The 144,179-nt window shown below is 38.8% G+C and overlaps 1 protein-coding gene across 2 annotated transcripts; it reads left to right on the top strand.

The window, feature by feature from the left end:
• The first annotated feature begins 68,244 nt into the window (after window positions 1-68,244).
• On the top strand, window positions 68,245-137,972 carry dlgap4a (discs, large (Drosophila) homolog-associated protein 4a). Of its 2 annotated transcripts, none has more exons than XM_049462720.1 (13): window positions 68,245-68,903; window positions 69,386-69,765; window positions 71,161-71,418; window positions 73,334-73,960; window positions 76,088-76,332; window positions 88,580-88,730; window positions 93,501-93,708; window positions 115,510-115,928; window positions 119,712-119,800; window positions 123,315-123,763; window positions 129,170-129,261; window positions 132,211-132,363; window positions 134,402-137,972. In XM_049462720.1, the coding sequence occupies exons 2-13, from the start codon at window positions 69,457-69,459 to the stop codon at window positions 134,633-134,635; spliced, it is 3,234 nt and encodes a 1,077-aa protein (XP_049318677.1). In that variant the 5' UTR covers window positions 68,245-68,903; window positions 69,386-69,456; the 3' UTR covers window positions 134,636-137,972. The 2 variants fall into 2 exon arrangements, with proteins under 2 accessions (XP_049318677.1, XP_049318676.1); XM_049462719.1 differs by having other exon boundaries at window positions 71,158-71,418.
• The last annotated feature ends 6,207 nt before the right edge of the window (window positions 137,973-144,179 follow it).

The raw sequence follows: 144,179 nt of genomic DNA, 5'->3' as shown, positions 1-144,179 counted from the left end.
CACACATCAGTTTTGAATTTGCTGTTCTTAAGAAGTATTGCTTGATGTGAATCATGCCTCAGAGCACAAAAGAGCTCTCAGAAGACCTACGTTCAAGAATTGTTGACTTGAGCATCAGCATGAAGCTGTAAAGGGTTATAAAAAGATCTCTAAAAGCCTTGATATTCATGTGTCTACAGTAAGACAGGCTGCCTACAAATTAAGAAAGTTTAGCACTGTTGCTACTCTTTCTAGGCGTGGTCGTCCTGTAAAGATGACTGCAAGAGCACAGCGCAGAATGATCAATGAGGTGAGGAAGAATCCTTCAGTGTCAGCTATAGACTTACAGAAATCTCTGGCACATGCTGACATTTTTGTTGACAAATCTACAATAAGGAAAACATTAAACAAGAATTCATAGAGTTCATGGGAGGACACCATGGAGGAAGCCACTGCTGTTGAAAAAAAAAACATGTATTCAATAAAACCTTACAAATATATATATTTTTTTGTGTTTTATTAGTTTAAGCAGACTGTGATTGTCTATTGTTGTGATTAAGATGAAGATCAGAACACGTTTAATGACCAATATATGCAGAAATCCAAGTAATCCAAAAGGGTTAACATGCTTTTACTTGCAACTCTATGTCGAGGAATGGGGAGCACATATATGACAGAATGACTGTAATATTATTTTTATTTGTACTTTCCGATTTATATCTTACAGTTTGGTCAATTGGTATATTTTGTTCTTGTTTGAAAACTGAAAATAGGGCCCAAAGTCTCAGAATGAGTGGCAGCCAGAAAAACAGTAGTGATTAGCATTAGCGATGGTAATTATTGGCTTAGAAAGGAAAAGGATCCAGGATTTCAGACGGATCTTCCTTGGATAGATTATAAGTTTGTGTAATTAATTTAATGACTCTGTAATTAGCACATAATAGATGCTAATTATTGTTTTGTTCAATAAGTTAGCTAGTATATCAAAATACAAAGAGCTGCAGAGCTGCAGATATGGCCAAAAAAAACTATACTTAGCACGGGGGATGCTAACCGCTAGTGGTAGTCCTGTTATAACAGAGATGGAGATGTCTTATGTAAGTCGGTGTTGATTTGTGCTGTGAGATTGACTGGGAGTGACATCGTCCTCTGTTTGCTAACAGCGGCTGAGATTTCGCTGCTTTTCCCTCGTGTCCTCTAAACGGTTAATAGCTGCTCGTGTGGTAGGTGCCTGTGTGGACCTGTAGCAGTGCGCGCGTGTGTGTGTGTGTGTGTGTGAGTGTGTGTAAGTGTGCGGTGACTCATACAGCAGTGCGCTCACAGCTCTCTCTCCTCTCTCTCACTTTCCTCCTGTGATCATGAGCTCCATTTTCTGCCGGCTTCTGTTTTACACCCAACTGCTGAAGCACAGCGAGCACACGTCAACCAAACAGAGGAGCCTGCTTACTATATCAGTCCCATTATACCTAAATATAACAGCCTAGAATAGAGTAGAATGGAGTAGAAGATAATAGTAATAAGAGTACAATAGTGCACACTCTAAAAATGTAAAAGTAGTGCATACTACACTGGATTAGACAATAAAAAAAGACAATAGTGTGCAATAGTTTGCTCTTGAATGCTGTAGTACAAACATAAAGGTAATAAATTAGGGTATAATAGTGTACACCCAAGAATAACAGTACATATTATAGTGGAAGTGAATTACATAGAACAGAACAAAGTAAAATAATAATGTGTTCTTAGAAATAGTAGTGCACACAAGAGGAATAGAAAATATACTAAAAATCACTGAATAGAATAGTGTACAATACTGTACACTCAAACATGAGTAGAATTGAATAGAACAAAATAATAATAAAAATAATAATGGTGGCCAATCTTCATTAACTGCACATTGCACCAGTAAGAGCAGAGTGTGAAGGTTCAATTAGCAGGGTAAGAGCACAGTTTTGCTCCAAATATTGCAATGCACACAACATTATGGGTGACATACCAGAGTTCAAAAGAGGACAAATTGTTGGTGCACGTCTTGCTGGAGCATCTGTGACCAAGACAGCAGCAAGTCTTTGTGATGCATCAAGAGCCACGGTATCCAGTGTAATGTCAGCATATCACCAAGAATGACGAACCACATCCAACAGGATTAACTGTGGACGCTGTAAGAGGAAGCTGTCTGAAAGGGATGTTTGTGTGCTAACCCGGATTGTATCCAAAAAACATAAAATAAAACCACGGCTGCCCAAATCACGGCAGAATTCATTGTGCACCTCAACTCTCCTGTTTCCACCAGAACTGTCTGTCAAGACAATACATTTTTGTGGTCCAAAAGCAGGTGTTTCAGTTTCATTGTCCCACCCCTGTACCTTGTGCTGACTCCTCCATGACTTATAACCAGATGATGCAGAACAGTACAGTACTGTAGTTTATCTGTGTTAGAAGGTCTCTGAATGTTTGCTGAAGCCGGGTTTATTGACTGGCTCAGAGTGTGTACCCGAGCACTCATCTGGTTAATTAGTCAGAATTCAGAGCAAGCATGAGCAGCTAATGTTTTACACAGCAGCTAAACTCTGTTCGTAGACAAGCTGAGCCGTTTCATCCCCTTTAGGAGCTTCACAGCACAAAATCAGAAGAGAAAAAAAAAAAGATGATTTGTGTTCAGTTTGCAATCCGCTGAATATCTGCTGCGGCTCGCTTTGTAACTCTGATGTTTTTGGAAGCTCGCAGAAGGGCCTTTGGAATACTGATGCACTTTCTGTGTGACATCGAATATTAATCTTGCAATGTTTGCATTATTAATGGTACTTAATCTTTCCCAGATCACAGTAACTTTGCTCATTATTGTAATTAAAATGCCATTTTAGTCTTTCAAAGGTTTTGCTGCGTGAGACATTAGGAGGGGGGGGGGAGAAATTGTTCTTTCATTCCTGAATGATTTTATCATTTACAATAAAGCTCAAACACCACACTTTCTACATCTCTCTCTCTCTCTCTCTCTCTCCCTCTCTCTTGTCGTGCTGAGAGAAAAGAATAAGTAGGCCAGCTAATGCTGCTTAGAAAAAAGCCATTTTTAATACACCATCTTTTTAAATGCGTGTCTGAAAATGTTGAGAACAGAATGTGAGGAAGTTACAGCCCTCAGTGTGCTTCTGACACGGCTGAATTAATATCAGATGTCATAAAAAAAATTGGGAATTATTAAGAATAAGTTATAAATAAACAAGAAAAATGCGTTACCTGCATTAAAGGTGTTGCTAAGGTGGTGTTCCAGATGGTTGCTTTGGTATTAAGGTGGTTACACTGGTGTTGCTAGATGTTTGACACATACAGCTCTGAAAAAAATTAAAGAGACCACTTAATGATGATTTTCTGGAATATCACAAGCCATCAAACCAAGCTGAACTGCTTGATGTTTTGCACCAGCAGTGGCATAAAGTTATCCAAAAGCAGTGTGTAAGACTGGTGGAGGAGAACATGCCAAGATGCATGAAAACTGTGATCAAAAACCACCAGCTATTCCACCAAATATTGATTTCTGAACTCTTAAAACTTTATGAATATGAACTTGTTTTCTTTGTATTATTTAAGGTCTGAAAGCTCTGCACCTTTTTTGATATTTCAGACATTTCTCATTTTCTGCAAATAAATGCTCTAAATGACATTATGTTATTTGGAATTTGGGAGAAATGTTTTCCGTAGTTTATTGAATAAAATAACAATGTTCATTTTACTCAAACATAAACCTATAACTAGCAACATCAGATTCAGAAACTGAAGTGGTCTCTTAATTCTTTCCAGAGCTGTATATGACAGATGTGTTATAACACATTCGTGTCACCTTTACGTCAAGGAGAAGGAAAAAGGCATGTGTAGCCCGTTGTTTCTAATGAAATGGCCGAACACTGCCACAGCACTGACTGCAGTGTCAAAAGAGAGTAAAAAGCTTAAAAATTAAGTTTATAGAAAGAATTGGCTGTTTGTGGCAAATTCTCAGTGATAATTGCAGCTGTCATGCTGAACTCATTCATGGCTCTTGTGAGAGATTCTCACAAGGATGAAACCGAAACTTCACGTGAAGCATTGCTATTTTGCACGTGTGCATCAGTTGTAGGGCACAAACTGTTCAAATGAATAATAGATATTTTTTATAGTGGCTTAGTGGCTGCTAAGTGGTTGCTATGTAGTTGCTTGCTAGTTGCTAGGGTGTTGCTAGGCTAGCATTTGCTTCAGTGTTGCTAAAAGTGGTTGCTTTAGTTTTGCTTGGTGTTTCCAAGCAGTGGATAGCTTATCCCAGTTTGTACCAAAGCATTTCAAATAAAGTGACCAGTGATATGGAACAGGTTTATAATAAGTGGTCTTTGATTGGAAGAACAATTAAGAGGTTTCTAGTAAAATGACCACCATGTGGACGTATGGGAAAGTGTTTTAGTAAAGCAGGTCAGGTTTCAAAAAAGTGGTAAATAAAATTTCCATAGTTTATTCATTCATTTTAAAATGTCTAGTCGTGGTCTCCAGTATGAATTAATGCCATGTGAGCTGATTTTTGTGAAAAAAAGTGTTCCAGTCATCCGGTATAATGCTGCTTTAGTCCCGTGAAGGAGTGGGACTAAACCTTGCAAACATATCGCCTCTGATTGGGTAACAGCACTGCGAGGCACTAAGACTGGCAACAGTTAGGAATCTTTTTAAATAAAGACATTTTTACACTAATAACAGTCTTTACAATGTCATATATTACTTTATAACATGTGTAATGCTCTGCTAAGTGCAGTTCAGCCACTGATCTAGTCTTAGAGTCTCTGTAAAACACAAAATCCACTGGAGATCCTATGTAAACCTATAAAAACACACAGAGATGGATAGTCCAGGTCCAGAAAGTAAAAATCTACTCTGGGGTTTTGTTGGCTAAGCTGCAGCAGAAGCCCCCAGGCAGTTGGAACAAAACCTGAGGTGGATTTTTACTTTTAAGTAGTGTAAACAGAACTGTTTTAAACATACACACCTATCTATCTTAATTGTACTTTACTGGTGGTGTTCCATAAACAAATTCTAATAACTTCTTCCTTAGATCTGAATTACTGGGCAAAGCATAAAACACTGATGTGTTATTTGCACAAATAACACAGGAATGAACTGCCATGCTGTTCCTAGCGCTGTTAACTGCAATCTGATGAGACTGTGTTGCTGCCTGGCTTCAGCTCTTCCTGTGGGCGGACGCGAGCCAAGGTGGGCGAGGCAATGAATACTAATTTACAGGTTGATGTAGACACTGTGCTTTTCCTGATCGACACGTTTTTCTGGATATTTTCTTTTACTACCTACTGCAGACAATGAAGGTTGAGGAAGAGTTTCATATGCAGCATCATATACAACTCAGAGAGACCTATTGTGTTTTACAAAGAACAAGAAAAAGTGGATTTTAGTGGAAGGACACCTTTAATGCACATGGGAGAAGTGGCCAGTTAGTGGAAGCACAAGGCAAGTTTTTTTTATAAATATAGTGACCAATGATTGTTGATACAACAGAGTTTCTAATAAATTGACAAGATTATAGAAGTAAAAGGGAATGTTTTTACAGTATTATAATGTCTGGTGAGTGGCAGTACAAAAGGCATCTCCTTATAATCATCTTGATTAACATGAAAAAACTGTTTGGATCAGATATATAAGATTCCAAAGTCCTGTTTGATACTCAACCCCACACTAAAAAATGACACGTAAAATTTATTTTAAAAAGGTTTTGCAACTTTCTGCATTTGCCTTTTTTTAAGTAAATTTAATTTCAGATAAATTTAAGTAACTTCAACTCGGTTTCAAGACTTAAATGTTACATACAGTAAATAAGTGAACTAAACTTCACTCAATCCTTTCTTTTAGTAAACGTTACCTAATTTCTGCATACAATATTACCTAATTACAAGTACTTAATTTATACAATATTACTCAAATAATATATGATATATAATATATTATAATTCCTGATTTTTTTTTTTGTTAAAACACACATATTACACTGTCTCAACACATGGATAGCTTGTAATACATTCTTTATACTAGTATATAAGAAAAAAATTTCATGCCATCCATGTGTTGAGAAAGTACGACTTGGTCTGTTAACAAAATAAATCTTTGAGATTATGTAAACAATTGAATGTGTTTTAACTAAAAATATATATAATAAAATTGCATAAATTAAGTTATTGTAATGCAGAAATAAAGTAAAGGTTACTAAAAGAAAGGATTGACTGAAGTTCAGTTCACTTATTTACTCTATGGAACATTTAAGTCTTGAAACCGAGTTGAAGTTACTTAAATTTACATGAAATTAAATTTACTTACAAAAAGCAATCGCAGAAAGTTGCAAAACTTTTTTTAAAATAAATTTTATGCATCATTTTTTTCAGTGCAGTAACAGTAAGAGTTGACTCACGTGTAAAGTCTGACCTGAGCCCTGGCTGATAGACAACTTGGCTTTAGCATTAGCTTTGTGACAAGTTCATTCTGCTGTTCTGAAAGTAGAAAAGCCAAACAAGCTAAACAGAGCTTTTCATTTATAGCTCATCTAAGGAGACTGCATAGGGTGCACAAGATTTTAGCATTGTAGCTTTGTCTTTTAGCATGTTACATCTTAGCATATGTTACACATATTCTATTTTATCTTCTCTGTATTCCCTCGCCCTGGCTTGACTCTTCTTCTCTCTTTATTTATCTTTCCGGGAGAGGAGAGCGAGTGGGGAAAGGGATCGGCCGCAAGCTGAGATCAGTTCAGTCAGCCAGAGGGACAGGCAATTACTGCCGCTCTGCCTGGCAATGAGAGCGCTGAGCTCCTGTTAGCTCCTCTGCTAAGGTTAACAAGATCCACTGTCCCCCGGAAGCTGAGTGACAGGTGGCTTGATTGGTTTCAGAGTTTTGCTGAACACCTGAGCGAGATCGTCTGCTGGGGCTTCAGCGTTCTCGCCAACGCGGAGCGACGACATGCTGCATTTAGGTCGCACACATCTTGAAGAGCTACAGGATGTTATAGATGTGTAATGAGAGAAGATAGCAAAGGCCTGGAAATCAAAAACTGATTTTTTACATAAATATACAGGGGTTGGACAATGAAGCTGAAACACCTGTTATTTTAGTGTGGGAGGATTCATGGCTTAGTTGGAGCAGCCTGGTGGCCAAGAGTGTAAAGGTTCAGTTAGTAGGGTAAGAGCACAGTTTTGCTCAAAACATTGCAATGCACACAACATTATGGGTGACATACCAGAGTTCAAAAGAGGACAAATTGTTGCTGCACGTCTTGCTGGCGTATCTGTGACCAAGACAGCAAGTCTTTGTGATGTATCAAGAGCCACGGTATCCAGGGTAATGTCAGCATACCACCAAGAAGGACCAACCACATCCAACAGGATTAACTGTGGACACAAGAGGAAGCTGTCTGAAAGGGATGTTCGGGTGCTAACCCGGATTGTATCCAAAAAACATAAAACCACGGCTGCCCAAATCACGCAGAATTCAATGTGCACCTCAACTCTCCTGTTTCCACCAGAACTGTCCGTCGGGAAAATAAATTATTGTGGTCTTAAACCAGGTGTTTCAGTTTCATTGTCCAAACCCTGTATTTAAGCAATAATGTAATAAGGTCGTGCCTATGACCACAGCACAGCAGTGCTAATATTACACATTATAGCACAAACATTGAGTGTTGTTCACATTATCGCCGTTTATTGAAAGATTTAAAGTTAAAAAAGACAAGAAAATATGAGCTGTTTGGTTATAAAAACTCTGCAAGTTAAAATAGTTCCATTACTGCTCTGTTTGTAGCTCTGCTGTTTGGCTTGTAAGTGCTGCATCATTGCTAGATTACCTGTATATGGTGGAGTAATACATGGAGAGCTTCAGTTACAGTGCATTACCGGCTGATGACGGCACTCATAAAACGCCTATCAGCCAATGATTTTGCAGGGTTGGAACTAACTGCTAACTGTGGTATAATTAAGAGCTTGTTTAATGTTCATAGACAGTGTCGGCCTGAGAGACTATTGTGCTATTAACAAAATAGCTAGATAGCAGTTGGTATGGTTGATTAAATTGTTATATAAAGGGTCCACAAGGTGCAATGCGATGCTCATTGCTATTTTACACCCCACCAACAGTCACATCTTGCGCCTGTGTTGATTAAATAGCAAAGAAATCTGTGAATTTATCTACTCCTATGGTTGTTATGGTCTCGAAATGAGACCTGTTTAGCTAAATTTCTAATGTATGGCTATCTTGGCACTTCTGGCAAAAACATAGGTGTGCCACTTACTGAAAACAACCTACACAAACATCAACCATCAGACGCTCATTGCTATCTTGGCAGCTATGGCGACGTTTACATCAACAATAAACAAAATTAACAAATGTGAACAAGCAAGTCATTTCCTCTGTTGAGAAGCATTGGACATGTCCAAGTACCTCAGAAATGTACCCCTGAAATAGCAATGCACCACAGTTAGAGAGCACCTGGCTCTTAAAGGGAATGACAAGTGACACACTGATTAGTTTATTTCACATTATGCCAAAAACACACCCATGGTTATTTAAGAGAATTAGTAAATTCCTTTTGTGCAGTTTGTTTTTTGCAAGGCATACTTTTCCCGTCGTTACGATAGCAAAGACGCACTTACATATCGTAAATCAAGCTGCACGGTCCGCGATTGAAAGCTCATCTACAGCATAGGTCGCTAAAATAGGGCCCACATTCTCCCATCTGTCCCCTGAAGTGACAGCTTTGGGAAGCCCACACCTGTACAAGTTGTGAGGTGTTATCTTGTGAATGAAGCTGAAGAGTGACCAGCATGCTAATAGCAATATGTCATAGAAGGCATTACCACAGTGGATGATCCTTGGAGGGCAGGTGTTGGAAAACCAGTGCTTTTTTCTAAAGCAGGGGGCAGGTGTTGGATGAACAGAGCTTCCTATAGCACTTGCAGCACTGGGGGTCAACCCCTGGAGCCTTGAGGGCAGGAGTCACAGCCTGGGCTGCCTAAATACACTAGGCAAGGGACTTAAGGGCAGGCATTTGATGGTTGACACCTTTGGGGAAGGTGTTAGACAGCTAGTACTTCTTGTAGCACCAAGTAGATCACTGGGAACAGGCACTGGATGACCAGTACTTCCTAATAATAATACCATCCTTAAAGTCAGACATCAGATGATCAGTGCAGTTTGTAGCACTGAACAGAGTCTTGAGGGCAGGTACTGAATGACCAGTGTATCCACATAGCACCAGAAGGAACCTTGAGGGAAACCAGAGGCAACCAGTGCTTCATAATGGCACTAGGCAGAGCCTTAAGGGCAGGCATTGGATGGTTGGTGCTTCATGCAGCAGTGGGCAATACCTGAGGGCAGATGTTTGATCACTAGATCTTCCTGCAGCACAGGGTAGAGCCTCTGGGCAGGCATTAAATGACCAGTGCTGACTAATTGTACAGGACAGAGACGTGGAACTGTTATGTGTTTTGGATGGTCAGCACTCTTCAAGAACTGGGAAGTGTCTTGAGGGCAGATTTTGGATGACCAGAGTTTCAACGTTAAAACCACAAACCTAAATGTATTTTATTAAGATTTTCAGTAATAGATGCACACAAAGTATTGCATAAGTGTAAAGTGGATAGAAAATGGAGTGGATAGAAAAAGCCCCCCTCAATATCAATACTTAGTAGATCCACCATTCACTGAAGTTACATCAAGTGCTTTAAAGTTTGTCTCTACCAGCTTTGCACATCTAGAGACTGAGATTTTGACCATTCTTCTTTATAAAACAGCTCAAGCTCAGCCAGGTTGGATGGAAAGCTTCTGGGAACAGCAGTTTTCATGTCTTTCCACAGAAGCTCAACACGATTTAAGACTGGGCCATTCTAACACATGAATATTCCTTAAATCTAAACCATTCCACTGTAGCTCTGGCTGTATGTTTAGGGTCATCGACTTGCTGGAAGGTGAATCTCCATCCCAGTCTCAAGTCTTTAGGAGCCTCCAACAGGTTTTCTTCCAGGATTGCCCTGTATGAAGCTCCATCCATCTTCCCATTAATTCTGACCAGCTTCCCTGTCCCTGCTGAAGAAAAGCATCTTTACAGCATAATGCTGCCACCACCATGTTTCACAGTGAGGATGGTGTGTTCAGGGGGATTAGCAGTGTTACTTTTCCTCCTTCAACTGCAACTGCAAACAGAAATTAATTTGTTTCTTTTAACAATGGATTTCTTCTTGCCACTCCATACTTGTGAAGCGCATGATTATGTTGTCCTGTATACAGATTCTAACACCTGAGTTGTGGATTTCTGCAGCTCCTCCAGAGTGACCATGGGCCTCTAGTCGGCTTTTCTCACCAGTCCTCTCCGTGCTTGATCTGTCAGTTTGGGTGAATAATCATGTCTTGGTAGGTTTGTAGTTGTAGAATGCATTTTTAATTTTTTAATTTTTGGATGGTGGATTGAGCAGTGCTCCTTGGGTTGCTTAAAGCTTTAAACTTATTTGTGTTTGTCCATTACTTAAAATCTCAATAAAATACATTTACATCTGTGGTTGTAAGATGACAAAATGTGAAAAATTTCAAGAGGTATTAATACTTGGATACCCTTGCAAGTATAGCCATGAGGGCAGGTGTCAAGACTTTAGTTTGAAATAAATGAACAAATATACACTAACTACTAATCTAACTACATCTGCATCTCATTGCTTACCATAAGTGACTGTAACTTTCTATATCTATAAATCTATGCAAGCCTCTGTATTACTAAAAAAAAAATCCTTCCTGGGTATTTAATCTGCTTATTCTGTTTAATGAGCACAGGATCAGACGTTGAGCTGATTTTAGGGAATATGGGTTATCTGAGCAATGACCCATCTTTACGCACTGCCCTCTCCCACTGGAAGACATCCAATGCCATGTTTCAGAACATACTCCCACAAATTAGCATAATTCTGTGTATATTGGCGATGTAGCTTAGCATGCATAATGAATTAGGCTAGGGCTTGTGCCTTGGAGACACTGAAGGAGTCAAGGCCCAGGAACTCATTAGACTTGAACAGATATAAATACATATATTGCATACATAAATACTCTATATGTACAGTTTTAAAACAAACGTACAATTATGACCACTGATGAAGGACTAGAGGATGACAAACACAAACTTTGCGGCAACAGGTGAGCCTGTTTAAGGCATTTAGCAAATGCCTTTATCCAGAGCAACTTACAACAGTTCTTCGTCGTTAACTTCAAAATATCAATAGCTAGTTTGTAGAGACTAGGATCAAGAGATTCACCAAGCTTGATCATGTTTATAATCCTAGAAGATGAGTTTAGGAACTCTTTGAAAAGATGAATTTTCAGTTGGCGTTTGAAGACCGTGAGTGACTCTGCTGTTCTGACACCCAGTGGAAGTTCATCCCACCACCTTGGTCCTAGCAAAAAAGTCTGGACGTTTGTTTTCAGTGGGTTTTGAGGGATGGTGGTTCGAGCCGAGCTGTACTGGAAGCTCTAAGAGCTCTTAGTACAGATCTGGCTTTGACCATTGCCATCAAGTATAAAGGATCTGGTGTCTGTTTTTGGCTTTGTAGGCCAGGGTCAGGGTTTTGAATCTGATCCAGGCGGCCACAGGAAGCCAGTGGAGGAAGGAACGCAGCAAAAGAGTCACATGACTGATCTTTAAGGCTGGAGATTGAAGACGAGTCGTGCCACCTCATTCTGAACTAGTTGCAGGGTTTTGGTGGCTCGCAGTGGAAGACCAGACAGTAGAGAGTTGCAGTATTCAAATCTTAAGATGACAAGAGACTGCACCAGCACCTGAGTGACTTCCTAAATGAGAAACAGTCAAATTCTTCTGATGTTAAACAGGAAAAATCTCCATGAGTCAGATTTGCAACATGGCTTGAGAACGATAATAGAGTGAACAGTATGTGGATACAGTGTTTAAAACTTTCTATTAGCACAACACACATAAACACACCACCATCATGTCGGTATCACTGCAGTGCTGAGAATGACCCACCACCTAAATAATACCTGCTCTGTGGTGGTCTCTCCTGTGGGGTCTTGATTATCGAAGACCAGGGTAAAAGGATGATAGTAAAGTATGCAGTCTGCAATTAATGTCCTTAATGAAGCTGGAAAAATGCAGTGGCCGGACAGGACATAGACAACCAATAAACCAACCTCAAGCTCCCTCATAAGATCTCATAAGGAGACCCCACTTCACAATGTCTTGTTTCTTTAATAATTTGCCTCCACACAGAACAGCTTCAGAGGTCTTATTATGTCTATACCACAGTGGGTCAGATCTGTTTTGTTGGCGCCAGGGGCGCCTATCAATGGGTGACCAGTTTGTGTACATTCAGTATAAGAGCTTTAGAAAATCGCTAAGAGATTGAAATATCTGCCTATCTGTGGGGTCAGCTAACAGCAAGCATGATCCCAAAGCAGCTCAAGTGTAATCCATGCTTAATAGCATATGGTATACTGAATGGCAGAGACCATTGGGTCTCTGGAACGCAGCTGCCCCGGAGATGGACGGTTGTTTCTGTCGAGTGGCTGTTTCAACCCTTGACCCAGTCTGTGATCCATCATTAATGAACTCTGGTGTGCTGAGGATTGACTAATCAACACAATCACTGTTTTAACACCTTTTTTGTGTCAGAGAATGAACATGCTTCGAATAAGGTTAATGGGATCAGTCAGCAGGGGAACACAGGGTTCATTTGCTAATACTAATAGTAGCCTTTTTTGGATTATTATTATCTGGGGTCTTGGTGCTGCATATTTACATTAGTAGTAATTCACAATTTGACTTTATTTGATTTCTAAGGATCAATGGTTGTTGAGGCCCCTGTCCACAAGGGGTCACGGTTTGGAACCACTAATTTACAGCAAAGGGCGATCAGGGTCAGGTACCATACAAATGGCATCAGTTGAAATTAGAAAAAGCCTTGACAACAGGCCTCAGTTGACCAGTGCTCTCCAAACTTCAAGGCACTGGGTGGCACCTTGAGGGCAGGCGTCAGACATTGGGCAGCAACAGCTGTCTGTAAAATTTTGCAATGGCAGCATCTTGAGGACAACCATTGCATCCTTTAGTAATGAGAACCTTGAGGGCAGGTATGCAGGGTTTGGATGTAGGGTCACTCATAAAACACCTCTCAGCCAATCACATTGCAGGGTTGGAACTAACTGTGGTATAATTAAGGTTTGAGTTTAGAGAAAACAAAGCTAGCTTAAAGTTCATAGGCAGGTAGGCCTGAGAGAAAGTGCTATTAACAAAGTAGCTAGACAGTGGCGATGGTTGATTAAATTGTTATATAATGGGTCTACAAGGTGCATTGCAATGCTCATTGCTATTTTACACTCTGCTAACAGTCACGTCTTTCATCCTGCATCGATTAAATAGCAAAGACGCTTGTGAATATATCTGCGCCTATGGGTGTGGTGGTCTCAAAATGAGGCCTGTTTAGGTAAATTTCTGGTGTATCGCTATCTTGGCACCAAAAAAAAAGAGGTGTGTCACTTACTGAAAACAACCAACACAAATATCAACTATCAGATGCTTATGCTTGATGGCAGGTGTGAAGGAGTTGGATGTGAGGGAGTTTCTGTAGAGCTTGATAAATAAAGCCTTGAGGCATCCAGTGCTCTCTGTATCGCTGGGCAGGTGTTGGACAACCAGTGCTTCCTGTAGCACTTGGTAAAGACTTGATAAAGACCAGCAATGTATTACTAGACAAACCAATGAGGGCAGGTATTGGACAGTGTTTCATTCAGTACTTTGTCCTTTAGACAAAGCCTTTGAGGCAGGCTTCGAACAACCAGCGCATCATGTTGTACTGGATGAAGCCTTGAGAGCAAATCCTGGATGAGTAGTACTCTTTGTAGTACTCGGCACAGTGGGCACCTTGAGGGCTGAGATGTACCCCGCTTGAGAAGCAGAACAGTGGCTGCAAACGGCCATTCTTGGCTCATGTCCTGACACTTTGGTGACTTTGCTTGCATTTACAAAGAGCAATTCACACTGGTTGTGATTTAAACATGTCTGCCACAACCTCAAAAAATCATTGTCTCACGTTCTCATCCTGTTCTGTGTCTCTCCTGTCTGTCTCTGTGTTTTTTCCAGCCCTCCTGTTTGTTTATTTACTGTTCATAAGCACATGGCCCTCTCTGTGTTCTCTATGTTCTGTGTTGTCTCCGCTCTTGCCTCCGGTGCTCCCACCTGTGTTCATTTGTAGCTCCGCCCCCTCATTACTTGCCCGCAGATGTTTCCTGTTTGTGTATTGTGTATTTAAGCCCCTGTGTTTCCGTTGAAAGTTTTAGGTTTGTTAGGTTGTAGGTTTTTCTTTGTTTTTAGTCATTGTGTGTTCTGTAGTTCTCATAGTTACCCAGTCTGTTTATTTGCCTTGTTATATGTTTAATACATTTATAAACTCGCATTTGCATCCGGTCTCTGTGTCTCCTCTTCCTGCTCCATTCCTGACACACTGTTTGATTTAAACATTTAAATTATTTCTCTTATAAATAAATTTGTTTGTTGAATATTGGTTGCACCACTGCTATACTAGGTTTTGGTAAAGACTTTTTATACTTTAGAGATGCTATAATATAAGCATAGCAACAATTACTATTAGCATAAAGAAGTTTAGACCAATCTAAAATGTTATTAAAACTTGCAGTTGATTTGGCTAAAATGCATTAAAATGTTGCATTTTTAAAATGTTAAATTTTGTGGTTTCAGAACCTATTTTTGGGAATTTGTCTTGTCTGATTTGCAGAAAAGAACCACAGACAGACAAAGGAAAAACTGACTTATGTCAGTCAGACTTGTCTTTCTTTGTCTCTGTATCTCTCTCTCGCTCTCTCTCCTGCTCTCTGTCCGTCTCTCAGTGCAGGAATCGATTACTTTTCCTGCACACTGAGTGGGAAAGGGGATTTCACTGTAAAGGTGAATCGATTGGAGGAGCTATTAATGACTTGAGACCGCAGCCTGACAAATTGCCTCTTTGTCTTTGGTTAATGTCTTCTGGCTAAAACACTTCAGCCGTGAGCCGTGGTGAAATCAATAGACCCCCGAAATTCAACACGACTCGGGTTGAATGTGTGTGTGTGTGAATCACAGGGGGGGAAGGCTTTGCGGGCCCCCGAGGAGCCTCTCTGGGCAGCGAATAAGAGAATTAAACACAGAGAACATGGAAAAGCAGTATTATATCCTTTCCTCTCCTTCCAGCACCTTTTCTAATGTCCTTTTCTCATCCTTTTTACTCTTTACCACCTCAAGCATCTGAACAAACCCCCGTGTACCACGTTGAATGCACCGGCACACGGCATTGGCATAATGTGTTCATGTAGCTGGAAATGGCGCTGTGATTAGATTTGTGGCAGAACAAAAGGAAAACGGAGTGTTACGAAGCGAAGGAGGAGACCTCGCCTGCTTCCTGCGTTCATCTAAAACCCATTTGCAGCGTTGCATTAAATCCTCACCGTCTGAAGGCCCATTAATGATGATTAGCAGAAGGGAAGCATTATTAGACCATCATTGCTGATTCCCGGCCTGTTTGAGGCTGCCTGCATCTGGGAAAAGTTCAAGCAAGGAACTGCTGGCGTAACATCTGTGAACTTCAGCTGCATTTGTTTTGGCAGCTTTTGGGATCTACAGTATTTCAAATCATTTTGATTAGGCGAAAGGGGTATTTAACTTCTTCATCTTCTCACATTTTCGGTGTAATCCAGTGGTTCAAACGTAAATTCAGTTGATTTTAAAAGTAATCTCAGGGTACATTGGGAAACACCCAATCTGTATGTAAGTTGTGAGGTGTTATCTTGTAAATGCGGCTAAATATTGGACAGCATACTCTTGGTAAGAACGTTGTGAATTATAGGAACTGGCGCAAAGCCTGATAGTGGATGCCAGATGAATGTGACATTCCGTTTCTGAAGTTGTGTTTCTGAAGAAGGCATTACAGCTCACAGTGGACAGTGCAGTGGATGGAAATGATCACCTGGCTAAAATGGTCAATTTAACATGACAAGCGACAGAAATAGCAATAATATTAACAAATCAACACAAAATAATCAGAGAAAGAAGTCTCACGATTTCAGGGTGATAGTAAACCACATTTTTGGGACTATAAGGCACATTTTAAAAAATCGGCAGTGCAAATTTATAATCCAGTGCATCTCATGTATGAATTTTACCAGTCAGGTTGTAAGGAGCAGCAAAGCCATTCCACTGAAGCACAGTGATATAAGGGAGTTTCAGGGAAGTTTCTCCAGCACTAAGGCTGGAGCAGTATTACCATTAGCAGAGTATATCGGACTGTAGTCTGCATGTTTGTTAGCGCCATGGGTTACAAGAACACTCAGGGTTCATCAGTCTACCATTACCAGGCATTTACTAGCGCTAACCAAGGCTGGCTAGCACTGCTTATCAAGGCCGGCTAGCGCTGCTAACTGTGACTAGCGCTCCCCCTTCTACAAAATACTGGAATTCTAAGATTACTGTAAATAAACGAAAGTGCTTTACTCCCCCAAATAAATAGTTTTCAGGAGAGAAATCTGTGTAGATGAACACCTAGCACTCATTTGACTTTGAAAGAAAAGTGTTTTTCTTAAGAAGTTTTTCTTAAAAAAAGAAATTTTTTTTTTTATTTATTTAGGCACCCCTAGAGTTCAGACCTGCTGAATTAGAAGGGACACATCGGGACACCCCTGTTCACTTCAAGTGTGCATTTTTACTAGTGTTGCTTAATGTGCCTTATAATCCGGTGCGCCTTTTGTATGAGAATAGACCAGAAAGTAGATGTTCATTGATAGTGCACCTTATAATCCATGCGCTTTATAGTTTGAAAAATACTTTCCTAGGTTATCCTGTAGTGTGTAAAGTCTATAATCCTATTTTTAGCCCTCTGGTTTTATCCCATAGATTTTGTTCCACCCAAATTAGAAACAAAAATTATAAAATTATAGCCACCATGTCCTGTGAGGTTTTAAGGTTAGGTGTGTGTAAGCTTAAAAAAAAGGTTGCGTTTCATTCAGGGCTGATTGTGTTGGGGCGTAGTGACTGACAACGATTAAAGACAGATAAATTTGTGCAAACATGTATTAATATGTGGAGTCACTTACATTTAACATCAGTTAAGGATTACAAAAATCCTGTATTGTGAGCCAGGCATTATGTAGTCAAGCTTGTACATGAGAAGCCCAAACATATCCAGTATTGGCAATAGTTTGCATAGATAGTATAGGTATAGTAGTATAAGAATCGGCCCTATACTCAGTAACTGGGGTATTAGCACATGCGATGCATGCAAAACGTGTGTAAATATAGCTGATTCCTACATTATACTCAGCAAACAGGGTGTTGGCACACGTGATTCAGGCTGGTTGTTGTATTAAACACACCAATCACCTTGGGCCGAGCCAATGTAACTCAGGCTTGGAAATAGCCTGAGTAATTGTTTCAATCTTGGTTGTGGTTTAATCCAGCAAACATGTATAATCTCTATATGATTACACTGCTGCTGTCGCCTATGTAGAATATAATCATCATTATAATTCATTCAGTAATATTAGAGGCTTGACCAGTCAGTAATTATATGGTAATTAAATTACCCTGATGGTAAATGCAGGCTATATCTGTATAGATGTGATGGGGATGTTAGTCAGAGGAAAGCAAAGAGGAGAGGCTTCCCAGACGCAGGCTAAAGCCAAATAACTATAAATGGAATTCACTAGAGACATTCACTCTCGAAAGACAATTTAACCTGTATCCAGGCCCGTGTTCCAGACCCATTGTTCTTAAAGTGCTGTTTATTGCAGAGCACACTGAGCTTTTGTTCTATTCTACGCTACATGACCCATATTCCTGTCATTTCCACACTGTTATATTATTCTATATTATTAGTAATATACTGTATATTATACCTTATTATAGTGAAATTAGTACAGTTCCAAGCCAAGGGCACAAATGGACTCACTTACATAAGGCCATTTGAAAAGCTTATTGCTGCAATGCACAGCTAAGTACCACCTTATTGGTTTATCTGTCATTCTGCTACAGCAGGGCCAGGCCAAGACATTTATACACATTTCTCTGAAATCATAGTATAAACTACAGTACACTCAACCCGCGAACGCTTTTTAATAGAATAATTATTCGTAATCTATATTTTATTATATATTTTCTACTGTACATGAAACCCTTCTTCTAGATTTTGTTTCAGAGAATTGCTGTAAGAATTAGTTTAAATGTATGAGGCTTAAATGTTGGATGAAAACCATCCACCTCATCCCCAACTTATTCCAATTAATCCCATCCAAAACTATTGAATGGAGCACCATCATTCTAGAGAACACTGTTTCTTCACTGCCCCACAGATCAGTGCTGGGGCTTTATCTCCCACACCTGGCATTACGCATCATGTTTATCTGTTCCAGAAGGTCCTATTCTATTAGGGCGTTTTCACACCAGCACTATTTGGTCTGGTTAAAACGAACTCTGGTCCGTTTGTAACTTTAGTGCGGTTCGATTGAGCAGGTGTGAAAACAGTAATCGCACTCGGGTGCGGATCAAAAGAACCGGACCGAGACCAGCTAGAGGAGGTGGTCTCGGTCCGGTACCAAACGAACTCTGGAGCGGTTCGCTTTCCGGCCTCAATCCGACCCAGCTATGAAATATAGTCCATTTATTTGAGCTAAACGGCTGATAAACTGATACATTAGCCAGATAACGCTAATTACCACAGCTAATAACAAACGCTGTGTCCATGCGCGCGGTCTGTGCTGCGTTCACTGCTCACAGCCGCGTGACTCTGTTTACTATGTTTACATCTGCGCTGCACATAGAAACGCTGTGTTTAAAAGCGCAACGTTTCAGCGTTCAGTGTAAAAACACATATATGCGCTGGAACACAGAATCTTCTCGCTATATTTACTTCCACGCCAGACCAAGCTCTGACCAATCACAGGACACAGCCTGCTCGCGTGTTTATTGGTGCGCATTTTGGTGCGTTTACATTTATGCCTGTGTGAAACCAGACTAAACAGAGGGAGAAAACGCTCCAAGTAAACGAACTCATCAACTGATTCGGACCAGAGAAACCAATTACAGGTGTGAAAACGCCCTTAGAAATACTTCTTTACTGGGACTAGACAAGCTGTGAGCATGCAGTTTCATATTTATGTCAGCAATTGGTGCACCTCAAAAAGTAGCTAAATGCATACATAAAAGAAGGGTTGTTCACAAACATTTGGACATACAGTGTATTATGTTGGGTCTTACACTGTATGATTACAAAGAACGTGTTCAATACATTTGTGGCTGATTTCAGTTCATTTGCGCCATCACCACAATACACTGTTACAGAAAACATTATTGCTGCTGCCTGCTGGAATATAGACATTTGAACAGCAGTAACAAACAATGTGGACACTACAAATGATAACCTATAGGTAAAAAAAGCCAACTTTGTATAGATGTAGAATTTTGTTTGGAAACTAAACTCACACATCTGTCAATTTTTTGTTTTTTTGTTGAATGAACTGGCCCTACTGTGCAGGGAAACATTCTACTAGATTTTTTTGGAGCATTGCTGTAAGGATTTGATTGCATTTAGTGACAAAACATATGTGAGATTTGTGAGTGTTGGATGATCACCAACCACCTCATCCCCAACTTATCCCGACCCATCCCATCCAAAACTATTGGATGGAGCACCATCATTCCAGAGAACACTGTTCTTCCACTGCTTCACAGATCAGTCCTGGCGCGTTTTATACCTCTCTAGCCCACTTCTGGCATTACACCTGATGCCAAATTGTCCATGTTTATCTGCTCCATTGGAAATTCTTCTTTATGGGGGACAAGACATGCTGTGAGTGTGCATTTTCACATGTATTGTATGTCAGCAATGGGTGCACCTTAAAAAGTAGCTAAATTAAAAATTCATCCATAAGAAGGGTTGTTCACACACATTTAAACATACAGTGTATTATATTAGGGCTGACACTGGCTGCATCCAGGAACCCCAAAAGTGTCTCCTTTTTCCTACCGATCCTCCTCCTCTCCTTCGTGACCCGGAAACTGATTTCGTGAGGCCATCTTGCCGCCTGTCCGAATACCGTAGGAGAAGTTGCTTAAAATCCTCCTTGAAGACGCTTCCAACGGAGGATACATGGGAGCATCCTACTCTGGAAGACTTTTATGGATTTTCGAATGACATCACTGCATCCACGCCCACAGAGCACGTGGTAATGGAGAAGGCAACGCACAAATATACGTCATAAGCGTATTAATTAACTAGGTTCCTTATCTTATCAAACTGCCCGTAAAGCAGTAATATAATTTATAGTTTAGATAAGCTGTATGTTCAGTAATTAATAAAACAAATATTATTTTTAGTTATTATTATTATTATTATTATTTTTTTTTTTTTTTACTTACGGACTGATGAGGAAACTGAAACCCTCATAAGGCTGAGCTCAGACAGGGCTGCCAGCTTCACTGGCTTGAGAAATGCGGCCAAAAATGCCTGAGAGTAAGCATGTCTTTATTGGAATATCTAAATATTTAGCTAATATTTTTTTCACTTAAACATGTATGCAAAATACAATATTTATTATTATATTTATTATTTATTAATATTTACATTAATGTAAATATGAATAATGTAATGTAATATTTACATTCAATGAAATCATATTTTTATTAATATTAACATATGCAACCTTCATCAATAGTTAATCAGGCTGTATTTTGAAGCTTGATATGCTTATCAAAGTTATGCTCTCTAGAATTTGGAATTGTGTATTGATTTCTCGTTTTTACTTTTGTATGCAGAGCGCTATTCAGAAGCTGTGATTGGCTGGGCAGTATTCGGCATGTGCTGAAAGTGAGCGTTGTGATTGGCTAAGTTAATCGGTAGTCAACATCCTATCTAAAAGGGATCAGCTGTCCCATTTCCCCAATAACAGCTCCTTCCCTCCATTCCTCCTCCTCCTCTCCTCTCCTCGATTCCTCCACCTTCTTCCGGGGTAGGAGAGAAGGAGTAGGAAAGGAGGAGTAGGAGAGGAGGAGTAGGAAAAGTTTCTGGACACAGCCACAGTATCATTACAAAGAACGTGTTTAATACACCCTCATTTTTAATCATAGCATTCATGCATCTTGGCATGCTCTCCACAAGTCTTTCACACTGCTTTTGGGTGACCTTATTCCACTCCTGGCACAAAAAAAAGATGATTACATTCAGAGGGGCTCAGTGGGGTTCAGGTCTGGAGATTGACTGTCCACTTATTTGAATGTCAGTCAGCAACCGCAGGATGACATCAATTGACCTATAAAAAGAATGGCTAATCCAAAAAAGTATATTTTGGAGATCTGCTCCATCATGACAACGCAACTGAATGTTGGTATTTTAGGTCAGTACGACATTGGTGTGTGACATTAACAAGATTTTGCTTACTTAATTACTTACTTACTTACTTAATTACAACTTAACCAAAATAAAAACCAACATCAGCATTAGCTGTCTGTATTATTTTTCCACATCAAAATTAAGTAAAAAAGTAAAAAAGTATTTAATATGAAATAAACTGTGCTTTTTTTGTCACTTATCAAAACTATAATCTTTAAGGCTAAAGTACAGTACAAATATGTGTTCTTATGACTTAATATTAAACAGTGTTTTTTATAAATGTGTAGTTGTTAGCTGCTACATGCTAAAGAGACTAAACAGAGTGCCAGTCTAAACGAACGTGCCGCTAAGAGCTGTGTGAGCTGCTCCGCTAGCTAATCTTAGCCTGTACCCTGAAGCTATTGCTCCAGACACACTCAGATTAGAGTGTGTGTGTGTGTGTGTGTGGTTCTTTCTCCAATGTTCTTGCCCAGAAGGGGAAAGGCTTCTGTCACTGAAAATCCATGTACACTGCCCGCCTGTCGGCACCCTAGTGTGAATCAGTTAGCGTGTGACTGTGTATCCAGCAGTGTGTGTGTGTGTGTGTGTGTGTGTAGGTTTTAGTCATCATAACAAAAGCATTGTAACCCTGAAATTGAAGCTTTACAGTGAATGTGAAGAAGAATACTTAGTTATTTTTTCGTTATTTATCATATTTATAAGACTAAAAACTACACAGAAATCATATTATCCAGCTTAATCCAATAAAAATTAGCATTTAATAAATACGTGTTGCATTATTTATGGTGACCTTAATTTATTAAAAAAATACAATTAAAGGTGCATTATGTAGGACCTGAGAGCGAGTGTGTGAAATGGCTACAGTAGTTTAATTTCAAAACACCACATAGAGTAGTCTGCTCCGCCCACCCTTCCCCAGCCACGAAACTTATTTGGGTTGCCAAATTCAGCAGGCTGAATCTACACAACGTCTTCTAAAACCAGTAACTAGAGTTATATTGACTGTATGTTACACGAGGGAGAGCTAAAGGTACGGGACTGCGCGAGCTCCGCGGTGTGCCGGACCTGTCGGGCCGCGCGATTTCCACTGTGTGTCGGACCACGAGCCCCGTGGTGTGCCGGACCGCGGCTCCGCGGTGTGCCGGACCGCAGCTCCGCGGTGTGTCGGATGTAGTCGATATAATCTACAATGTCAATTATTGACTGAAAATCGACTACAAATTTCATTGTCGACTAATCGTTAAGTTGTTACAGTACCGCATTACACAAAGTGCTGGAGACAAAAGAAACTTTGTCTGTGTCTCCAAAAGTGCCCAAACACAACAGATTACATATTTATTCACTAAATATCAGTACTCTCCATGTTTAAACAACATGTAGAAATTTAAATGCCTATTAAAACTCATGTTTAGCTGTTGTTCTGTTGTTTTTAGAGATGGAGGACATAATGGAGGAAATAATCGTTGACTAACTGACTAATCGAAAAAATGATAATAATCATCAGATTAGTCGACTACCAAAATAATCATTAGTTGCAGCCCTTATTATGGAGGATTGGGAAAATTTTATACATTGCCATAAGATACATGGCAGGCACATTGACCATGTGTGCGACATTTTGCCCTGATCACAGTCTTTGAAACTAAAAATCTGTCCCGCAACTTCAAAAGGGTGAATACATGAATATTCATTATCAGGTACAGCCAAACAGTGACCCCTGTCATCGAGCAGTGAACTCATCTGCATAACAGAACCTTGTGTACCGAGTGTTTATTCCTCGGCAGTTGCTGGACAGATGGTGGGAGTTAGTTCTGACCCTCACACTTTCCTGCAGTGTGTGTTTAATACTGTATCGACCTCCGAACGAAGGCAGGAGAGGAGGCCTTTGAGAAGTTTCTCGCTGCAGCGCTGTGGAAAAGTGCACGGATGAAAGGTTAGCTAGCTGGCTAGCTGCTTCGTGTTCTCTCGGCCTCTAGCTTCTCTTCTCAGCGTGTGATGAGAAATATCAACCCTGAGATTGAATACTGATAGATCAACATCTCCACAGCTCTGCAGCTCAGAGTAACTGTGGCAAGCGAGACGCTTTCTACAAAAAAAACTGAAAAAAATCATCCATCCTTGAAGGTCTGCTCAGCTGACAGATTCATAGAAAGCCAGCTATACCTGAATCACTACTCACATTACCTTGTAGTGAGACAGCACGCCTTTGTTGCCAGGTATCTGCCATGTCCTCGTCTACATTATTGTTGGTGTTGTTGTTACTAATGCTGATTAAAAACACAATATGATGTTAAAATCTGTCGATACTTGGCATGTACTGAGTAGCGTGACGGTGTATTTATGTGGGTGTGAGCAGGTGTAATCAATATTCAGGTGATTGTGCCAAAAATACAAACAAACTAGTTCATGCTTAACTGCGATAGAAGCACAAAACTCAGTATTTGAAAGTTCTTACATCTACCATATCTGCAGACTTGTCATGAACAGTAGGTACAGATCCCTCTCTCAGACGAAGTCTGATTACTTATCCTGCTATGTACTGCCTGTTCTCAACCAGCAGACCGAAATAGCAGATCTTTAACTGATCAAGTGGTTGGGGTTCTGGTGGGGGTTGATGGATAAGGGTTGGTGCCAGGGTGGTTCTATGCAGGTTTCCTTTCAATTTAGCTACACCTGAATCACTACTCACATTACCTTGTAGTAAGACAGCACTCCTTTGTTGCCAGGTATCTGCCATCTCCTCGTCTACATTATTGTTGCTGTTGTTGTTACTAATGCTGATTTAAGACATAATAAGATGTTAATATCCACCAATACTTGGCAAGTACTGAATAAAGTGACGGCGTATTTATGTGGATGTGAGCAGGTGTAATCAATATTCAGGTGATTGGCTTCCTGAAAGGTGCCGTGTGCAGTGTCATGTGATCGTGACAGGTGTAATGTCAGTGTGTGGTGCGTTCTGGTAGAGCTGGGAGTGGAAAAACAGAAGCGCTTTCAGAGCTAGGCATGACACAAACACAATTTAAGTTTTCCCATACCTACAGTAGCCTCTCTGCTGGGTAAAAGCGTGTTAAGAATGTAGCTAAAAAGAAAGCTCCTCAGAACCATAACTAAAGCTGCTGTTAAATCAGATCAGTTCACTAATGTGAATATTTAACTCTGAAATGCAATATTTAAAAATCGACTGGTGTTCTGTCGAGTTGTGCTACCTTGTTCAACCGTGCTTCCCTAGTGTTTATTTAAGGTCTCTGTAAAATGCTAACTAGCTGTGTAAACAGAAGCTGTAAACAGAGCTGTTAGCTCCTCCTTAGCTACAGCTCCTAATGCTGTGGCCCTGCTTCAGCTCTGCCTGTGGGCTGGTCTTGAGCCGAGGTGGGTGAGGCCATGAACTCACTGGTTAACGTAGACTTCAGAGCCTTTCCTGGTCAACTCATATTTCTGAGGATGTTCTTTTCTTAGCTACTGCAGACAAGGGATGCTGAGAAACAGTTTCAGATGCAGCATCATATACAATTCAGAGAGACCTGTAGTATTTCACAAAGAACAAAAAATGTGAATTTTAGCAGGAAGGAGAACTTTACGGCTCAGACCTTCTGAACCTCGAGTTGGTTCTTCTTGAACCAGGTTTAGTGGAGCTCATAACAGAGTCTGCAGGCTCTAGTGGAAGTCATTTCTCTTTAATGTTCTCCTTCTTTTATTCCTGGTATATTCAATTTGAGCACTCCAGACAGCATCATGAAATATTCAGCGCTCATGATAATACATTGTGTGACAAGCCACTCATAACATGTTGCCGTCCATATGCAGGCTTCTGTCACATCATAGATCTTACGAGTGCTGAAGTGTTTCCTCATGTGTACGTATGAAAGAGTGCAGCTATAAATGGTACACTATGTAGGGAGCCATGCTGCACTTACAGCCTTACAGCCTTACAGGAAGGAGAGAACGTCCACTTTTCATAAAAGCATGCGTGAAAGGCAAGGGTCGCATTTTTATTATGCTGGAAAATAAACTACTCCACCATTTAAAATGATGTACAGCATTAGCTAATTAACACATTATAACACGAATGTTAGGATATAAACCCGTCTCATACTACTTTAGTAAAACCAAAAAAAAAAAAAAACATACACACACACTCTAATATTTCGTTGGAGATTTATTTAAATTCAGTGTTGCATTAATTTTTAACCAAGATCTTGCAGCAGCATTGATGATGGTAGAGTCTGACCACTGCACAAAGTCTTCTCCAGCACATCCCAAATATTCTCAATGAGGTTAAGGTCAGAACTCTGTGGTGAAATCTCAATCCATGTGTGAAAATGATGATCTCCTGCTCCCTGAACTCTGCACTCTTTCACAATTCCAGCCCCATGAATCCTGACATTGTTATCTTGGAATATACCCGTGCCATCAGGGAAGAAAAAATCCATTGATGGAGTAACCTGGTCTATATATTCAGTATATTCAGGTAGTCAGCTGACCTCATTCTTTCAGCACATACTGTTGCTGAACCTAGACCATACAGCTTCTCCTTGTGCAAAGTGCGCTGTATTGTTGACCGATGCACAGTGACACCATCTGCAGCAAGATGATGCTGCAGCTCTTTGGAGGTGGTCTGTGGATTGTCCTTGACTGTTCTCACCATTCTTCTTCTCTGCCTTTCTGATATTTTTCTTGGCCTGCCACTTCCGGGTTTAACAAGAACTGTCCCTGTGGTCTTTCATTTCCTTACTATGTTCCTCACAGTGGAAACTGACAGGTTAAATCTCTGAGACAACTTTTTGTATCCTTCCCCTGAACAACTATGTTGAACAATCTTTGTTTTTAGATCATTTGAGAGTTGTTTTGATGAGCCCATGATGCCACTCTTCAGAGGAGATTCAAATAAGAGAACAACTTGCAATTGGCCACCTTAAATACCTTTTCTGATGATTGGATACGCCTGGCTATGAAGTTCAAAGCTCAATGAGGTTACCAAACCTAAGTCAGTAAAAAGTAGTTAGGAGTATTCAAATCAATAAAATGATAAGGGTGCCCATACTTTTGCACCGGTCAAATGTTGGTTTAATGCATATTGCACATTTTCTGTTAGTACAATAAACCTCATTTCAATCCTGAAATATTACTGTGTCCATCAGTTATTAGATATATCAAACTGAAATGGCTGTTGCAAACACCCAAATATTTAGAACAAAAAATGGTTAAGATTAATAGGGGTGCGCAAACTTTTTCATATGACTGTGTATGTATATATATATATATACTGTATGACTTTGTGATGAGATTGGATGTGTGGGTTAAAGCTGCTCTGCCGTATAATGCTAATGTTCATGTGTCTACAATAAGACAGTCGGTCTGCAAATGGAGAAAGTTCAGCCCTGTTGCTACACTCTCTAGGTGTGGTCGTCCTGTAAAAATGACTGCAAGAGCACAGCACAGAATGATCAATGAGGTGAGGAAGAATCCTAGAGTGTCAGTTGAAGACTTACAAGAATCTCTGGCACATGCTAACATTTTTGTTGACAAATCTAAAACATTAAACAAGAATGGAGTTCATGGGAGGACACCACAGATGATATATATATATATATATATATATATATATATATATATATATATATATATATATATATAAATGCACACACTCGACTGTGGCTGTAAGGCAGCATTGTCTGATTCTCCTGTGCAGTTCAGTGGGTCATGGTACGCTACTACCTGTTAGCCGCTAGCCCTTTGCTGTGTGGACCTGGTGTTTTACAGTAGTGGTTTCACCGCAGCAGGAAAAGCTGTGTGTCAGTGTAAATCTGGTCTGTCAGGGTCAGTGAGGAGATGGGAAGACAGATGAATATTGAGGGTGATCTCTGCTCCCTGTGGGACTCGGAGCAGTCTGGTCAGGCTGAAACAGCCAGAGAGTCTGTCTGAGACAAAGTAGATTAGCGCTCAATAAATGCTAAACATGAGATATTCAGACCAGCGCAGGACCTAATTTCCACTACCATTGATTTACAGTTTATTGACACTGTGAGTAGCATGCTAGTGCTCATATTGATTTAGAATACATTTAGCCAATGACAATATCAAGCAATAACCATATTATATTTATACTCATGCATGTAGCCTAAAGATTAAAGGCATTTTAAATATTGAATCTAAACAGATTATTCCATATAATGTACCTGAGTTGCATGTTAAATACATTTACTGTTATTTAACTGTTACTTGCTAACACTTTAGTATCAGTAGTGGTTGCAGTTGTTTCACAATGGTAATGTCAAATAATCCAAGGAACTTAATTTGCATGTCCCCTGCACTTTTTCAAAAGATTGTTTCCCTTCAGGCCACCAAAATTTCCTCTCAAAAAAGTTTGGTTCTGCCGTTTCTTGCTATGCCTCTGTGTATAACCGTAGTACCAATAATTCAGAATTTCGGCTTATTTTTACTGTAACGCTGGGATGAGACGGGAGGCGGATTTAAATGCGGGTAAGAACAAGACTTTAATAAATAATAAGTAGACAAATAAACAAACAGGGGAATAACGAATAAATATATATACATAAACAAACAGGGAAAACAAACAAAGAGCTAAACTAAACAGATAAGTACAAAACAAGGTTAGGGAATATATACAACGGATAAATACGTAAATATATACAAAATAAACAAAGAAACAAACAGGCAAGAAACGTGACTAGAAATATACAAGAAATAAAGGGAACTAGAAATAAACAAGAAACTAATAGAGCGTAACGAAACCGTGAACAAACAATAGCAAACGTGGCGAGACAAACGACAGAGGAAGGTGCAAAGACCGACGGAGGACAAGGTGGCAGAGGAGGGCTATTTATAGTGACATGAAACACTGAACACCTGGGGAAACAGGTAACGAGGGGCGGAGCTACAAATTACACACACGTGATGGAAAAGTACAAGAGAAACACACTAGGAAACGGGGAAAACACAGGAAAACATAGCGAGGGCGTAACATTTACTCAAAAAATAGCTGTAATTTTATGTAAATGAGGTCTGTTGACCATATATACCAAAAACTACAAGGAGAACAAAGAAAACAATAGAAAACTACAAAGACAACCGTAAACTTAAAAGTAAAAATAGAAAACTACAAAAAGAACAGTGAATTTAAAAATAACAACTAAAACTACAAGAGGAACACTGAACTTAAACGTAACAATTGAAAACTACAAGGAGAACAGTGAATTAAAAATAAGAATAGAAAACTACAAGAATAACAGTGAATTAAACATTACAATAGAAAACTACAAGGAGAACAGTGAACTTAAAAATAACAACAGAAAACTACAAGGGGAAGAGTAAACTTAAAAGTAACAATAGAAAACTACAAGGAAGGAAAGTGAATTAAAAATAACAACAGAAAACTACAAGAAGAACAGTGACCTTAAAAATAACAACAGAAAACTATAAGAGGAACACTGAACTTTTAAACAGTAAACTTAAAAATAATAATAGAAAAATGTTTTACAACATAGCTAATACTAAAGAACATATGAAGCAAAACAATCCATACTAATTACTTATAAGTGCATACAAATAAATGGCTTCCTGTCTTCTGCATTATTGAATGCATTAATTAATATGTTTATTTTCCTCAGTGATGTAAAGTTGTAGTTTATGGCGTGGGTGACTGATTCAGGCACGTAGCATATCTGACCTAAATCATGGACCCCTGGCCATATGGTGCGTCTATGATGCCTCCGCTTTGCGTAAAGCCTCTGAAAAGCCACGCTGAAATCCCGGGAATCATCTTTATGCAGTCGTACAATATGTTGCTCATACATGCTAATCATATTAATGTTGTTAATCGTCTCCAGGCTCCTGCTGCTGGCTGGAAAGCGTGAGCGGAGAGAGGGTTCAGACGTCTGAAAGGTCGAGAATCAGGAGTGAGTGAAAGTGGAGAGAGAAAAAGTGCTTACATGATTAAGCACATGTACCGTATGCAGTCAAACAACACAAACATGCTTATAGGATTAGTGGAGGGTGTTAGTGGATATATATTCATAGAGCATCACTATTTTTTTAGTTGTCCAATAGTGTGTCTTTCTGTAGTTTATTATAATGAAAGTCTAATTGTGCAATAATGTGTAAAATCCAAAGCTCAGTTTATTTCAATTGCTACTTACCAAGTGTAAGCTGTAGCCAATTAATTGTTTGCTAAAAAGCAATCTTCCCTTTTTTAAACCATGTGTGTTTTTTTTCAGGGTTTTTTTTTATATTTGTATACTATTTTTTCAGTTTTTATTTTCTTTGTTTTTCATGGCAGGCCCTGACAATTTTGTAACACTTCCGGTTATTGACAGGACCTAAAGAACTTAAAGAAGAACTCCGCTGTAAAATTGACTTTTGGTGTAATAAAACATGATAAAGAGTACTAACCTTTGTTGAATAGCACACCTCCACTTCTCCCACAGCTTTCTGAGATCCAGCAATTTTGTGCAGTCTGTCCAAACAGGCTAAAATGGGTTTTAATGGGGCATATTTTGCCCTTGCAGATAAATTGATTTTTACACTGTTATTCAGGCTCAAAGTAGCTTCACACTTCATTGGTAGAATCCGGAGAGCCCTGACATTTAAAACGAGACATTTAGAACTTTATTAACTTAATTAAGTTCTCATATTAAGTTTATTAAAAACCACTATTTACGACCGGTAACGTAAAAACATCTCTGGGCACCGCCATATTAAAGTAAAATTATAATACATTTATTGAGTATTACAACTATATCTTTTTTTTTTTACTTTTATATACACAGTATATTAGGAAAGTACTAAGAACTGATGGTAAATATATTTACGTTAGAGTAAAAATTAGCTTCTTGTTCCTGTCTTTTGTAAGTAGCACACTTCTAGTATACTTCATTGGGTATACAAATATATTTTAATATGCTGTACTACAATTTTTAGCGTGTTACAAATTTACTTGCATTTTTTTTTTTATTAGTAGTAATTTAATTTACTTTCTAAAAAGTTGCATGATACATTGTACTTTAAGTGAACTACTGTAAAAGTTGTTTTTAACACACTTTGCTAAAAATGTACAAAATTATATTTGGAAATAAGTATTATAGAAGTATATTTAATTACACTAAACTAAAAGTGTAGTTCATAGTAGTCTGGTTTTTTTTTTAAATACACTATATTGTACTTTTTAAAAAGTATGATCAAAGTTTACTTTCAAACATTAGATGAAAGCATAATATTAATGCACTTTTAATATTTTTTAAGTAAGTACGTAATTAGACATTTCTCATTTCTCAGTGGACTCCCTCCCATGAACTGCTGAACATTTCTACTGTATTTTTCTTCAATAAATCTTCAGTAGAATGTAAAAAGTTGTGTGCTTTGGGTCATTGTCTTGCTGCGTGACCCACACTCCCTTGAGATCATTTTACAGACAAATGTTCTGACATTTTCCATTAGAATTTGCTGGCATAATACAGAATTCAGTGCTCTATATATGATGGTAAGCCATCCTACTACTACCACCACAGTGTTTCACAGACAGGACACATTGTTTGTGCTGGAATGCAGTGTTTTCAATGTCTTCTCATTTAAACCAAAAATATCTATTTTGGTCTTATCTGTCCACAAAATATTGTTTCAATAGCTTTCTGGCTCGTCCATGTGAGCTTCAGTAAACATCACACAGGCAGCAATGTTCTTTTTAGAGAGCGGTGGCTTTCTCCTGTGTGAGCTCGCAGACTATTACACTCCTCGCTCGTGGCGTGATCTTTGTTGGGGGACATTTCCTGGGGAGGGTAATAATGGTTCTGAATTTCCTCAGTTTGTACACAATCTGTCTGACTGTGGATTGGTGCAGTCCAAACTCTTTAGACATATATGTGTAATCTTTTCCAGCTTGATTAGCATCAACAACTCTTCTTCTGAGCTCCTTCTGTAAATGTATTGTGAAAATCAGAATGGTGTGGTTTTATTCTTTAAATAAAACATCTGATTATAATCCCATTATTGTCCTCAATAAGTATAAGAGCAAGTCATTACATTACATTACATTTGGCAGACGCTTTTGTCCAAAGCGTCTACTGTTTTTAGTTGTGTTTGTTTGATTTGATTCTCCTTTTCTCTACTTCTAGATCAAATTTATGCAGAAATATAATATAATATATATATATATATATATATATATATATATATATATATATATATATATAATTAAAAGGATTTAAAAACTTTAAAGCACCACTGTACATGCATTGCATACACCGGCGGGAAGTGAACGGTGTGTTCTAAAACATACATATATCTTCTTGTCTGCTTTCTCCTGGTCAGAAAATCATTGTATGCTGAGTGCCTGATCCCAATTGTGTAATAGTATTGGGAGTATAGGGTAGAATAGCAAGATATAAAGAACTGTAGGGTAGTTTGTTGTTGTATAGGGAGTATGGCATAGTATTGGGAGTATAGGGTAGTGCAAGGTGGTATAAGGTACTGTAGAGTAGGATTAGGTGTACAGGGTAATATTGGGTGGTATAGACCTGGTTTTAGACCACAATAATTTATTGTCTCATTGGACAGTTCTGGTGAAAACAGGAGAGTTGAGGTGCACACTGAATTCTGTCGTGGCAGCCGTGGTTTTAGGTTTTTTGGATACAATCCGGGTTAGCACCCGAACATCCCTTTCAGACAGCTTCCTCTTACAGCGTCCACAGTCAATCCTGTTGGATGTGGTTGGGCCTTCTTGGTGGTATGCTGGCATTACCCTGGATACCGTGGCCCTTAATACATCACAAAGAATTTTGAGCAGCACTGTGTTCTTACCCTGCTAATTGAACCTTCACACTCTGCTCTTACTGGTGCAATGTGCAATTAATGAAGATTGGCCACCAGGCTGCTCTAATTTAGCCATGAAACCTCTCACACTAAAATGACAGGTGTTTCAGTTTCACTGTCCAACCCCTGTATAGTGGTTCTTCTGTAGCAGCGTTGTGCAGTAGAGTGTACAGTATTTCATGTTATGAAAGCTTTAATAGAGCTGAGCTTGTGAATTGGCTTGAGTGACATGCAGAGAAGAACCCATTGAGAAGAAAGACTCGCTGTGAGTCAGTCATCACTGTTACATCAGCCATGCTGAAGGTTGTGCCTCGTATTTCCTCTGGCTCTGACAGAAATGTGTCTTCATACAGAGCATCCACAAACTCATCTGAGTCACGACTCTGAACTGAGCCCAATGGGCCACCCTGAAGAAAGGGCTGTTCTGAATTAGACTGAAATGCAGCAGATGGTTTTGGTTCTGAAAGAGGAGGAACGGAGAAAAGAGGGAAGGGAAATTAGTGGAAGCAAGCAAGCTTCCACTGAGGAAGAGAAAAAATGTGGGGGATGTTAAAGAGAACAAGAAAAAACATTCTTCCCTTTATTTCAAAATAGTTCTTAACTATTCTAGCAGTGCATTTTCTAGCAGTTAGTGTTCTCCTCCAAGCGTGTTGAGCTGTTCAATGATATTGTTACACCTGTTATTGCAGGGCAGTTTAGGGAAAGTAGTGTAGTATAGCGTAGTATAAGGTACTGAAGATGGTGCATAGGGTAGTGTAGGGTGTGTAGGCTAGTAAAAGGTAGTATAGGGTAGTATAGCTTAGGGTACTGTAGGGAGGTATAGGATGATAAAGGAAGTATAGGGTAGTAGGGTAGTATTTTAGGTTGTATAGAGTAATACAGTGATTAAAGGATAGTATATGGTAGTAAAGAGAACTGGTCCAGCAGTGCATACTCCAGAAGTTAGTGTTCTCCTCCAATCATATTGAGATGTTAGGAATGACATTGCTCAACCTCCCAGTTCAGGGTAGTTTAGGGAGTAAAAACTACTGTAGAGTACTCCCTAAAAAGTATAAGGAGTACAGGACAGGATAGTATAGCGCGGTGTAAGGTACTTCAAAGTAGTACAGGGAGTATAAAGTAGTAGCAGGCATGTAGGAAAGGTACGTAAGAGTACTATAGAAAGTATAGAGTAAAGTGCGTATAGGGTAGTAAAGAGTAGTATAGGGTAGTACAAGGTATTTCAGAGTAGTATAAAGAGTATAGAGTAGTAAAGAGCAGTAGTACAGCATAGTACAAGGTACTTTAGAGTAGTGTAGGGAGTATAGAGTAGTATAGAGCTTATAGGGTAGTAAAGGGTAGTATAGTGTTGTACAAGGTACTTTAGAGTAGTGTAGGGAGTATAGAGAGGTATAGAGCTTATAGGGTACTAAAGGGTAGTATAGTGTTGTACAAGGTACTTTAGAGTAGTGTAGGGAGTATAGAGAGGTATAGAGCTTATAGCGTAGTAAAGGGTAGTATAGCGTTGTACAAGGTACTTTAGAGTAGTGTAGAGAGTATAGAGTAATATAGAGCGTATAGAGTAGTAAAGGGTAGTATAGTGTAGTACAAGGTACTTTAGAGTAGTGTAGGGAGTATAGAGTAATATAGAGCGTATAGAGTAGTAAAGGGTAGTATAGTGTAGTACAAGGTACTTTAGAGTAGTATAGGGAGTATAAAATAGTATAGGGCATATAGGGTAGTAAAAGGTAGTATGGTGTAGTACAAGGTACTTTAGAGTGGTATAGGGAGTATAAAATAGTAGGCATAGGGCATATAGGGTAGTATAGCATAATACACAGTACTTTAGAGTAGTATGGGGCGTATAGCGTAGTAAAGGGTTGTACAGTGTAGTACAAGGTTCTTTAGAGTAATATCGGGTGTATAGAGCAGTAAAGGGCATATAGGGTAGTTTAGCTTAGTACAAGGTACTTTAGAGAAGTGTAGGGAGTATAGAGTAGTAAAGTGTGTAAAGGGTAGTATAGGGTAATACAAGGTACTTTAGAGTAGTAATTAGACTATAGAGTTGTATAGGGCATATAGGGTAGTTTAGTGTATTACAAGGTACTTGAGAGTAGTGTAGGGAGTATAGAGTAGTAAAGTGCGGAAAGGGTAGTATAGCATAATACAAGGTACTTTAGAGTAGTAAAGGGACTATAGAGTAGTATAGGGCGTATAGGGTAGTATAGGGTGATACAAGGTACTTTAGAGTAGTAAAGGGACTATAGAGTAGTATAGGGCATATAGGGTAGTATATGGTAATACAAGGTACCTTAAAGTTGTAAAGGGAGTATAGAGTAGTAAAGTGTGTATGGGGTAGTATAACATAATACAAGGTAATTTAAAGTCGTAGAGGGAGTATAGAGTAGTAAAGTGTGTATAGGGTAGTATAGCGTAATACAAGGTACTTTAGAGTAGTAAAGGGACTATAGAGTAGTAAAGGGCATATAGGGTAGTATAGGGTAATACAAGGTACTTTAGAGTAGTAAAGGGACTGTAGAGTAGTATATGGCATATAGGGTAGTATAGGGTGATACAAGGTACTTTAGAGTAGTAAAGGGACTATAGAGTAGTACAGGGCATATAGGGTAGTATATGGTAATACAAGGTACCTTAAAGTTGTAAAGGGAGTATAGAGTAGTAAAGTGTGTATGGGGTAGTATAACATAATACAAGGTACTTTAGAGTAGTAAAGGGACTATAGAGTAGTAAAGGCCATATAGGGTAGTATAGCATAATACGAGGTACTTTAGAGTAGTAAAGGGACTATAGAGTAGTATAGGGCATATAGGGTAGTATAGCATAATACAAGGTACTTTAGAGTAGTAAAGGGACTATAGAGTAGTATAGGGCATATAGGGTAGTATAGGGTAATACGAGGTACTTTAGAGTAGTAAAGGGACTGTAGAGTAGTATAGGGCGTATAGGGTAGTATAGGGTAATACAAGGTACTTTAGAGTAGTAAATGGGCTATAGAGTAGTATAGGGCATATAGGGTAGTATAGGGTAATACAAGGTATTTTAAAGTCGTAAAGGGAGTATAGAGTAGTAAAGTGCGTATAGGGTAGTATAGCATAATACAAGGTACTTTAGAGTAGTAAAGGGACTCTACAGTAGTATAGGGCATATAGGGTAGTATAACGCAATACAAAGTACTTTAGAGTACTATAGAGAGTACAGAATAGTAAAGGGTGCATAGAGTAGTAATAGATAGTATAGCACAGTGTAGTATAGGGTACTATAGGGTAGTATATGTTTGAATAGGGAGAATATGATAATATAGTGAGTATAGGTTAGTATAGGGTTGTAAAGAGTACTGGTCCAGCCGTCCAATCATATTGAGCTTTGTTTAATCTCACAGTGCTGGAAGCATCAGGATTCCTTGCTAGTGGGTGAGATTTGTAAAAAACAAAAAAACTAAAGACACAATTTTGTTACAATCAATTATAATTTCAGCAAAAAAAAAAAAAAATGAAAAAGGTGTTTCCATCCACTACAGTTACATGAAGACTGTGATCTAGTGAGCACAAGATCTGAACTGTGTTCAGGAAGAGAAGTAATGTGGAGGGTGTTAATGAGAAAAGCTCTGCTGTAACACGGGGGCCAGATTCATTCCCCGCAATACTTTAACTGACAAAAAGAGAGAGAAAAAACAGGCCATTACAGCCAGCCAGATTCAACAGGGCCAGTGAACACGGACATTATTTTACCCACCAAAAAGCCTCATTAAAGCATTTACACTGTTTAAAGCCTGCCAGTGCTTTCTTTTTAGAAGTCCTTTGGGATTTAATTGGAAATCATAATAAAGCACGATAGCAAGGCTTAAATGCACTTGAATGAAATAGATTAAATAGTGCGTAATGCAGTCAAACATAGAACCAAAGCATAAACCCATAATATAAACACATCCTCCAGCAAATTAATTAAATAGAGGCAAACATAAAACCTAATAAAAATAAAGGATATCATCACAATCACGCAAAAAAAAAATCATATCACCAACTTGATTACATTCAATAGAAGTCAGTGCAGAATTTTGGTTTATATCTAATAGTCCAAAAATCATGACATTATATAAAAAAAGAAAAATCTTAAAATCTTCCAAAATAAAGAAACAATGCTTTTGAATGAGTAAATACATTTAGAAAAATGTCACAAGCTCTTTACAATGTTTCAACATTTTATGATAAAAGGCCCAGAATTTGGATGTACATTTGCTAAAATGTTTTTGGGAAACGTAGTGCTTGTTTTTGACAGCAGTGATATTTAAGTTTTACAAACCGAAAAAAACAAATCTATTATTAGATTGCTTGCTGCTTCAGCATGTATACTCCAGTAGAAAGTGTTCTCCTCCAAGCGTGTTGAGCTGTTCAATGATCTTGTATTAGCAGGCATTTGGAAAGACGCGCTGTTCACTCTGAGGAAGAACATAGCCTTCAGCTTCTCAGTGCTGGTGGAATTGTGTGATAGGGTTAGTAGTCCTAGCTAGTTGCTGGGAATTAGCAAAAAACATTCCCTCCAAAAACTACAGAGAAAACTCTAGAAAACAGTTTTCCTTATAATTACCGTATTTTATGGACTATAAGGCGCACCGAAATAAAAGGTGCACTATCAATCAATGTCTATTTTCTGGTCTTTTTTCATACATAAGGCACACCAGTATAGTAAGGAATAAGGGTGTCGCCATGTTTCCCTTTCAATGGGGAAAAAATGTAATTCTTAAAAAACACATTTTCTAGTCAAAGTCAAACAAGTGCTGTATGTTAATCTACACAGATTTTTCTCCTTAAAAAAACTGTCCAAAGTTCTTAACAGCACGATTAGCAGCGCTTAGCGCTAATAAATTTCACCCAGCAGCGCTATACTAAGGAACCCTGAGTGTTTTGGTAACCCAGGGCACCATTAGCTAGCGGTTTGTCCCATGTAGCTTGTTTTACACGGCAAACACGCAGACTACAGTCCAATATACTCATCTCTGAACGGTGAAAGAGCTAAAGCTGTGGTTAGCGGCTAATGCTAATACTGTTCCAGCCTTGGTGCTGGAGAAACTTTCAATGAAAACTCACCCTTATAATGCTGTACTTTAGCGGAGTGGCTTTACTGCTCCTTACAATCTGTCTGGTAGAATTCATACATAAGGGGCACTGGATTATAAGGCACGCTGTCAATTTTTTAAGTTCACCATATAGTGCGAAAAATACAGTACAAAAGTTAGAAGTACTAAAACTTTGGCAGAAAATATATATTTTTTCTTTTTAATTTTTTAGTTAACTGTTTTATTCACATCCATAAACAGTAAAATAAACATAAAAAACATTCTAAATCACAGTAAATTAGTAAAAATTAGCCCCTTCTTTGCCTTGTTGGCCCTACTTCTCCCATGACTTCATGTTTTAATTTAATTTTTTTTTTTTCAGTAGGTGCAGTAGGTGGGACTAATCTACTGTTTCATTGGTTTGTAATCTGTTTCATTGGCTCGTTCATGGTCTATTATGATGTAAAACAGGTCTCAATTTATTGTTGTGTGCAACAAATCATAAAAAAGAAAAAAATACACAATGTGTATACGTAATGGTGGTCTTGCTAGTGATGTAATGGAGTCATGAGGTAATGAAGTCATGATGTAATGGTAATGTGCACTCATAAAACTGTATTACATTCATTTTTCACTTTAATGATCATTGGTCCAAATACTCCCCACCAGCATTCAATATCAGTAAAGTACTTCTGCCAGGATGTCCAACCCAGTGGCGGACTTAGCAATTTGGGGGCTCAAGGCGAATTTAGCTAGGGGGCCCATCAACATTAATATGCCAGAAATAGGGTTGTGCCGATGGATGATATCATCGTCCATCCTCATTTATGACCCAACATCGTGATGGATGGTAACCATCATGATGCCACACCCACTGTTTTTTTTTCCTAAACTTTAGGTCTCCTTCACCTAAAACTTTAGCAGGGATTGTACAAAAAAAGATCAAATCAGGTATATAACTTAAATGAATTAGAGTCAGGGATGAAAATTAAAATACCCTACTGCTACAAATATGCCTAATTGGCATATTATTCTATTATTTATTATTATTCTATTATTATTCTATTATTATTCTATTATTATTATACTATTATTATTTATGTCTAGGTTACAGCTTGTCTTCGTTTTTCTACATGTCTGTATTAATTTTGAACATTTCATGTCATTTATGCTGGTTGTGCCAGGAAACTCGCTCATTGTCAGCCAGTGTTGGGCACGGTACTTTGAAAATAAATTATGTAAATTCTATTATTATTAGAAAAATAACAAACGAAAATAAACCCAAAATGTTGACAAAAATATAATCTAACGAATTTCAAAACATAGAAACGAAAAACGTTAAAATGGTATTAATATAATATAATATAACAACTGGATCAAACAGTTTAGCGTCAGTCATAAGGAACGCGCTCCTCAGTCAAAAGGAAAGTGCGCGCGGCATTGCGATTTTAAAAAAAACGTTTTAATAAATAAGGTCCTATCAAGTGAATTAAAATATATGGTATTAAAAGTTATTTAATTCACATGTTTCTTGATATTTAATCAAGAGAAATCAGGCAAAATGAGCCGCGCTGCGCCGCTGCGCTCTCTCTCTCCCCCTCCCTCCCTCCCGCAGCACGGAGCTAAATTCATCGCGAGGCTAAAAATAATATAACAACTAAAATTAAGATGAGTGAGGACCTGTAAAGTAATCAAATATTATCAAATATAAAGGATAGGTAGAGGTTTTGGTGAGCTGTTTCAATTATTTAACACTGAAACTAACTGAAACTGAAATTATTCTGTGCACTAGCCTATTAGATAGCTTTTGATTGTGTTTTAAATGAGTTTTTATTTTATATTAATTACTTTTTATTCATTTTAAATATTTTTTGTATTTTATTGATAAAAAAAGCTTATCAGTTTTGGAAGAGCATCTGTTTTTAGTTTAGCCTCTTCCTCCTTTTTTCTTTTTGTAGCAAGTGCTTTATGGCTTCGCTCACAACCCACTTGTACACTTAATTTCACCTTAATTCCCCGCATTAGCGGTTCACGGCATGGCCACATGGCATGAATGGAATATTCCATTTTAACGCGAAAGAGAGGGGGTGTGGACTGAACTGTATTTCTTTGTAATTTATTGTGTTGTCTTTGTTTCCATTTTAAACATACAAGAATCACCATTTCTGAACGCACTGCGAATTACTGAAATCTGTGAATTACTGTCCAAAGTGCCCCAATTACCAGCTGTAGGCCTATGGGAAGTTTGCAACTAGTCAGGGGGGCCCTACAGTGGGCTGCAGTGGGAGGGGCCCAAGGCAGTTGCCTAGCAATGCCTCTATGCAAAGACCGCCTCTGGTCCAACCAGGCAGCATAATCAAACACTAAAAATCACTCCCACATATTCATATTTAATGTTTAAGATTTATACTTTTAAGAAATGTATAATAATGTGAAAGACGAGTGGAGTAAGAGAAAGAAAGAAAAGAGCACAGTCTAGAGTGAACGCTCTGTACTGCGTCACACTCTTGACTTCATCCCTCTTTAACCCGGAGGGGTTATTTTTGTATAAGACATCGTTTTGATGACATGCAGGCTGTTATATAACTCCACATTACTGGAAGTCTGGAAGCATCGCTTCAGCAGCATTCAAAAATAATAATAATGAAAACAGTCTAATTAACCCAGCAATTTAAATGTAATAATCTTACATGGCCTGCAGAAAGCACGCAAGGGCAGTGTTTGTTCTACGTCAGAGGTGATTTACCTCAGGAGCGCCTTGATAGCATGATGCTAACGCTTTCTTCCGCGGCGGTTCGCGGTCACTCCTGACCTTAGCGAGTGTCGACCACCACCCCGGAGCTATCCGTCTGCCGCTGATAAGAGACGCCAGTTCTGACGTAATATTTACGAGGGACCTTGGGGCCGGCGAAGAAATGAAGGGCTAAACTGAGCGACTGCTTTCATGTGAAATGTCTGTCATGCTAGAGGAGGCTAAGCTCTTGAATGCGATGCTTCGAGGCGCCTCCTGATCTTGACTTGAACCAAAAAATAAAAAATAAAACGCGCAGGTTTTTTGTACTGATAGTACTTTAAGCCTTGCAGGTCACTGAGCGCACATCACGAGAGAGAGAGAGAGAGAGAGAGAGAAAAAAGAGAGAGAGAGAGAGAGAGAAAGAGGGGGGTTCAAAACAGAAGCAAAAGAAGCTAACGCGCTATTAGTGTGCTTCAGTGAATTCTGGTTGCAGGGAATGTTTACTTGCTAATGGGAGCAGAATATATTTTCTTCCTAGCTTACTAATAGAGCAGTTGAGAGACCAAACTGTGTGTGTGTGTGTGTGTGTGAGCGTGTGCGTGTGTGTCAGTCAGTCAGTGAGAGAAAGAGCAATACACAGAGAAAGAGAGCAGATAGCAATTTCTGCTAGACTCCTCTGTTTCCAATGTGCCAAAATGTAAGTTTTTCAAAATAATGTCTTTTTACTAGGGCTGTCAACATTAAAGCGTTAAAGCATGCAATTAATTTTTAATCAGTGACATCTTACTATTATTTTAATTAATATTATTAAGTTTGACCCCAATGTCGGTAGTAATCTGCCACATGATTTTTTTTCTGGAGTGGTTTGTTTGTTATGAGAACGTGATCTGGTCTCGTTCTGACCCAGCTATCAAATATACTTCTTTTTATTTGAGCTAAACTTCTGATGAGGCGCAGTTTCATCTGATGTATTAGCCAGATAATATCAACAAAGAAAAAATGCTGTCTCTGCTGCTCCATGCTGTTTACAGGCTAAGAGCATGATATGTGCTGCGTTCACTGCTGGCAGCTGTGTTGCACGTCCAGTTGCGAACACTGTGTTTGAAAGAGCAGGAGCAGATTATCAGTGTTCAGCGATCTGTGTTAAAGCAGCTTCACACTGCACAGATATACACACTACAACACAGAATTGCGTGGTTTATTGCACTGCAAGTAAATGAACTCATCAACTGATCCGGATCAGAGAAACAAACTACAGGTATGAAAACGCTTTTTATACTCAGCTAAACAAAAAAAAAAAGTAAAAAAGTTTCCTCTATTTAATATGTCATGCATATGTTATTCCAGTGTGCAACCAGTGGTGCTGACTATATCACAGTTAACGTTCTTAAAACGTTAAATCTGTCAAGTTTTCCGGATGTTCTCAGAACATTTTTAAACATGTTCATGCTTTTAATAAAAGTACAAGACAAAGCAGTAGTCAGACAAAGCAGGGTAAACACCGGTACACAGCAATAGTGGAATAACATAGCAGAAACGAAACACAGTCCAGAGGTCATACGCGGTCAATGCAGTATCAAAGGGGAAGGCAAGAATCTGGGTTGGTAAATATAAACAAGGTCGGAAACAACAGAGTTAAACACAGTGAAATTGGAAACATGTTGTACGAGAAAAAAATCAGTCAATACTCAGCAATAAGTCAACCAGAGCAAGTGACTTAAATAAGGCCTAGAGCAGGTGATGCCAATATTCAGGTGATTGGCTTCCTGGAGGTGCCATGTGCAGTGTCTTGTGATTGGGAACGGGAGTGATGCCAGTGTGTGGTGCGTTATGGGCAATGCAGTCCAGAGTCTGGAGATTGCAGGCAAAGCTGAGTATGGAAGACTCTCATTTTTTTTTTTTTTTTTAGTTTTGGGCATGTTACTTTTAACATTTCCATAAAGTAAGTATTTTTCTAGCTGATATTGTTAAGTAAGAAATGTTCTAATTACATTGTAATGCAAACGACTATTAAGTCACATGTTTTCAGAACTTTCAGAATCCTTTTTAGAACCTTTTTTTAAAATGTTCCTGAGATATTTTTTATCCTTGCTTGCAAATAGAGCAGTTGTTAAGTGGTTAAGTTTGTGTTTCATAGAGAGATATATCAAGAAGTAGAACAAAGCAGTTTCTGCTAGACTGCTAGCCTCGTCTAAAAGCTCTGCGAGAGAGGATGTTCCTTTTTCACCATTAGATCAAAAGACTCATCAAAGGAAAGTTGACTAAATTACACATCCACCTCAGATAACTTATCTCTTTCAGTCTCCGCCTCGTGCCGAAGGCGGTGGATAGCTCTAATAAATGCTAATGCTAATAAAGGCCACGCAGGCTGACGGACAGCGCGAGGCCCAGGTTTCGTAATGAGCAGCTTTAGGTTCATGAATTTTTCACTATTGCGAAGAATCGGAAATGAGAGGCTCTGAAAATGACATTGTTAGCAGTAAGGGCTGGAGTTCAGCTCGCAAACGGTGCAGTGATGCTAATGGAAAACGAGGTTTAATCAGTAGGAAAATAACAGCGTAAATGAAGGGTGATGTTTGGTGTTGCCTGGTTTTCTAATTTGGCTGAATACGGAAGGCCTTATTGAACTCTGTGCTTTTTTTAGTGCAGGATGTTTATAACGCTTGCAAACAACTTGTGGGTTATTATCAAAATTCTATGACTGTTTATCACATTAATAAAACTTCAGACTACACAGAAATCATATTTTCCCAGTGCATCACTTAAAATTTTAATTGCATGCACTTGCAATGACAGGATGGACAATTTTAGCAAACACTGGCATTTAATAAAAAACTTGGTTAACCTAGCTTTGCAGGCATGTTAAATTATTTAACGGTTAATATCACAATATCCTAAGGATATAACAGGTGATCTGACATATTTGATGCCCTACGAGTAACATTAGACCATTAAGTCATTTTCTATTCAGCCAGTTTCAATTAGTAATATTCTTTTCAGATTACTTCAGGGCTGAGCAAACAGAGCTAACCAGTAGTAATGAATACGCATAAGAAATTGTCAACTTCTACACCTTCAGCCTGAGGAGAAGATGTAGTAGGTGGGGGTTCCATTGGCTTTTTTTAGCAGAATCATGCTCACCCACACACACAGCAAGGGCTTTCCATGAACGTTTCCACTTTACTTGTATAGTTTTCCCCAGAAAATGATTTTTTTCGCTCTAATATTGTAAGTACTCAGTTACATAATAATTAAATTCACACATATACATTTTTTATTAAAATCCAGCAGCTCCTTCTTGATGTTATTGAATGCATTTTATTTGTTGATTTGTTTTCTACTTTTATTTATTCTCGTTTTTTTTTAGATCTATTTTTATCATTTGTACTGTGAATCACTTTGAGCTGCATCCTTCACGTATGAAAGGTGCTATGTAAATAAAGTTTATTATTGTTATTATTATTATTATTATTATTATTATTATTATTATTATTATTATTATTATTATTATTATTAGCTCATATAATATGTTTTTATTTTTGCCATTAAATCTCTTCAGGTCCAGTGAAAAGGTACCACCTGAAATGGTATATATATATATATATATATATATATATATATATATATATATATATATATATATATATATATATATGGTAAATATGGTATATATGGTAAATATGGTATATATGGTATATGTGATATATGGTATATACACATATATATATAGTACAATGAAAGGATGGGGACTTGTTTTGGGGAACGAGTCAAGTTAGTTAACAGATTACAGCTGGTCTAAAATAATAATAATAGAAATAAACTGAACTTTGGAAATGGATGCAACAAAATGACAGTTTACAAAGCCTCTGTCGGTTGAAAAGCAGCATTGGAACAGAACATGTTACTGCACTCTCTACTGCAGCACTTACACCCTTACACACAGCACACTCACACTTCCATCATAATAACTAAAAACGATTTAGAAATGCAGAGAACTCTGTAATTACTAAAATTACAAATATTTCCTTTAGAGAAAGTAGTCATAAAGCCAGAGAGCTGTGAGTACTGTTTCCTACACCTTCAAAAGATGTGTGGAACCTGGAGAACACTGCTACAGAATGCGTCAGGTCTGGCTCACCCACATGGCAACACCTTAAGCTCAGCTTAACATTGGATTTTTTTTTTTTTTTTTTTTTCAAAAAATTGTCTGTGCTCCTTATGTATGAATTTTAACAGTCAGGTTGCTGCTAACCCCGGCTAGCACTGCTGGAGCAGCGTTAGCATTTCCGCCGGCGGTTAGCTGCTAACGCTAATGCTCCAGCTTTAGTGGAACTCTTAGTGGAACTTAACTTAGCTTAGCTTAGCTAGCGGCGAGACCTGCTGAATTAGAAGGAAAATATGACAACACCCTTGTTCCTTAGAAGTGTCGCACAAATGTGCCTTATAATCCATTGCGCATTAGCGTTAGCGGCTAACCGCCGGCGGAAATGCTAACGCTAATGCTCCAGCTTTAGTGGAACTCTGGAAATCTACGCTTACTGTAAATAAACAGAAGTGCTTTACTTCAGGAGAGAAATATGTGTAGATTAACATCCCGTGCTCGTTTGACTTGTCTGATTCTTCTGAAATGTTTTTTTTTTTTTTTTTTTGAATTACAGTTTTGTTTACTTAACTTAGCTTAGTTTAGCTAGCGGCGAGACCTGCTGAATTAGAAGGAAAATATGACAACACCCTTGTTCCTTAGAAGTGTCGCACAAATGTGCCTTATAATCCATTGAGCCTTATATATAAAAATAGACCAGAAAATAGACGTTCATTCATTGTGCCCTCTATAATCCGGTGCGCCTTATAGTACGAAAAATACGGTACGCACATGGCTATTTCCAGTGTTCTCAAGTCTCACGCTTTGAGCGTGTGACACACGCACCTCAGCGAGTTCACTGGCTCACACACCACACATGGTATTTCTCACGCTTGCCAATCCATCGGCTGTATATTATAATATACCGTCGTTGAGCCAATCAGAATATAGATCACTCTGTTGTTAGGCAGACCTAGACAAACAACCTAGTCAAACAACCCCCCCCCACCCCCAACACCCCCCCCCCCCTCCCCCCCGGTTAAACAACTGAGGAAGAACAGCGCACATCCAACCACACCCCCTCCCCCCTTAGTACAACTGAAGAAGAAAACCGCACATCCAACCACACCCCCTCCCCCCCTTAGTACAACTGAAGAAGAAAACCCGCCAACCCCAACCCCCCCCCCAATCTCACTCCCACCAGACTTCAAAACTTGAGAGCACTGCTATTACACATATACTATCAGATTTCCACATAAAAAGGAAAATCTATTTTAATAATTCACTAATCTAATTTAATACTAAAGACAGTCAGTTACCATACATAGATTTGTCAAAGAAGGTTTTCTTTACAGGGAGCTGATTAAAAAACACACTTGGCTCCACAGACTGATGACAGACACTTCACGTCTGCCTGAACACTCCGGCCCAGGAGAATCATCAAAGGGTTCACTCTGCTTAAATTTACATTTTTCAGCCCTCAGTGTTCTAATTATTAGCCAGGAAGATGCTCCCTTCATCAGCGTGTCACTTCAAAGGGATGCATTTCCATGACAAATCTCAGCGTTGTGCTCGACGGCAGGTTGAGTGAGCTTTTACAGGCACGAGTGAACTACAGAGCGCACTACAATACCGACTGCAGTCGCTGAGAGGAAGGACGTTGTTATCTTTTTATGCTCCGTTAATGTGTGTGTGTGTGTGTTTCAATTATATTAGCCTGCTGCTTATCATCTGTAGTTAAAGAACAGCTCGACCAAGCATGCTAATATGGTGGCTAACGGTGAATGGAAGCTAATTGCTACCAATTAACATGATTTGCCTGTTTGTTTTCATGTTAGCAACATTAGCTTTGTTTGACTGAGCAGCATTAGTGTGGAGTGATTGTGGGATGGCAAGATTTAAGATTTTGCTTGTGGTCACTGGTTCTGACTCTCGTTCTGAATAAATGCTTTTCAAAAATACAACTAAATACAACATTTTAACTCATAACAGATTCAAAATAAGTCAATTAGTTTTGAATGGCCTTGTTGCGTGGTACTTATGATTCTCCACAAGGGGGCGTGCTTGCTTTTCAAATAGCTTTTGGTATTGCATGTCAGTGCTTAAACTAATGCTTTGTTTTATAAAACATCCAACCAAAATATCACATAAATATGTCTTATTTTTATGTCCCATGATATTATTGTTAGCATTTCTAGCAATTCCAGTTAATGACATTATTCAGTTTGTCTGTTGTGATAATTACATTATAGACTTGATATGATTGTATGATATATAAACATTATTATAACAAATATAAACATATTTAAGCGCTGGTTAACACACACGTACACTCACAGTGCAGTTTTACTGCTGCTGTAGTCTTTCACACCGTTTAATCAATAGGCTACAATTTAATACACAGACATATGTGACTTCTGTTTGTGAAGACAAACCGAAACCACTTCTACTTTCCAGTGTACAGTCTGGGAAATATTGCTTACAGCTGGTACGTAGCAATGGAATTAAACTGAGCTTTAAAAAATGCATTGTTAAAAAATATATACAATTTACAAAGCTTTTGGGCCCACCGGCATAAATACAGTATATTTCTAAACTCCAGCACAGTTGGCAGGGTGCAAGATAGCAATGAGCATTGCGAGGCCCTTTGATCAGGATGTACTCCAGACATCACAAGTTGCAAAAATTAATTCCAGGGAGGTACCCCCGGAACTGGACTTGGACTATTGAGAATTTTGATGGGAGCCATGATGCTCCTGAAAGCATCTTGTACAGGAAGGGAAAAAAAAAACACTGCCAGCCCACACTAAAAACGGATTGGCTGTTTGTAGAGAACAGGCCAGTCAGAACCTTCTCTGGTTTGCATGCTCTTTATGAATATGCACATGAGGGGAGCACCTTTTTCTCCCCTTTTTCTCCCCTTTTTTCACACATGCGATTGGGGAAAAATGTCTGTTTCGCCAGCGAGCGCGTTCTAGATTCCGGGAGATTTTATCTGATTTTATCTGATCAGGGAGCCGTTATTGATATGCAGTAGACTCCCACAACTTCCGGGAGACTTGAGACGCCTGATACTCTGTAGTAAAAAAAAGCACAGAAACACAATAGAACTCTTTAACTCTTAAAAGTCTTTTCTTTAGAGAAATTACGGGTGAAGTAAAAGACTCGCTGAAACTGAACCAAGTCTCAGTTTCAGCAGTGAAGAGAAGAATTAGAGGTATGTAGTGATAAAGTCATTGATAAGATGACTAGATGAAATAATAAATTAGCTTGTCTGGGCCATGCAGCTCTGCTACTGGACTACTAAAGCTTAGTGCTTGTTTCCGGTTGAGAGTATGCTGTGTGCTATTGGCTGCCAATTCTCACTTGGGTGTGTGTGTATGTGAATGAGTGTAAATGGTTGTGTGTAAACATGATTGTAAAGTGTCCTTAAGTGTCTAGAAAGGTGCTATGTAAGTGTAACTTAATTTATTTATTAAATGGTGGTGTTTAGACACGGCTAACTTTAGCATTCCTCTTTGTTTAGTGTCTTCAGAACTGCAAAACAGCCATATGCTCCATTTGCAGAAGATGTACAGCAGATAATATTGTTCATTTCTATTCAGTTTTAAGTTCTATTAATGCTTCAGTGATCTATAATACGAGGATTTTCTCACTGGTCATTATGTATTCCAGTCACAGGGCTAGCCTTGTGCAGTAATGGCCAGCACAACACTGCTGCAGTATTTCCCTCTCATTTCAACACTTTCTTACCATAAACAAGCGTTTCTCGCACTTTAACACACCCTGAGCAAAATCACGCGCACACACACACACACACACACACACACACACACGCTAAACACCTCGAGTCATCACTCCGCAGGGACGTGTGACATAACTATTTCTCACACACTTTGACGTCTCCCTCCTCGGTTTCCCTGCTGTGAACAGGCGCGAGAGCTCTCTTTCGCGCCCGTGTGTGTACGCTTGTGTGTGTGTGTGTGTACATGTGTGCGTGCGTGTGTGTGTGAGAGAGAGGGTGAACGAGGGGCTAGGCCAGCAGCACTCTGAATACACACAGCTTCTCTACAGCTCCATAATCACCTCTGAGCCCACAGGCCAGAGCTGAGCTACAAAACCAGTGGACTCCTGCCATCTACAGCCGGCCCCCCACCACAAACACCCCCTCCCCCCACCAACCGCTCTCTCTCAACACCGGCCTGCTGTCAGCAGAGCCGCCGTGGAACCACATCCCTGCAGTATCCCCACGGATTTCACGCTGCTGCGTGTGTGTGTGTGTGTATTCCAGTGCGCACACTAATACGAGGACAACACACTTAACTCTGTCAAACTGAAATAATCGCTGGCAATCCATTCAGAGGCTCAGCCTTTGTGCCTTTGTCTTTGGGCCCCCTTTAACTTGTTTAAATCCCCCCTAGAGGAGTTACACTGTGAGTGTGTTCACATTGACGGTAGTAAACTGGATTAGAATGTAGAATTGGAGCTTTGTGTGTGATAGTGCTTTGTCTATCACTGTGTATAAGATGAGTGATGCTGCCTTTATTTTTTAGAGATGAATGGATGACTGGATGGATGGATGAATGGATGGATGGATGAGTGGATTGATGTATAATCGTGTGGTCGCCATTGTTTTCCATCAATTGAATCCTCTTCCACTCCTCCATGTCATCACAGTGCTGGTGTATGTTAGAGAGCATGCGCTCCTCCACTTTCCGTTTGAGGATGCCTCACAGATGCTCAATAAGTTTTAGGTCTGGAGACATGTTTGGTCAGTTTATCATCTTTATCTTTAGCTCCCTTTGCAAGGCAGCTGTCATCTTGGAGTTTTGTTTGGGGTCGTTATTATGTTGGAAAACTATGCTGCTATGCGGCCCAGATCGTAGAGGTAGGGGATCATGCTTTAGCCCACAAGACGTGGTTCTATTAATCCATGCTCTTGGACTTCTAGTCTTCGGGAAACAGTTTGCAGGCTTTTTTGTGCATCATCTTCAGAAGAGGCCTACTTCTAGCACAGTGTCATGCACACAGAGTTGATGCAGTATGTGGCGTATGGTCTAAGCTCTGCATAATGGCCTCCCACGTCTTCAAGCTCTGCAGCAATGCTGGCAGTACTCATGCGTCTAATTTTTGAAGACAACCTCTGAATATCACGCTGAACCTGTGGAATCAACTTCTTTGGTCTACCCTGGGGAGGCCTGTTTTGAGTAAAACCCGTCCTGTAGGACCTTGGGCACTGTGCTGTATCTCTTTGTGGAGAGAAACAGTTCAGTTTCTCACATCCTCGGAGAGTTCTTTGCCATGAAGTGCCATGTTGAATATCCAGTAGCCAGTATGAGAGAATTGTAGCCAAAATATCAAATTTTACAGGCCCGTTCCCCATTTACATCTGAGACCTTGTAACACTGCCAAGACACATGACAGTTAATTGAGTTTAGCTATTTTCACTTAGGGGTGTACTCACATTTGTTGTCAGCGGTTTAGACATTAATAGCTGTGTGTTGAAATATTTTGAGGGCACATCAAATTTACACTTATACACAAGCTGTACACTGACTACTTTACATTGTGTCAAAGTTTCATATCCTTAAGAGTCGGCCCATGAAAAGACTTAATAAAATATTTACAATATATATGAGGGGTATACTCATATATATATATATTGTGAGATACTGTACTTGTATGTCTGTGTCAGCAATTAGTACAAGTTAAAGTAGCTGTATATATATATATATATATATATAAGTCCATAAATATATGGACATCCCAGATTATTATATTGCTCAGCATCAGCAGCCAGAGTCCGAGGGACCACAATTAGCCACGCTCTCTCTGCATAGGTAGATGGCGCTCTATCACCACATTACTCTTAGTGTTATGCTGCTCTTCACAGGCATCTGTTAGCTGATGTATCAGAGCTGGTGATCCGTTGCTTTCCTCCAAGCGCACTGGATACCAAGTGAGGCAAAAGAGGCAATATCTCAGATATCAGCTGTATTGGTACCACATGTATCGGAGGAGGCATGTGCTGGTCTTCACCCTCCTAGAATCAGGAGAATTACTAGTGACAATGAATAAACTAATGAAAGGGTATGGTTATTGTCCTTCATAATTAAGGACAAAATATGATAAAAAAATTTTAAAACTATTGGTTTCTGCTTACTCTAGACCTGTTTGTCGGATATCCACAGTCATTTATACCCCATTTTATTACAACACAGCCAAATCGAATCACTGTGATGCGATGCGTCATACAGGGAGCCACAGAAATGTGCTTTGTCTTCATTGACAAAACAGAAGCCTCCATAACTGCACTGCACGGTGAGACGCAGAGGCGTTATTACCCCTCTGATAAATGAGCGCTTCTCCGGCTCCTGCCACGCTGACCCTGGGCCTGTGCCTGCAAGGCCACCCACAGTTCATGACACTCATAACTCCGGTTAAGTGGCTCAAAGTGGGTCACGGCCGGCGCTGGAAGCTTTGAGGCTCGCTGTAGCATGCCGAGCGCAGGAAAGAGGACAGCTGGCACCGAGTCGGCTCCAGACTGTGCCGTGTCGATGCAGCTGAACGATAGCCTGATCCAGGGAGCAGCGGGTATTTGATTGCCTACTCTAGGAGCCGGCAGGTATTCAGAACAAACCTATCTACAGTACTTGAACACTTGATTTCGCTGAACAAGTTAACAGCTCTGGACAGAATTCCAGTTTGTTAGACGAGTTAGTTCTGCCAAGACTGGGAAAAACAACTGTAAAAACTATAGATCTGTTATATGGAAGCAGATATACAGGGTTTGGACAGTGAAACAAAAACACCTGGTTTTAGACCACAATAATTTATTGTCCCGACGGACAGTTCTGGTGGAAACAGGAGAGTTGAGGTTCACATTAAATTCTGCGTGATTTGGGCAGCCGTGGTTTTATGTTTTTTGAACATCCCTTTCAGACAGCTTCCTCTTGCGTCCACAGTTAATCCTTTTGGATGTGGTTGGTCCTTCTTGGTGGTATGCTGACATTACCCTGGATACCGTGGCTCTTGATACATCACAAAGACTTGCTGTCTTGGTCACAGATGCACCAGCAAGACGTGCACCAACAATTTGTCCTCTTTTGAACTCTGGTATGTCACCCATAATGTTGTGTGCATTGCAATATTTGGAGCAAAACTGTGCTCTTACCCTGCTAATTGAACCTTCACACTACGCTCTTACTGGTGCAATGTGCAGTTAATGAAGATTGACCACCAGACTGCTCCAATTTAGCCATGAAACCTCCCACAGTAAAATGACAGGTGTTTCAGTTTCATTGTCCAACCCCTGTATTTCTACTGTATATTCGCAGAAGTGCAAAAAGCCATGGGATATCAGATATCCTGATATCATATGTACTGGCCCAGTTCCAAAAAAGTTGGGACACTGTGTAAAATGTAAATAAATCTAAATGAAACAGAATGCAATAAATGCAAGTCTCATAGACCCATATTGTATTAACAGTTGAACACAAAATCAGATGTTAAAAGTGAGACACTTACCATGCCATTCACCATTCAACCCTAAGGCCCTATTTTAGAAATCTATAGGGCACCGGTCAATTGCGTATCTTGCAGCTTGATTTAGGGTGTGTCATTGTTTCTTTGGTATCATGAGGACGCCAAAAATACGCCTTGCAGACATGAACTAATTATCCTAATTAAATATGGTTGTGTTTTGGGCGTAACATGAAATAAACAAATTACTGTGCCAGTTGTCATTCCCTTTAAGAGCCAGATATGTGTTGATATCTTAACAGCGCAGTTTTTTGTGCGTCTCAGCAGAGCATTAAAGTATTAAACTCATTGAAAATATGTAGTAAAATAAAAGTGGAAGCAGGAGTAAAAATAATACTCCAGTAGATACAGATACAGCATTTTGGTATTTAAGTACAGTATTGAATTAGCTATACTTTGTTACTTTACATCTCTGGACACAATACTTAGTGTATTAGTAGTTTAAGCCATGTTTGTGCAGCACTAAATTAAACAAGGCCAGTTTGGACGCGCATCACATCCTGGCTGATCAACTCCATCCAGAGTGAGTCATAAATTGTTGAAATCCGATTTTTTTGCCAAACCATTCCTTTAAGACCTCCATGACCTCAGGCGATGAGCTCCCCCTGTTTGTCTGGGTGTTGTAGCTGGAGGCGATGCTGCAGGACAGCCGCGCTGCCCGGATGCCCGGACGTCAGTTGGCGAGCTGTTGTTTTCTGAAGGGATGTTTTATAAAGATCAATGTTTTGCTGGAAGGTCACTGCTCTCTCCAGACTGCACGTCTTCACCGTTCTGGTGAAGGATGATGGATGCACGGCAGTGAGGCGGCCAAAAGGGGGCGTGGCTTTCTGTAAAGGATATCTCAGATCTGATGGGAGAGGGGAGGAGAGGAAAGATAGGACATGGAAGAGTTTGTGGAGAGGAAATGTTGACAGTGTTGTGGTAGAAGGAAATTACTTTTAATACCTTCAGTAAAAATCAATGTATTAAAATGGTCAGGTAATTTCAGAGAATTTGTATTAGGTCATTCTCTCTGAAATTGGGATACTATGTACAGAACAAGGACCAGATTCACATGGTCTAAAAGTAAAAAGTTAAGATTTTTATGTGACAGCAAGTGGAGTTATGTGTCATAACTAAGTTTTGGGAGTGATCCACGCCCTCACTCCTCCCACTTCCATCCCTATTTAAACCGTCACTTCCTCTCTACCTACTCATTGAACAAACCTCGCACCCACCTCCTCCCCATCTTCCTCCTTCTTTAATTTTATTCTCTTCTCGTGTTTCTCTTCATGAGAGGGGGGGCTTCGGCTTCACGCTTTACAGCGAAGCTGCCCCGAACTCCATCCCAAATACTCTGAGTTCGCTCCCCCTCTTTCTTCTTCTCTGCCCAGTCAAGGGCGTGGGTCAATACTAGCAAATGACATTTTAAAGGTTTGACTATTTAAAGATTAAGTTTGGACATAAACCTGATTTTCACTTGTGAAAATGTGTTCTAATCTTCATCTAAGTCAAAATAATAGACGAACACAGTCTGCTTAAACTAATACCACACAAAAATATATATATGTTTGCATGGTTTTATTGAACACAACATGTTTACATTCACAGTGAGGGGCGAAAAGTACGTGAACCCCAAGGCTAATGGAGAAAAAAGAAGAAGGCATCATGGTTTGGGGCTGCTTTGCTGCCTCAGAGCCTGGACGAGTTGCCACTATCAACAGAAAAATAAATTCCCAAGTTTACCAAGAAATTTTACAGGAAAACTTAAGACCATCTGTCCGCCAACTGAAGCTCAACAGAGGATGGATGATGCAACAGTCAGCTTTACTTGGTAGAGTCACCTGGAATTCAGGCTTTCAGTCAGTTAACAGCTGTGCTAAACTCATCAAGAGTCAATTACTTGATTTTCTTGTCTACTTGTCTACTCAACTAAGTAAAGAAAAAATAATTAAGAAATGAAATTTCAAGAACTTTGAAATTATCCTTTAGCGCAGTCACAAAGACGCTCAAAACTTTCATGATGGAACTGGCTCTCATCAGGAATGCCCGAGGAAAAAAAAGACCAAGAGTTCCCTCTGTTGCACAGAATAAGTTAATCAGAGTTACCAGCCTCAGAAACTGGTTTACAGAGTATTTTGGTTTGTTCAACACAAGTAAAACATTGAATAAGATAATTTTGCATAGTTTTTACTGGTACTGTACTTGCAGCTTTGATGTGGGATGCAACTGAGATTAACACATCTTTGTGGTATGTAATGTGCATCCAATCCGTTCAATGAACATTGTAAAAATTGCTTTCTAATACACACTACTACCTCACAATCTGATTGGTTGAGAAGTGTTCTAGCCGTAATGATATTTGTAATAACATCACGGCCCTCTCACACTAAACCTGTATCATACCGCCTACGCATTGCCGAGTAACGGCATATATACACACAGGACAGCTAGAATCATCAACAGCATCAGCAGCAGCGTTAGCTTAGCACAGGCTAACGCTCAACCACGGCACGCTCGCCCGCAGAACTGGCTGTCTTTTGTGAAAAAAAGGGAAAGAAAATCGCCCGGCTAATGCCGTCTGACAGCCAGAACGGTAACTTAACCAGCCAGGCTAGGCTAAGCTAAGCTAATGCTGAGCTAAAGCAAGCTATGCTAACCTAACCACAGTCCAGCCGGCTAGCTAAAACCAACACCACCCAAAACAAGCAGAAATGCTCAAAAATGCGCAGCGTTCACCTGAAGATGACTCCACAGAGCAGGAGAGGAGAGTATTAGTGTTATTTCACTAACTTTTGTGGTGTTAGTCTGTACAGTGATGGTATAGTTATTTTGAAAAAGTAATCCGATTACTGATTACTGATTACTCCTTTAAAAAGTAACTTAGTTACTTTATGGATTACTTGATTTTAAAAGTAACTAAGTTACTTTACAAGTTAATTTATTAGTTACTTTCAGCAGCTGCAGACACCACCTCCCGCCGCCTTAACATAAACATTATATCCAGTTTTGCCAATACTCCCTTTATTGGAAAATGCATTTTTAACAGCAACAATTTATCTCTATTAAGTTGAACTATTTCCTAAAAAAATACGTTTTTTTTATAAAAATAAAAAAATTAACTTAACATAAATATTTTTTTTTTATAAAAAATAAAATATGGTCTTTCTTGATTTTACTAAACATAAATACTTGTTTTTATAAAAAATATATAAAATAAAGAAAATCTTTCTTGACCTGACATTTAACACTGTAAAACTGAACATTGAACCTGTTGTTCTCTGCAGGGCAGCAAGGAGTGGTTTTATAAAACAGAACCGTGTATATTGTGGCGTCTGTGTGTGTGTGTGTGTGTGGCTGCTGTGTGCCTGTCTCTGTGTGCCCGCCTCCGTGTGTCTGTGTGTGAGTGGATGTCAGGTGTGGGGCCTCCCTTTTAGGTGGGGTTATGCAGAGTGGTGGGCACCACTCTGAATCTACCATCCGGTAGATTCCTAGTTGGTTTAGTGACCTTAGGGCTGTTTATGCTGTGTGAGCAGTTGGGTTTTGCTCTCCTAGCCTTGTTAAAGGCTATAAGTGAGTGGCAAGCCTGTTTAATAAAGAGCTGTTGAGTACTTGCAATGAGTTCCACGAGTCCTCTTTCCTCTTCCACGCCACAATATGGTCTAGACCAGGGATCACATATTTGCAGACTGCGGTCCGGGTCAGGACCCAGACGTTGTCCAATACGGACCCATACCGGACCCAACTACTGAGAAGGATTTAATTCTGACAGTGTTCATTTAAAGCACCGGAACTTTTCTTGTCTTTACGGTATTGTGCGCTCTGCGCCACAGCGAACTTCCAATCACGTGTGGTGTAAAATCTTTAAATGCTCTCCTCTGCCAATCAAATTTGTGGCAGACCGCTGCCCTGGCTAGTGAATTGGGACGCGGCCGCAAAAAAAACGCCTTTATAAAGGAGCCCGAGAACTGGCGAAAAACGAAAACGGGCGGAAACTAAAGACACGCCGAGCGCGCGAGAGAGAGAGACAGGGGAGAAAGCGAGACGCGTGTGATTGGGGAAAAGCGGAGGGGGAATGGGTAAGGGAGCGGTGTGTGTGTGTGTGTGTGTGGAGGAGATGAGGTGGAGAGAGAGAGAGAGAGAGAGAGAGAGAGAGAGTAACGCACAGTGACTTAAATAAGTAACTTTAATCTGATTACTGGATTGGAAATAGTAACGCGTTAGATTACTCGTTACTGAAAAAAAGGGTCAGATTAGAGTAACGCGTTACTGACATCACTGAGTCTGTATGAACCATACACCGTTTTGTAGTTAAGTTTCAGTTCTGTTACAGTTGTGGTGGAACTACTTTTTGGCGGAAGGCACAGTTTTCCATGTTAAAGCATATTCATTTTGAATTTCTTCAAAAAAGTAATTGTTGTATAACAGTTTTAACTCGCCTTCGGCTCGTGCCAACGACCGAATCACAGCCGTGACCCTCTCGTGTTCTATTGCTTAAGTATGACACTACATTAGCTATTTTAGCCACGTGGCTTCAGCACAAAACCTTGCGAAAAAACAGAAACAACAGCGAGATCTTGGGTGAATGATTGAATTTGGTGTAAGAGGGAAACTGAGTAAAGCTGTTAACAGACAATTCTTGCAGCGAGACTTTCATTTAGTCTGTTTCAGAGGCTGTCGCTCCGACATGGTCAGGGGTTAAGAGCCTTTCCCAAGAGAATATTTTCAGCACAAATCCAATTACACTGACAATAGAAGGGCGTCATCCCCTCAATTCAGATTCTCTCCCTTTAGATTAACAGTCATGTTCAGTGATTGCTGGACTATCGCTGTTCTGAATGGGACCCTGCCCACCAATAGAGATTGTAACAGTGTGGTCTGGTTAATTGGATTGGTTGGTTAGCATTTCTGGTTCTTAATCTTGGAAAGCGTGGGCATGTTTCCTCGGTAGAACTGGTGGATTATTCGTCTGAACTGGTGATTGGTTAAAAACTAGATGAATAGCAGAATCTCAACTGTCCACTTTAAGTCAGGTGCTTTAGACCTCATCTTGCGTTGGTCAGGGATGAAATTAGGAACAATTCACATCATTAAAACAAACCACATTATGGTTAAAAATGGACACTGTGGTCCAGCACAGAAAATGTTCTACTAACCACAGATTGTTATCTGAAGTTGTCCTATATATATACAGCTCTGGAAAAAAATACTTTTACTAAATTGAAAACCTCTGGAATAAAATAAATGATCACAAGCCATCAAACCAAGCTGAACTGCTTGAATTTTTTGCACCAGGAGTAAAGGCATAAAGTTATCCAAAAAAATTGTCTGGTTTAATTCGGGCTCGAGTTTGGGCTCAAAATGACAGTGTATGGGGCGGGAAGGGCTTGGGCCAGGTCGGGCTGAATATTTTGGGACGGATCTAAGCACTATTTTTTTTGGTCCATGCCATTTTTAGTTTGCTCCCCGTTTACAGCACCAAGGCTGAGTATGAACAACAGACCTGTTTTTTTTTTCAGGGAGCAAACAGACGATAGAGCTAGTGAACTATGAGCAAACATTCCCTGAATTTTACAAAAAGTATATTGGATTGGAATTGTATATAGCACCTTTAATGTTATTTGCTGTATTGTCAGCAGGCAGGATGCAGTTTAAAGCTTTTCAGGAGAAATTCGGCTTTTGTATCGCCCTTTTTCTTTTTCTTTTTAGTTGTATTATACATGTCACAGATACACACAAGTTGCATTTCTGACGATTATGAAAGCATCATTGGATTAGAGTGTTTTATTTAAATGGAACAACCACATTCTGGAAGCCCTGCCAACAATATAAAATGCATCTTTAATGTTAAGAAAGGGGAAGAAAGATTTTTTTGGTGTCCTTTTTCTCTGAGCCTCGGGGATTAAGGTCTAGGTTTTAGCTTCAGGCTGAGCGAGAGGGGCATGAGAGAATGTGTTATGAATCAGGCGGCTTCGTGTGCAGCGAGGATTAGAACTTGCTCGGCGGCTGCGAAAAAAGAGCAAAAGTTTAAGGTTTAATGTGACTAGGAGAAGTCTAGTCAAGAGTCACGAGTATTAGCACTGAGCAAACGCTGGCAGCGTGGATCATCTCCTCCAGAAGATTGAATTGGTCCTGAGCTCTTTATTTATTTATTTACTTACTTATTTGATTTATTTATGTCCTAACCCATAACGCTCCAGCGCTTAGCTTTCATCATCTTCTTATAATAATTGCTAGTGATCTAGAATCAGCCCTGCTCACCCTGCATGCTAATTTAGCTTATCCTCATTACGATAAGCTAAAGATCTCCATCTATCCAGGACCAGCTAATAAGGAAGCAAAGTACCACTACTACTACTACAGCGCTATACAGTGTCATGGCCTGTTGTCTGGCTTCGTCACCTAGTTTTTTAAACAGTTTAGAATTTGCACCAACAGTAAATACGCTTGGATCAGACAATTAGATATAGACAATATTATGAGGGTGATTATTATGAACATTATAAAGGTTTTCATCAAAATGTCATTGGAATGTTTCCATTAGAAAGTCCCCAGCTAGACAAGTACAGTCATATGAAAAAGTTTGGGCACCCCTATTAATCTTAATCATTTTTAGTTCTAAATATTTGGGTGTTTGCAACAGCCATTTCAGTTTGATATATCTAACTAACAGAAAATGTGCAATATGCATTAAACCAAGATTTGACCGGTGCAAAAGTATGGGCACCCTTATCATTTTATTGATTTGAAAACTCCTAACTACTTTTTACAAACAGAGTCGCCTGAGGTGTGCTTTTGCTTTTGCATACCTCAGGCGACTCTGTTTGTGGCGTGCTTGCAGAAATGGCTTCTTTCGCATCACTCTCCCATACAGCTTCTCCTTGTGCAAAGTGCGCTGTATTGTTGACCGATGCACAGTGACACCATCTGCAGCAAGATGATGCTGCAGCTCTTTGGAGGTGGTCTGTGGATTGTCCTTGACTGTTCTCACCATTCTTCTTCTCTGCCTTTCTGATATTTTTCTTGGCCTGACACTTCTGGGCTTAACAAGAACTGTCCCTGTGCTCTTCCATTTCCTTACTATGTTCCTCACAGTGGAAACTGACAGGTTAAATCTCTGAGACAACTTTTTGTATCCTTCCCCTGAACAACTATGCTGAACAATCTTTGTTTTTAGATCATTTGAGAGTTGTTTTGATGAGCCCATGATGCCACTCTTCAGAGGAGATTTAAATAGGAGAACAACTTGCAATTGGCCACCTTAAATACCTTTTCTCATGATTGGATACACCTGCATATGAAGTTCAAAGCTCAATGAGGTTACCAAACCAATTTTGTGCTTCAGTAAGTCAGTAAAAAGTAGTTAGGAAAACTCCTAACTACTTTTTACAAACAGAGTCGCCTGAGGTATGCAAAAGCAAAAGCACACCTCAGGCGACTCTGTTTGTAAAAAGTAGTTAGGAGTTTTCAAATCAATAAAATGATAAGGGTGCCCATACTTTTGCACCGGTCAAATTTTGGTTTAATGCATATTGCACATTTTCTGCTAGTACAATAAACCTCATTTCAATCCTGAAATATTACTGTGTCCATCAGTTATTAGATATATCAAACTGAAATGGCTGTTGCAAACACCCAAATATTTAGAACTAAAAATGATTAAGATTAATAGGGGTGCCCAAACTTTTTCATATGACTGTATTAACATTATGAAAACGTTCACTAAAGTAAAGATTTAAATTAAAATGTTAAAAAAGTTACATAAATGCACTCTAAGAACATCCAGAAAATTTGAGAGACTGAACATTCTAAGAATGTTACCAGTAATTTTCAGAAAATGTTCTACTAACCACAGACTGTTATCTGAAGTTATCCTATATATACAGCTTTGGAAAAAAATAAGAGACCACTTACAAGTTATGAGTTTTTTTTATTTTACTCAATTAAAAACCTCTGGAATAAAATAAAGAGGAAGATAGATGATCACAAGCCATCACACCAAGCTTAACTGCTTGAATTTTTGCACCAGGAGTAAAGGCATAAAGTTATCCAAAAGCAGTGTGTAAGACTGGAGATGCATGAAAACTGTGATTAAAAACCAGGTTTAATCCACCAAATATTGATTTTTGATACACCCACTACTTTTATAATAGCAATGTATTCATGTAAATGTTATAACCTTCATTTTACCTCTAAAATATCACTATGGTTGTCTGCCAAATTATATATTTCACTACAATTGCTGATCCGTAGAGCCAATGATTTATAAAGGAAAATCATGAAAATTTTCAGGAATGCCCAAACCTTTTTATACCATTTTATAATCATTATTAGCATTTTCTTAGCATTCAATTGTGTTTTGTTCTTAAGACCACTATCAAATATCTACATTAATTTGTTAAAAATGGAAAACAACAACAGATATTGAGTTGTGTTACTTCTGTTTAAATCTGAAGAACTTTTTCCCCTTGATTTTTTTAATGCTTCTATACAGAACCACTTTCTTTACTGAATTACTGAAGAACTGAGATATTTAAGAGTGTCGAATGAAAAGTAAACATTATATATATAACACAAAATATAATTCAACATTGTACCAACCTTAATATGATGACTAAAGGACAATTCAACTGTTCATAAACATTGAAATGCTGAATGAGATGATTATGTAATGATATCTCCAAGCTGACAATTTTTGGCTGGTAGAATTTTTTCTGAATGCTACATTTAATGTTCGTAGAATGTTCACTCTATAAAGTTTTCTGCATGTTTTTATGTAACATTTTTGGTAGCACTTTAAAATAAGACTACCTTTATAAAGGATTTATAAATGGTTTACAATTGGTTTATTAATGGTTACTAATTAGGTTGTAAATGCCTTAAAAATGATTAATAATCAGTTATAACACATACGTAGAAAGGGCAACAGTGACCTGTTGTTTGCCAAATAGTAAACCCTCAGCCATCTATATTGTTGCCCTTTCTACTTGTGTTATAACTGATTATTAATGATTTTTAAGGCATTTACAACCTAATTTGTAACCATAAATAAACTAATTGTAAACCCATTTATAAACCCTTTATAAATGTAGTCTTATTTTAAAGTGGTACTACATTTTTAAAAGTTCTGGTAAAAGTTGCTGCATGTCATTTGTGTACATTTTTTCATGTTTAGTTTTGAGAATGTTACATTTAACGTTTCATATACGTTGTGATGCAAAACCTTATTATGGCAGACATGTTCAGAATGTTCCTGGAACATTATTCCTGTAACGGATATGTTTCAAACTCCAAATGTGGCCCGCCATGTTTTTTTTTTTTTGTGGCCTGCGAGAGCTCGAAAAATCTTAGTGTCTAAAAACGAATAGGTCAAAAGCGAGCTTTTCAAAAACTACATTTCCCACAATGCATGTCGATTGTGTTACCTGCGAAATTACGGCTTACCGCCACTACACGGCAGAGTAGTCATTGATGTGGAAACGCTGCCGTAATTTTGCAGACAAATGATTATTGTAATAAAAGCATCTCATTAGTTTTATGCAAGACTGTTGCAGTCATTTTTTTTTGTGAAATGCTACATCTGTCACATGTTCTTAGCAGCTCACAGTTTTTGAATTTATACTAATTAAGCCTCTTTTTAGTATGTCAAACCTTTTGATCAAAGTTACTATTATAACTTGTGTTTGATGTTAGTTTTTATAACATTTGTGGATTTCATTGCATTCCATGCAACTGTAATTTTTAAATTAAATATTAAAAACAATATTAAAACATTAAAAAGTAGTTATATTCATTTTATATTACATTTGGTTACATTTTGTTTCATTTATAAGTTACATCTGTCCATTATGCCGATGTGGCCCTCAGTAAAAATGAGTTCATCACTTCTGCTGTAACGTTTTAAACATTTTTGAAACAAAGCTATCTTTAATGTTGCCTGTTTCCTGGGCTGTAACTATGTTAGCTTTTATTATTTACATAATGGTATTGTGTTTAACAGCAGTTTTCTGAGCTGGGAGATGTAATATGAGGATAGTTATGGTTCTGAATTGCAGTTATTGTACAGTTTCAGCACGACTGATAAAAAAAAAATGCAGATTTTCACATTCTCTGCTTTCTTGGCGTGGCTATGCTAAGACAGAGAGCTCCTTAGCTCTTTAGCGTACAATTGCCATTCGCGTTTGCTTTGTTAAACGCGGCCCTGCGGCACGTCTCAGGGCCCTTAATGACTTCTTAAAGTCAGTCGCATGCGTGTGGAGCTTTAGGCACCTCCAGGGAGGGATAAGCTCTATATAAAGCCCCGCTGCAGATGGTGCGCTTCAGTTCCTCCCTTCATTTGCTGAGCGCCACTGTCAACTCCACAACGTTTTAATGAGCTCCAGTACAGTTAAGACCCCCCTCCACCATGCTGTGGACTTTGAGCCAACTCTCTAGCCCCCCTTTGTGGTCACCTTGGCAATTGCGGGGTACATGTTAGCAGGACAGATACGGATGGCATTGGCTGGAGGCGAAATGTAGGACCTTCTGCACTTGAGGACATGACAGGCAGATGGCCAAAGAGTCTGTTTGTCCTGGAGGAGGAGAGAGGGCTGAGGGTAAAAATATGGAGAGCTGGCAACCCATTTCTTGAGGTTATTAAACAGTAGAACCGCTTGCATAAGAACATATCCCACAGCAAACAGCATATCATTGCTGTCCAATGAAAAGCATGTATCTCCAAAACAGGTAATTTACAAAAGAGTGTAAGTTAGTGTAGGGAACAGTTTGTGTGTTCAAATTATGTAGTAAACTAAAAAAAAACAGAAAATAAGAAACTTATTTTACAGTGGACAGGAAGAGACAGTGTAAAATGTAATTAGTTAACTTTACTTATATGTAATATTATTAGAAATTTGCTTTTTGCCACAGTTTATCGTACTTTTTGCACTGTAAAGTGCACTTAAAATCCTTAAATTTTCTCAAAAAACGTCAGTAAAACTTATAATCCGGTGCACCTTATGCAACACTATGAGTTTTATCAGTCAGGTTTTAAGGAACAGTAAAAACACTCTGTTAAAGTGCAGCTTTATACAGCAGTTTCAGTTTAGTTCCCCAGGAGTATTAACATCTCTTTCGCCATTCAGAGGTGAGTATTATTGGTCTGTAGTCTGCTGCTAACCCTGGCTAGCGCTGCTGTATCAGCATTAGCCACTAACCGTGGTAAGCGCTAGCACTTTCGCTGTTCAGAGGTGAGTATATCAGACTGTAATCTGCACGTTTACTGTGTTAAAACAAGCTACATGGAACGAACCGCTAGCTCATATCGCCCTGGTTTACCAAAACACTCAGAGTTCCTCAGTGTAGCGCTGTTTTGTGGTATTAGCCGCTAACTATGCTAATGCTAATTATGCAGCACACAATTATGCAGCATACTGGTGATAAATAGATGTGCTTTACTCACACAAATAAACAGTTTTTAGGAGATAAATCTGTGTAGATTAATATCCAGCGCTCGTTTGACTGTAAAATATATATTTTTTAAATATTACAGACCTGATGAATTAAAAGGAAAACATGACATCGCCCCTGTAATTTACTAGTGTTGCATAATGTGCCTTATAATCCAGTGCACCTTATGTAAGAAAATAGACCAGAAAATAGATGTTTACCAATAGTGTGAGTTTAAACATCTTAATGTATTTCAGATGTACATTTATCAGAAATACTTTTTCAAACAACTAAATCATGTCAAGTATAATGCACTCTAAGTTAGCTGACATCACTTAAATTCACAATTAAAATAATAACACTGTGAATTAGATCAACTCAACCTCTCTAAATGCATGAAACATGTACCACCTTTCTCAATGAGTACAATGGTGAATTAGTGAACACTAATGAGATAACTAAGTCTTAACTTGCTCTTATAGCCTACAACACTAAGACCAGTCAACCATTTTGTAAAAAATAAATGGGTATCACTTTATTTGGATGGTCCAATATGGATGCCTTATAGATACTCACCTTCAACTAACATTAAACTAAATATCTATTAAATGCAACTGAACTCTCAACTGGATGTACATGATTCTAAATGCTAAATGATTCTAAATTCTAAAGGTTAAGGTTGATATAAGGTTAGATTAAAGTTACTAAAGATGAATTAACATTCAACTGAGAATGTATTTACATTTATTAAACAATTAGTTAAACATCTATGAGGCATCAACAATGGAAAGTAATATGTTACAAATAAATACATGCCTTAAAAGAGGTAGCCCTGGGAAAATTACTTCACACTAACAGTGAGTGTCAGTGACAGAAGGACACACCCAGTGTGCAAGAAGATGGAACATTTTGACTCAAAAGTGTCTCAAACATGAGAAACACCTTACACTGTAAAATGTAATTGTAACGTTTAAATTACTATATGTATCAAGTTGATTCAGCAAAATGCCTTAACAAAACTGATGAGCATTACATTTTAAAGGTGTCCTTCAACTAAAATCCATTTTTTCTTGTTCTCAGTGAAATACTATACAGTAGGTCTCTCTGAGTTGTATATGATACTGCATGAAACTGTTTCCTAACCCCCATTGTCTTCAGTAGCTATTAAAAAAATATTTAGAAAAACTAGTCGATCAGGAAAAGCACCATGTCTACATCGATCTGTGAGTTATGACCTCACCCACCTTGGCTACAGGCAAAACGAACATGGCAGTTTGTTCCTGTGTTATTTGCGCAAATAACATCAGGTTTTATACTTTGCCCAGTAATTCAGAGCTAAGGAACACATGGTTATAATTTGTCTTTGGAACACCACCAGCCAAGTACAATTGAGATAGGTAAGTGTATGTTTAAAATAGTTCTGTTTACACTAGTCTGGACCTGCACTATCCATTCCTTTGTGTTTATATAGGTTTTCAAAGGATCTCCGGGGGATCTCGCGTTTTACAGAGACTCTAAGACTAGATCAGTGGCTGAACTGTACTTAGCAGGGCATTACACATGTTGTGAAGTAACATATTACATTGAAAAGACTGTTATTAGTGTAAAAATGTCTTTATTTTAAAACGTTTCTAACTGTTGTTCGTCTGGTCCGTGCCTCCAGGTGTCGCAGTGCTGTTAGCCAATTAGAGGTGATACGTTTGCATGTATGAATATTCATGAGCAAGAGCTGAAATCCTCCCAAACTCCTCCACCGGACTAAAGCAGCGTTATAACGGATCACCGGATAATTTTTATTTTTCACAAAAAACAGCTTACACGTCATTCATTCTTACTAGAGTCCATGACTAGACATTTTAAAATGAATGAAAAAACGATGGAATTAGATCTTTAAGTTTGGGAAAATTTGATGCTACAGTTTTTCTTGTTGTTATTGTTGTGCAAGATAAAAGAATAACATATTTATCTAAAACAGCTCAGTTGAAACTAGTATGAGACTAAACAATATGGCCGCCAGTACAGTTTGTAGCGGGAAACTGATTACTAATACTGGACATGCTCACATCGCAGTCTAATAATATTTAAGTTGAACAATAAGTGACACCATTGTTCTACCCTGCAATTAACAGAAACTTAATAACAACTAAGAAGAACACTTTCTTAACTGTAACTCAGTAAAGTTAACTCATTTATTTAAGTTAGGTATTACATTTTTAGTGTAGATTTAGTAGATTGTCTGCATCAAGATCAAAGCGCTTTTCCAAAACAACCTCCGTACAGATGCGGCCTGCAGTTTGTTAGAGATGTTATAATCCCCTTCTAAAATCATTTGCATGATTACAAGTGATTAGAGACAATCTGCTTGCACAAGAGTCACTGGTGTTAATTTGCGCTGCTGTTTTTGGTTAGAAACAAAGGTTAAATACGTGAATTCAAAACTCAACAAAGCGTTCTTCTGGGTCCTGTCGGAGCTTTTAGAAGTTGATTGAGAAACAGTGAGCGTTAGCTACAAGTGTTAATTTGAACACTTCTAAAATGATGTGCTTTCCTGCAAGCCTCCTTAAGAATTACAGATACTGTTGGTAAGATAATTATCCTCAATGCATGGCAATGAAGCTGCCGAGCGATCAGAATGAGAACTCTGTCGTGCCTGTACAAGAGTACTTTGCAAATCAGACCGGCTCATTTTATCTCTTACCTCAAACTGAGGCGTGTTTGGTGTCTGAAGTTACTTTGTTAGATTTATACAGGAGCAACAACGGCCTAATAGATAGTGGTGTGAAAAAGTGTTTGCCTCTTCATGATTTCTTATTTTTTTGCAAGTTTGCCAATCCTACATGATTTAGATCATCAAACGAATGTACATATTAGTCAACACAAGACAACACAAGTAAACACAAAATGCAAAATCTAAATCTCCCTGTGTGAAAAAGTGTTTGTCACCCTTAGCAGCAAAAACTGCAATCAAGCGTTTGAGTGCAGTCAGTCTTTCACAGCACTGTGGAGGAATTTTGGAACACTCATCTTTGCAGAATGGTTGTAGCTTCTTCATTTTGGAGGGTTTTCCAGCATGAACCACCTCTTTAAGGTCATGCCACAACATCTCAATAGGATTCAGGTCAGGACTTTGACTAGGCCATTACAAAGTCTTTATTTTGTTTTTTGGATACAATCCGGGTTAGCACCCGAACATCCCTTTCAGACAGCTTCTTCTTGCGTCCACAGTTAATCCTGTTGGATGTGGCTGGTCCTTCTTGGTGGTATGCTGCCATTACCCTGGATACCATGGCTCTTGATGCATCACAAAGACTTGCTGTCTTTGCCAATCCTACATGTTTTAGATCATCAAACGAATGTACATATTAGTCAACACAAGACAACACAAGTAAACACAAAATGCAAAACCTTAATGTCCCTGTGTGAAAAAGTGTTTGCCACCCTTAGCAGCAACAACTGCAATCAAGCGTTTGTGGTAACTTGCAATGAGTCTTTCACAGCTCTGTGAAGGAATTTTGGAACACTCATCTTTGCAGAATGGTTGTAGCTTCTTCATTTTGGAGGGTTTTCCAGAATGAATCGCCTCTTTAGGGTCATGCCACAACATCTCAATAGGATTCAGGTCAGGACTTTGACTAGGCCATTACAAAGTCTTCATTCTGTTTTTCTTTAGCCATTTAGAGTTGGACTTGCTGCTGTGTTTTGGATCATTGTCCTGGTGCCTTGTCCTCGTTTCAGCTTAAGGTCACGAACAGATGGTCGGACATTCTCCTTCAGGATTTTTTTGGTAGACAGAAGAATTCATATTTCCATTTATCACAGCAATACTAAAACATCAAGACAGCCCCAGACCATTACACTACCACCACCATGTTTTACTCTAGGGGTGGTGTTCATTTTGTGAAATGCAGTGTTTTTACTTTTATGCCAGATGTAATGGGACACAAACCTTCCAAAAAAAGTTTAACGTTTGTCTCGTCAGTCCACAGAGTTTTTACTTTCTTACACATTAATTAATTCAAAACATAAAGGTGTTGAAAACAGTCAAACTCTTTATTCCCACACTTCCACTTCACATTTCATTTAAACTGAAAACCACTGTTCTCCCATCTGCAGTATATTCTTGTGGAGCACTGTGTGTGTGTGAGTGTGTGGTAATGATGGGGCTGTGCTGGTACTGGAGCCAGCAGTGGAATCCAGAGCTCCCTGCTGATCGGTCCTTCATCTAGTGCTGATGAGTTCTTCAAACATAAATACTGCTAGGCTTCAGAAACACTAGTGTATTAAGACTTAGAGAATTAGAAGATGCAGAGGGATGGAACTGCCAGCAGAGAATTAGTATCTGATAAAGAATGACAACGATGTGCAAACCTCACATTTAAAATACAGGGGTTGGACAATGAAACTGAAACACCTGGTTTTAGACCACAATAATTTATGGTTCCGACGGACAGTTCTGGTGGAAGCAGGAGAGTTGAGGTGCACATTGAATTCTGCCGTGATTTGGGCAGCCGTGGTTTTATGTTTTTTAGATACAATCCGGGTTAGCACCCGAACATCCCTTTCAGACAGCTTCCTCCTGCGTCCACAGTTAATCCTGTTGGATGTGGTTTGTCCTTCTTGGTGGTATGCTGACATTACCCTGGATACCGTGGTTCTTGATACATCACAAAGACTTGCTGCCTTGGTCACAGATGCGCCAGCAAGACGTGCACCAACAATTTGTCCTCTTTTGAACTCTGGTATGTCACCCATAATGTTGTGTGCATTGCAATATTTTGAGCAAAACTGTGCTCTTACCCTGCTAATTGAACCTTCACACTCTGCTCTTACTGGTGCAAAGGTCATAAATTACAATATCAGGTAACAGAAGCTTGTGCTGACCAACATCACAGTAGAAGTGCCATATAAGCACCCAGAGACAGCATGGCCAGTTTCCTCTCTCAGACTTCGGCTGCTGATGCCTGAGCTGTCATAATGTATATTCTTGAGGGGGAAAATTGTCCAGGGGCTTTGATCAAGATCTCTTTTGGACACAAAACACACGCGTATTGATTCTCCAGGCTTAAATCCATTACCTTTTCAGTCCACTATCCACTTCCAGGTTGTCGTGAGATTATCTCCAAATGTGGTTCATCAAGGTCACAGTGACATGGCATCTATCTGGCTGTTTTCCTCAGGTGCCCTCGGGCCGTGGGGCTTCGACACACTATGAATGGGGCAGCAACAGGCAGCCGGCAGCCGGGCGGAGCGGTTGATGTCAGCCGCTGAGCGCGGCGTTGGGGGGATTGATCTGGAGGTTAGGCAGCTGCTGGCTGAATGTTAACAAGGCTCTCAGCTCTCCGTCGGTCCTGTGAGTCATACGGATTGTGGAGCCGTGGCGCTCCAGCTCCATTGAGGTGGTGCGGCAGCAGCCGTGGCGGAGAGTGTGTGTGAGTGTGTTTGTGTGTGTGCGTGGAGTTGGGGGGGTTGGGGAGAGTGCGCTAGCTGTGTTTAGCATGCTAATAGAGGCTCTTTGTGACTGGAGCGGAGGGGGCTGCGAGAGAATGCCGCTGATTTTGTGAATGGGGCCGTGATCGCAGCTGGGGACGGGTTCAGAAGATTCCGTCAGCATCAGCGCTAATTCAGCCTCAGCGCTAATTCAGCCTCGGAGATAAATGTCCCTCGCTCACTCGGAGAGGGAGGTTAATGAATTACAGCTAGCTCAATGGGTGCCGAGCGATGGAAGGGAGGAGGAAGCAAGGTGGTGAATCTCGCTGATGCAGGATGTGAATGACATTCAGGAAGACTGTGATGCTGTGATGCTGCTGCCCTGCTACGCTGAGGTTAAAGGCTCTTTGGGGAGGATGTGATGTAAGTATGATGCATAAGGGTTGAAAGGTTGAGCTTGTTCTTTTTGTGCATCAGGGGCCTTTGCATATTTGCTAGATTTGTGCTTTTCCCAGTTTTACAAGCATGCTGTAGCACAGACATTGCTGGAAGATAGAGGTATGACAGTCTTGATGACAGTCTATGCAGGAAAGCTAGTGTTGGCTAGCATTACCTTCAAGCCTAGCATGGACCCCTGATCTCCCAGCTTTTGCTTCATTGGGTGCCTGTAATTGCATAATTAGTAGAGTTGTAGAGGTGATGTGCTGCTTTCCAGTATCAACAACATTGTTTTCTTTGGTAAAAGGTGAAGTTCCATCATGTTTTAGCACTTTGACTAGAGCTTAATGTCAATTTTCGGTGTGAATCAAGAGAAGAACCCAACAGAAGAACATGGGAACGTGGGAAAATCTTTGTTTAATGTACATTCTTTTCTCTCTTTCTCTCTCTCTCTCTCTTTCCATTAGGGGGCGGCCTCCGAGGCTCTAGACTCACCTGAGTTGGGAGCATGTTCTAGACCAGTACCTACACAGCAACAATGAAGAGCCTAGGGGCCAACCGAAGCCGCCACCTGTCGGACTCCTGTGGGCCAACAGCTGGTCCACAGGAGCCAATATGCCCCCTGACCCCGGACCCCCATGCCACGTACCTGCTCACTCCCACCATCAACCACTATGGCACCCTGGATCCCCACATGCATCACTTCGCACCCACCAGCCCCGTCCCAGTCAGCCCAATGGCTCTGCAGCCAGACTGTTTGGTGCCGCTCAACAACCAGCTGACCACCAGCAGCACCTTCCCCACCTTCCAGTTCCCCACCCAGGCTGAGCAGAGCGAGTACGCACAGGTAAGAGTCCTGTGGGAGTGGGTGTGATGTCTAGTGAAATAGTAGTAATCGTAAATCAGAATTAAGAAGTGCTGCAGACTGTAATCATGTGACACAACAAGGCTGGAGGTCTGCTGATTCACAACATATCTATAAAATGTAAACAGATCACTGATATCATGTTTTGGTAGCCAATCAGAAGATAATTCATGCAGTCCTGCCCATCCAATTACACCATGACTAGATGGGCTTACTGTAAGAGACCTTACCACACCATTGACAGACTGTACTTCTTTGTTTTATGGATTAAAAAAAATCTTTAAATATTCACCTCATTGTACTTCATGTCATATACAGCTCTGGAAAAAAATAATGAGTTTCTTTGATTTTACCACATTGAAAACCTCTGGAATATAATCAAAAAGAAGATGGATGATCATAAACCAATAAACCAAGCTGAACTGCTTGAATTGTTGCACCAGGAGTAAAGGCATAATGTTATCCAAAAGCAGTGTGTAAGACTGGTGGAGAAGAACATGCCAAGATGAAAACTGTGATCAAAAATGGGTTATATTGATTTCTGAACTCTTAAAACTTCATGAATATGAACTTGTTTCTTTCATTGCATTATTTGAGGTCTGAAAGCTCTGCATCTTTTTTGTTATTTCTGCAAATAAATGCTCTAAATGACAATATTTGTAATGGGAGAGATGTTGTTTGTAGTTTATAGAATAAAAAAAACAGTGTTCATTTTATTCAAGCATATACCTATAAATAGCAAAATCAGATAAACTGATTCAGAAACTGAGATTGTCTCTTATTTTTTTTACAGAGCTGTATATTCTTAAATGACTGTTTACAATGTGCAGGTATAGGTGAGTAGCTAGGTGGATGGAGAGGTCTATCAAACATTCCTTGCTTAGAGCCATCAGCTGGATAATTAGTGTATATTTAATTTTTGCTGAACTGTCCCTTTAAACATGCATGAAAGAGGTGAAATATCTTCATGCTTATACTGTACGTAATATGACTGGACTGATCTGTTCCATAAAATCTATGCCATAAAATTTCTTTTGGCAAATAAATTGCATTAAATTCTACCGACTATTAGACCCAATTTGGCTTTCCATCACTTGACATCAAAGCTGGTCTCCTGAACTTTAATCACATGACTGGTTTCAGACCCAATCCTCTGGGACTTCACATATTCTATTCTTTTTTTTTTTTCTATCGATTCACCTGCCTGGGTAATCTGCACTTCATTACCTGGCTCGGGTGGAGCAGGAGCTGGAATGGAATAAAAATGTGAAATGGCTTTTGTTCCCCAAAGGACTGGGTCAGGAGATTCTGAAACAGAGTGTAATGCTTAGTACAGCGAGTCTAAATTTGTTCCCCTTGTTGCTGTGGTCTCAGCAGCAGGGCTGTCTGGCTCAGACGGGCAGTCGTGCCGGCACTCTCACCAGTTCCATGTCTATGGGAATGAGCCTGGGCCTGGGCCTCACAGCGCCCCCTATGATCAGCAGCGGGACGGCGACCATCTCCTCGGCGGCGGCGGCCAAGATGAACCGGCTTCCCGCCAGCCTGTTGGACCAGCTGGAGCGGCACCTGCCCCTGCAGCGAGACGGTTTCAGCACCCTGCAGTTCCACCGGCGCAGCCGCAGCACCAAACACGCTGTAAGGAAAACATTTTCAAGCAAAACAATGAGTAGAAGGGATTTTCTGACCTACTGTTAGATGTCAGTTCTGCTGAAAAACTCTCTGAATAGGCTGGTTGACCAGTTAAGCCCCTTGCCAGCACACAGAGTATCACAAAAGTGAGAACACCCCTCACATTTCTGCAGATATTTAAGTAGATCTTTTCATGGGAAAACACTGACAAAATGACACTTTGACACAATGAAAAGTAGTCTGTGTGCAGCTTATATAACAGTGTAAATATATTCTTCTCTCAAAATAACTCAAAATAACTCAATAACTCAGAACAGACCAACGATCAGGTTGATTAACCTGCAGTTAAACACTATAGCAAACCACCTTGGTCATCTTTGGCGACCAGCTCAATGATCAAGGTGGTTGACGAATATTATCGGGTTCACCATGTCCACTGACAGGCTAGTTGCGTAGTATGACCAAGCTGTTTGGCCAGTTTAGCTACTGACCAGTTAAGCTCATGTTTTCAATTGAGTTTAATAGTTTACCAGGTCTACCAGCTTCTCAACCAGCAGTTCTGGTCAGGCTGATTAACCACTTTGGTAATATTGGTTAACCAGCTAGGCCAAAGTGGTCAGACTGGTCAAATAACATGACCAAGGTGGTCCAGTACGACCAACTTGACCTAAACTTGATTTAAACCCAGCAGCTGGAGTTATATGTGAGTTATTTGTAGTTGGTAATTAGTGCAGACCTAGATTGGTGGCGTTTGTAAATCTAAAACCATAAACTGCACATTTCAGGTCCTGCCATGCCATTTTATTAGGCCAACTTTATAAGTAACGACTTTAACAAGGTGACTTAAAGTCCGTTTTTTTCTATACAGAGATTAAGTGTAGTCCTGGAGGCTACACAGCATTCAGAATGGAGATTACCCGTTAAAATAAAAATACAGTTGGAGAAACTGACACATAGTTTTTAATAAACATTGTGAAGTAGACTTGTTTGCATGCCTTAGGTCGTTGTCTTGTTGCATGACCCAACTGCACTTAGCGTTTCGAAACCAAGGTCACCTGACAGTCTCTTGAAAGTTACCTGATTCTGAGCAGTCCAGTAGACTTGAGACTGGCTGAAGCAGTTTTCCAGGCTTCTGTCTAAGCACTAAAAAGGCACTGATCCAAATTCCGGGCAAAATGTCCAAGAACATTGTAATTTCTTACAGGGTTTTTAGGAAACTCATGGATAGTTACCACCGTAAAAATTTACCACAGAGGTAGAAATGCAGCTAGACACAGTTTTCAAGGTCTGTGCTATGCCTGCTTGGAAATACGGATAAATTACAGTAAAAAGCTAAATCAGATCAATTCTGCTTAAATCATTGAAGGTCTCCTTTAGCTCAAAAAATCAACTTTTCCTTTTTCTTCATGAAATACAATAGGTTTCTCTAAGTTATGTATGCATGCTGCATATGAAACTGTTTCTCAGCCTCCCTTGTCCGCAGTAGCTAAGAAAAGAAAATATTCAGAAAAATGAGACGATCAGAGAGACGTTAGGGTGTCTACGTCAACCATTGAGCTCATGGCCTCATCCACCTCGGCTCGGGACTTCCCACAGGCGGTCCTGATCCGAGGTGGAGCTTACAGCTTCTATTATTTACAGAGCTAATTAGCGTTAGCTATCTTGTATAAGTAAGTATAGGTTTAAATTGGATCTCCGGTTGATTCTGCGTTTTTCCGAGACCTTAAATATACACCAGGGAAGCATGGTTTGACAAAACAGCACAACTCGACAGAACACAATCAAAACGGGCGCTGTACACATTGGATTTTATGAAAAAAATATGGAATGAGACCTTTAAGAAGAATACTGCTAATAAAGGTCAGAGCAGAAGTACAAAAACAGCATATAATATATATTTTTTCTTTTTTTTACTGTGCAGCGCAGCGAAAGCCCTGGTCGCATCCGCAACCTGGTGCACTCAGTGCAGAAGCTGTTCGCCAAGTCCCAGTCCCTGGAGGGTTCAGCCGCCAAAGGTGCCGGGGGTCAGGGCACAGACGGCAACAAGACTACTCGTCGCAGTAAGAGCAAAGACCACGCCAAGACTGAGGGAACTAAGCGGCGGCCGCGTCCCAACCTGTCTGGATTTTGGAGCTCAGACGATGCACTGGAGGACGAAGCAACGAGCCCACCGCCGACTGGCACGGTGGCCGTAGCTTACCGGAACCCCCTGACCATGATGACTCTGGGCCGGGCCGTGTCTGATAGCCAGGCGGCACCCAGGCACCACGCGTTACAGGGCTACAACACCATCGCCACGCACTCGCTTAAGTCCTCTAAGAGCAGCGGGGACCTGAAGCCCCAGGTCACAGCGACACTTTCAGTCGGCGCAGTGGTGCCCCCTGTTTCTGGTCACGTGATTGATACCGCATTGGTTAAGAGAGGCTCGTGGTCAACGCTAACGCTCAGCCAGGCCAGACAGGTGCTGCAGAAGGGCACGGCCACTGTTAACCGGACGCTACTTAAGACCAAGTCCTGCCACCAGGAGCTGGCCTGCAACTTCCTACAGGTAACTTAACAAAGTTCAAACATAAAAAAATAAAATGTAATACTCTAAATTGATCTGGTAAATTGGATACTCTAAAATTGCATTGATCTTGTGTGTATGAGTAAAGTGTGTGGTATGTATGTAAGTCATTTCCGGTTGAGAGTACGCTGTGTGCTATTGGCTGCCGCTTCTCACCGGTGTGTGGATGAGGGCTGAGTGTGAATAGTTGTACGTTTAAACGTGTAAATTGTAAAGCATCCTTGGGTTTCTAGAAGGGCGCTATATAATTAATAAATATTATTAATATCACATTTTGGTAATATCACAAAAAAGGTTTTATATAGTACATACATTTTTAGCTCTATTATTCAGGCAGGATTAGATTTACTTGGGGAGTTGGGGTAAAGTCATTATTACTCTATTTTTTAGACTATAAGGCGCACCGGATTATAAATCACTACCCAGCCGAGGTTAGCAGCTTAGCCAGCCGTGGTTAGCAGCATAGCCAGCTGTGGTTAGCAGTGCTAGCTTTTGCCAGTTAGCTGCGCTACCCAGCCAGTTAGCCTGCGATTATACTCTGTAATTATTCGGAGTGTCAATCACTCCAATCAAATGTTTCAGCTCAATGCTGAAGATGCTCAATAGGATTTAGGTTAGGGCTCATAGAAGGCCACTTCGTAATAGTACACTGTTTTCCTCTTAGCCATTCTTGGTGTTTTTAGCTGTGTGTTTTGGGTCATTATCCTGTTGCAAGACCCATGACCTGAGATCAAGCTTTCTGACACTGGGCAGCAAATTTCTCTCTAGAATCTCTTGATGATAGTCAGATCAACAAATCACCAAATCAGGCCCAGAACATAACAGAGCCTCCACCATGTTTCACAGTACAGACAGTAATCTTTTCTTGATATGCTTAATAGAGCTGATGTGCTTTGGCAAAAAGTTAAATTTTTGTCTCATCTGTCAATAGGACACTCTCCCAGAAGCTTTGTGGCTTGTCAACATGTAGTTTGGGAAATTCCAGTCCATGGCTTTTTTATGTTTTTTTTTTCAACAATAGTGTACTCTTCGGTCATTTCCCATTAAGTCCATCTTGGCTCAAACAACGATGGATGGTACGATCTGACACTGATGTTCCTTGAGCTTGAAGTTCACATTTAATCTATTTAAAAGTTTTTCTGGGCTCTGTTTGTTACCATTCATATTATCTTACTCTCTTTGACTCGTAATCAATTTTTCTCCTGCGGCCACTTCCAGGGAGGTTGGCTACAGTTCCATGGATCTTAAAAATATGTGGAATACTGATTCTTCTGACCACAGTACGTTTCCACTAGTGCTATGCTATTATGGCCTAAAAAAAAAGATTCTTACCCCCTACTCAAAAAAACTACAGATGACAAAAGAATGGTTAAAATCTAGTTTTACTTGTAAAAATAAACAATTATTTCTTTTGAATCAAAACTGTTTTTTGAATCAAATAATTCAAAATATTGCATTCATATCATGCATTAGCCTTGTGTTCACACACCAGAGAAAGTCACACTGACAGACACTGGATTATACTTCAGAACGCGGGTTTGTGACTGAAAATTGAGAAATAACGCAATAAGCGAGTCACAGAAAAAACTCTCAAGGAGACATTGTTATTGTTTTCCACAATTAATCACAGATCGATCCTCACCGGAAAGTGATGACGCTGTAGTATTTAGAAACGGTAGGATTTGTTTCAGCTAAATATATGTTTTATCCCACTGGGTGTTTGTGTCACAAGTACTGGAACAGTGCTGGAACTTTTTTTGGTATGAGCTCAGTCCTCAAACTGTTGTTTAGAAATGTTTAGAACATATGCGCTTGTTAGTCTATTAGTCTATTCAGAAATGAGTAGCGATTTAGATTTTAAAAAGATAAACTGTCTGTATGTAAAATCGCAATTTCTCCATTTTGAAAATCGCATTAAAACTGTAATTCCCCAGCACTAGTTTCCACTGTGTCCATCCTAGATGCCTTCTAGACATGGTTAACGCAATGCTTCAACTACACTCTACTGTGTGTAAATTAATTTGAAATAGATTTTACTGTGGAACTGCTGGAGGCAGTGTAGCAAGTGGGGAAGTTATGACTGTTACCAATGTGTGTGTTTTTTCCCAGGTGCCTCTGGGGGACTGGAGTGGGACGCTGGGTCGTGGAGGTGGTGGAGGTCCGGGGGAGATCCCCTGCAGAAGGATGAGAAGCGGCAGCTACGTAAAAGCCATGGGGGACATGGAGGACAGCGAGGGATCGGAAAGCCCTCCCTCTCCAAAACCCTCGCCGAAAACTGCCGCCCGCCGCCAGAGCTACCTGAAGGCCACTCAGCATTCCCTCAGCGAGCAGCAGCCACCCCCACTACCACGCAAGTGAGTCAGGCTGCAGATTCCATCACAGTAATGTGCCAGGGTTTGTCTACTCTAGTCTGTTCTACAATATTACCGTATTTTTAGCACTATAAGGCACACCGGATCATAAGGCACACTATCAATAACGGCTATTTTCTGGTCTATTTTCTGGTCTATTTTCATACATAAGGCACACCAGATTATAAAGCACTCTAAGCGACACTAGTAAGGAACTTTGAATTCAGCAGGTCTCACCACTGGTGGGGGGGTGGCTAATTAAGTTAAGTAAAGCTAAGCAAACAAAACTGTAATTCTGACTTTCTTTTAAAGTCAAACTAGCATCAATGTTAAGATACACAGATTTCTCTCATAAAAATTTCACTTCTGTTTTTTCACAGTAAGCTTAGATTTCCAAATTTCTCCAGCACTAAGGCTGGAGCAGTAGTCGATTTCTGGGAAAAATAAAAGGATTTTAAGTGCGCCTTATAGTGTGAAAAATACGGTACCTGTTGATGTAAAGGAGCCTTATATGATGTAAGCATGTTAACTACAATTTTTCCAGACTTCTTACTGGATAGTGCTGCTGTCCTCTTGTTGCTTTCTCTCAGCACAATACACTGTTAACAAGCTGAAGAGATTGTAGCTGGTTAGCTTTATAGTTTCCCATCTGATGTGTGTTTAGTTCCAGTTTGATTAAGCTATGGTCGTTTAGTTTGTTTTCGAGGGACAATGGAGAAAAGCAACGGTTGAAAGCTAGTGTTAGCTTTTAGCCTAGCACAGATCCCTGATAGAGTTGCTGGTTGTTTTGTTTATACAGCTCAAATTGAAAACCTCTGGAATATAATCAAGAGAATGGTGATTCATCACAAACCATCAAACCAAGCTGGACTGCTTGAATTTTTGCACCCGAGTGTTAAAGTTATCCAAAAGCAGTGTGTAAGACTGATGGAGGAGAACATGCCAAGATGCATGAAAAAAACAGGGTTATTCCACCTAATATTGATTTCTAAACTCTGAAAGCTCTGCATCTTTTTTGTTATTTCAGCTATTTCCCAATTTCTGCAAATAAATGCTCTAAATGACAGTATTTTTATTTGGAATTTGAAAGAAATGTTGTCTGTAGTTTATAGAATAAAACAACATTTTTTATTTTACTCAAACATATACCTGTATATAGCAAAATCAGAAAAACTGATTCAGAAACTGAAGTGGCCTCTTATTTTTTTCCAAAGCTGTATACAGAACAGTGCAGACGTTTAAGCACCAACAATCACATCAATTAAAAGTATTTCAGCCGGAAGGAGTTAAACATACACACCTGGGTTGTAAACAGCACACAAGGCATGGATGGGATGTGAGATCAAGTTTGGTTGTAATGTTTGGGACGTCTAACTGGGTCCCAGTAAAAACACTGGTACAAACCCACTCAGGGTTTGTGCCCACCCGGAACCCACCTAGCCCTGTAAAACCTCAAGATTTTTTATGAATTTTAGTTGTATTTATTTTATATCTTACTAAAAAAGGCATGATAAAGTATTTGCCCTTCTTTTGTTTTTGCATTTTTGTCATACATACATTTTTCATATCAGAACTTTAATATCAGACAAATATAATCTGAGTAAATATAAAAAGCACTTTTTAAATGATGATTTCCTTTATTAAGGGAAAAAAACTCCAAACCAATCTAGCCTTTTGTGAAAAAATGTTTGCCCCCATAAACTTTTTGGAAAGCTGAGTTCAATTTCACTACTAACCACGACCAGGCCTGATTACTGCCAGACCTGTAGAATCAACAAATCACTTAAATAGAAACTGTCTGACAACATGAAGCAGCTAAAAGACCCCAAAAAGCAACACATTATGTCTCAAGTTGAAGAAATTTAAAAACAGTTGAGAAAACAAAATCATTGACATCTACCAGTATGAAAAAGGCTCCAACGCCGTTTTTAAGGCTTTGGGACTCACAGAAAACCATAGTATGAGCAATTTTTCACAACTGGAAAAACATGGAATACTGGTGAACCTTCCCAAGAGTGACCAGTTGACTAAATTATTCCAAAAGGGCATGGACAACTCATCCATGAGGTCACAAAAGAACCCAAAACATCATTTAAAGAAAGGCAGGTCTCACTTACCTCAGTTAAGGTCAGTCAAAAATGGTATCCATGGGAGAGTTAAAAAAAAAGGCAAAAAACACTGAGGAACAAAAAGAACACAACAGCCCATCTCACATTTACCTTTGGGTAAATATTCTTTAGGCTGAAGGTAAAAAGTTGGAACTTTTACACATCATTTCAGAAAAAGAACATTATACTGAACGTCAAACATGGTGGTGGTAGTGTGATGGTCTGCTGCAGCTGTTTTGCTGCTTCAGGTTCTGGACAACCTGCTGTAATATATGAAATCAGGAATTCTGCTTTTTATCAGACAATCCTGAAGGAGAATGTCCCACCATCTGTTCATGACCTCAAGCTCAGGAGTACTTGGGTTCTTCAGCAGGACAATGCTCCAAAGCACAAAAACAAGTCCCACCTCTGAATGGTTTAAAAAAAGAAAAGAAAATGAAGGTTTTGGAGCGGCCTAGTCAACGTCTGATTGAGATGCTGTGGCATGATCTTAAACAGGACGTTTATGCTTCAAAAACCTCTAATGTGGCTGAATTAAAACAATACTGTAAAGAAGAGTGGAGACAAAATTCATCTACAGAGATGTAAAAGACAGTTATCTGTAAAGCGCGATTGCAGTTGTTGCGGCTATGGGTGGCTTAACCCATATAATTATTTAGTTTAGTTTTTTAATTTAGCTTAATTATTAGGTTTAGAGGACAAACACTTTTTCACACAGGGCTAGATTGGTTTGCGTATTTTGTTTCTTTATATAAATAAATAAAATTAGCATTTAAAAAGTGCTTTTAATATTTCCTCAGGTTTTCTTTTTCTGAAATAAAAGTTTGTTTGATAATGGGAAAAATATCAGTATGACAAAAAAGCAAAAAACAAAAGAAATTGTTGTAGGGGGGCAAATACTTTTTCACGCCAGTGTAGCAAGGCACACTTCAGTCATTTTAATACATTTATTTTGAACATATTCATTCAAAAGATTGATGGTTTATAGAAGTATGATCTTACACTCTATTGATAAGCACTGTTTCCTGAAGCTGTATCTGCTCTGAGACTGTTTATGAATTCTGGCGCTGCATCAGTTTGGTGCTCTCCTGAGTTCCGGTTTGTTGCGAAATCTGTAGGATTCTCTTTGGAATTGATTAGCGGCATAAAACATGCCGAAAAACATCTACAAAAGCAAAGAATTCCTTCTCATATGCTCAAAAAGCTCTTCCTTGGGATAATTATATTACGTCTTACTTTTATTTTAGCTTTATAAGGCTGCTATTTTACAGAAATCAGAAAGTTGGGACAGTTTGAAAAATGTAAATTAATAATAAAATCATTTCAAACTTACTTTCATTTATATTTGTTGGCAGACAGCTTTAACCCAAGATATTTCTTGTTTCATCTGCTCAAATGCACTTCATTAGGGCAAAAATACAATACCAGTTAAAAGGTTGGAAACACCAATATGTTTTCTTTCTTTTTATGATTTGCTACATTAACGTTATACAGGAACATATGCAGAATTATTCTGTAAACAAAAGAGTGTTAAACTAGAATATGTTTCCTACTTGAGATTCTTCTAAGTATCACTTTTATCTTTGAAGACAGATCTGTACACTTTTGGTATTTTAATCTCAGTGTCTTTATAAGGGAGAGTCACCTGGAATAGTTTTCTCAGCATCTTGAAGGAAGGAGTTCCTGGAGGTGCTGAACAACAGTTGCTGCTTTTCATTCACGCTGTGAAGCTCCAGCTCATCCCAATTAAATCACCTTAAATCACCATCTCAGTTCATCAGGTTTAGATCAGGGGATTGTGGAGGCCACGTGCTGCACACATTACAAACTCATGGTCCTGACCTGTCCTGAATAGAAAATGTGTATATAAGAACTCTTTTGGAATATTTCAAGCCTAAAATGCAAGAATAAATGTTTATTAACGAATGAAATGACATTGATGAGACAAAACATGAAATATCTGGGGTTCAAACTCTTTGTAATAAATTTAAACCAACCAAAATAAATGCATTTTCCATTACATGCCAACCTCTTCGTATTTGCGGTTGTAACTCAAAAAAGTATAAAGATTTAGCTGCTAGAAAGAGTTAGTGAGGCTTCTTTTTACACTGGCAAGTGCCTCTTGGGACCAGCAGAGGGCACCAGCTGGGCATAACCATTGCTTTTTCCATGAGGATGGGATGTAGATGGATTACAAGAGCAAGCGCTTTTTTTATCCAGTTCAGAACATCAAAGCATACAGATACAGTTTTTGAGATCTTGCTCACTAATGTAAGTTCTTATGAATAATGATGTGGGTCATTGCTAAAACACTGTGCCTTTTGGCATCTCATAGGTTTATTTAAAAAAAACTGCCTGGCCAAAAAAAAAAAGTCACCACAAAAAAAAAACAAAAAAAAAACAAAGGTCACACACTCTAATATTTTGTTGGAGCACCTTTAGCTCGGATTGCAGCCGCATTCACTGTGGCATTGTTTCGATAAGCTTCTGCAATGTCACAAGATTCATTTTAATCCAGCGTTGCATTTATTTTTCGCCAAGATCTTGCAGCAGCATTGATGATGGTAGAGTCTGACCACTGCACAAAGTCTTCTCCAGCACATCCCAAAGATTCTCAGTGAGGTTCAGGTCTGGACTTTGTGGTGAACTCTCTCAATCCATGTGTGAAAATGATGATCTCATGCTCCCTGAATCACTCTTTCACAATTCCAGCCCCATGAATCCTGACATTGTTATCTTGGAATATTTCTGTGTCATCAGAGAGGAAAAAATCCATTAATGGAATATCCTGGTCTATATTCAGTATATTCAGGTAGTCAGCTGACCTCATCTTTTCAGCACATACTGATGCTGAACCTAAACCTGACCAACTGCAGCAACAACAGATCATTTCCTATTTTATTTGGCCAGGCAGTGTATTTTTTTATTCTTTTAACTTTTTATCATATTTAAAAGACATTTATATTTTACCATGCATCTGGGGTAGACAATTTGCGCAAACATTTTTTTTATGCATTTTGATTTCCTAAAAGTATTTGAATTACCATGATATTTTACCAAGACAAGGTGGAAAGCTTAAACTTTCTGGTGTAAAATGGACTTTTGGTGTAGTAAAACATAATAAAAGTACTTACCTTTGATGAATAGCACACCTCTCCCACAGCGTTCTGAGATCCAGAAATTTTAACAGTTTGTCCAAACACCCTTCAGACTGGCCTCGTTTTAAATGTCAGGGCTCTCCGGATTCTAGCAAGGAGGTGTGGAGCTACTTTGAGCCTGAATAACGGTGGAAAAAACGATTTATCGGGGCAAATTATGCCCCGTGTCACCCAGTCTAAAGGATGTTTGGACAAACTGTTAAAATGTCTGGATCTCAGAAAGCTGTGGGAGAACGGAGGTGTGCTATTCATCAAAGTTAAATACTTTTTATCAAGCAAATAAAACTGTATAAAATGTGGGAGAATTACTATAAATAAGAAGATTATTCCTCTATATTTGAAATAATGTGTTAATTCAGAGTAAGTCTTGAACGATATATTCTTCACAATGTTTATATGAAATTTAAACTACCACACTGCAAAACAAAAGGCACATTATTTCGATATTGACCCACTCACTCAATAATGACGTCAGAAGGATTGTTTGAGGACAGCCGTGGATTAATATGCTGTGTTGCAAAGCGTGTCCTTCCCCTTAAAGCTGACGATTTCTTACATCGCACCCCGCTGAACCTTTTACACCCATCAGCTGTGAAGAATGGTAACCAATGGGTCCGTTAAATGGCCTCACATGTCAGCCGGCGAAGCATTTCCTTGTTATTGCTTTGCCACAATGACATTATGAATATCTACCACACAAGCAAGCACGCTTGAACAGATTTGAATTGACTGGAAAATGGAAAAAGATGTGACTGAAATGAATAAAGCAGCGTGAAGAGCAGCAGCAGAACAATGAAACCAAGCCAAATTCAACTGAATGAGAATTTATGCAGGAATAAAACACAGTAAACAAGCCTCAAGTGAATGACAGATCAGGGACAGTGGAGTCAGTCTAGGAACCAGGAGGCCGGCCATTCCTCTATGATAATGTCATTTATTAGGTTGGCTCAAATTGGATTTTTTCTCTTTATCTGATTTAAACAGATCAGATTTTCTGCAGTCTGGACGGCAAACGGGCACATACCTAACCGTGACTATGTTTCTTTGCCTGACCAAGCAGGTTTAAATATGATTCAAATCTGAGGGCTAGCTTCACATCGCAGGGTAAAATGGATCAAATCCAATCACTGTTTTTAATAGACAGTGTGAAAAACAGTTTAAACATAGACCATAATGAAAAGGCAATGTGACTCATTGTATGTTCACATTGCAGGGAACGTGGCTCAAATCTGTGGCTCACTTTTTCATAGATAGTGTGAACAGCAAAAACACAAGGGCCTTATCAAACTTCATGCGCAAGGCGTGTTGCAATGCTCTTTGCTATCTTACACCCCGTCAACAGTCTATTTTTACGCCTTGTGCACATGCTGCATCTACACTGATGGGTGTGGTGATCTGAAAGTGAGGTGTGTTTAAGGTAAATTTATGGTGTGTTGCCATTTTGGTAGCGGTGAACACAGGTGCGCCACTGATTGAAAAGAACCTAGGCAACAGTCAATCGTCAGAGTCCATTCCTATAGGTAGGCCTGGACAATAATTCGATATCGGTATTTATCGCGATAAGAAATGTTTCAATAACGGTGATATCAGTTTTGTGGTATATCGATATGTATTATTTACAGAATCACGGACAGGCGTTTTTTACTGGCGTCAGCTCGCCGCAGAGCTCAACACATTCAGCCCCCGTAGCTGGGCTACGTCAGTGCGTGATGACGTAACCACACAGGCACGTAGCCAAACAGGCTAGGCTAGGCAAGGCTAGATTAAAATGGCTAGGCTCGTGTCCGCTTCGCTACGCAGCAAAAATGTCTCGTGCTGGAGCCAAACGGAGCCGGGACGAGCAGATCCAAGGCTAAGGTAGACTCGGTTCGGTCGGCCCCGGATCCTCGAGGCCGGCCACGGGTCCGCTCGCTCGGCCGCGGGTCCTCGAGGCCGGCCGTGGGTCCGCTCCCTGTGCCGGAGAGTGCAGCCGACCAGCAGCGGTAATGTTAATACATCTAATCTGTTCCACCACTTCAAGCAACTCCACTACATACAATATTTTTCTTATACTGACTGAAGCACTTCTATAGCTTATGTTGTAACTAAGTTATTCATAGTTGATAAAGCCTGTAGGTTTGTTTATTTGATGGGAAAATCTTGTTGCTTTTATGCTTTTTTGCTATATGCAAATAATATTGAGCATTGATTTATTTTGACTACTTTTATTTCTAAAGTAGTAAAGTTTTTGTGAAAGGAGGTTTCAAAGACTTAAATAAAATTTAGATAGATAGATAGATAGATAGATAGATAGATAGATAGATAGATAGATAGATAGATAGATAGATAGATAGATAGATAGATAGATAGATAGATAGATAGATAGATAGATAGATAGATAGATAGATAGATAGATAGATAGATAGATAGATAGATAGATAGATAGATGTGCATATAATGAGGGTATCTGATGCCAGCCATACAAAAAGTGCAAATACACAGTTATATAATAATTTCAATCCGCAGTGCTGCAGGGATTGCAAGGCTTCTTAGCAGTTTTCTGAGGCCTTCAAAGTATTTATATCGATATTGAAATTATATCGTATCGACCGAAATTTAAGGAATATATCGTGATATAAATTTTGGCCACATCGTCCAGCACTACCTATAGGTTGTGCAAAGCACAAACCCGACTACTAATTCAACAATAAATAACATTGCTGTTTCCTTACATGAGCTGCTGGTGTACCTTTACTACGTACCTTCACTGCTGAGATGCTCAAAAGCACTACGCTGTTATGATACGAATGCTCCAAAGTCAGAGCACACCAGGCTCTTAAAGGGAATGGCAAGTGACACACTGATTGCTTTATTTCATGTTACACCCAAAACACCCATATGAATAATTTAGAGAATTAGTGCCTTTTGCACTTTTCGAGGGAAGGGAAAAATTAAATATGATAATTTCTTTTTAAATCTTTAGAAATTTGACTATGCAGGGAAAAGACTCTCAAATCAAACCCTTTTTCTATAAGCAGTGTGAACACCACTGAATATGACATGTTCCATCCCACAGTACAATATCAGGAAGGGGATTATTTTTATCTGACTTCTATCTTTGGGAATACATTAGAATGGGGGGGGGGGTGTTGTCAAGGAAATTCTTACCATGGTAATTAATGTATGGATTTGGCTACACTTTGAACACAACTTAACAAAATCTAATATGCCCTTATATGATCTTATGGCTACATTCCAATTAGCAGGTTAAAGTGTGTGAACATACAGATATGATTGGGATTTCTGCTCCATTTTAGTGCCAATACTAGATACTAGATTAAAAAAAACATGTTTTTTTATTTATATAAGCAACTAAACCCTATATTAAAGAAAAGGTTACTTCTATGGTCCAGTTCCAGCATATGTTTCTGTAAGTGCCGTTCTCCATGTTCTTCTATAATGTTCCACCTCCCCCTTCGTCAATGCTGACAGACACCACACCTGCCCGTTTATGCGGGAGCACTTTGGGGTGGTTTGGGCTCCTCTGGAGAATGCCTGCTCCATGCAGCACCTCGGAAGGTCAGTGCTACAGAAACCCAGCCCACTTCACCACCCCCAGTCCACCTGAGCTCCAACCAGTCCACCTGATCCACAGATATCGTAGCTCCTTCCTAACTCCACATATCCACCAACTGCTCACTGTAGAGGCCATGGCTCTGTCCTAATATTCACAATGCTTACTCACTCCCTCACTTCCCCCACTCCCTCATCTAACTCCCCTTTCCTTTAGTTGGTCTTAAAAATGAATATATTAGCCATTACTAGCACTGTGTGGTAAGCCTTCAGAATTTAGGGTTTGTTAGAACTGGATGAAAAATTATAGATCAATGTAGTTACAAAAAATAAATCTACTAATTTACACAGCTAGCGTTACATTAGCCTCTTGGCTAACGTAGTATTGTAGTAAAGGGGAACTTTACAATGAAAAGTAGCCATTTCTACTGCTATTACTGATTCACGCTATGTTAACTATGTAGTTTTCTGGTTTTTTTACACAATACTTTTTAATATACAATATAATATAAAATATTTTAAAAATTACTCCATCTTAGGAAACTGTTAGACAGCTGACTAGTAAGGCTTGAGAGGTAGATTATATTTAACACTAGATGAATAAAGGTAGTTACTAGTTAAGGCTGTTGAGAAAGACACTCAATAGTGTAGTGTGAAAGCTCTTTCAAAGCAAATAACCTTCATGTTGAGTTACGATTAGTATTTTCATTAGTTAGCAACTTTAGACTGTTACCGAAATTAGCACATTAGTAGCCTACAGTACACCATTTTTGTAAATATTTTATCATATCTTTTCATGGGAAGACACTTTGGTACAATGTACATCATTATAAGGAGCACTTAAAATCTTCCCAAAAATCGTCAGTGCACTTAAAAACTCTTCTAGTCTTTCGCCATTCAGAGGTGAGTATTATGAGCTTGTAATCTGCTGCTAACCCCGGCTAGCACTGCCGGAGCAGCATTAGCATTAGCTGCTAACTGCACTAGCCACTAGCTCTTCCCTGTTTAGAAGTAAGTATTATCACACTGTAGCCTGCGTGTTAACCATGTTAAAACAAGCTAGCTTATATCACCCTGACTTATTGGAATACTGGAATAGTGCTAGCCACTAATCCTAATGGAAATCTGGAAATCTAAGCTTTCCAATCAGTTAAATCAGTAAATTTAACTCAAATTAAACCTAACACATAATGTGAGTTACCTTAAAAACAGCTTAGCTACATAGCTAGCTGAGGCTACGTTTTATAGCTACGCTATTTTAATTGGGTTTATCAAACTAATTTAAATAGTATTGAATATCTACACCTTATTTAGGCTTATATGTGATATCTTGGTTCTTATATCCAACTTACCCATACACCCTCAAGCTCTCACCTTAAAAGCTTTCTTGTGTTGTTTTAAACCCCAAGCAGTACAAAGTCTCACAGTCTGGTCCACTAACCTCCTCACGTCCCCTCTGATACACCGTAATTAACCGCTCACTCGCCACCACACAGAGCAGAGGAAACACCAGCAGTGACTGGAAGTCTGGAAGTGTGTAAAAGTGTATAAAATCTACAAATCAACAAACTAACAGTGAACTAGCTCCTCTGTGCTGTGGCTTTAACACCCACTTGTTGTTATCACATGTTCACGTGTACAATTTGCTTTCAACCCCAAGTATAGTCTCTCATAACCAACACATGTTTGGTGTGTAAAGTTTGGCTCTTTAATTTGCCACTGGGGCTAAATGGTTAACATTGTGCTAGCTAACGAGTTAGCTCCAGAAGTGTAGATTAATTTTAGCTATGCCACATATTTTTTACTAGAGTCTTAGATACCAGACATGATTCAGGCATAGATTTTGGGCAATACTACCTGATAGCCATGAGCTTGCATTGCTAGTTAACTGCAGCCTCATTGAAAACCAATAAAATACCAAACATGTCTTGGCTGGTCGACTGCATTTGGGGTAAGAAAAGATTTTCTATATTTGATTCCTTTGCCGCAGTAATCAGGAATTGCTGACTCAGGCAGGTTTTGCTTTGACCCTGTTTACACCTGGTCACTACATCTGTACACCTGGTTCGGGGAATAGGATTTGTATGTTTTAAACCCGCCTCAGATAACCTCCTGAAGTGATTTGAGTGATCAGAATTGCGGCTGTTTTAAATGTGTCTCAGGCAACTTCTTAAAGTGATTTAAGCGATTGCATTTTTGCCTGTTTTAAATGTATCATATTTTTTGCACTATAAGGCACTCTTAAAATCCTTTAATTTTATGTAAGAATTTTATCAGTCACGTTGTAAGGAGCAGTAAAGCCACTCCACTGAAGTACGCCATTATAAAGGAGTTTCAGTTTAGTTCTCCAGCACAGAGGCTGAAAAAGAATTAGCATTAGCCTTTAAACACACAAAGCTCTTTTGCAATTTAGAGATGAGTATTATCAGCCTGAAGCCTGCTGTTAACCCTGGCTAGCACTGCTGGAGCAGCATTAGCCGCTAACCAGGCAAAGCACAACATTTTTAAGAGGCGAATATCGCCCTGGCTTACCGGAACACTCAGGGTTCCTCAGTTTACTGCTGTCGTGCGGCATTAGCCACTTAGCTTGCATATTGCCTCTAATGGAGAAATTTAGGAATCTAAGCTTACTGTAAATAAACAGAAGCACCAAATAAAGTTAATAAGTAAACCAAATAAAGTTTTCAGGAGATAAATCTGTGTAGATTAACATCCAGTCTTTAAAAGAAAGTGTTTTTTAATACTTACTGTTTTGTTTACTTAGTTTAGCTTTACTTAACGTAGTTACCATACCCCCCCACCACCAACAAACAGCGGCGAGACCTTCTGAATTAGCAAACATGGCGATACCCCTGTTCCTAGTGTCACATAAGGTGCCTTATAATCTTTCGCAGTTTATGTATAAAAATATCCTGAAATCCTGAAGTGTTTTGGATGATCGGATTAGCATCAGTTTAAAATGTGTCTTAGACCATCTGCTAAAGTGGTTTGAGTGATCAATTAGTATTTGCTTTAATGCGTCTCAGACCACCTCCTAAAGTAGTTTGATTGAGCATATTTCTTTGTTTTGAATATGTGTTAGACCAGCTCCTGCTTTTCAGACCACTTCCTAAAGTAGGAAGTGATGAGATTTGTATCTGATTTAATGTATCTTAGGCCACCTCCTTTTATAAATCCATTTCAGTTGTATATGTATCTCAGTTTTAAATTCAACTCAGACCACCATTGAATTTTTATATGGTTTGGCCTTATCCAAATATAATCCCAATACTTAAGATGTGACCAGGTGTAAATGAGGTCTATCTTATTAAGCGTTATGGGCAGGTATGCCACTGCTTCAGCAATTCCTGGTTTAGGTGTATCACAGATCCTTCAGGATTGACCAAAGCTCTTTCTTTGCACTTTCCCTCTTCCTCCATTCTTTCTTTCCAGCTGCTTGCCATCTCTGCGTGAGATGACCACCAACCGCAGCCTGGATAACCTGGACTGTCTGGTGGGACCGAGCGAAATTCAGCACTGGGAGCCGGAGCCGAGGCTACCTCAGGGCTGCTCCACCTTGGGCCGAAGCGCTGGAATCTGTCAGGTCAGCTTTTGATTTATCCGGTACCTTCTATATCATTGAATGTTCTTCCTTGTCTTTGTTTCACACTTCTGTCCTCATACTTCTCATTTTAGTCTTTTAAAACTGATTATATTATGTCTGTTAAACATTAGAGCATTAGGGGCTCCGAGTGGTCCAAAGGTGCTGCCACTATGATCAGGAGATCGCCGGTTCAAATCCTGTTTATATAGCTTGCCATCGGCTACTGGAACCCCGAGAGAGCACAATTGGCCTTGCTCTCTCTGGGTGGGTAGATGGCGCTCTTTCCCCACATCACTCCAAAGGGTGATGTCAATCAGCACAAGGCGTCTGTGAGCTGATGTATCAGAACCATGTCGCTAGGCTTACCTCCGAGCGCGCTGTGATGCAACACGGCAATGCTGCATCAGCTGCAGTTCAAAAAGAAGCGGTGGATGACTTCACATGTGTCGGAGGAGGCATGTGCTAGTCTACACCCTCCTGGTGTTGGGGCATCGCTAGTGATAGGGGGAGTTCTAATCAGTGGGTTTGGTAATTGGCCGTGAAAATTTAAAATGTGCAAAACAAAGGCATGCTTTATATCTAAATATCATATAGTTAAGCATGTTTGAACACTATATGACTGTGCTATCTATTAACATGAAAATAATCAGATTTCAAGAAGTCACCATTACATTTTAAGGTTAAACTGTGAAAGAAAATAAGTTCAAATCCATAAATTCATTCGAATCCTTCCTTTACATCACTTACAATGCATGTGATGATGATGATGATGTCATCGCCTCATCACAACAAATCCCTGATACAAACCATAACTCTAAAATGTTATTAAAGAACTGCTGGAATCTTGCTGGGGTATTTTTGTGTCTGTGAGGCCATGAGGACAGAATGTTCTGGATTAGGATTGACGAGGCACATGCATATACAGTATGTAAGACGTATTTAAGATGGAGGAGAATGTAGAGGAGACGGAGGGTTTTTCCGGTGGAGATTTGGGGAGCGTTAATCCCCTGATTCTCCTCCACCACTGAGCTCGTCTGCAGTTTTATCAGAAGTACAGAATGTCCCATGCAGAAAATACGTCTACGGAAAAAGGATTTCAAGCGACGAGGAAATTTACACTTACGCATCTGTTTAAAAACGTTTTTTAAGGACAGAGGAAACTGCTGGGGATTTATATTTTTTGATGTTTTATTCTTTGTGATGCCTTCCACCTAGAAGAGTGGGTGAGAAGAGTGATTTACGCATCTTCAAACTGTTTTTCTCTCCACTTTACTGATTTTACACTAGTTGTTGTACTAGAACTGTGGATTACTTGTTTTTTTTTTACTTCCTGTTCTAATTTGGACTACTTTTTTTTTATTTAACGGGTTTTTATTACCTGTATTGAATAAGACTTTCTTATTTTTACTTTCTTCTTCATTTGTTATTCCCTGTTCTGTTCCACACTACTGAATTATTTTTGCTAAACTTGCTTAACTTGTTTTTGTTCCATAATGTTCTGATCCATACCTCCTGATATCTCCATTGTGCTTGTTTTTTTATTCCCTGTTGGGATTCACACTTAAAGTACTTTTTAATTGTACTTGATCCAGACTGCTTAATTTTATTGCTTAGTTGAATTGGCTTTTAATTCCCACTACTATTTAAGGCGACTTGATTTTTGAAATTATTATTATTATACTTATTTTTGTTTCCTTTCTGATCTGGCTCCACTGGGAATGAACATTTTTACAATTAATTTTCAGAATAGGCAGAGTGATTAAGTTATCATCAAACTGTTTTTATTTTTATCTCTTCTTATACTGGTTAATATACTTAATTTTTTCGTTGTTTGTTATTTCCCCCAGTAATCATCAGGACTACTTATTTTTTATGTTGTGTTTGTTTCCATTTCCTGCACTGATTCACACTATATCATGTTTCCATTATAGTCGGTTTTAATCTGGTTTTCCTCATCTTTCCACTGTATTTGATTGTGTTTCGTATTTTGGTCTGCACTGCTTCATTTTTCCACTGTTCTTATTTTTAATTCCCACAACTGGCCAAGACAACTTGCTTTATTTTTTCCTTCCCCTGTTGCAACGTATGGGCTGCTTTATTTTTCCACTGTACTGATTTTTTTTTCTCTTTTTGGTCTGTAATACTTTTTTTATTGAGCTTTCTCTTGCTGTACCGGATCAATGAAATGTGAAATTGAAGGAAACATGAAGGAAACAGTGGAGACTCTCTTGGAGCATCAACTTTCACAGTGATTTAAGGCTGAAGATTTGATGGTTTTCACACTCAACAGATTCTATCTGTTTCTTTCAACGGATGTTGCTTTACAGTAACGCTTTTGCTTTAATTATCAGGACTGTCTTTATACAGAGGGTGAAATAATAACATAGCTGCCCCTATTCTTTTACAGTTCTAAAAGAAACAATTGTTGCTTGTTGGACAAACATACATTTCTCATTCTTCCCACATCAAAAACCTCGCTCCAGTGGTCCTCCCAGTGGGCTCAGTGGCTGTTTGAACAGTAGTTTTGGCATATTTTCAGGTGGAGTCAGGAAGAGGTGAAGGTGTGCTTAGTTCTCTTGCTACTGAGTTGCTGAGATTTGACAGGGCTTTCATCTTCACCTAATCAGATTCATGGCTTTAGGCCGCTATCGGAATACGATGCATTGATGAGGCAACATGTCGCTAAAGGAACGTGGTCAGAATCAGATATGAAAAGACATATAGATCTGGATTTACAGGATAAAGTTTAAAGGTCGAAAAGACTTGCAGAGAGCTACAATATGCAAATGTAGCCTGTTTAACCGTGTAATATCAAAGATACATTAGTTTATCTTGTATACTGTTTTCATCTCAACATTTTGCTTAATTGGATCTGCTTTAGTGGACTCTTTCTTGGACCACTATCCTGATGGAACTTATGTCCCTCTTGAAGATATAAACAAACACAAAAATGAATTCTAGTCAATGGAAGAACCAGGACACAAAAGACAAAGTTATTTGACTAAAAGGACAATCTACTCAAGAGAATGAAAAAACAAATACTGAGAGAAACCAAGGTTTAAAAAAAGAAACACTTTGACAGAGTAAAACTAAGTACTGAAAGGAGCCTCTAAGAGTGGAAAGAAGAACCACTAAGAGAACTCAAGACTCAGAATGAGACATTTGCTGAGAGCATGAGTTAGAACCAGTGAGAAACCAAGACTTACTCTGAAACACTCTGAGAAACCCTTGAAAGAGCATGCGATTGATCAAAAAAATCCAAAACAGACTCAAAAGAAAAACCCTTTAAGAGAAAAAACCCAAGACAAGATACCATAAGAGCCCGAGAAAAGCAGACAGGAAATAAGACTCAAAAAAGAAACTGCTTAAGAATATAAGAAAGAGCAACTAAAAGGGACCAAGACTTGAAATTAAAAATATTCTGAGAATATGAGGTAGAACGTCTAAGGTGAACAAAATCTCAAAACAAAACCTCTCTTAGAGCTTGAGCAAAGACACTGAAAGGAACCAAGGCTCAAAAGGAGAAACTCTGTTAGAGCTTGTGGAAGAACCATTGAAAAGATCTAAAACATAAATAGAGGACCTCTTTAAGAGAGTGAGAAAAAACTGCTGAGAAGAACCAAGACTCTTTGAGAGGAAACAAGGGCCTCTCTAAGAGAATGAGGAAAAACCACTGATAGAAAGCAAGACTCAGAAGGATGAGATATGTGTACTCTCAGAGATTTTGAGGTAAGACCTCCGAGGAGAACCAGAACTCATACCGAGAACCTTCTTAAGAGCATGAGAGAGAACCATTGAGAAAGAATTGATTGAAAACAAGCTTGTAGAGTGAGAAATAACCATGGAGAGGAACAAAGTCTCCCTGACAAAAACAAACAAGAACCTAAGTTGCATGAAGAAGAACCACTTAGAGAAACCGAGACTCCAACTGTAAAATTCTTTGAGGGATGAGGTAGGACCAAAAAGGGAACAAAAGCTCAAATCAAGAACCTCTTCTAGAGGTTGAGCAAAGACATTGAAAGGAACCAAGACTCAAAAGGAAAACTTTTTTTTAAATGCATCAGGAAAAAGAACCACTGAAGGCGCTTTTCCCACAGCATTTTGCCGGTGCTGGGTCCAGGTTCCCGGACGGTTCTTTGCATTCATCACAAGTTCTGGGCCAGAAAAGCCGGTTTCGTTCTGGCCCCACAACCTTGCTGGTCTGGAACCAGCAACCCTGTGACGCGTGCGGCCAAAGGGCAGGTTCGCAGGAACTGGCTCCGGCACCAGTACTTTGTTGGTGGAAAAGAGGTATCTGAGGAACCAAGATTTAAAGGGGAGTCCACCCTCCTTTGAGAGACGTTATTGTCAGACAGATATATAGATGGATAGATAAATCAAGGTAGAAAATCGCATACAGTCAAAGTTCGGGCAGTATTAACGATATGCATTACAATATTCATTAATCTATTGATCCTTAAATATCCTTATTATCTATTAATACCTCTTAATCTGAGAACATCTGTCCTTAATCTGAGGCTTCCCAGTTTCTACAGTCTACTGGCAATCCCAGCTCGCTTCATTATAATTCTTTAAAGCCATCCAGCATCTCCACCCCCACACCCCTCACCACACACACACACACACACACACACACACATTTACACTGCCATGCCCCACCTGCCTCTGCAGCACCACTGCAGGCTGCCTCCCTACAGGGCACCCTTCCGTCCCAGCGGCCGCCGCCCACAGCCCAAGATGGGTCGACTCAATCTGCGCGTCTCCTTCCAGGTGGAGCAGGGCTACCTGTGCACGACGGCGTACCGACAGCTGGACTCGCACTCGGTGGAGGCGCTGGACCTGCCCACACCCACCTGCTTTCGGTCGCGCAGCCACAGCTACCTGCGGGCCATCCAGGCCGGCTGCTCACAGGACGACGACACGGCCTCCCTGACCTCCGACGAGCCCCCGACGCCGCCCGCCATGACCAACACCAACAGTGAGTAACTCTTCACCCTTCACATCTTCCTCAATCAGTAGCCACTTTATAAAGCTGTGTTCAGACTTCCAGAACAAATCCAATTTTTTGCATATCTAGGCTGCATCAAGTGATAACATCAATTGGAAATGGTTTAAAATGTGATTACAATTGAATACTTTCTACAGATGTCTCTCAGTCTGGATGCTCTGAATGTTCAAATCCGTTTTCAACTTGTCTTGAAATGTTTGACTAGTTTACAATACAGCAAACTACAACCACATCAAATCCAGAGTGATGGAAGTATGTAGATCTTAAGCTTTGTTCAGACTGCCCATCCAAATCTGATTTGGGCATCTAGTTAGTATTCAGACTGATTTTTGAGAGTCTGGACAGCCAGAAAGCACAAGCAATTAGATTTATTTTAAAATCAAACGCAAACCACATTTTTGTGTAGATATGTCTTAGTGTGAATGCTTCTTAACCCTCAATCAGACTTCAACTCCAGAGTGAAAGAAGTAGGGAAATCTAAGGCTATGTTCAGACTGACCACCCAAATCCGATTTTGGGCATCTACTGTAGTTTGTATTCAGACTTTTTTTTGATAGTGTGTAATGCAACATTTCTGCATGAAGTTCTAGAGGTTCCTAATGGTGTCTTTCAATAATCCATTATATAATCTCACACATTTTCAATCAGGGACACAAGATGACTAGCCATCAAACAGCATCTTTATCTTCAAGACGGGCTCTTGAGACGACAGTGTTTGGATAAGCATTGTCCAGTTGGAATAGTGCAGTGAAGTGCACAGCTGGACTAGGAACTAAATTTAGGCCGAGAATTTTTTTCTTGACCAGCCCACTACAGTCACAGCAACTCCAGAGCGAAACCATCAGCCCCACTACATGCAATTTTCACATCTCACAACAACTCAAATTTTTAGCAATTTTTAGATTCCTATTTTAGCAATCTATTGGTAAGCCGTCAACCGCACACTGCACATCTTGGTTAAGGGCTTGTCAGTGTGTCTTTGCTATTGTAAGGAGGCACAAAAAGTCACAAAAGGCATGTAATAATGCTTATAATTAATCATGCATGAGTCTGTTTTGGCGTAAGGTAAAATATACCAATCATCATGTCACTTGACATTCCCTTTAAGAAGCAGGTGTGCGCTGACTTTGGCAGATTGCTATTTTAACGGTGCATCACTTCTGCACTTCTTAGGAAACTAACTTGCTCGTTTACGCTGTGAAGGTGCACGAGAAGGTCACTTAAAGGAATAGCAATGTTATTTTGTTGTGTATTCTGTTTATTGTTGGTGTAAAAGTTGTTTTTGCACGCTGCTGGATGTTTTTGTGTGTTTAAGCGGGGGTGTACATGCACAGCGCACCTGCGTTGCCAAGATAGCAAATAACATCTGACAGCAGTCTGATTTGAACTGTTGTCAGGGTACAAATCAGTCAGAGCAGTACGGGGTGTAAGATAGCAATGAGCATAGTGACGCACATCTTGTGCAGGGTGTAAGATAGAGCTCATACATAAAGTTTATTAAAAGAGTGGTTTTCTGAGTATGTACCTTTTTTCTGCAAAGCAAGCTTTTAAAGAGGTTAGATATCAATTTCTATGGATAGTTCCCATCTAACTTACCACTGATGTAGAATTACCAGACACTGTTCTATCTTTTCAACGTATCTTTTCTGCACTTTGAAATAATCTTCAATGGTTTAATTGGGGTTTCTCTGTCCTGTCTCGGTTAATTTCCGCATAAAAAAGTCTAATTTTAATATTTGTACAAGGCAGATCAGCCTACTATCAGTTACTGTGGAAGCACTGCATTTTCCTGTATATTTTACAAGCATTGACCAGAGTTGTGTTTGCTTCTTTATTTTGCGGAATAGAGACACCATCTCAAATTACTTCCTCTGCCCTATTAAGAGCACTGTGTTGGACATGAAATGGCAGAACCAGTGCAGAGTATGTCGTGATAAAAAGGTAATTGTATTCTGGAATAGTTTAGATAATTTCTCAAATTTTATTGCATTTTTACCCTCTTTGTGCTTAAGGCACGAGCTAACGTCTTTTTTACTATTGATGGTTGTTGTGATTATGTTGTATGCTATGCTGAGGGCTGGCATGTCCATGATTGGCTAAGGGCCTTGCACTTCAGATATTGTTTACTAATAAACAATTCATTACTATTTGAGTGCTTGAATCAGGCACGTTTTTTGCTCTTTCAAGTCGCCCACACAAAGATTGGCCCACCGGGAATTGTACTTCTTATGGCTAAAGGCCAATTTATACTGAGAACATACTGAGTTAAAAACCAAGAGAAACCAAGACTCACTCTGAAAAACTCTGAGAGAACGCTCGAAAGAGCATGAGATTGATCCGGAAAAATCATAAATAGACTCAAAAGAAAAACTCTTTGGGAGAAAAAAACTCAAGAGGAACAAGACTCAAAATGTAAAAAAATATTGAGAGTGTAAGTGGAGCGAAATGTCAAAACAAAAAACTCTCTTAGAGCTTGAACAAAGACTGGAAGGAACCAAGGCTCAAAAAGAGAAGCTTTTTTAGAGCTTGTGGAAGAACCATTGAGAGGAACCAAGACATAAATGGAGGAACTATTTAAGAGAGTGAGAAAGAACTGCTGGCTAAAGGCCAAGTTATACTTCTGCATTGAACCTACGGCATAGCCTATACATCAACATTTACCCTACGCCATAGTCTACACCGTAGCTTGACGTGCACTTCACTGGAAATGTAACTCTGTGTTGCGCTGTAAATTGCCTGTAAAGAAGACCAAAAGTAATCTGGAATTGTAGGTAATTGTACCCCACTATGTGTATAAAAAATCACTGTGGTGACGTGGTGAAATGGTGAAGTCTTAATAATAAACTGGGTGAAACCTCCAGGGCTGTCTTTATGTAATATTAATGACATTCTCTGATGCTTATTTCTGTCTAACCTAACTCCTCTAAATACACAGACTCTGAAAGATCTTTCATACATTGGATCTATAAGAAAATAGGCCTATTTTTAGAAGCCATGAACACAAGCACATTCCTGCTGCGCAATACCACATGTTGGCTAGAAAGGAATTAAAGGAAACAATACACACTGCTGTAATCCTGTTACATGACAATTGGTCATTAGCCTCATTAAAAGATTACCACAAATATTTTCAAATATTTACAGCCTTTAATTGCTAATACACAAGAGTGTTGCTTTTCGCTAACAGACACTGCCATGTTGCACATACGCACACCAAGGAAAATGTTGTGTTTTACATCTGAGTAGGCCTGCTGTGATAAAAAATATTTTTTCATTTAGCATACTGAGTAATTATCCTTAATTATATTAACATATTAACAGTTCTACACTGCTGGCCTTACTGACTGCAGCATATCTTCAGCTATAAGAATTGGTAGGAGCTTATCCTAAGTCGTTCATGCTGGTGTAACCTTTGCACATTGACTAGTATGTTGTTTTTATGACCTTAACAACCTGTTAAGACGCATTAACAATCAGTTTCGTTTTCTTCTGGGCTAATTCCTGTTTATTAGGAGGGCTTAATATGAGCCTACAAAGGTCCTAAAGATCTCATTTCATGTTTTTTTCATTCATTTTAAACTGTCTAGTTGTGGTCTCTAGTATAAATGAATGCCTAACAGCACTGCAGCAGAGAATATAACCTGCCCCCCCAGCAACTCAAAGGACAAAATATTTTCAAAGATACAGCCTTAGTTGTAAAGCTATAGCACTGAGTGTTAGGTAAAGTTAACCCTTAATCTTCGCTTAATCTTCGCTTGTCAGACTCTCAACGTTGCTCGCCCCAGCGGACAAGAGGCTCTTACAACCAACAATCTCTGCGGATGAGCGGCTCTTCCACCCCACCAGCCCAAACCACCCCTCAAATAATCCCACAACATGATGCTGCCACCCCCATGTTTCACAGTTGGGATGGTATTTTCAGGCTTACAAGCTTCTCCCTTTTTTCCTTTAAACATAACCATGGTCATTATGGCCAAACAGTTCAAGTCCACAATTCTCTTCCTCAACAGTGCAGTATAGTACAGTATTTATATAGTACAGTATACTGTATTTTAGGCTGTATGTTAGTGATGTTGTGACAGCAGGCCAGACCAAGATACAGGTAAACCTAATATGACAACACAGCTTCAGGTACAGTTGTACGTATTTGACTATCCTGTCATAATTCCCCCGGTCAGTGTCTGTCTCAGCCTTTTTGCTTATAGACTACACACACACACACACACACACACACTGACCTATATTCAAGTGAACAGTGACAAGCTGAGATGGGACTCTCTTGGAGCTTAAAGGCTAATGTTCTCAAACCGGGCCAAAACAGCTCCTGCTCACTCTCAATCTGTCTCTCTGTCTCTTTCTTTCTCTCTTTCTCTCTCTCTCTTCCTCTAATACTTTTGAAAGATGCAGGCTAGCAGCAAAGTCAGACCTCATCATAGCTGGGTTTAAGCAGAAATAATAACATCAGTCAGTTAAGTTGCTCCAAGGTTGGAGTGGGCACTAAGGGTCTTTAATAAAACTAAGGTCCTGCATTGCCTGCTAACTTTTTCTATACTCTGAGAAACAGCCTTAAAACAGCTTATGATGAGCAATGGCACACTGAATACATCTCTGTTAAATACTGGTCTGTCGGTTTTACCTGTAACCTAGCAACAACCAGTAGTCCATATGGTTTATTATGATACACTGCAGTAAATTATACAACAGTTAGTTCCGACCTCACAATCTGATTGGTTGAGAAGTGTTCTAGCTGTGCTGATATTTGTAATAACATCATGGCCTTCTCACACTAAACCTGTATCACTCCGCCGACGCGTTGCCGAGTAACGGCGTATACACACAGTACAGCTTAGAATCATCAACGGCATCAGCGGCAGCATTAGCTTAGCACAGGCTAGCACTCAACCAAGGCACGCTCGCCCGCAGCGCTGGCTGTCTTTTTTTGTGGAAAAAAGGGAACGAAAATCGCTCGGCTAATGCCGTCTGACAGCAAGAACGCTAACCAGCCAGGCTAGGCTAGGTTAATGCTGAGCTAAAGCTACGCTAACCTAACCACAATCCAGCCGGCTAGCTAAAACCAACACGATCCAGCAAAACAGGCAGAAATGCTCAAAAATGCGCAGCTTTCACCTGAAGATGACTCCACGGAGCAGGAGAGGAGAGTATTAGCATTTTTTCATGGTCCTAACGTTACCATCTTCGCTTATTCCCAATTTTGCTTTCAAGCTAACTTTCGTGGTGTTAGTCTGTATGAACCAAACACCGTTTTGTAGTTAAGTTTCAGTTCTGTTACAGTTGTGGTGGAACTACTTTTTGGCAGAAGGCACAGTCCATATTAAAGCATATTCATTCTGAATTTCTTAAAGTTCTTTGATTTATTTTGTTTATTCATTTTGTAAAAAAAAAGAAACTGTTGTATAAAAGCAATAGAACACTCGAGGTTGTGTGTTATCACGAATAACATCACGGCTGTGATTCGGTCGTAGGCACAAGCCAAAGGCGAGTGTGATAACACACTCCCTCTCGTGTTCTATTGCTTAAGTACACTTCTGTACAGTATAATAGAGTACTACAATAGAATGGTATAGCATAGTATAGTATAGTACAGTAGGATATACTGTAGCTTGATGATATGGTATAGTGCAGTATATCATAATATTTTACAGTATATTAAGGTATTGTATAAGTGTAGAGTATATTATTGTGATACAATATAATATAGTATTGTACACAACTGTATGTTAGAGTATGTTAGAGTACCATAATTTTTGCACTATAAGGCGCACTATAAATCCTTTAATTTTCCCAAAAAAATCGCCAGTGAGCCTTATAATCCAGTGCACTTTATGTATGAAATCAGGTTGTAAGAAGAAGTAAAGCCACTTTGCTGAAGTGTAGCGTTATACAGGAGTTTTAGTTTAGTTCTCCAGCACCGAGACTCAAGACTGGAGCAGTATTAGCATTAGCCGCTAACAGCGCTAGCTCTTTTACCATTCAGAGGCGAGTATTATTGGCCTGTAACCTGCTGGGTAGCACTGCTGGAGCTTCATTAGCATTAGCCACTAACCGTGCTAAGCACAAGCTGTTTTGCCATTCACCTAATGTCACTAGCTAATATTGCCTTGACTTACCAGAACACTCAGGGTTCCTTAGTGTAGGGCTGTTGGGCGACATTAACCGCTAACTGCGGCTAGCGCTAGCAGCGTTAGCTGCCAATGCTAATGCACCCAGCCTAAGTGGACATATGGAAATCTAAGCTCCCTGTAAAGAAACAGAAGTGCTTTACTCAACCAAAAAAGTTTGCAAAAGAAACCTGTGTAGATTAACATTGAGTGTTTGTTTGACTTAGTCAAACTAGAAATAGTTTTTTGAAGAATTTAAGTTTTGTTTACATAACTTAACTTTGCTTTACAGGTCTCACCACCCACCAGCAAGACCTGCTAAATTAGAGAGAAAACATGGCAACACCCCTGTTACTTACTAGTGACGCATAATGCGCCTTATAATCCAGTGGGCCTTATGTATGAAAATAGAATGTATAGTTTAGTACAGTAAGGTACAGCACAGTACCTTATATTTACAGTTAAGCAAATTACAGTATAGTTTGATGCAGTACTTTACCTACACTTCCCTACATTATACACACCATAGTATTGTGCACCATTTTAAAGTATTGTATAAGTGTAGTATAGTGTAGCGTGGTTACGATGGTATGTGATACAGTACCTTATATTTACTGTTAAGCAAATTACAGTATATTATGGAACAGTATAATAGATAGTACAATAGAATATGGTACTTTACCAACGCTATGCACATGTATAGAATAGTACAGTATATTATAGCATGGTAAAAAAAAAAAAGTATCGTAAAGTGCAGACTAGTACAGTAGACTGTAGTATATTACAGTATAGTACAGTACAGTATGCAGTTCAGGTCTATACTGCTAAACGTGATTAGCATGTGCTTTTTTCACCACCTGTTTTCGGACAATCGCCGCATCCTTATTGATGATTGGCCGACAGTTCATTCTAACAAACCCTTCACCAATAAGATAAATTTTATCAACCAATCGTGGTGCTGGGAGGCGGGATTTGTGAGAATACGGGTGTTAAATCAAGCCGTAACGCGGGAAAACGCCCTCTTGTACTATGATTCACTCGATTTGAGGAGTATGGAGTGCTAGCCTATCGACGTGCAGGAAAGGTGTCATTGCCAGCCAATCGCAGCACGGCGGGGCGGGATTTGGCGGAAAACGGGTGGGGGAAACAACGAGGCTTGAAGCGAATGTGCCTGTTCTCGTTTATGTGTGTTGGAAACGGATTATGTGATCTTTTTCTCTTAGAGACGCGGTGCTTAGTGGGCAGGAAAAGACCTTACAAAATATATAAAAAGGTGAATAATAATTAATAATAATAATATTAGAATGGGAGAAAGTCGATGGATTCATTGGATCATCTCAGAAAGCGTTCAGTAACCCTAGCTAAGAAGAGGAGTCGGTTCATGGTAGGTTAAATGCCTTAGCTATGTAATATATGTGTGTCTGTCTGTCTGTCTGTGTGATTAAGAGAAAAAATGGGAGATAATTTGAAGGTAAAAATAGGATAAGAAGATCACTGGATTTGCCCGATAATATGAGTAAAGTGGCGATGCTGCATGCGGCTTTCCTCAACGTGGCAGACAGACGGTGGGTTTTGTGTTCCGCTAGTTAGCTTAGGTTAGCTTGGTCAGCTAGACACGGAGGTCCAGAGTTCATTTAGCGAGGGGTTTTTCCTGATATCCGCCTCAACTGACAGCTAACAGATGAACACATTAGCTAGGTTAACTTAAAAGCAGAATTAATAATGTTTAAACTATTTAAGTTTCAATCCCTCACCCTGTGCTGAACTGGTGTCCCACAGTGCGCCCACGCTAGCGGCTGTAGTTAATGCTAGCAGAAAAAAGCAAAAGCTAGCAAGTCCAGCTCCAGCAGATGAGTAAAACTCCGCTCCGGGATTTTGTTCCGTATGGTTGGGAGGTTTAGTTTCAGCTGGGCCTCCCAGGCAGTTTGAACAAAATCCCGAAACGGAGTTGTACCTTCTGGATCTGGATTTGCTGGCTTTTGTAACTAGCCAGTTAAACCAGTTAGCCGGCGTTAGCAGAGTTTCCTCAGCCCTGCCCACTCTGTGTTGCCCCCCAACAGGTTAGTTAGCTAAATAAACATTTTAGGGACTTTACTAGCAGTATTCTGGTCTAGTATTTGGATGTATTTACCTGAATTTTGAAGTTATCCATGTAAAATGTTTAATTTTAACCTGGAAGCTTTCGCCAGACTTTCTAACTTGCTAAAATAAAATCCCCTGAAAATAGAGCTAGCTTTAGCTAAGTGACATTTAAATGTATTTATATCACAGCTTGTGTTTTATTCAAACAAAAGAAGGCGTAGAATGTCTTATTAACGTTATATCCACACCAAACTGTAGTTTTACTTTGTGGACCTTGACTTGGCACCTTTCTTAGCTAACTTGAATTTGCTAAGCTAGCTAACTTAATGAGCTGGTAGATGTAAAAAAAAAAAAAAAAAAAAGTCTAAAATCCTCTTACCTGTTTAGCTAAACTAACAAGTTAGCTAGATAGCTAGCAGAAGCATAAATTATACAGCAAATATTGAAATATTGTAGTTAACTAGCTAGCTAGCTTAAGTTCATTTGTGAAAAATTAAATATATTCAGTTTTAAAGTAACATTTCTAGACAACATAGTTACTAAACCTTTAGCTGTTTTAATCATTCTAACTTCAATTAAGAGTATATATATATGGTAAAGTATTAAGTTAACTAACAAAGTCATTTCAGGTAAAAAAAACTGAGTATGTCCCAATGTTAGAAATACTTTTTATGAGCATGTTTTTTATTCAACCACCAAAAGTGTTTTAAACATCATTACGTTGGTATTTTGCTACTCCAGCCTTATATAAAAATCTCAGAAAAAGCAATAGCTATATTAATTTATAGGGATAAGTGTTTTTTTTTTTGTCACAGCATGTGTATTATTCTTGGATTATCTACATATCTAATTTTGCGTATGTTTAAAAATTATATTACCACCCCCAGCATTACTGTCATTACCACAATATCCAATGGTCTTTGTAAAGATTGTGTTTCTCAGGTAAAACTATGTATTTAAAGAAGTTATACTTGCAGTTTTGTAAAGTTAGGGAAGCTGTGATTATGTACATATTTATTTATTTATTCTTCCATACAAAACTAATTTTAGCTTTTAGATCTCTAGAGTATTCAGCACAACAAAAGAATGAAAAAGTAAGTGAACACTTTAAAATTATCTAGATTTCTGTATTAACTTTGGGAAAAAATATAAAATATTTTATTGCTAAACAATCTCAGTCCTAACCATTGCCCACAGCTGTTCTAACATTACCTGTTATTATTACATTTGGTTGGTAACTTCGTGAACACTTCAAGTCTTGCAAGTCCAACTTGTGAAAAAGAAACCAGTCTTGGGTTATTAATTAACTGGCAAAGTATTTCCTACAGCAACTCTCAGCCTCCTTTACCTCTCTAACCCAGTTAAAGAACAGATGCCCTTTGAAATGATTGGCTGAGCATAATATGCCAAACACCCAGAAGACTGACATGTATTAAGGTATTAAGGGGAATCGAGTTGATGTTAAGAGCCAGATTGCAAAAATGGTTTTAACCTGAAAAGTTGGAAAAGCCCAGCATAACCATAGAAACAAACTTAACCTCTGCTGTCAGCCTTAAGTATTTTTTCACTTATTAGTTTATTTTGATAGTTGTTTTAATCACAACACATCATTTAAATTTACAATACATAATTTTCATTTAAACAACTAAATTGTTGCTTTCAAAGAGCACAAATGTTAAATGTATCACTGTTACACTGTTTGTTTATTTTTGTTGCTTAGTTTAGCTTTGCATAAAACTTTAGTAGCAAAATGTATGAATAATTATTTTACTCAGTTTTTTGTGGCATCTTTTGTTTTAGGTTTTGTTAACTTTTCATGTTTTTGTTTAAGGATTAAACTGTTTAAACATCTAAGCTTATGCACTACAGTTGGAAATTAGCCATATGGCTAACAGTGGCCCGTTTACTTTAGGTTGATTAATGAGCGCTGCTTCTTATAAACAAACAATCAGTTAATCAAGTAGTTCAAATATGGCACTGTTACTTTTCTATTTATCAAACTCAATAAAAAAGAAATATGGACACTTGGGGTGGTGATATGGCCCTAAAATTATATCTTGATATTTCCTGATATTTTTGTAATAACAATACTCTTGGAGATATGACAAAACACATGATTAAAAAAAAAATCAAATAAGAAGAATACACTACTGCAGCAAAATGAAAATTAAAATTTTATTGTTGCGTACAATATGATATGGCACACCCCTAACATAATTGTAACAGAAGTCAATGATCCAGAATGTCATGATACTTATTATGCACTGGACAGATATAATCTATATATAGATATATGATGGGAATTAATTTTTTTTTTTGCTAAAAACAGCATATATTATTGAGTACGATAACATTGAGCTATAAAAATGTCCAACTAGGTAGGTTTATAGTTCTCATCATATCAGCTCCTGGTTTAGTAAATCAGAGCGTAATGATATTAAATCAGGTGATGAAATTTAATACTTTCACTGGAGTGCTGGGTGGAACTAAACTTTGTTCCTCAGAATGAGAAATTTCTTTCTTTTTTTACTATATTTAAGTTTACCTGTTGCATAACCTGATATTGATGTGAAACATAATAAATAAAAATCCAAAAACCCAAATTAATTTCATCTCCTCAAAGGTTATTTCAGCCCTTGGCTAAACACTTGGCTGCACAATCTTTTTCCCAGTATAAGAAGTGGTTTGGTGAGTGAGTTTACTGTGGATCTGTAACTCACTCTAGCTTCCTCTTCCTTCCTCTGTCTCACTGTTCCGTGCTCGGCCTCACTCCTAATGAACCCCACTCTACTTTCACCCTCTCTCTGCCACACTCAACTCTACTGTACCTCACTCTGTCGCTCTCTTCCTTACTGTACACCTTACTTTTCCTCCTCGACTTACTTCGCTCTACTCCCCCTTGCTCCACTCGCTCTCACTCCTCCTCTCTCTCTGCTTCTTTCGGCCTCGCTCAACCTCACTGTACCTCTCTGTTTCACTGTGCCCCCGACTTACTGTACTTCACTCTGCCTCTCTTTACCTCACTCTACATCTCGCTTTTCCCCTCCTTGCCTCACCCCCCCTTGCTCTACCTCGCTCTCCCTCATGCTACACCTCTCTGGCCTTCTCTCTGCCTCGCTCAACCTCACTGTACTTTTTCTCTTTCTGTACCTTTCACTACTTTACTGTTCCTCAGTCAGACTGTACCCCACTCTCTCACTGTACCTCACTTTATGTATCTTTGCATTTCGCTCTCTCATACTGTTCTAGAGAACTGTACGTTCACTTACAGTGGGGTGAAAAGGTGTTTGTCCTCTTCCTGATTTCCTGATTTTTTGCATGTATGTCACACTTAAATGTTTCGAAACATTAAACCAATTTAAATATTAGTCAAAGGCAACACAGGTAAACCCAAAATGCTATTTTTAAATAAAGTTGTTCATTATTAAGGGAGAAAAAAAAATCCAGACATACATGGCCCTGTGTGAAAAAGTGATTGCCCCCTTGTTAAGACATATCGTCACTGTGGTTTCTGACACCTGAGTACACTGTCTCTTGCCACACCCAGGCCTGATTATTGCCACACCTGTTCTCAATCAAGACATCACTTAAATAGGACCTGCCTGACAAAGTGAAGTCCACCCAAAGATCCTTAAAAGCTACACATCATGCCGAGATCTATCAGTCTGGAAAGGGTTATGAAGCCATTTCTAAACCTTTGAGAATCCAGCGAACCACAGTGAGAGCCATTGTCCTCAAATGTCAAAGACATGAAACAATGGTGAACCTTCCCAGACGTAGGCCTTCCGCCCAAGATTACCGCAAGAGCGCAGCAATGACTCATCCAAGAGGTCCCAAAAGAGCCCACAACAACATCCAAAGAACTGCAGGCCTCACTTGCCTCAGTTAAGGTCAGTGTTCATGCCTCCACCATCAGAAAGAGACTGGTCAAAAATGGGCTACATGGAAGAGTTCCTAGACGAAAACCACTGCTGAGCAAAAAGAACATTAAAGCTCGTCTCAATTTTTCCAGAACACATCTTGATGATCCCCAAGACTTTTGGGAAAACATTCTGTGGACCGATGCGACAAAAGTTGAACTCTTTGGAAGGTGTGTGTCCCAGTACATCTGGAGTAAAAGAAACACTGCATGCCAGAAAAAGAACATTATACCAACAGTAAAACATGGTGGTGGTAGCGTAATGGTCTGGGGCTGTTTTGCTGCGTCAGTGCCTGGATGACTTGCTGTGATAAATGGAACTATGAATTCTGCTGTCTACCAAAAGATCCTGAAGGAGAATGTCCGACCATCTGTTTGTGACCTCAAGCTGAAACAAACTTGGGTTGTGCAGCAGGATAATGATCCAAAACACACCAGCAAGTCCACCTCTGAATGGCTGAAGAAAAAAAAATAAAGACCTTGGAGTGGCCTAGTCAAAGTCCTGACCTGAATCTGGTTTGAGATGCTGTGGCATGACCTTAAAAAGGCTGTTCATGCTCGAAAACCCTCCAATATGGCTGAATTAAAACAATTCTGCAAAGTTGGAGAAAAGAGTGGAGCCAAAATTTCTCCACAACGCTCCCTTAATAATAAACACCTTCATTTAAAAATAGAATTTTGTGTTTACCTGTGTTGTCTTTGACTAATATTTAAATTGGTTTGATGTTCTGAAACATTTAATTGTGACAAACATGCAAAAATTAGGAAATCAGGAAAGGGGCAAACACTTTTTCACAACAGTGTAAATTGTATTAGGGCTCCTTTTATTTGTTTTTATTTTTATTGCATTTTTTTTATTTGTTCAGCGTCTAGACTGTATTACTGGTTAATAGTTTGGATCTTTAGTGTTTTATTCATGCCAGAATGACCAAAAAATATGCGAACCTCCCCTTTCTACCACTATATATATATATAAAGTGTCACTGATTGGTTGCTGCAGAAATGAGCCCAGTAGTTGACCCAGGTTTGTCCTTGTTTATTACGTGGTGGTCCGTGATGAATATCTTGTAGGCTTTTGGTTAAAGATTATTTCCCATGCAGGAAGTCGTGTTTCTTGATGGTGAACATCTGCTGCACTGGTTTTAGAAAGATTTTCAGTCAATTTTAGAAATGTGTCTGTTTGGAGATTACATGTCTGGGTGAGATGAGAGGATTGGGGGTTGTATGTGTGTTTTTTGCCCCACTTCGGTCAGTCATCTCTCGTCTCAGTGGCTGTTTAGGGTTTCTCTGAGGCTGTTGTTGTCTGCAGGACTTCCTAAGTGTGAATGCTGGAATCAGCTTCATTGTGCTTCAACATCCTCTCAGTAGGGGTGGTCCCAAAAACATACAGTAGTACAGAGGTGATGGAGACCTAGGGAAATGACCTAACTATGTTTGTCAGAGGGTGTCTAGACCATTGCATACCTCTCTCTGTGTTGCTATTTGATTATACACTTTCAAATATATATATATATATATATATATATATATTTTTTTACATTAAACATTAAGCATCAGGTTTACAGCCCTTAATCAAGAAGCTTTTCATCCAGTTGGTAGAAAAAGGGTAAGGTGATCAAATAATGCATAAACTTTTTTACCTTCTACATGTTATGTAGTGTATTTTTGTATGTGGAACCTGTAAAAGTCATGAAATCTGAAAATAGCAATTTCCAGACCTGGATAAGTTTTGGAAAAATAAAAATACCCAGAATTTTTTGGAAAAGTCATGGAAATTTGGTCTACAGTTCTTTGTTTCCGTTTATCGATGGAGAAAATATATTTTGAGCTAGCAAATATCTCAGTTCTGAGTTGATTCAGTAATTTAGCCCTACACAATGAAGCTCTCAGGATCTGACACATTTAATTTTTAAAAATTGTCATTCATTTTAGGAATACTATAATCAATTTATCGATTATAGTTTTAATTTATTTTTGGTTTTATTGTTCATATCTGCGCAAATGTTTAAAAATCGTATAAGTCAAAGTAAAAGTCGTGAAAAAAATTGTGGAAATGTATTGGTTAAAAAGTGTATGAACCCTGATTATTGAGCCATACATTGCAAAGATGACTGGCTAGTGAACAGGGGTTGAGTTTGTACAGCAGGATCATGCCTTTGCAGACTTTTGGCCAAGCACTGCCATTTTCTCCCTTGTTTTGAGTAAATAACATAAACCTTATTGCCCCTACAAGTAGTGTAGTGTGTTTCAGTTCGTCATAATATAAAATATAAATATTGCACTTTCATATAGCATAATCTTTTTGGTAATTAAACACACCATCATCTAAGCTAAGCAGCTAAGACTTAAATTTTCTGTGTTGACTAATCATTGTTAATTTTCAACTATACAAAATGCTACAAAGAGAAATGTTGTACAGTGATGGAGGGTAAAGGTTGCACACTCATATAATGCATTAACTTAATGTTCTGCAGCCTAATGCTACATCAGAGGATGCTATTTGGAGTTATATTTTTTCAAATATGAAAAAAAAAATGCTTGCTATTTATGTAAAGGCAGAGACTGGACCACAGAAGGACAATCACAGGTGTGCAGATCTTTGCAGGAAAAGTAAATAATGCATTAGAACAGGAGTCTTAATTTACAGGAAAAAAGTAATTGACAGATTAGTTGACTATTAAAAGAATCATTGGTTGTAGTTAGGTCTGTCACAATGACTACATTATCGACTTATCGTTCAACAAATGGACATGACCGCAATCATTTTAATAATCGTCATATTGGCCATTGTATTTGCACTTACAAAATACACTTACATATATTGTGACTGTGAGCGTGGCCACATTGACCTGGTAGCACAGAGAGACACAGACACAGGGAGAGAATGAACTCAAAACGTACCTTTTTATTAGGCTCTAGTCGCTTAACCTTAGTGAATCTTAAGTTTGTGTTGCCTCAGCCTTCCTCTCACCGCCAGCGTATCTCTCAAGTAAAGGCTGAGGCAGGGTCTTTATGCCGGTCCAACACAGGCCAGCTGGGACAGACAGGGGCTGCGTGTCATGGTGTGGGGCGGATATATTACTTTGGTTCAAGCTGGGAACTTTGGGTTCCAAAATTAGTTGCGTAAACAGGAATAGAAAGTTTGTTTTTAAAAGGGTGTAATTCCTTTGCTATGATATGATGTTATCGTATTAAGGGTTTTAAAATGCAAACTATCATTTATCGCAGTAATTTCTGGGACAAATATCGTTCGCAAAAAATGATCATGACAGGCCTAGTTGTAGTCCTACTGTTGTGTACACAGTGTAAGCCTTATAGCCCCCTGCAGTTCATGTACTGTACTGCAGTTTGTCTGAAGAAATAGCAATAACTTAATAGTGCTTCCATACAGCATAGTTATTTTCTGTAACTAAAAACACAATCAAATAAGCATTGCTGTCCTTATCTGTTATTCAGGTAAAAATGAGTACTGATTTAGACTCCTGAGAGAGAGAGAGATTCCTGATTTTCCTCTCAGTGACGTCATCGTCCTCTCCTAACTCCCCTCTCCTTGGCCGGTCCTGAACTGACCGGGATGTGCACTGTCTCCCTGCTGGACACGGCTGTTTTGGCATGTGGTCTTCTGGGCTCAGCAAGTCACAGTAATGCTGATAATCTGGTGCTGAACCTCCCCCGGGGTGCGCACACAAAGTCTCACACACACACACACACACACACACACACAGTTACAGTGGACCATACTCTGTTGTGCATTTCCTGTAAGGCCTGATTTATGTCTGAACTGTGGTCTAGCGTTGATTCATTTACAGATGGTTTCCTGTTAATATGAACACGTTCATATAGGGCTGCACAATATATTGTTTCATCATAGTGTCTGAGTGCGCACTAGCCGCATTGCAGGCCATGCAATATCACATGCATTTTTAGGTCAAATGAAGTCTATGAAGATATTTTTGCTGTTCAGTGATGTAAAAGTAAAGTCTGAAGGTTAAGGTTTTTGCATGGGTCCTGTGGACTATGGACTAATATCAGAATATCGGATATTGACACACAAGTACAGGACATTATAACATAACCAGTTATAAAATGTGAGAAATTAGACTGGTAAAACTTGCAATTATAAAGAAATTCAAAAATTCCTGGTTGTAATATTCCTGTTGTGTTGTTTCTTGAAAAAAAAATACATCATATGACTTTGAATCTTTGGATTTCTGTCCAATTTAAATTATTAAAAATTTTATTTGCTTAGCATTTAGTCTGTTTAAAAAGTCCCACCTTTCACCATAAAGCCAGTCGCCTTGCTGGTAACAGCATAAGAGTAGGAGAGTCAGTATGGCACTGGGGGGAGGGGGGGGGGGGGGGGTCAAAAGTAAATAACTGTGGTTGATGGATCACCATGCGAGTCAACTGTGTAGCTTCAAAAGTGGCAACCAGAGGTGGGCAATAAAATCACAAAAATATTTCTGTGTATTTTTTGCGATATTAGTATTTTTGGCAATATGACAAAACATTGAATTTGAAAAATTATAATTTTAAGAATAGACCACTGCAACAAAATATTATGCAATTTTATTTGCCGATATTATTACATACAATATAATATGACATACTCCTACTTGAGACTTTCACCAGATTGTAACCGAAGTCAATGATACAACATGCCATGATGATGATGATAATAATAATAATGCACTCCATACACCCAGGACTGAAGTAAGATAAATGATACTGGACAGATATAATCTTTCTCTAGTAGATATTTAATGGAAAATGAGAACAGTGTAATTTTTTTCTTTTACTACAAATAGCAAAAAATTGTACCCTGATGGTGTTAGAGTGGGAGAGTCAGTCTAGCACTAATGGGGAAAAGACCTAAGAGAAATAATTGTGCTTGATGGGTTGCCATTTCAGTCAACTTGGGAGCTTCAAAAGTGCAACTATGCATAGGTGATGTAATGTCACAATATGCAATGGTATTTTAGCACTAACATTCATAAACATTTTTTGGTGATATTGTGTGTTGTAATAGAATAGAATAGTTATGAGTGTGAGTTTTTGTTTGAGTTTATATCCTCACAGTAGAGGATTTATTTATTAAAAAATGTATTAAAAATGGCCATTTAATAAAACAGTCAACAAGATCAATGAGCTTTAATGAGCTTTGGGCTCATATGGCCCTTTGTAGACACTGTCCAATGCATACAGGGAACAAACAACAAGAAGTCTGATGTTTTAGAGACCCAGTCCAGTTCTGATCCATCCAGTTACACTTGCTCGTTTATATGTTTTTAACACACCACACTCAAGAACTGACTTTACTTGCTGCTTAATGTGTAGATCTCAACCTTTTGGCAGGTGGCACTGTAATATCAAAAGTCTATGTTATACCCTTCATCTGGTGGTGGTATTGATGTTATGGATGATTGGTGTAAAAATATACACAAAAAAAAAAAAAAGATTTTCAATGTCATTTTTATTTTCAATGTCATGCAGTGCCGTAAACATGTTCTGAAACATTAAAATAAGTGTTGATATGCACTAAGCCCGTTCTGATTTCTTCAGGGAAACAGCATTTAATTACCGCCAAGCTGCCCCGAGACTTACCGGCATAAACGAGTTTTTAATTAAAGCCTTTGAATTCCCAGAGAAGAGAAAGTGGAGGGAATGTGACTTTGAATATGAATTTGAATACTGTTCATTAGCTTGGCCAGTCGGTCCACAAGAGGCTCCATCAGATGACTCGTTTTCCTCTCGTCGAGGGAAATCTCTGCTTTACTGACTCTACCTGTTCAATCACTCTGGAAGCTGATGACAGCATTGGCAACATTTTAACTTGCACGGATTGAGATGGGCGTTATTATCCCCGAAGGAAATCGCAATGTTATGGAATGTGAGCTTGTGTGTGACTAAATATATTTACATACATACATAATAAACCCTAAAGCCTCTGAGGACACAGTATAGGATTGGATTACAGTAACTGCCTTAATTATCTGAAGCTAAACACAGCTCAGTTATCAACCACACCAAAGATGTAAGTGTGTACGTGCCAGAAATCAGTTTGATGATTATTGCTTCACTCCAGAGATGAATTTAAGGTGTTTTGGAGTTGTTTGTTCTTTTTTCCTCTTAGACAGATTCCCCAGCTCCATGCGTTCAGCTGATATTTCTCTAATTAGAAGATTCTGAGAGCTGATCAGCTCTGGGCTACCCACCATTAAAGCTGCTCAATTATAGAAACCTGCAGTACCTTGTTCATCTGTTAGATGGAAGCACAGCTGCAGCCACTCACTCGTTAGCAGTCAGTCAGTCAGTTCTGCAGGCTCGACTCAGGCAGTCTGGCATTAGTTTTCTTTCGTTCACGTGTGTAGAATGTGTAAAACTTGTGGAGGAAACAGAAGACAGACTTGACAGTTTCCAGAAGATCTTGAAGACGCCATAGGAAAAGCCTTCACTTGCTGCGATAAAGATGGCTCAGGTTTTGTAATGGTTTATGTTGCACTCTGTCTTTCCACACCTTGTTAGCTTTTAGCACAATGCTAACCAGCACTACCAGTCTGTTAGCTAAAGTTCCAGAGCTAACATTTAGTACCACTTTATATGTTATATCAGTTCATAAGGTGTACCGGAGGGGAATTTAGAACCGGTATGCATTTTTCACATACCGCCACACCACTAGAGGCGCTGCAGAGCACTGTGTAGAACAGCCCGCCAAAGAAGCACAGTAGCAGAGCTCGCTAGTTAACGCTAGCCAGTTAGCATAACAAGCTAACACACTGTAGTTCAGTTCTTTGGAGTCTCACGCTGTCCTGCCTGGAGAAACATGAGAACAGAACTCCTGAAGCTTCTGCTGCTACTGCTCCTTGCGGTATGATAAACTATAGCCCTTTTAAATATAATAATACTGTGGCTCGAAGGATAATATTAATGCACACTGAACTAAATATATATGTTAACTGGAGAAAGAAGGGAATCGGGATACACTGATAAACAGCTGCTTAAATACTTTAATGCATCTAATGCCTTCAGTAATAATAATATTGGGTATAATAATATAATTGATATTAAACTTGTGTTATGTGTGCAATAGAGCTTTTGAGAAATATATCTTTGAATACTTATATTTTTAGTACTTTAGGTCCATTTATAGTGTTTTAGAAACTGTTTATAATATTTAGTTTTGTAAAGAAAGCTGTGTTAAAGTATCTCTAAGGTATTGTATTCTTTATTAAGCTATTGTTTCATTCTTCAGCTATTTTTCTGATAATGAAGTCCGATTCCATCATATATTGGGTAATTTTGTGGGACAAAGTAAACCCAATAGTAAGCAAAGTAGTGCTGGGCAGTATTGCCAAATATGCATATCACAGTATTTTTTTTTTTTTAAGATTCTGATGGTTTCATGGTATATTATGTTGTTTTTTTTTTTTGTTTTTTTTTTATTTGTTGCATGACTGGGCTTTAATATAGGTTTGTGAGTTACTGTACTGTTAAAATACTGTACATATAATATAAAACACTAACACTTTAAATTAAGGCTTTGTTACATTTCTTATACTCATTTAATACAGTCATAAATAAATTCCTGACTCGGTGCATCCCTGCAGATCACACTCAAGAGCCCTTTTGACGCAAGCACTTGTCCCTCAGAGTTAACAGCCTTCAGACGTGGCTTTCTTATCTGAGATTCTTCTCAGACAGTGATTTCTTTCTGTTCTTTGTTCTCTGGTTACAGAAGCGTAAGCAGCTATCAGATCAGCTCCTCAGGCTGTTGTGTGTCAGAGCTGCATTAGTTCTGTATGGAACCTGTTTTGATTGTGTCTGTGTGTTGACAGAAGCTTCACGAGTTGAGTGGATTTGTCAAGAACAAATGGCAGATCCCACTCGCCGGGTTAATTCTCCATTCAGAAGCATTATTAACAGTGTTCCTGAGCGAGGGCTCGGAGGGGGAGCGTTCTGCGGACACGCCACACTTATTCCCCTTCCCATGATGTTCATCTATGCCAGGCATGCCAGTTATTCAGAGAGAGAGAGGGTTTAAATGGCTGCTTTTGTTCCCGTGTTGGCGTCAGTCCCAGAGCTCGGCCTGTTGTGGCTGTTCTGCAGTGTGAGTGTGAGACAGTGATTCTCACACTGATGGGGTCAGTGTGGAGACTGGAAGTGTCTGTTCAGATGCTGTTGATGAGGTGCTGCTGAATATAGACCTCTTTATTGTGTTGAAGAAATGGATTAGCCTGGGCTAATGTGGCTAACCTCAAGTGGATGTCAGTAGCCGCCTATTAGCGTGATGTCATTAGCGTAATGCTAACCTGGTGGCTGTTCATTTTCATTCCTTTTTAAACATTTTTTTTACTTAAAAAAAAAAAGATAACTCTTCTGCTTGTACGTATTGACGTATTACACAACACCTCTTTTTTTTAATCAAATTAATTTATTCAAATTTTATTTATTTAGGATATCATACATTTTTATACTCCAACAATTTCTACGTCGTATTACTAATTAAATCTCTGTTGCTCTTTAAAAGCCTGCAGCTGCATCATTATATTTCTGTCTGTATTGTCTTTTATCAGTGGCATAAATTACATTTTAAAATGGCAATAATATTTTTAGCGCAGTTATTTCTGGGACAATAATTCATCCAAACCAAAAATGTATTTTGTTATTGTGACTGGTCTAAGAACAGTAGTTAACATTTATCTCACATCAGCAAGAGTAGTTAGCATGCAATTACATAATGTTAGTTAGATGTTATCTACTCTATCATGTTAGAGTTGTAAACATCTGTTTAACTTAAGCTAGAGCAGCTTAAATTACAAATTAAATGGCTCAAATTACATAGAGTAGTTAACATCTAGTTAACACCAACCTAAACAGCTTATATGTAGACATCTTTTATTTAGAGTTGTAAACATCTAGTTAACTTCAGCTAGAACAGGTGACTGACTATATGTATATTAGTTTACGTATAGTTAAAATTATGTGGGGTAGTAACATCTAACTGAAGTTATCTGGATGTTCACAGCTCTGCATGTTGGCTAAAACAGTTAACATCTTGCTAATTTTATGTAGAATAGTTAACATCAAGCTAAATTACGTCAAGTTGTGAACATCTAGTTAATGTTGTGTTTACAATAAGAACGTATCTTACATTTATGTAGAGTAGTAACATTCTAGGTACTTTCAACTAGATCATCTAACTACCTTTATGTAGAGTAGTTAACATCTAGTTAACTTAACTAGAACAGTTTACTTCTAGCTAACATTATGTAGAGTTGTAAATGGCTAACATGCATAGAAGTTAATATCTAGCTAACATTTATGTAGAATACAAACATCTATTTAACAGTATGTGGAGTTGTGAACATCTAGTTAAGTTTAGCTACAACATCTAGCATTTATCAGTAAACCTCTATCTTATATTGGTTGGAGTTAACATGTAATTAAAAGTCATACATCTACCATTTAACTAACATCAGCTAACGCACTTAATGTAAGCCAGTCAACATCCTTGTAAAATTTGCAACATGTACTTCCTACATCTAACTAATACCAAACACTGTTGTTAACATCTAAGCAACATTAGCTAAACACTTATTACAGATAAGTGTTTAACTCCTCCTCTGTATTTGTTTTTTTTCCCCTCTCCAGCCTATAAGAAGACTCCGCCCCCTGTCCCTCCACGCTTCGCCTCCAAACCCCTCATCGCAGTGACCATTCAGAGTAGCACTGAGTCGGCCCAGGACACGTACCTGGACAGCCAGGACCAGCGTAGCGAGGCCAACAGCCAATCGGGACGCAGCAACTCCTCGGACAGCGTCACCAGCTCCAGAACGGGGAGTCTGGCCAAGGGAGCTAAGAGGCCGCCCCTGCTCCCCCAGGTTCCAGTTCCGGCACCTCGGGAGCCCCCCTTGCCCCTGCCTGTGCCCCTGCCCAGCGCCCGGGTCAGCAGCCCACCCCTTTCTCTACCCCCCCTCCCAATCCCAGAGGCCAAAACTGTAAGCATCAGTCTCACGCCGGACGAGCCCCAAGCGCTGCCCAGGAGAAAACTCTCCTCCATCGGCATCCAGGTGAGTGAACTTCAGTAGTTTTTTTACATATACGCCAATAAAGCGTCACATTATGAGCTCCTCCTAGTTTCTACACCCGTTATCCATCCACCCACCCCCCCCCCCCAGCTCCACTGAGAATATAGGAGCACTATGTTAAAATTGTAGTTTTAAAGACTATATCCACTCACTTCCTCGTCTATTAGACACACTCCTACCTAGCTGCTCCACACTGTAGATGTAAAGTCTGAGAAATCAGAAGCTTTGAATCTGTTGCTGCACAGTTTGTGTTGGTCATCCTTATGCCTGTAATGATATATAATTTTTTATTTTTTTTTTTGTGGGTGATATATCGTCAAAGAAAATAATTGCGATGAACAACCATTAATTGCCACTGATGATAGAAGAATAGCATAACAAAGCAATTGTACCCTTTTTAAAGACAACATGAATTCAAAAGTATTCACAGCGTTTTCACCTTACACTCACAAACTTAAATGTATTTTATTGAGATTTCAAAATTATACATGGTTTTCAAAATTTTAAGCAAATAAAAATCTTAAAAGCATGAGGCTCAAAAGAATTAAACCCCCCTTACTGTAAAACCCCTAAATAAAATCCAGTGCAATCATCATTTGCCTTCAGAAGTCACTTAATTAGTTTATAGTCATGCCGTGTGTAATTTAGTCTCAGTATAAATACACTTATTTGTAAAGGCCTTGTGGTTTGTTAGAGAACACTAGTGAACAAACAGCATCATGAAGACCAATGAACTCACCAGATAAAAAAAGTTGTAAAGAAACTTAAAGCAGGGTTAGGTTATAAAAACATATCCCAAGCATTGAACATTCCAAAGGTGTTCAATCCATCATCCAAAAATATAAAAAGTAATCTACACCTGCAAATCTACCAAGTCATGGCCATTCACCCAAACTGACAGACCGAACAAGGAGAGCACTGATCAGAGAAGCTGCCAAGAGGCCCATAATCACTCTGGAGGAGCTGCAGAAATCCATTCATAATGATACTGTACTACATTTGAGGGAGTTTTCCTAAACTTTTCCTCACGAGACACTACAATTCTATTAATTATGTTAAATATTTTATTAATTAATTGCATTTTTCTGTTTTTGTTTTGTAGTTTGTTTATTTGCATCACACACTTTTCTCACTATTGTTAAGGCGCAGTCCAAATTCTTTCTCATGCAACATATATTTCTGTAAATATTTGTTGCTGTTTTATGTATTATTTTGAATTATTCCATTTTCAATTCATGCCCTCTGAATGTTATATAAGCACAGCTCATTTCTGAGAAAGGAAATCAGCTGTGCTCTGCAGTTTGATTGTAATTGGGCTGAAACCGGTGTGTAAAGTTGTTGTGCAGGTTTCTCCTGACAGCAGTGGCATGCAGCTCTCTGCATTATAGCCTGTGAACTGCTGCTAATGAGCTCCTACAGCACACACTTACAGTGGTCTAGCTGGCTGTGTGAGAGTGTGTGTCGTCCCCCCGGGAAAGGACAGTGCATTCTTAAAAAGGACAAAAGTGTCAGCCAAGTTCTTCATTACTACTAGTTATTATCCCTGGAAGCGGCTTTATTTGGGGTTCTGTGGTGTTTTTTATATCGTTTTTAAGAGTATAGCAATAAAAATCACTCAATTTAGTTATCTTTTTTTCTAATATCCTACAGTGAAAGAAATAGTTATTTGATCCCTTGCTGATTTTGTAAGTTTGCCCACTGACAAAGACACAAACAGTCTATCATTTTAAGGGTAGGTTAATTTTAACAGTGAGAGATAGAATATAAAAAATGAAATCCAGAAAATCACATAATATAAATGATATACATTTATTTAAGAAATCAATATTTGATCCCTCTGGCAACAAGACTTAGTACATGGTGACAAAACCCTTGTTGGAAAGCACAGCAGTCAGATGTTTTTGTAGTTGATGATGAGGTTTGCGCACATGTCAGGGGGAATTTTGGTCCACTTCTCTTTGTAGATCATCTCAAAATCATTCGGATTTTGAGGCTGTCACTTGGCAACTCGTAGCTTCAGCTCCCTCCGTAAAGCTAAGCCACTCCTTGACCTTAATGTGCTTTTTTTTAAGCCACTATACTGTTCATGTCTTCCTCAGTGGGCAAACTTACAAAATCAGCAAGGGCTCAAATAATCATTTGCTCTACTGTATGTCTTGACATGGTGAACACATTCTTGTCACAGAACGCCTTTCCTGGATAGTTGAGTCATTTCTTTTTAAAGTCCCTGATTTCAGCAGAATCATTGATTGCACATGTGTGCTAATAGTTTTGTACATATACTTTTGATTGACAATCTAAAGCTAATCTTCTTTTCAAATTTACTAACATCTTTTATCCTTGGGGTCAGTTTGACCAAAGCAATTTTAACCTCCAAAAAAAAATATCACTATAAAATCACTATTAAAATGTTTTCACAGTTTAAAGGAAAATTAAAGGTGGATGAACTGTAGTAGAGTAGGGCTGCAGCTATTGATTATTTTAGTAATCGAGTACTTGAGTACTGAAAAATCGATTCTATTAATCGAGTAATCGGATAAAACATAAAATAAGAGCTTTCATTAAATAAGAAATTTCACTTAATAATGAATGACCAGTTTGTTAAATTTTTAAATTCACAACATACATATCCACATTGCAAACACAAATAGAAATAACAAACACAAAACAGACATAAATACCACAAGTAATTTAACAATTAATAATTTAATAAATGAAGACAAATTATTTAAACTTATGATTTCTTATAAGTATTAAATATAGGGCATTAATCAATAATAAATGCATAAATATTAGTTGTGCATCTTAGCTTCTCAACAGCAGAGACGTTGGATACCTGTGGAATAATTTTTTTTTTTTTTTTTACGTTTTACACAACTCAGATCTAATTAATTGACATAACTAAGACTAAATGACATAAAACAGTAAGTTCATGGCCATTCATTCCGGCCAGAGTAACTTTAACATGTATTTATTTATAAACTCCACAGCGCTGTGTTTACTGATTATATAAAGACTGTATTAAGTCTAGAACTTGTCTCCGTTGTAATAAAATAACCACATATATTAGACAGTATTCCTAATAATCCGCACTCCACAGAGCTGTCGTTCTGTTATTAAGGTACATTAATGTTAATCTCATTGATTTGTTATGAGTTAAATTTATCTGCTCACCACTCAAAAAAACTCCTCCTCCACTTCCTGCTTCCTGTGCGTGGGTGACGTAACGCCGAGCACGCTGTTTCACATTAAAAGTCTGCACTAAATTCCGTAATCTGCGTTTTAAAATGAATTAAACGATTCCTCGAGGCACAGAAAATTAATCGATCAATTTTAGTTTTTTTAATCGAGTAACTCTAATTACTAAATAGAGCCAGACTGTAGAGAATACCAGTGTGCCTTAAATTAATTAATTTATTTTATTTATTTGTTTTTTATTTATTTATTTATTTTACTTTTTACCTCACCAAGCACATTGTCCACATTTGGCACGCTTATGTGGGTTTTATGCAAAGTATTAAAAATGAACACGGTGCCTTTTTGGTATTGAATTTCAATACCCAGCCCTTGGTTAGATTGATCCCAAAGATAATAGGACAGGATTATGTAACATTTAAAACAGCAGTAAGTGAGAATTTGTGTATTTTTCATTCTGTTGTTTCAGCATTGCTCGTTATGCTGACAGTAGTGTATAAGCTTGGTGATATTAAACTGGTGAATGCTGCTTAATTGTCTGTTTTTAACTGTTCTCTGTGTTTCTGGTAGGTGGACTGTGTGCAGCCGGTACTGAGAGAGGAGCAGACCCCCACGACCAAGTTCCAGTCCATCGGCGTGCAGGTGGAGGACGGCAGGCCGTGAGTTCACTTCACACACTTCTGCTGTTTTACTGTTTAGTGTTGCATGGTTATCCAGACCCATTTGCAAAGTGGGTTATGTGCCTTCCTCAAGGGTGCAGTTACAGGAGCCTAAAGTAGCGTCAGATTGTAAGGGCTTGAATCAAAGCCAAATCTTCTTCCATTTACAATTAGCACACGTGGCTTCCTGCTAACATTCAGTCTGACATGATGGTGAGCTTTGCTTTGAGATCACTACTGCGCAGTTTGCACATTTTGCACCTTGCTTTGTAGAAGCTAATATTTAGGCACTTTAATTTCAGGTCAGTTTTAGAGTTTCTATTGGTCCATTCATCAAGAAATTTTGGCACAGTGTAAGGGACAGTGTCTGCGTTCAAATTATGCAGACAGTGATTATATGCAAGTGATAAAATTGGCAGCAGTTTGCAGAACCTGCAGTAGAAGTCGCATGCAGATGGTTTAGCAGAACCAATATGCAGGTGATTCAATAGAAGCTAACATGTAGGTTCAGCTAAAAAAAATAAAAATAAATAAATTATAATAGAAAAGTTAATTTATACACTTTAGTAATTTAATTTAAAAGCTCATATATAGATTAATTACAGACAGACTGGTGTATTTTAAGTGTTTATTGTAATGTTAATGATTTATTTCTTACAGCTAATGAAAACCCAAAAGTCGATATGCTATTATAATATTTTATTAGATCCATTTTTACTTTTTGTCAGTGTGGTCAGGTGCCAATTTTCCATAAAGCTTGTCAGCAGAGGGAAGCATGAAGTAGTATATGGCTGCGCTGACTTTGGATTTGATAAAACACAGTGGATCAACACCAGCAGATGACGTGTCTCTCCAAACCATCACTGATTGTGGAAACTTCACTTGAGACCTCAAGCAGTTTGGACTGTGTGTCTCTCCACTCTTCCTCCAGACTCTGATCTCTTGATTTACAAATGAAATGCTTCAAAATTTACTGATGATCAGTGATGGTTTGTAGAGCCGTTTCGTCTGCTGGTGTTGATCCACTGTATTATATTAAGTCCAAAATCAACACAGCATCTACCATCTATACAGCTGAACTTTGAAGACGAGTTTTCTGGAGATACAGATTTCATTTTTCAGCAGGACTGCCCACACTGCCAATGATACCTTTTATTAGCTGTAAGCCACGATCTTCAATGCTAAAGAAGTAATTATTTAAAATAGATCTCTTTGTGTGTAATATCTCTATATAATATATGAGCGTCTCATTTTAAATTAATTTACTGAAAAAAGAATAACTTTTCAATTATATTATTAATGATAACAACATGATGATGGTACCGTAGAACCAATATGCTAGTCAGTCAATCAACCAACCTTTTTTTCTCCAGCCTTTTTTTGTCACATTGACTACATTAAGGGGAGCCCTCATTTTCAGTGCAACCAGAGCATTTTCAACTTAAAGGGACTGAAAAAATGTAATTGAAATTAAATGTCTTTAACCAGGTTAAGCTAAAATGAAGCATTAGAAGAAAAAAACAATTTAATTAAGAAAAAAATAAATTATTTAGGATAAAAGTATAAGTGGACAGGCTAAAATGCAAACCAGTCAAATAAAGCAATACATATTTATAATAATACAAAAAATGCCATTAAACACTGGCAGGGAGTGCAATAAAAGCCAACATGCAGCTGCTGCAATAGAAGCTAATATGCAAGTACTGCAGTAGAACCAACATGCAGATGATGCAGTTGATCCAGTGTTCAGGCGGTGCAGCACAACATTTATGCAGGTGCTGAAATATAAAAGCTAATGTGCAGGTGAACCAGTAGAACCAATATGCAGGTGGTATGTTGGAACCATTACGCAGGTGATGCATTAGATTAAACATGCAGGTTCTGCAATAGAAGCAACAAGCATTTGGTACAATGGAACAAACATGGAAATGCTGCAAAAGATCAGAATGTAGGTACTTTAACAGGATACACTACCCAGGTATCACAATAGAACAACAGCTGTTATTCACAGCCTACCCTGTGTTGAATATACACAGTAATAAGGCTGTGCTGAGCAGATAATCAAATTCTGTGGGTCACTTCCTCCACTCTGAGAGCTCTCTGTCCCTCTGTATTTCCATATCTCTCTCTCTCCATCTCACCTGACACTCACCCCACCTGTTTCTGATTGGCTCTCACGTGTCCTTCAGAGCCCTATCCCCTTTCTCTCTCACTTCCTCTCAGATAACGCCACTGTTCTGTACTTTTTTTTTGGATCATCGACACTTCTCCATCTTTCTCCATCTTTGTCTGATCTTATCGTTTTTCTCTCCATGTCAGTCAGGCTTGATGTCGTTCAGGTTTTTACAGCTTCCTTTGAACTGTCTGTTCGGAGAAGCTGACTTGAATTCAATTACTCCGCTCATTTGAAGCCGTTCTCATCAGGCTCAAAGGGAACGTGGTGAAGGACTCTCTCAGAGATTCAGTTCAAAAATGCTGCTCACGGTCGCTTATCATATTGTTGTTTTTATGCTAGAACCTTGCGACACAAAAATGTCAGTTTTACGGGAAAAATGAAAAAAGATGTTTTTTCTGATTCATAAAACATCCAATCAAATGTGAAGAACTACTGTAAGATTCATCTAATCAAATGACTGCAAAAGTCTGATTATTTAAATAGTCATGTAAACTATATACTGTGAAAAATGCCAGTTGAAAAGTATGAAGGGCAACACTGTGGCTACAGGATGTTTTGGTGTCTTTAGTTAACTAAAACTAACAATTATTTTGATAATTAAAAATATTTTAAAAAATGAACGGATTATTGATCAGATAGAAAGGGAAAAAGAGCTATTTATTTTTAATAAACCTTTGTTTTCTTAAACTCTTTGTACTGATGTTGTAATTGTATAAGGAACACCCAACCAACCATTATTTACAATATTAGTGTTTACATGAAGAATGAACCTGAACCAGTTACATGAATTTTATTATCATCATTATTTAATAACACAACAACAGTGTATGTAATGTAAATATACACTTGGCTGAGGTTCTCAAACATTTCTGCGCAGTGTTGAAGTCGGAAAAGATCTTGAAAAACGCTGTAACTGCCGCCTCATTTAAGGTGGAACGGAAAGATTGCTAAACACAAGTGAGCTATAAATTTTCTAAGAATAAGACATCTTGTTTAACTACTCTAGCAGGCTCTAGGAACACTGAGAGAGAGAGGAAAAATAGAATTAACTTAAATTAAAAAACACAAATTTACCATTAATCTTCTTCACCCGTGGCTCCAACATGCATCCACCTTAATGGTGTTTTAGTACCGTGGCTTTGGTTTGGTTTCTGGCTGGTGGATGGCAGGCAGTTTGTTTTTTTCTGTCGTGATAAATGTTAATAATTTTAAGTAATTGTTTAGCCCCTTGCTCACAACAAAAACAACATTTGAGTCCTGTTTTCGCATCTACACTTGGGCTTTGATACCATATGATCCTGTTTTCTGAATTATCTTCTTTGATGTGTTCATCCCTAGGCTCAGTCGCTTCAGTAGCATGGCTTCCAGACAGGAGACGACGGAGACGGAGTCTCAGGACCAGTCGGACGGTAAACCTTCAGAGAAAAGCTCCACCTGCTGCACCACTCAGACAGAGAGTTTTTCAGAAGGCTGTGGAGTCAACAGGACTCAGAAACCCCTTAAAATCGGGGCCATCCGCTCCATCTCAGGGTCCATCACTGAGAGTCTGGACCCAGCACTGGATCCTTCTTCTCTGCCCCCTCCTGATCCGTCCCTGCAGAGCAGCAGCAGCGCCGGGGCCAGCGGCAGCAGCGTGAACGGCACCGCAGAGCAGCCCGGAGCAGCTACGGCCTGCCTCAGGGACGGCCACTGGTTCCTCAAACTCCTGCAGGCGGAGACGGGCCGCATGGAGGCCTGGTGCCAGCAGATGGAGCAGGAGAGCAAAGAGAAAAAGCTCTCAGAAGAAGGTGAGGAACAGTAGTGTAGCTTCAGCTTCAGTCTGCTGTCAGTCACACACAATAGATCCAGTCACATCCTGATAGCTGATGACTTATTAAATATAAGATTTGTTAATAGCATTTGGCAAATTAGTTAATCCATCTAATATTAAGAATAATAATTGCAGTAAAACATAGTTCTACTAGAGTTATTATTATAGAGTTATAGCAGTAAAAGCACTTATACTGACAAGCAGAAAAAAAATACTAGCAACATTTATTGTATATTTATAAATGCACAAAGGAGTAAATATACCAGTTCAAATAATAAGGACTAATAAATAATACAATTATACTAATCACTTACCAAGTAATTGTTTGTTACCTGGACATTGAAGGTTTTCATGTCCAATAAAGAGATGGTTTGCACTAAAGAGCTTCCCCTTCAGACGCACTTATGCTAATGCTAAAGCTAGTGCTAGTTATCACTGCTAAGGAGATCAGTGTAGAGTAGGGTTGCAACGGTATGAGATTTTCACGGTATGATAACCGTGAAAATACCGCGGTAACCGTGAAAATACCGCGGTATTACGGTTATCACGGTATCACAGTTTGTTACATATATTATTAAACTGACCCTTAAAGAAATTAAAAACAAAGGTTTTTTGTTCAATTAACTATTTATTGTAGAAACCTGTAACAATTATAATTTTAATGTCTCCTTAAAAAAAAATAAGCTGTACACCATCAGGTGAAGGAAACCAGGTTTTCCACTACTCTTAAGGGCATTAAGAGTGTATATAAAAAAAAAAAAATATATATATATATATATATATATATATATATTTACATACACACATATACACACATACACACGTGTCACACATTACATGTCCTCTAAAAAGTAAAGATCCTGTATTTAAAATATTCAGTACAATTATTTTAGTTTTAATTATATTATTTATTTTAAGTTTAAATTATTTAATATCTGATAAACTGAGCCTGGGTCAGTGTCTGATTAACAACTATTGTAAACGTCCGTTTTACTGCCAAGTTGCTATATAACCAGATACGGCAGAAAGAGGGGATTTATTTCTGACATGATCCTCACAATAGAGATTTCTATTTTAAGGCTTTCACTACTTAAAACCTTCAACATATGAAAAACAGGCACGTCAGAATTTGAAAATGAACGCATGTAAATGAATGGCGTCACGTGAATCCATCGTAGCGCGCACTTCACGCCTGTACCTGCGTGCCCAAATTTCGGATAACTCAGTGCTTTTGCGGGCGCTTACCGCAGGGGTTGTGCACGACTACAAAGAGGTTTTATTTAGGTTCAGATTAAAATTATAAACTAAACACATACTTTGCGCTGCACGGCGGGGTGGTGTTCTCGGAGATGGGAGAACAGGTTTGACGTATGTCCACCTTTAGCTGTGACTTTACGGCCACATTGATTACAAATCGGATAACCATCCTCGGGTGCGCTCGGCGGGTATCCGAAATAGTCCCACACTGCTGATTTTAGTTTAGCTTTTTTTAAGGCGGACGGAGTTTTAGTTTTTTTAAGGCGGACGGAGATAATGTTTAGTCTGATGCACTTTCTGCTGTTCTCACCGCTGTGTGCTGAGGAGCTGAAGCGGAGCAGAGTTGCGCATGCACGGGTGAGTTTCTCCGCTGGCTTGCGTTTTACCGGTAATAAGCAAACACACACGGTATGATAACCGTGCATTTTAATACCATGGTATACCGTGAAACCGGTTACCGCTGCAACCCTAGTGTAGACACTGTTGTTGTTTACACAATCTTTCCACAGATGTCTTTTTTCCCCCCCAAAAAAATAAAATAATTCATACTACTGTATTTTTGTTACACTATGAAGAGCACTTAAAATACTTTAATTTTCCCCACGAATCGTCAGGTATTATAACACTTTATAGTCAGGTGCGCAGTAAAGCCACTCCGATGAAGTACAGCGTTATACGGTGTTTCAGTAAAGTTTCCACAGATTTAGGTAGCATTTAGATTTAGCCGCTAACCCCTAACTAACAAAGCTAGCTCTTTTACAGTTCAGAGGTGAGTATATTTCGGACAGTAGTCTGCATATTTATCGTGTTAAAACAAGCTACATGGGATTACCCGCTAGCTAATATCGCCCTAGCTTACCGGAACACTCAGTGTTCCTTAGTGTAGCTCTGTAAATAAACAGAAGCACTTTACTCACCCAAATAAACAGTTTTCAGGAGAGAAATCTATGTTGGTTAGCACACAGTTCTAAGCGGTGACGAGTGTTACTCTGCAGCTGATCAGTGAAATAAATACTTTTCAGTGTCTGTTTAACACCTAGCTGTTAGCAAACCTTACAGAAGCTAAATGATTACCTGTTCAGCAGAAAAATAGTCAGCTCCCCTATTTCCATGGTGGAAGTATGCTGTTGATATGCTGCTGTCTATACCTGGCAACCCTGAGTGTGGACAGAATAAAACGCAGAGTTTTCTGTGATGTAACGTTCAGTTTTAGTAAGAACATACTGGCTGAAGCTCTGCTTTCGAGAGCTGTCTGTGCTTAAACTCAGCATGTTTCCCTAATATCTGATGATAAATCCTGATCATGTTATAAATTGCTACAGAATGCATAATACTTATTGGTAGTATAGCATTCTGCAGACTAGAGAACGTATTTTTAACATGACCTAATGTTAAAAGCTTTTGCTAAATCTGTCTAAATGTGTCTTCTACCAGATCTCTGTTCAGCTGCTAGCACAATCGATGAGCAGATCAACACAAAGCCGACCTCCATTACTGCAGGATTTAGCTGGAAAACCTTTAGACATTATTATGGATTTCAGCAGATTTCAGACCTTTTTTCAGATTTTAAGGCTAAAGTGAATGTTTTTCTTTTTACCTGAAATCTCAATTAAACCCAAGATCGGATTTGCTCAATCTGTCTTTAGAGAAGCAGCCCTGAAAAAGCAGGACACTTTCTTTCACATTATTCTTTTCTCTGAATAAATTGAATGCCAATTTTGGACTAAATGAATATCTTCATCTTCATGAAGGGAAAAAAAATATCCCACCCTGAGACTAAATCTACTCTACGTTCAGAACGGCGGCCCTTAACGGTAATTGATAGCTCCGGCGCCAAGAGCTTAATTAAGTTCTCTAAAACCTCACCCAGCCCCAGTCCAACATCATCTTAATTCCTTATTTCCCCCTGAACTCCCATCTCTCCGGAACCTTTCTGTTCCGAGAGCCATGAAATATACCTTTACCTCCCATCAGAGAGCACTCCAGCCCGCTGCAGCTCGGCTCGGCACGGAAGTTTTAATCACAGGAGCTGCTATTTACAGGGCTGTATGAAAAACCCTGAATAAAGGATGAGATCAGACTCTAATGATCAGACTCATATCATGGCTTTAATTAGACTTGACTCTCTGTAGGCTGCTATTTTCAGCCCCTGCTGGCCTTTGATTAAAACCCATCAAGCCCTGGGCTGAGACCTGGAAAAAAAAATAAAACAGGACACATAAAACTGTAATGATAAAGGGCTCTATAAGGTGGGGTGGAGTTGATGTCTGTATTTACTAGGGGTGGGAATCTCTAGGCATCTTGTGATTTGATTACGAGTCAGGTGTCTGTGATGCGATTATTGCGATTATAAAAAGATAACCAATGCATGTTTTTTTTTTTCTTACTGCACGACTTGGTACCGCATTTTTTGCGCTATAAGTCACACTTAAATCCCTTTAATTTTCCCAGAAATCGTCAGTGCGCCTTATATATGAATTGTACCAGTCAGGTTGGTGAGTAAAGTGCTTCCGTTTATTTACAGTAAGCTTAGATTTCCAATATTTTCAACAGTGAGGTTAGCAGCAGCGCTAGCTGCAGTTAGCATCACTTAGTACTAGTAAATGGGGCCCGACAGCACTACACTGAGAAACCCTGAGTGTTTCACTAAGTCTGGGCGTTATTAGCTGGCGGTTCATCCCATGTAGCTTGTTTTAACATTGTAAACACAGAGGCTAGCACTAGCGGTTAGCAGCTGATGCTAATACTGCTCCTGGAGAACTAAACTGAAACTCCTGTATAATGCTGTATAACTTCAGCAGAGTGGCTTTACTGCTCTTTACAACCTGACTGGTAAAATTCATACATAAGGTGACAATTTTTAAGAAAAATAAAGGATTTTGAGTGTAAAAAAATCATATTACGAGATGAGAGATGCAAATTCTCTTATTGCACAGCCGTTATTACTGGGTATTTGGTTGTAGTGGGAGGAGTTTAGATTGTGTAATGTGTTTAGGAAAGACTGATATAACGTGGGTCAAAAGCATCTCAGACCACCTCCTGAAGTGATTTGTTTGAGTGATTGGATTTGTATCTGGTTTAAATGCGTCTTGGGTGTGTTTACACTTCCGTTTTTATGTGGATTATTATTATGTGCTCTATCCACATTTAATCATGATACTCAAGAGGCATATTCATTATAGCATGAAAATGATAAATTACTTCATCTCATTATGACTCTTAACGTGTGTATGGCCAGACCTGTGATATCTGTGGACAGCTGTAGCGTATAGATTAGGGAAGTTAGGGAACCATCTTTTATTGTTGATGATTATAGCTTACAGCTGATAAAAACCCAAGAATCTGAGAATCTCAGAAAATTTGAAGATAATATAAGACCAATTGGTACTTGTGGCAGTGTGGGCATATTTTTAAATATACTTGGTTATTTTATTATCCTTTGCAATTATTTGAGAAAAAAAAGTCAGTTTGTATTTTGCCAGGCCTTGCTTTTATTTTTGTGTTTTTGTGAATTTTCTGTGGATTATTATTATTTTTTTTTTTCTGTTAAAGACTTTTGTTTCTGGAATCTCTCGTTTGCTTCAGCTTGAGTTTTTTGCTTCTGAGTTTTGGCACACTTTTCACGGGTGGGGGACGGGGCTTAGAAAAAGGCGTTCCCCTTGAATCTCTATTGGTCAGCTGGTTTTGGACTGACTGGTTCCCTGAACCCTTGTGTAAGACTGACTGACTGATTTTTGGGTTTTCATTGGCTGTAAACCATAATAATCAACAATAAAATAAATCACTCTGTGTGTAATATATATATATATATCTCAAATGATTTTCACATTTTAAACTGAATTACTGAAATAAAGTAGGTTTTATTAATATTCTCTGAGTTTTTTGAGATGCACTAGTATATTAAAAGGTTGAAGTTTCCATGATACGAACCCTCGGTTGTTAGTTTTAGGATACAGAAGGCTGTGTTTGATGGTTGCAGGTGTTCTGTGCAGCTGTGTCTCTGCCATAAAAGGATAATGTTTAAGCTTACATCTGTCTCACTGTGTGTATGTGTGTGTGTGTGTGTGTGTGTGTGTGTGTGTGTGTGTGTGTGTGTGTGTGTGTGTGTGTGTGTGTGTGTGTGTAGTGCTGGGGAAGATCCGCAGTGCAGTGGGCAGTGCGCAGCTCCTCATGTCTAAGAAGTTCCAGCAGTTCCGAGGCCTGTGTGAGCAGAACCTGGTGAGTTGAAATCTGAAGTTGGAGTTCTCCTTTAAAGGAGCAGCTCAGTCACACATTCTAATGCTGGGAACAGTGAATGGAAACCAGTATTGACCAATCAGAACGTGGCTTCATTGGCTTTTGTTCTTACAAGGAGTTTGTCTTTGGTTCCCCAGTAGTTCAAATGTGTAGAAGCTCATTATAGAGCTGTGTATGATCAGTGTGATGTCTGTTTCATAACAGAGCTGTGTAATAGCAAGAACATGGTGATATACTGTATATATCACAATACAGAAGATATGATTCAATATATTGCAATATTGTAAGCTTTAAGGCGGTATAGAGCAATATATAGATATTTAGACAAAACACACTATCATATTTATTATATTTTATGCGATCACAGAGCATCAACAGTTTAAACAATGTTAAATAAAACAGTCTTTATGAACTCCAATCTTTACTTATAAACTAATAATATACATTAAAAAAATGTTTTTATTATTTAGAATCACAAAATAAAATGATGCAATATCGGTACTCCCCTATTACTTAAAAAAAGAAAGAAATATATAAAAATTGCTGTTGTATAGTGGATTTAGTAAAAATGGTGGATTTACTGAAACATAGTTTTGATGTAAAGCAACAGCCAGACAACTCAATATGGAGTTGTAGAGGTTCCTAATGGTCTCCTGCGATAATCCATCCCATGCAGTGTTGATAGCACATTCAAAAGCATCCCATACATTTTTAATCAGAGATACAGGTATCATTAAAGAGTTACTTTATTTGAGTAATTCAATTAAAAATGTATTGAAATTGAAATTAAACTCATATATTATATAGCTGTATTACACACTGAGTGATTGTAATATTTTAAGCATTTATTTCTTTTATTGTTGATAATTATGGCTTACAGCTAATGAAAACCCAAAAATGAGTGTCTCAGAAAATTAGAATATTATATAAAACCTATAGGTACTTTGGGCAGTGTGCCAAGTCCTGCTAGAAAATGAAATCCTCATCTTTATAAATGTTGTCAGCAGAGGGAAACATGAAAACACTGCACTGACTTTGGACTTGATGATAAAACAGTGGATCAACACCAGCAGATGGCATGTCTCTCCAAACCATCACTGATTGGTGGAAACTTCACACTAGACCTTAAGTAGTTTGGACTGTGTGTCTCTCCACTCTTCCTCCAGACTCTGATCCCTTGATTTTTAAATGAAATGTAAAATTTACTGATGATCAGTGATGGTTTGGAGAGACATGTCATCTGCTGGTGTTGATCCACTGTGTTTTATTATCAAGTCTAAAGTCGGTGCAGTTTGGTTTTCCCACAAAATCTTACAGCACTTCTTGCTTCTCTCTTTTCAATGATATTTTAATTGTTTGAGATTCATCTGTAGGTCTGGAGGTGATGCTGGCTGTGGCATTGCATCTGTGTCTTCAATAATCTCTAGAGATGGCAGCAGTCGCATTGGAAGAGCATTGTCCTAATGAAATAGCCTGATCTGTCTGTGACTAGACATGGAGATATCTGGAGTGCATTATTAGCATCATGACATTCTTGATCACTGACTTCTGTTCCAAATCTGATGAAAGTTATGTATTTTTTAATATCTCTAGAGGTGTGTCATATCACACTGTATGCTAGGGGTGGGCGATATAAAAATAATATCACGATATTTCAGGGTATTTTTGTGATAACAATATACTTGGCGACATAGGAAAACTGAAAAATAATTAATTAATTTCAGGAATATAGTATAAGAGTATACCAGCATAATCATAATGTGGCAAAATAAATAATATATCATAAAATAATATAATGAAGCAAATAATATTGCAGAATATTTAGTGCATGCATATAAACTGCAAACTAAAACAATTCTACAATAAATAAACCTAATGCTTCACAGTAAATAATAGACTACTTTTAAGACAGAACAGCCCTATTATCACAATATGGATTTTTAATATCATGATATTTCTTTGTCACGATATATTATATACGATATAATATTGCCCACCCCTACTGAATGCAATAAAAAAATTATCACCAAGAGTATCGTTCTCGTGAAAATAGCATAACATATTGTGATATTATTTTAGGGCCATAGCACCCATCCCTAGAGTGCTAAAAGGTCGTACTTGTTATGTTTCGCTCCACCCAAAGTCCATTTCTCCTTTAACAGTTTAACTCCTTTAACTTATTTGTGTTTTTGAATAGAATTGAAATTTTCCATGATTTGAGAATTTGCTTCTAGTGACATCTAAAATAAAAAAAACATATAAATTCAGATTGAGCTGCTTCTATAAATGGATTTAATATACTTAAAGAGGAACAATATATTTTTGAACTTTAACAATCTCTGATTATCTCTGTTTCTGATGTGAATTTTATCCGTGTATGTTAGGGGTGCATATCACCCAACACCACTACACCAGGGCTTTAAACAAGGACCATTATCTGCCCTTTGAGCTGGTTGTTGTTTCTTTTTGTAAAGCTCCAGCCTGATCTGACTTTCACACCAAATTTGTCAGATCGCATTAGGTGACATTTCACATGCCGGAGGGGGAGACTGGCCGGAGCGGAAAGTGAGATTCTGCAGGCCTGAAGAAAAGCTAGTCTCTATTAACATCACCAGTCCAGACTCTGCTAACAATAGACCTGCTTTTCTGTTTATCTTCATATACAAATACTGTGTATTCTTTAATACATACAGTTTCTCAGATAATGTTATTGTGATTGTATTTATAAAGGCAATCATATACAGACGTGTGTTTTTTTAAGGAGTCTACTTCATTAAAACACTGGTGCAGTGGCTGCTTTTCAGCTGTGTAAGAGCGCCCTCCAGTGGTTTTAGTGAACATGGCAAGCTGAAATGCTTTTCAAAGACAACCAAAGTTAAACTTTGTGATTTGTGTGGTGTTCTAACAATTCTAATTCTGTTTGGTGATCAGGATGTGAACGCTCAGCCGCGCCCCATGGCTCAGGACCTGGCTGGATTCTGGGATCTGCTGCAGCTCTCCATAGAAGACATCAGTATGAAGTTTGATGAGCTCCACCTGCTCAAATCCAACGACTGGAAACTGCCTGAGAGTAGCAACAAGAAGGTAGAATACGCTTGTCTTCATAAAGAATTGTGATATATCACAATTGTTTTAATCAAATTTTAGGAAAACTCTAAATGTATGAAAACATGATATCATATTCACAAAATTTGATTGAGGAAATGCAAACAGTGGGATCTAACAACAGAGTACAACAGAAAATAAAACATTTTTTGTCACCAATCTTTACATGTATACTAATAATTAAAATCAATACTCTGTTCTTTGAAAATTAATACAGTATTGCAATTCTTCCATATAGCACTATTTTCTTAAACCCCTGTTATAAATATACACTGGTGTGAAAAAAGTATATGCAAAAGTTTTTGCTTTTTTTTTATCAAACAAACTTCAATAAACTTTTAAAAAGCACTTTTTAAATTATAATTTCATTTATTAAGGGAAAAAAAATATCCAAACCAATCTAGCACTTTCTGAAAAAGTGATTGCCCACCTATAAATTAACTGTGATTCAGGGTTCGTACGGTCATGAAAAGCCTGGGAAAGTCATGGAATTTGAAAACAGGCCTGGATAAGTTTTGGAAAAATGAAAATACCCAGAAAGTTTTCGAAAAGTCATGGAAATTTGCTCTACAAATCTCAGTGTTTCCATTTATCGACTAAGAAAAGCTATTTTGGTGTTAAAAATAATTGAATGTTTAGGCAAATCCATCGTGTCTCATCTGCACTGATATTTTAAAGACTGTAAAGTCATGAAAATTTGTCACGAAGGTTTGGAAAAGTCATGGAAATGTATTAGTTTAAAAGTGTATGAACCCTGGTGATTAATCATGTGTTTTGGAAAGCTGAGTTCAGTTTCACTACTAACCACAACCGGACCTCAAGTAATCGCTTAAATAGAACCTGCAACACATTGTGCCCCTATCTGAAGAAATTCAAAAACAGCTGAGAATGCAAAGTCTTCTATCAGTCGGGAAAAGGTTACAAAGTCATTTCTAATAGAGACTGTAAAAAAGATGGACACCGTGTCGCCGTTCACATTCATTTAATGAAATTGAAATTGCCAAAATCTTCCACCATGTTGGCGATCCTGAAACCCGAGTCTGCGCAGTAGAGACCAGAGGAGGGAGAAAGACTGTGGAGAGACAGCCTGCTCATTTAAATAACCCCGCCCCTGAGGGCTGCCTTGAGGTCACAGGCTGCAGAGCGAAGCTGACGGTCTGTTATTGTTCCCGCCCATTCCCGCCCAAAACGAATTCTGTGGGGATATAAAAATTTGACAATATAAGCAGAGGTTACACTAGCTGTTACATTTAAATAAAGGAGGTAGAATTACAGTATATTAGAAAAAAACATGATTGAAAGTTGTCTGTTTTGCCATTGAAACCTATGGGGATGGGTGGGGTTACACAGCTTTCTGCAGCCGAACAGCAGGGGGCGCCCGACCTGTGGTGTCTTCACTTTTGAGAGACGATGCTCTGTCCAGCTATACACAGTCTATGATTTCTAAAGCTTTTGGGACTCCAGCGAACCACAGCAAACCACAGAGAGAGCTTTAATTCACAAATAGTGAAAACATGAAACAGTAGTGAACCCTCCCAGGAGGGACCAGCCTACTGAAATTATTCCAAAAGGGCATGGACAACTCATCCAGGAGGTCACAAAAGAACCTAAAACAACATTTAAAAACTGCACGTCTCACTTACCAAAGTAAGGTCAGTGTAAATGATTAAAAAATAAAGAGAAATAAAACAATTCTGTAAAGAAGAGTGGAACCAAAATTTCTCCACATAGAGATGTGAAGGACTCTGTGCAAGTTATCGGTTAAGCCTGATTGCAGTTGTTGCCACCAAGGGCTCGATTGGTTTAGATTTTTCCATTAATACATAAAATAATCGTTTTATGACCTATTTTTATATTTTGTCTGATTTAAAGTTTGCTTGATAATCAGAAAAATATCAGTATGACAAAAAAATAAAAAATGAGCTCCACCCTATTCTCTGTGTTGTCCACTTTTGTAAGTCTTTATCTTGTGTTGAAGCTGATTTACACTTCATCTCTTTCTGCCTTCTGTCCACAGGAGGAGAAGAAGCAGCAGCCCACGTCTACCACGCCGAAGAAGACTTTAAAGCCGAAGCCCGCCGCAGTCAAGGAGAAGAGCAGCAGCAGCGACTCTGCTGCGGACAAGCAGCGGCAGGAAGCCAGGAAACGGCTGATGGCCGCCAAGCGCGCGGTGTCAGAGCGACAGAACTCCGCCACGGAGAGCGCAGACAGCATCGAAATCTACGTCCCCGAGGCCCAGACACGGCTCTGAGAACCAGCGAGCGAGAGAGAGAGAGAGAGAGAGAGAGAGAGCAAGAGCGAGCGAGAGAGACACACACCTGCACCTACACCCTCGTTCACTCACTCACTCTCTCATACACACACAAACACACACACATACACATATACCCAAACCTGCCCAAACCTGCAGTCGCATCTGCCTCTTCAATAAGGAACATTATTAGCAAGGCTCTGACCCTCATGGACACACTGAGTGGTGAGATGCCCATGTGGGGGCGGTAGTAGTCTCTACAGAGTCTCTACAGAGAGGCAGAATGAATGATGAAGGGTAGGGGTGGTGGTGTGAAGGGTGTTGTGAAGTGTTGTGTGGTGGGTGGAGTCAGGACAGGGTGGGGTTAGGGCTGGGGGCGGATCGTACAGAATGGAGCACAGCAAAAAAACAAAAAATAAATAAATAAACAAAACACACGCCAGAAGTAAGAAAAAGCAAACTGTGACGGATGCCACAGAAGAACCTCCGTGTGACGTTGGATAGCGTCTTTCTTCTTGTTATATTGAGTATTACTATTCTAAAAGGCTGTAATTATCTCATGGAATATATCTGAACTTTTTTTCGTCTGTAAATTGTGTTAATATCTCGCTGCGTCGAGTGTGGGTGTGTGAGAGAGAGTGCGTATGTATGTGCGCTTGAGTGTGTGTGTGTGTGTGTGTGTGTGTATGTATGTATGTATGTATGTATGTGTGTTTTCAAGAATCCTGAACCCTTTACTCACTCCATGCAATTGAAGCCAGACCCATCAAGCTATGAGCGCTACAGACAGAAGATCACGCACTCAGGATTATTCTGCACGTGTGCACTTGTCTTTTTTTGTTTCATCCACGCGGTCTTCCTATTTGTACCACATCAACACGTGAATTGTTTTTTTTTTATTATTATTGTTATTATTTTTGTTATAATTATTATTATTATTATTTCTTCTATGCTCGTTATGTCTTACAATCATCCAATCAGATCTTTCAGAGGTGTGTTCCAGGGCCAGATGTAGAATCCAATCCAATGCAATTCAACGATGCATTTCAGTGAAATGTAGGTACATGAATGTGTTTAGACTTCTTTAGATTAGCGATGCAGAATCGTGCGGTACGTCGTTTTGTTTATTTGTTTGTATTTTGTTTGATTGTCGCTTTTTGTGAGGACCATCGATGAATTCAATCCCAGCAGTGGGTATCGCACGTGGGTATCGAAGGTTCTCAGCTAAAACCGATGTGGGAGAAAGAGAGAAAAAGAGAGCGAGGACATTTTGTTCATCATTCCTGTTGATGTATTTATTATTTTATTTTATTTTTAGTATGTGTTTTTTTTTTTTTTTAGTTTATTTTCATTAGTTTGAACTCTCATGTGATTTGACTGCTGCACTTACAGCAATGGGAGAATTCTGCACTTCAACAGAGAGGCTTTAAATGATTGCTCAACCACTGTATGCATGTGTGAGATGCATATATACTACAGTCGTGTCCAAAGGTTTTGGCAACCCTAATTTTCCAAGTGAACAAATACACTCCAAGAAAAAGTTCAATTTGGTTAAAGTTAGATTTTTTTCTTGAGCTTGATTTTGGATCATTGCTGTTGGGATTTAATGGCATTTGGTTCTATGAGCATTCGTAAGATTAGTTTCTCAGCTATGCTACAATACTAGGACCCTTCTACCTACCACATGGCCTTGGACATTTAGACTTGAGGCTTGTGTGTGGCAGTGCTTTTATATAGCAATTAAACAAGTAGTGTGTGCACATGACTAAATAACGTGAAAACAGTACCAGTCAAAAGTTTCTGCATTGTGGATAAATACTAAAGTCATTCAAACTATGAAGAAAACATATGGAATTATTAAGTTAAACAAACCAGAATATATTGTCTGTTTTAGATTCTTTAAACTAGCATCTCTTGCTTAGATTAGACAGTTTTGCACATCTTGGATGGATTTTCTCAGTCAGTTTTGTGAAGTAGAGTCACCTAGAATTCAGGCTTTCAGTTAACAGCTGTGCTGAACTTGTCAAGAGTCAAATATGTAAATTTCTTGCCTCCTAAAAATGTGTTTAAAAGCATTAGTTGTAAAGTTGTGAAGAGGTAGAGCTGGTATACAGTAAATAGCCCTATTTGAATAATGCTCTAATCTATTTTATAGCAAGAACTACTCAACTAAGTAAAGAACAAAAATAACTAAGGGTGTTTTCACACCTGTAGTATGTTTCTCTGGTCCAAATTAGTTGATGAGTTTGTTTACTTGGAGCTTTTCTCCCTCTGTTTGGTTTGGTTTCACACAGGCATAAACCAAAACGCATCCAATGAACCACACAAGCACACCGTCTCCTCTGATTGGTCAGAGCTGTCTGACGTGGGAGTAAATATAAATATGCTTAAAACGCTATGCTTTAAAACAGTGTTAAAATGAAGATCAGTCCATCTGAACAAAATTTGCAGTCTCAAAACCCACCAAAAATGTCATGATGAAACTGGCTCTCATCAGGACCACCCCAGGAAAGTAAGAGCAAGAGTTTTATCTGTTGCACAGAATTAGATCTTCAGAGTTACCAGCCTCAGAAACTACACGTTATGAGCTTCCCAGATATGAGCCACCTCAACGCTTCACAAAGTATTTTGGTTTGTTTTTTTAACACTTTTTTTAATTCCTTGTTTTTTTTTTTTCATTGTCTGGGTGACCTCCGTATTCATTCATAATGTAGGGAAAAAAGAAAAACATTGAATGGGAAGGTGTGTTTAAAGTTTTGATGTGTATGAAATGGCAAATATGTCAGATTAGACTTTAGATGAGATATGAATGCATTTCAATATGCCAAAGGATGCCAAAACCTTTGCAGACGAGTGTAACACTGTGCATGTTCTCTGTTTTTAGACGTTCATACACTCTCCTCCAGCACTTCACTCAGATCATCTCTCATGGCTCCGGCCCATGATTTTGCTTTGTTTTACTGAATATTTTCTCTGATTGTTTACTTTTCCACTATTTTCTTTTGTAATTGTAGTTTTTTTTTTGTCTCTGTACTTTAGTTGACTTTTTGTTTGAACTTCAGTTTGGATGTCATTCCATGATTCCTTATTTCCATGCTTCCATGATCTGTACTTCCTCCCCCTGTTGTTGATCCTGCTCCAGTGCTTCATGAATGTAGGTGTGAACAGTTGTTGCAGCTGAACGGTATGAGTAGATTAACTGAGCTGGAGCAGCATTTATTTCCCACCACGCTACGACATTCCTGTGTGTTTCCATATACAACGGCCTGCTGAGGCCACAGATTTGGGTTCTTAAATTTTTATATTGGATATTAAAACAAACAAAAATCTCCCTTTATCCAACATCGTGTTTTGTGTAGAGCAGAAAATGCGTGCTGTCTTTCTGTGCCGATTTAGACTACGTCTTCTCAGGCTTCGAGCTTCTTCTTCAAGCGTGATTCTTTTCGTTGTTGCCTGTGGCAGTGCTGCAGGGCCTCCCGATGTTGAAACATGTGGACCAGCTGGGGGTCCGTGAGGATTTGTGTAAGAACAATGGGTATATGGAGAAAAGAGGAACATGCACCATGAACAAAAAGCACTATTCTAGCCTGCTGAATGTGATTTTAAGCCCAAGATATACGGCATCAACTCCCAGGAAACGGCATTAGACTGCACCTAAAGCTGGCTATGGAAGATCAGGGAACGGAAAGGGTTTCTTATAAAAATTTTGTAAAAAATTACCTAAACAATATTAAGTAGGGACGCACTGAATATTCTGCAGCTGAAATAATTTAAAAATATAAATAATTTAAATTGCAACCAACGGTGATGGTTTTAGTAGTATAACAAGTTTTAAATTGTAACTTTTTATTTGCTTTTTCTTTTAAAAGCGCAACAAAATACCTGTAGGCTGTTTAATTTATACAGTGATAATATACATTTTCATTACGTTTTCATCCTTCAGCCAAATGTTTAATTTTGTTTGGTTTTAATTTTTGATGTTTAATTTCTGTGCATCCCTGATCTTAGGATAAACATGAAGATGTTAATTTGTTTCTTAAAGGGTTACTGAGGGATACTACTCTTTATATATAAATATATAAATATATATATATATATATAATGTGTGTGTATACACACACACACACACACACAAACAAACAAACACAATCATCAGGAGCCAGTAATATTGGTTGACTGATCTGCATATTTTGTTATGGTGTACTTTGGGGCACTGCAAAAACTGACCAACATGAATCTTTTTTTCTTTTTTTCCCAAATATTAGTCAAAGACTAAATTTTTAAATAAAAGTTTTTATTAGGGGGAAAAAAATCCACACTTAAATGGCTCTGTGTGAAAGTACCACCCTTAACAGCAGCAACTGCAATCAAGCGTTTGTTGTAACTTGCTGTGAGTTTTCCACAGCGCTGTGGAGGAATTTTGCTCCACTCTTCTTTACAGAATGGTTGTAATTCCACCACATTGGAGGGTTTTCAAGCATGGACCACCCTTTTAAGGTCATGCTACAGCACCTCAATAGGAGTCAGGTCAGGACTTTAAATAAAACAAAAAGTGAAGACTTTGGAGTGGCCTAGTCAGTCATTCAGAGGTAGACTTGCTGGTGTTTCAGACAGACATGTATAAAGTACTAGATACCCAGTCGCTATCAAAAAGTGCTTTGAGTAGAAGTTGAAGTGTTCTTTAAGCGTCTTACTTAAGTAGAAGTATTAAAGTATTGCAAATAGTTTTATTCTAAAATGTTCTGCTCAAGTACTAAAAGTAAAAGTAGAAGTATTGTGTTGTACAGTTTTTACAGAAAGAAGTAAAAGACACACAGTTCGTTTGGCTGTAGCAACATCGAAGGATCGAGTACATTTACATGAAGTCATTAACTCTAAACAAACTTACCCAAAAGAGAAGTTAAAGAGGATTATAGGTTTCGGGGTGATAAGAACAGGTCAAACACAGCCGAAAAACCTTCCATCCTTAAAAACACATGGACTGTAAATGAATTTGAGAAGAGTTTCAATGTGTCATACAAGAAGACAAAATCATTTACATTCAAATCAGACACAAAATAATATGTTCAGGGGGCAAGTGGGTTACTTTTAAAATATCTTTTCAGTGGATAAATATTTATATCAAAAAATATCTCCTGAGGCTTCTATATCTGGTTTAATTTAAAGTAAAAAAAAAAAAGCTAAAAGTAGAAAAGTTTCCAAAATATATATTTTTTTTTTACTGCTCACATTGAACAATGATATATCATTTATCTTTCCACAATAATCTGAATATGGACCTTTATTATGGAAAACAAATCTAATATCCAATAGTTTGAGATAAGTAATAGTAAGTAATTATTTTGAGATACTAAGTAATTTTTTGAGATAGTAAGTAATTATTTTGAGATACTATCTCAATATTTTCACCCAGTTAGCGCCCCTAGCGGTTCTCTAGACACCACAGGTAGCTTTACTGGAGTAAAAAATAATTTTTCCCCAATAGCAAACACACTTGCTATCTCAAAATATAGACTTAGTATCTAAAAATATTGACAGAGTATCTCAAAATAATGACTAAGTAGTTTAAAATATTGAGATAGTATCTCAAAATAATGAGAAAGTATCTCAAAATAATGACTTAGTATCTCGACATATTGAGATAGCAGTTTACTTAATAATAATAAAAAGAAATGTGCTGGATTATTTGTATTTTTTTAGATGGTGGGAATGGAAGAAAGAAATTATACTCCAGTAAAGTACAGTAGTGAAGTAGTTTTACTTCGTTACTATACGTCTCTGGTTTTGGATCATTGTCACTTTTGATCAGCAGTGGTTTTTGTCTTGGCACTCTGCCATGTAGGCCATTTTTGCCAAGTCTCTTTCTTATGGAGGAGTGATGAACACTGACCTTAATTGAGACAAGTGAGGCTTGCTGTTCTTAGAATGTTATTGGGTATTTTTGACCTCTTGGATGAGTTGTTGCTGTGAACTTTGGGTAATTTCGGGTAACATTTGTGGATAATGGCTCTCACTGTGGTTTGCTGAAGTCCCAAAACTTTAGAAATGTCTTTATAACCTATAAGCTGCTAGATCCCAATTACTTTCTTTTTCATTTGTTCCTGAATTTCTTTGGATATTGGGGGGGGGCAAACACTTTTCACACAGGGCCATGTAGGCTTGGATTTTTTTTCTCCCTTAGTAATGAAAACCTTCATATAAAAACTGCATTTTGTGTTTACTTGTGTTGTCTTTGACTAATATTTAAATTAATTTGATGATCTGTAACATTTAAGCGTTTCATAAACATGCAAAAAAAAATAAGAAATCATGAAGGAGCCAAACACTTTTTCACACCAATGTGTGTATACATATTTTATGTTTTAATAAATCTTTAACTGTATCTTTAAAATGGCAAAACTTCAGGCATGGGAAACCCTTCTTAACTCAGGAATAGAGAAGCAGTGTTGGAAAAACAAACATAATACTGATTAAAAATGAACAATTTTTACTTTCAGCAGAGAATTACTTTTAGATGTGAACACACCATGATTAGAATATATGACCTGTTTTTCCTTAACAGTGCAATTGGGGGAGCTAGCAGGAGCTAATAGTGGGTAGATGTTTTAGCATAAGAAACTTTGCTTGCACCTGCAGTATAATTTGGCTTTCCCAATCACGAGATTTACAGTTACAGTATTGTACATAAAGCTAACAGGGAATCCCGTCCTCTGTGTTCTACATGTTTACACCTGAACTAGCTGGGAACATAACTAGCAAAACACTGCATTGCATCAGACGTAAGTACTGTTTAAATTTACGACACTATAAGGGGCATCCATTTGAAACATATACCCTGCTGTAAAAACAGGCTGGTCAGCCCAAGATAGTAAAGCTAGCATTTTGATCAGCTTGGCTAAGTGAGCCATGCTAATGAATTAGCTAAACCGTTAAGTTTAAGGAGCTTAGCTTGTTAGCCACCTTAACTAGCTGGCTTGGTTGCATAGGTAGGAATGTAATCACCTGGATTACCAACCTTTCAACCACCTTGACCAGCAGGTCAGATCAGATCTTTTTAATCATATGTAATCAATGTTTATGTGAAGCAGTGTAAACCACAAATATACACTAAATCCTATAACTTTTAATAGTATATCCTACATTTTCTGAACATATAATGGTCATAAACTGACCCTGATGCCCTAAAGAGCAATGCTTCACATAAAGTTTAAGTTTAAACTTCACCACTGCCACTTCTATGGCTTATTAGATTAGATTAGATTTCTTTCTTAAATCTGTGGAGGTGACTGTCCTCTTTGTTACTGGCAGATTGTATTTGCTTGTCCATACATCAAAACTGTACACTATGTTGCCAAAAGTATTCACTCATCCATCAAAATAATTAAACATAGGTTCCAATTTCATTCATTACTAAAATTTGCTCTCAGGAGCTCAGTGAATTCCAGCGTGGTACAATCCTTGGTAGGATGCAGCACCTGTACAACAAGTCCAGGCGTGAAATTTCACTATTTACTACTGAATATTCCCTAGCCAACTGTCAGTGATATTATTACAAAGTGGAAGCGGCTGGGATCAAAAACAACTCTATGTTAAACAATAGATAGTGCACAGAGGTCACCAACTGTCTGCAGAGTCAATTCCTGTGACCTTCAGATTAGCATGTAGAATGGAGAGAGCTTCATGAATTGGGTTTTTTAGACAAGCAGCTGCATCCAAACACATCACCAAAGGCAATGTAGGCGAGGCGAATACTTCTGGGAATATAGTGTATCTGCTGGGTGGCTTTGATATCATGGTCTGCATCAATAACTAACCATTGTTGATTCTCCTGGACCCCCACACTTTTGTCACTCTGGATCACATTGCAAGTGGCATAAAACACAACATTGAAATCAGATTTGAGCATCCAGAATAAAAAACATATGTGTAAATCTAGTAGTAATGACATTTTAGCCTAAGCAACAAAATCCAGGACTGGAAACTGGATTCAGGGTTGAGATTTGAAGATCTGGATCAGTCAATCCAGTTTAGCTCCGGGTTTAGCTGCTAATCTATTTTGATCAACTTAACCAAGCTGGTCTTGTTCAACTATATTAAGATTATTTATTTCTTAGATCACAATTTAAAATTGGTTGCTTTTTGTGTTCTTCTTGGAGCCCTGCACTTCCGTCACATTTTGGATTCAATAAATTTGTTGTTTGCCGCATTGTGAGTGACACAAAAGACACACTGGAATCTGTCCAGTACATTAAGAACAATATTCAGGACTGGAATCTGGATTTAAAGTCCAGATTTGACCTGCGCCCTAAACAAAATCTAAACAGGCAATTCACTTTAGCCTCAGGTCTAGCTGGTTTAGCTGGTTTTCTATTATGATCAACTTAACCAAGCTAGTCTTGTTCGACTATTTTAAGACTTACTTGTTTTTTTAGATCTGATTTACGCGCCTGGACACCACAAAAAGTTTGTATGGGTTGCTTTTGGTGTTCCTGGAGCCCTTGCACTTCCATCACTCTGCAACATTTTGTTACAATCCTGTTTGTCGCATTGTAAGTGACCCAAAATAAACATCTGAATCTGTCAGGTACAGCAAGAATAAAATCCAGGACTGGAAATTGGATTCAAAGTTCAGGTTTGACCTGCAACCTAAACAAAATCCAGGTATAGTTACAAACTAGTGAAGTTGATAGGATCTTTATTATTAAAGACTGATGTCTCCAAGAGATCAACAGCTACTGAAGAAGTTTAGAAGTTATCTTTCCACCAAAACTGTATAAAATTAAATAATACAGCAAACATGCTTATAGTTGTTGGCAGACTTGGTAGCCTCATGGTTGGAAAAGTGCAGATGGTATAGTTACTTTGAAAAAGTAATCCGATTACTGATTACTGATTACTCCTTTAAAAAGTAACTTAGTTACTTTATGGATTACTTGATTTTAAAAGTAACTAAGTTACTTTACAAGTTACTTTATTAGTTACTTTCAGCAGCTGCAGACACCACCTCCCGCCGCCTTAACATAAACATTATAACCAGTTTTGCCATTATTCCCTTTATTGTAAAATGCATTTTTAACAGCAAAAATTTATCTCTATTAAGTTGAACTATTTCCTAAAAAAAATAAGTTTTTTTTTTATAAAAATAAAAAAATGAACTTAACATAAATATTTTTTAAATAAAAAATAAAATATGGTCTTTCTTGATTTTACTAAACATAAATACTTGTTTTTATAAAAAATATATAAAATAAAGAAAGTATTTCTTGACCTGACATATTTAACACTGTAAAACTGAACATTGAACCTGTTGTTCTCTGCAGGGCAGCAAGGAGTGGTTTTATAAAACAGAACCGTGTATATGGTCTAGACCAGGGATCACATATTTGCAGACTGCGGTCCGGGTCCGGACCCAGACGTTGTCCAATACGGACCCATACCGGACCCAACTACTGAGAAGGATTTAAATCTGAAAGTGTTCATTTAAAGCACCGGAACTTTTCTTGTCTTTACGGTATTGTGCGCTCTGCGCCACAGCGAACTTACA

The sequence above is a fragment of the Astyanax mexicanus genome, chromosome 13, assembly GCF_023375975.1.
Source record: "Astyanax mexicanus isolate ESR-SI-001 chromosome 13, AstMex3_surface, whole genome shotgun sequence".
Taxonomy (NCBI): Eukaryota; Metazoa; Chordata; class Actinopteri; order Characiformes; family Acestrorhamphidae; genus Astyanax; species Astyanax mexicanus.
This window is presented reverse-complemented; position numbering and strand designations above follow the sequence as displayed.

Bases quoted from the DNA above. Each gene is read 5' to 3' on its own strand.
- dlgap4a (XM_049462719.1), top strand. From the start codon at position 69,457: ATGAAGAGCCTAGGGGCCAACCGAAGCCGCCACCTGTCGGACTCCTGT. The intron at 71,419-73,333 runs GTAAGGAAAACA...TTTACTGTGCAG, and splicing joins GCCGCAGCACCAAACACGCT to CGCAGCGAAAGCCCTGGTCG. The intron at 132,364-134,401 runs GTAGAATACGCT...TTCTGTCCACAG, and splicing joins CTGAGAGTAGCAACAAGAAG to GAGGAGAAGAAGCAGCAGCC.